Source organism: Talpa europaea (assembly GCF_964194135.1).
Source record: "Talpa europaea genome assembly, chromosome: 13".
In the NCBI taxonomy this organism is placed as follows: domain Eukaryota; kingdom Metazoa; phylum Chordata; class Mammalia; order Eulipotyphla; family Talpidae; genus Talpa; species Talpa europaea.
The window spans coordinates 38,426,184-38,570,362 of record NC_140080.1 but is presented as its reverse complement, the minus strand read 5'-3'; the positions used below and the strand labels follow the sequence as shown (position 1 = coordinate 38,570,362).

At 39.3% G+C, this 144,179-nt stretch overlaps 2 protein-coding genes across 2 annotated transcripts in view; both read left to right on the top strand.

The window, feature by feature from the left end:
- The window catches only part of GRXCR2 (glutaredoxin and cysteine rich domain containing 2), a gene marked incomplete at both ends in the record, with an annotated part of 11,924 nt that extends 11,299 nt beyond the window's left edge, over positions 1 to 625 (top strand). The window contains one exon of the mRNA XM_084251909.1: positions 443 to 625. Coding sequence (XP_084108035.1) covers positions 443 to 625 — 183 coding nt within the window. The remainder of the gene's footprint in view (positions 1 to 442) is intronic.
- A 30,157-nt stretch (positions 626 to 30,782) lies between these two features.
- Positions 30,783 to 89,997, top strand: PRELID2 (PRELI domain containing 2; the record flags this gene model as incomplete). The annotated part of the gene is made up of 6 exons (XM_084252880.1): positions 30,783 to 30,857; positions 42,372 to 42,429; positions 45,055 to 45,128; positions 46,643 to 46,803; positions 63,165 to 63,270; positions 89,938 to 89,997. 6 exons carry the CDS (start codon positions 30,783 to 30,785, stop codon positions 89,995 to 89,997), a joined length of 534 nt encoding a protein of 177 aa, XP_084109006.1.
- Between the last annotated feature and the right edge of the window lie 54,182 nt (positions 89,998 to 144,179).

Genomic DNA, 144,179 nt, shown 5'->3' with positions numbered 1-144,179 from the left:
AGGTGTCTGCCTCACTGGGATGATGTGAGGATTAGATGGGTTGACATAGAGACAGCTCTTAGACCACAGCCTGGCACCTCCTAGGCAAGCAACAAATGCTCGCTGTTAGTATTTGGCAATGAGGAAAATGAAGTCCTAGCCCTCATGGGCCTCTAGAAACCACATGTCAGATGGTGACAAGGGTGAGAAAGGATGGAAAGTCCAGGGATGCAAGGCATAGCCAGAGGGGGTGTTGTCTTGGAAATGTCCATCAAGGAAGTCCTGTGATATAATTGCTGTGAATATACCATGCCTCTGGCCGGTTCCCTTTTTGGCATTTGTGGGAAGCATTTTCATCTAACTCTTTCCCAGTCTTTGAGGCAGCTCGGGGCTATTTTGACCTGCATGTGAACAAATGGACTTGCACTGCTGATATAACTAAACACTGACCTGTCTCTTGCAGGAAGGGGAGCTACCAGAGGACAACTGTTTTCACTGCCGAGGGTCGGGCAGTGCTACCTGCTCTCTGTGCCACGGCAGCAAGTTCTCGATGCTGGCCAACAGATTTAAGGAGTCCTATCGGGCCCTGCGGTGCCCTGCCTGCAACGAGAATGGCTTGCAGCCTTGCCAGATTTGCAATCAATAGCCGGTGGCTTCTTGTGTCTGATTTTATCACTCTCTCTCTGAAGTTATTTCTAATAAACTGCTTCCTTCTCCTCCTCCTCCTCCCTTTCCCAGCAAGGAAGCCACAGAGGCTGTGATAGTGTCCACCACTGGCAAAACTCAATTACTGGATGACATTTTGTGAGGCAGCTGAAGTCTCTGTGTGGGTCTAAATGGCAGAGTCATTTTTGAATTAGAATCTGCTTTGAAACCGGTTCAGAAATTATCCTTCCAGGAACATGTGTGTGTATTTCATTTAGTTTTCTCCTTGTGCATGCCAGTGAACAAATAAATGTACACTTCAGGCAGCAAGTTGAAGTTATTTTCTGGTTGGAAGTGATTTTGCAATATTATGCAACGAGAAAGGAATAAAAAAGGCAGGTTTCTGATGAGCTGAATTCCTGTTGCTTATAATGCATTTCAAATCATTATTGGTCAAATTGAATTTTTAATTAAGCAAAAGAATAAAGGGTACCCAATGTCAAATGCACTGAAAATAAAGCTGAAGATAGGCAAGCTGAGGAGGTCTTTCTTTCAAAGTCCTGAGTTTCTCCTTGGGTAATATATGCATGCAGGCAGTGAACAACACTACCTCTTAGGAGAAGATGAGATAAGACATTTTTGCGTGCCTTTAACTACAGAGGTTATAAGCCAAGTCAAAGCTATTTATGACAAATTTGGTGCTTAGTATGTGCATGGTATGACTTCTTCTAGCTCCTGAATTATTACTACATAAATAAATCTATTTTAAGCCTAAAGTACAGCTAAAATCTCTTCATAAAAGGCAGTGGTTATTTTATAAGTGTCTATTGGAAATCGCTAAAAGAAAAGCTAACCAAAGCTGAATTTTACCAATTCAGCTAAAAATTTATGTTTCTACTGTTAATGAATGCATATAACAAGGATAACTCTTTCCACTTAATGTTGGTTATAAAACTAGAAAAAATATTTGTTAATGAACTTTTGTAGCACTAACACTCGCTCCCCATACCCCTTGAGAATAATACTGTACAATGTGTTACCTATTGAGATGCATTTCTTTTCTATAATAATAATTTTAATTTTCATAACAATCATTTTTTTCCAAGATTTGTTATTCTCTGATAATTAGCTATTAAAATGATGCAACAGTGGAATACTTTTCAGGCAATATAACTACTTCTAATAAAAAGATTAAAATATTTTTTCAAAGTCATGATGATTTTGCCGCTCCTCTCCTTAGCCAGAACTGCAGAATTATAACTCACTAACTTTCTTTGCTTCATACTGAATTATCTCCTGTCTCACCTGTTGCTTTCTCACAGCTATTGACTCTTCTATCTTTCCAGAATATCAGAGGAAGGAATGGTGCTGTGAAGCCTTTAAGTGTATTCTCCTGCTTTTTGACAGAACCATTGAAAAACAAATGCTGCTGGATGCTGGGTGTGCAGCATAATCCAGAGGGTGCCTGGTGGGACTTACAGTCAGTGGAGGAGTCAGAGGTATAAGCAGATAACTACAACACCCGTGAGAGGTTCCAGGGCAGGGGAACTATTGGGAGCATTGCAGCACATAGAAGGGACACCTAACCTAGCCTGAGAGGAATTCGGCAGCTTCCCACAGGAAACACTGCTTTCCTTCCCTGTTCCCATTCTCTTAGGAATGTTTAATGCGACCATCCTGTATCAAATATGTCTACTGATGGTTACACTTATTTATTCAGTTAACAAATACAGGTTGAGTACTAGGGGTTATATGACTAGACAAAACAGATAAAAGATCCTGACTCCTGTGGAGTTTACAGTTTGGTAGGGGAATACTGACAGCTAATTATACGTATATATGTATAGTCATAAACATATACAAATAAATATAAAACATAAATACATATAAAATAAAACATTTACAGAAAACAATACAAAATGTAAAGTATAGTTATATATGCTAAAACTATACATTACATGTATATCATGTATAGAGAGTTAGAAAGGGATAAATGCTCTGATGAAAAACAAAACAATGGCAGGATCAGGAGTTGGGAGGGGTTGGGAATTTTAAATTATTTTTCAGGGAAGCGTCATTGAGATGCCCTTTAAATAAAGGTCTAAGGGAAATAAGGGAGTAAGTTGTGACAATATCTGAGGTAATATTTTTGAGGCAGAGGAAACAAAGTGCTAGACTCAGGAAGGAGACCTGTCATGTTTGAATTTGAAGTGCAGCAAAGAAATCAGAGTCTCTGGTGTGCAGAGTAGTAGGGGATGAGGTTAGATAGAAATCCATGTATGCATGTGTGCATGTGTGTGTCTGTGTGTGTGTGGTCTGTCTCTATGCGCTCTCAGTAAACCCCATACCCTCCAATACCCTTGAATTCCTGGGGCAGAAGACCAGCAAACTATACTCCCCAGACTCCCTTACCTGCTGGCTTCCTGTCAGGTGCTGCCCAATGGCAGGATAGGAGGAGGAAAACAAGCTCCCTCAGTTTCTGGTAAGTATTCTGGCAACCTTCCCAGAAGGTTGTGGCAGCTGCACTGCAGTAACAGAAGCTGCAGGCAGCTGGGTTCCAACAGTAGCTACTTCAGTGGGTCTGACTGTGGATTCCATGTAACACCATCTCTTCAGTTCCTCTAGCCTCAGGGTGGAAGTATTTTTACTCCAGTTACTAATCCTTGTAATCAACTAATCAACTCCCTATAATATATGTCCCTTCTCTGAAAATCTAGAGTAGTTCTGGTTTCCTGGTTGGATGCCAACTCAAACAAATGTTTTGAGCAGAGGAAGTTCATGATCTGGTTTATGTTTTAACAAGCAACTCTGACTGCTATGTTAAGAAAGGACACTATGGGGGCAAAAGTGGGAGTGGGCGGCCAGGTAGAGACCATTGCAATTATCCTGGTGACAGCAAATGGAGGCCTGGACCAGTGTGAGCCAGTGGAAGTGGTGCAAAGCAGTCAGATTATGGCCACATTTCAAAGGTAAAGTCACAGAGTCTGCCTACTCTCAGAAATAATTATTTTTGACTCACTGTTACAAAACTTATCTGGGTTCTCTGCCTACCCATGGAAATAAATTTGCATGGAAATATCTACTTTCTTATTTGTGAAAAATAACATTACCAGTAAGTTTGGCAGGGATATGGGGCAAGGTTGGTCAATCGGAAATCCTAAGACTCCAAAAATTTCTTCAGCGCTAAAATAAATATGAAGGTTAAAAAATATCTCAGTGATGCTGTGATTAAAATAATGCTATGTCCTTTGAAAGGTCAACATTTTTGGAAATGAATACATGTCCACAAAAAAAAAAAACCCAACAAAACAAAACCATAACATCCATCTATGCATTCACTTCTCATGGTGTAATTTTTTCAGTGAATTTCTACTATGTTCCAAACACTTGTACTATGTTCTGATGATACAAAGATGAAAAAAGACTCAGCATTTGCCATTAATGAGACGATAATTTTAGGCCTTTAGTCAGTAATGATACATGGATTCGGCCTTACAATGTGGAGAGAGGGACGTTTACTGCCCTTACTTATTTATGCCAGCGACTCTCAGTTCCTCTGCATGGCCCTGTTTGCCATGCCTGGTGTGGGGGCTGCATTGCACAATTATTTATTTTAAGAAGCACTATCAGCCATTGTGTGTGCAGGACACTGTTCTAAGCACTTTAAACTTACCAACTTTTTGAATTTTCTTAACAACTTAATTCAGTTTGTGGATTATCTCTTAGTCCCACACATCCCTGTTCCTGTCCAGGTCATATTCACATAGACTAAACACATGCAGACCTTTATTTGAGCCTCATAAACATCGTGTCTTTCCAGGCAAATTAACAAGTTGTACTGAAAATGGGGGAGTTACCTAGGAGCTGATATTGCATTATAGTAGTGAGACAAGTTAGCAAGACGTCTTTTGCTGGCTGGTCTGGCCTCTTTGTCTTTGTCTTTCCATCTTAATTTGCCTTATTCTTATTACTACTCTGTTAGGCTGAATAACTAATCTTTATGGTCTCTATTCCCGAAAGTGGCTTAACCTGAAGGCCTATTTACTTTTCACACACTAAGTTCTGCAGAGTCAGCAGGCTTCCTTTCACAGACCCCACATTCTGGGAGTTTGTGATGTGAAATGGCTGTATCTTTCCCTCCCTATCTAGGCGGTTCTGTGAGTCAGAGAGAGCAGAGTCCAGAAACCTTAAACCTTTGCCCCTAGAGCAAATCTTTTTTTTTTTTTTTTCCCTGTTTCTAATTTGGCTTCCAGGTAAGATCCCTTTGGAAGAGAGAGTTGCATATTAATTTTTTTTTAAATACACGTTAGGAATTAACTTTGTGACCCATAATTTAATTTTCTAAATTAATCAGGCCAAAGGCATTAATTAAACATAAGTTTATAGGAAAGATGATGTTATTCTTACTCTAAGTCTTTCACAAATATGCATCACTCTGGCAATGTATTCATTTAATCTGGTACTAGTGACGTTTACAGAAAATTTATGTGGTTCACTAGAGCTTAATCTGAGTGAATTTTATGATAAAGGTAAATTTGAACGTTCGCAGTTGTTTTTATCACCTGTTCTCATTAGTTGCATCTCCTCATTTTCTAATTAAACGGCGTAATTATAAAGAGTTCACATTCATGTAATTATGTGAGAGAAATGGAGTTATGTCATTGTCGAAATTATGGCATATAATTACTGCATGTGTTAAAACTAGAGAGGAAAAGACCTTCCTCATTGCTGGGAGGAGAGGGGAGAAGAACGGGACAGTGAATTCAGGCTTTGCTAAAGCTAGAATCCACCTTTATCTCCTTTAACAGTATAAGCTTCCAGTTTGTATGGTACTTTTAGCAACACTTTTATCTAATAGATCATTGACCATGCTTAGTTTTTAGACCGAAAGTGTTATATTTTTGAAGTCTTCCTATATTTCTGAAGACAGGTTATGTGCAAGACGAAAGGAGTCAGAAGATGACTAGTACCTTCTCTCAGGGTCATTGTGGTCTCACCTGCGAGATTTCTTTTTTTTTTTTTAATTTTTATTTAATTTTTATTTTTTAATTATTTTTAAAATTTTTTACATCATTGTTCATTTTAAAACAATATTTTCTACCCCCACCCCCTCAGGGGCAGTCCTCGTAGAGTTTCCTTCACCACTGCACCCGTGCACCATCACCTCAGTCCCCTGTGCTCCTCCCTCCCTCCCTCTGATCCCTCTTTCTCCTCCTCCCCTGCAGGGTGTCTCTGATTTATAATTGTCTGTTTTTGCTTTGTTGTGCTTTGTACTGTTATTATTTTTTTACACTGATGTCTTATTTGGTTCCCCTATATTCCTGCTCTAAGTGAAACCATGCAATATTTTTCTTTTTCCTTCCAGCTCATTTCACTGAGCATAATTCCTTCTAGCTCCATCCACGTTGCTGCAAATGGCATGAGTTTATCTTTATTGATTGCTGAATAATATTCCATTGTGTATATATGCCACGTTTTCTTTTGGGCATTTGGGTTGTTTCCAGGTTTTGCCTATTGTAAAGAGTGCTGCAATAAACATAGGGGTACAGGTGTTCTTTTGAATCAATGTTTTTGTGTCCTTTGAGTAGATCCCTAGGAGTGGCATTGCCGGGTCATATAGTAGCTCCATTTTTTGTAGACTGAGGAACCTCCAGACAGCTTTCCATAGTGGTTGGACCAGTTTGCACCCCCACCAGCAATGTAGGAGAGTTCCTTTTTCACTACATCCTTGCCAACATTTGTTGTTGCTTGTTTTTTTGATATGTGCTATTATTCTTACTGGTGTAAGGTGGTATCTCAGTGTGTTTTGATTTGCATTTCCATGATTATAAGGGATGTTGAACTTTTTTTTTCATATGCCTGTTGGCCATTTGCATTTCCTCTTTGGAGAAATATCTTTTAAGTTTTTCTGCCCATTTCGTGACTGGATTGTTTACTTTGTTTTTGTTAAGTCGTGTGAGTTCTTTGTCTATTTTTGTGATCAGTCCATTATCAGTTGTATGGAGTGAAAAGATTTTTTCCCAGTCAGTGGGGTGTCTCTTTGTTTTGGTTAATGTCTCTTTTGTTGTACAGAAGCTTTTCAGTTTGATGTAATCCCAGGTGTTTATCTTTTCCTTGACTTTCTTTGCTGTGGGTGATGAGTCTTTAAATATGTTTTTGAGATGTATGTCTTGCAGTGTTTTACCTATATTTTCTTTTATGCATTTCATAGTTTCAGGTATTATGTCCAGTTCTTTTATCCATTTTGTGATGATTTTTGTGCATGGTGAGAGGTATTGGTCTAGTTTCATTTTTTTTGCATGTGTGGTCCAGTTTTCCCAGTGCCATTTATTGAACAAACTGTCCATGTTCCATTGCATGTTCTTTGCTCCTTTGTCAAAGATCAGTTGTCCAAATAAGTGTGGCTTTATTTCTAGGCTCTCTATTCGGTTCCATTGGTCTGTGTGTCTGTTTTTGTTTCAGTACCAAACTTTTTTAATCATTATGGCTTTGTAGTATAGCTTGAAGTTTGGAAGTGTGATACCTCCTTTCTCCTTTGTTTTCATCAGTAGGGCTTTGGCTATTTGTATTTTTTTTGTGGTTCCATATGAATTTCATTAGTATTTGTTCTATTTCTTTGAAGAATGTCATTGAGATTTTTATTGGAATAGCACTGAATCTGTAAATTGCTTCTGGTAGGATGGCCATTTTAATAATGTTAATTCTTCCAATCTATGAGCAGGGGATGTCTTTCCATTTCTTCGTGTCTTCTTCTATTTCTTTTAACAGTGTTTTATAATTTTCTTTGTATAGGTCCTTCACCTCTTTTGTTAGGTTTATTCCCAAGTAGTTGATTTTTTTTTTGTTTCAATTATAAAAGGGGTGGTTTTCTTGATTTCTTTTTCTTCAGATTGATTGTGTATAGGAAGGCTACTTACTGACTTTTGTGTGTTGATTTTGTATCCTGCTACTTTACTAAACTGGTTGATTATTTTGGATAGTTTTTCTGTGGATTTTTTTGGGTTCTCTATGTATATTATCATATCATCTGCAAATAGTGATAGTTTTACCTCTTCCTATTTCGATTCCTTGTATGTCTTTCTCTTGTTTTATTGCCCTGGCTAGGACCTCCAGTATTATATTGAAGAACAGTGGTGAGAGAGGACATCTTTGTCTTGTTTCTGATATTAAAGGAAAAGCCTTCAGCTTTTCGCCATTGAAAATAATATTTCACCTGGGAGATTTCAATGAAAGTTTGCAAAATAAAATGATTGGTGCTATGGGTGGGAAGAGAATAGCGAGTGATTAACTCTTCTTTAACTTTTGGTCTCCTTCAAGCAGCTATGAGCTCTTTGAGGGCAGGAACTGTACCTCACTCTCATGTATCCCTAGCATCAACCACAGTGCCTGGTGTACAGAAGGTGTTCAATAAATATCTGGTGTTTGCAGAGACGTGACCTTTGGTTGTACACACAGGGCTCTCAGTGTTGTCATTACATGGGCTGATGTCTTGGGAAGTTTTCACAGGCAGAAAACTTTTAAATTGGCTCTGAATGAATCTCACCTCCTGGTATTCCTGCCCTTGTGTAATCCCCTTGAGTGTGAACTGGATGTACTGATTTGCTGCTAATAATAAGATATAGTAAAAATAATGGGCTGTCACCTCTGAGATGACCTTATAAAAGACTATGACTCTCGGGCCTCCCTGGTGGTACAGGGGGTAAAGTCAGAGCTCTCAAAATATTGCCAGCCACTGTAACATGAGTTTGATTCCAGGGGGATAGTGGGAGGAAGTAAAAGAGTCAAGGGAGATTAAAAATGACTGAAGGGGCCTCTCTGGTGGTGTGGGGTTAAAGTCTTAGCGGTATCAAGCTATCATCAGCCACTGCAGCATGAGTTTGATCCCCAGCCAAGGAGGTGACCCACATGGAGCAGCAGACCTCTCCTCTCTTGCCTGCTGCTCCCCTCAGCAGTGTATTTCAGTAGATCTGCCTGTTCTGCTCCCCACTCTGTCCCTGGTAAATCCTCTCACCCCCTGCACCTCTGGCCTACACCCCAGTTCTTGCATGCATAAAAAAATAAATCTTAAAAAAAAAAAGACTGTGACTCTCTGCTTTTCTTGCTTACTTATCAGATGAAGCCAGTTGCTATATTGTGAGCTGCCTGTGGCACATGGAAGGGATAGAGGGTGGCTTCTGGTCAACAGCCAGTGAGGAACTGAGGTCCTCAGTTCTGCAACCCACTTGGAGCTGAATCCTGTCAACAACCACATGAGTGAGCTTGGAATGGACTCCCTTCTAGTTGATTCTGAGACTTAACCAAGGGTGATACCTTATTTTCAACCTTGTGGGAGACTTGGAGCCAGACCCACTTGGCCAGCCCTAACCAAGTCCTTGGAATACTAAACTATGAGATAGGAAATGTCTAAGATGGTAAGATTTGGGACCATTTGTTAACTAGCTCAAGGTAAGGCTGCCTTCTGTCTTGGTCCTTATTGACAGATCCTTTTATGTCCAAAGGTTTTTTCTAAGGAAAGGAATATTACTAATCATTTGCTCTCTGTTTAAACTCAATTTATTAAGCTCATGAATCTAATATCCCAAAATGAAAACCAGTTTTTCTTGAGGCCTTTAAAAATTGATTACATAGTTATTAAACATATCATTTTAAACAATTTAAGCTGCAATTACATATTTAGGGCTGATCTTTTTAAATACTTCAAATCCTTAATGTGCAAACACATAAAAACAAAGGTTACAAAACTTATTGCTATAGTTTCACTTAAGTTTACTCTTAATATCTCTATCATGGGCTTAATGCCTTTCTTATTTCTAGTCTTATTTTCCTATACTTGTTTTGATATACCTTTAGGGTTCAGTATTATTATTGTAATTCCTTTCTTAAGTCATGAAATCTTAGCAGATCCCAAAGAAAAGATTAGCCTATCAGAACAGCCTAGATTGTAGGACTTGGTTTATTGACTGATTAATTCTTGGTCACACTTGTTTGTTTCTCTCAAGGTGATTCTAACACAACTATGTTTTGATGGTAAAATTTCCTATAGTTATATGAGCCAGACTATTGCAGGCCTTATCTTATGCCTACTGTTTAGTTTTGCAACTTAGTATTTATATTTTTAAAAAATTATCACTTGGCCATTTTTATTTAACTGATTAACCTGTCATAATCAAATACTGCTTGGGTCCTTTTCATCTCCCTTATTAGCATTGCATTTTAATCTCATAAGAGTTGAGATTGCTTCTGTGTAGCTGGTGTTTCCTTGTAGGTCATTTGGTTAGTAAATTATATTAACCAAAGTGTCTGGATCCCTCTTTCTGGGTGTTTAGTGTGGGTGCCCACCCAAACAAAATAGTCCTTCTTGTTCTTGGCATCTAATTTTTCTAGGGGTATCTGGCATACCATTTCCAATATTTGTACTCCTTAGGCAGAAGAAGTCCAATGACTATGCTTTATAAAAATATAAGGTTAATAGAAGAAATATCAAGCCCTCATAATTATTAAAACCAAGAAAAAAAATAAACATGGTCTATTATAGTCACATTTTCTATTTCTTTGATCCTTGGGCACTCCTCATATTAACATTTACATTTTGAATTATTTGGACTATGATGATGATGATGGTAATTATGCGGGTGATGATGTAGAGATTTTGGTGTTCTCATTATAACTTCATCTTGAGACATGTTATCTTTTTTAAAATAGAAATTGGGCAAGTCTAAACTACAGTGTCAAGCAATGCACATTTGGGAGCTAAAATAATAAAATACAAATGTTAAGTAGAAAGGGAAAGAGGTACGATCGGAATGAGGCTGATGGGAGGCATTTATGGGATGGGTGGTAAGGTTCTAGGCATATATTTGTGTGTGTATGTGAACACGTGTGTGGTATGTGTGTATGTATGTGTGTGTATGTGTGTGTTGTATCCATGCTTCATTTCTACTACAAAAATTTTACTTAAAAATCAGTCACCATATGGTCAGTCAATAGGGGCCTGTTTATACTGACTTTTAAACATTGCCCCTGACATTCTTAATAACATTCTTTATTTTTTACAACAATAGGATGTTGGAGAAATGTGATTTTTTTTGTCCTCGCTCATAGAATTAGCCAAGGGAATTATTAATAGGAAATGATTTTCTAGACCAGGAGCTGGTTCTGGGGTTACATATGATGACATGCCATGAGTGAGTGTATTGATGTTACTGCTGGGTAACTCAGAGCTGCAAAGAAACTAGTTAAGGTTATTATTTCACACCGATATTTCCAGTTTAGCTTACTGTTTGACATTCTATACTAATGTTGGTTTTGTCAACTACAAATCTTTCTTCTGATTTGACAGTCTTTTCAGTATGATGGCGCTGCTGAATGGGTCTATAGCATCTTCTATCACATTCCACTCTTTGGTATTGTAAATTCTGAACTTTTGTCAGTCACATTATTCATAATTTTTTGCCTATTCACCAAATTCATAATTTTGTACCATCTGTTCATGGTTTCCATAACAATTTTAACACTAAATTGTATCCCTTAAAAGAATTACCTTCCTATTAAGCAATAAAAACTATGGAATCATAGAGTTTAATTAACTGGCCATATATTTTCCCAGTATTGCCGCGGACCAGCCCAGCGGCAGCGGGAGATCGAGACAGTCTCAGGGATTGAGAACGAGCGAAAGGTGGTCGAAGGAATTAGGGCGAGGGACAAGAATGACACACAGACACACTCAAGGGAGAGTGAAAATCTGAGTGCAATTTATTAAAATCAACCTTCTCTTTTTATACATTTCTGTGACAATTACCTAAGATTATTTTTCACAGTTTGTGGTAAATCATACATCAGATATGCAGTGAAACATAGCAAGAATTATTACATATTGTTTTTCACCTAAATTCCATTTAAGTACAATTATCGATGAATCAAGCACTTACTGTAATTTACTCAGAGGAGGTCTTTGTTATCCTAACCTTAACTTAAATATTACCTACATGATTTTTATTATGATCATGTTTCATATATTTATCATAACATTAGTTTTTAATTACCACATATTATTATTTGTTATTAGCATTTACTATAAAATCACAATGATTACTTTTTCTTAGTCATATATTTAAGCATGTTCTAAAAGCAGCTAAACCAGTTTAAAGCATACAGCTGGGCAGTGCAGCACAGGGCTATTGAATTGTAAGTTGAAGATTAACGGTGTGTGTCTCAGTGTTTTCAGGCAGTGTTTGTTGGTTGCTTATGGCACTGATGCACAGCAATCCTTTCCTGTAACATCAGAGGGGGTCTTTTCTGCTTAACATGAACGCCAAAGTTTATTATGCTGAATCCCCTCGGGGACTGCGCCTGTCTTAGGTCGTCAGGAGTCGCAGACATGAGGCTGGCCAGTGCCTTCTTTAGTCTGCCCCTGATCTTACCCGTCATTGACTGTCCAGTCCAGTGCACAGGGGAAGGGGGTCTTACGAACTCTATTTGTGAGCATCCACAGTACAGCCACTCTTTATTTCATCCAATTACTGGCGATCAATGGTGGCAACAGTGGTATTGCCAGCCATGGAGGCAGGAGCCGCCACACAGTATCCATTAGGATGGCATACATAAGTACTTGAATTTGAGGGGACTCAATAAATGTCACGTTTCCTTCCTTAAAGTTGGCACTGTCTGAGAGACAAGACAGGGAAATGGAGCTTAATATATCGTTACTAATAAAATTTGCATTGAAGGATGGTCTTTAGGTCAAGAACAATTATGGGCTCCCTACGAGTGGGCCCACACTTAGCTAGACACATCCCCTGTTGCCTTCCCTGTAGTGTGGCCTCGCTCACCCTACAGCCTAGAGTAGCACAGAAGTTGTCCTCCCTGAAGAGACAGATTTAAAAAAGACAGTGAAGGAAAGATCAAGCTAGCATACACAGGTTTTCCTCCAAACTCACACCACTTGTGAGTGAGTAAGGAGTGAGTAAGGTTGCATAGAGGAGTCAGGAACATTAAGATAATGGATGCTCCTGTAACTAAAACACAAACTGAGGGGAAATAGCTACTAAAATACTTTTGTCCATGTTTCAAGTCAAGGCAACTAAGTAGGAAACCCTGTGTTAGTGAACAATGATATGATAAAGTGCCCCTGAGGTCTGCCTGGCCCAATATTTCCTGGCACCTTAGCTCAGCTTATTTGTTATATTTGGAGGAACAAAGTTAATGTAGAAGGATCAGCCTGATCTCAGAGGGAGTCATGCTGACAATGTACCATATATACTGTGCTGTCCTTTTTTAGGATGCTGATGTTGAATAAACTACCAGTATAAAAATAATTATTAAAAGATTCTAACCCTTCTTATGCCACCAGGTGTTGTTTTATTCTCACCATTCACAAAATGACTTTACAATGGTAAAGTCTTATAGGTTTTCAGTCTCTATTTCCTTAACTGAATCAGGAATACTTATTCCATTAAATTATTTTCATATCCTATGATCACCCTCTCCAGAATGTTAGTGCTTAGAATGTGAGCAGAGACAATCTGCTTATTACCCCCATTCCTTTTATAGAGATGAGGTAGTGATGGTCTGAGAAAGCAAAGGACTTGTCCAAGTTCACCCAGAAGTGACCTGTTAAGCTCAGAGTCTATATTGTTTGAATCAAGTGTCATGTCCAACTTAAAGGAGTGAGGAAGTGCAGACCTACTACTTGTCTAAGAGGAGCAGAAACAGAACCAAAAAAAAAAGAAAGAAAAGAAAAGAAAGAAAAGCCAGCACTAATGGCTGCCACACTGGCTTAAGCCAGAAAGGAATGTGCTATGATTCACTAGGCAGAGCAGCTCATGGACAGGCATAGTCAGGTGTGTTTACATTAGGGCTTCAATGATGCCAAGAGGATTCATTTCTTGCCTTGCTTTCTCTTGGATATATGTTATCTCTCTTTTAATTTCAAGGTTGAATGTTCACAACATTAGACGTTATGGATAAGAGAGTTGGCTTCCTGGTAACTTAAAACAAAGCTCCTAAATGAAGCCTTGCTGTTGCGATTGGCCTAACAGAGTTCACGTGGTCAGCCCTGAACCAACCTAATACATCGCTGGCCAGGAGGAGGAATACTGATTGGCTTAGCTGAGATCTTGGCCTCACCCTAGCAGCGAGGGGTGGCAGAAATGCCATCAAAACGCTCTAGCAGTGAATGTGCCTAGAGTGTGAAAATTCCTGCAAAAAATTTGAGTTATGGTTCTAGAAGAATGGGAACTGTTGTTCGGTAAGAAAATACCAAAGACATCTCTGGTCTTTTTCTGTGAGATCTCATGTTAAAGTCACTTCTTCAAGAGGGTTTCCTTTGGCACACACACAAAGTGAATTAGATAATCCTTTTATTATCTCTCAGTCCCTTTACTTTCTTTTAAGGCAAAATATGTAATTTTGTATTCATTTGTGTGAAGATTTGTTTAATATCCATTTGCCTCACTAGAAGGCAAGCTTACTGGGGGCAGTAAGTCTGTTTTGTTCACTGATGTTTCTTTATCATCAAGAAAACTGCCTGCAAGTGTCAGACTCCCCAAAAATATTTATTCAAAGAAGTGATAGCAAATACTACATGTGGGATGTTTTTTGATTTTAAGATAAAGACATAGAGCATGGTATGTCCAGGCTCACAAGCAGATACATTCTAGTAAGATGACATAGTTAACTGACTGGAATAATGGCACAGATTATCCAATGCTTCTACAATATCCTTTTACTGCAACAAAATGAAAGAACAGGTTTATAAGAATCTATTAATCAACATAGAACTAGAGTGTTGCAAAGAAAAGGAAACAAATTTAATATGTGCAATCCTTGGCATATATTAACTGCTCAAAATTATTAGTTGTTATTATAAAGAGCTTGTATGAGTTCCTTATTTCCTTTATTATTTTTTTTTCTTTTTTTTTAACATGTGATAAAAATTAAATTTTATTAAAGAAAATAAATCACATCTTAATTTTTGGTTGTGAATTCATTATACACCAATAATATACGTCATAAATATGTCTTAGACTTCTGGATTTATTAGACCAAAACCAGTTTTGAGAAAAACTGTATATCAGGGAAAAAAGGACTAATAATAAGGCAGAAGGTTCAGTTTATGATATTGTTAGACAGGTATTACAGTCTAAATTGAAGCAAGAAGTTTGGTAAGTAAAAACAATAACTAAAGTACACATAAATTTCACCATTGTTTGACAGGAGTCATTGAAAATTTATCAGAGCTATTGAGTTATTCATCAGACTTTGCATATGAAAACCTAACAACATTAATTCTCAATTTATACATGTCAGAAGGAAAAAGAATGGGCCCTAAAAATCAGCACTTAAATGTTCAAACTATCATCTGCTAATTAGAGGAATTCTTCATACTAATTTTTTGTTTCTAAATTCTTTTCCTTCATCTCTGTCTGTAGACACACACACACACCACTACCACCACCACATACCACATATGTAGAAACATTAACTACAGTGAGAATATGTTCTTTGCTGAGTAGTTAAAACAAAGAAATTATTACCATGCTCCAGCATCTTTGTGGGCAACCAGAAGAGAATTAAGGAGTGAAGCAAAGCATGTATGCATTCAACGCAAAACGCCTGAAACAAAACAAAGCAAAGTCAAGATAGTACCTTAATCTATACTAAGAAAACAAAAAGTGATATTCTGAAGTATTTTTGACTTTGCAAAACATAATTATAAAGCTAAAATGTTTTCCAAGAGATCGAAAAATTGGATTTCTCTATTCCAATTTAAAAAGAAGTCACTGCACATTTATACAATAGTGTTATTTTAAAAATACTTTTAAATATGAGTGTATAGAATGCAAATATAGTATACTTGTTTTATTTTATTTTATTTTTTATTCCTTTGTCACCTTTATTCTTTTTTTTTAATATTAAATTTTATTTTTATATTCCCCCATACAATTGCAAACGCCCCATTCTGACCCCAATCCTTCCCCTCCCGCCCCCACCCCCCAAAAAGTGTCTCTGGTTCATAGTTTTTTGTTGATTTTGATTTTCACTTTCTTATATTCATTTTCCTGGTCCCTTATTTAAGTTTTCTAGATTCCTGCTATGAGTGAGACCATCCGGTATTTTTCTTTTTCTTTTTGGCTTATTTCGCTGAGCATGATCCCTTCCAGCGCCATCCATGTTGCTGCAAATAGCATGTGTTTATCTTTTTTGAATGCTGAGTAATATTCCATGGTATATATGTACCACATCTTCTTGATCCAGTCATCTATTTTTGGGCATTTGGGCTGTTTCCAAAGCTTAGCTATTGTAAACAGTGCTGCTATAAACATAGGGGTGCAGGTGCTCTTTGGAATTGATGTTTCTGTGTCCTTTGGGTAAATACCTAGGAGTGGAATTGCTGGATCATATGGAAGCTCTATGTTTAGTAGGTCCAGAAATCTCCACATAGCTCTCCATAGTGGTTGGACCAGTTTGCACTCCCACCAACAGTGCAGAAGAGTTCCTTTTTCTCCACACCCTCGCCAACATTTGTTGTTGCTAGTTTTTTTAATATGTGCCATTCTCACTGGTGTAAGATGGTATCTCATGGTAGTTTTGATTTGCATTTCCCTGATTACAAGTGATGTTGAACATTTTTTCATATGTCTGTTGGCCATTTGCATTTCCTCTTCAGAGAAGTTTCTTTTTAGCTCTTCTGCCCATTTTTTGACTGGATTATTTTCTTTGTTGTTGCTGAGTCTCATCAGCTCTTTGCAGATTTTTGTGATCAGTCCTTTATCATTAGTGTTGGGTGCAAAAACGTTCTCCCAGTTGGTGGGGTTTCTCTTTGTTTTTGTTATTGTCTCTTTTGCTGTGCAGAAGCTCTTTAATTTGATGTAGTCCCAGCTGTTTATCTTTGCCTTCACTATCACTGCTTTGGGTGATGTGTCTGTAAAGATGTCTTTGATGTGCAAATCCCGTAGTGTTTTGCCTATATTTCCTTCTATGTATTTTATGGTTTCAGGTCTTATGTCTAGTTCTTTAATCCATTTTGAGTTGATTTTTGTGTATGGTGTGAGGTAGTGGTCAAGCTTCATTCTTTTGCATGTAGCGACCCAGTTTTCCCAGCACTATTTATTGAACAAACTTTCTTTGCTCCAATGCATAGTCTTTGCTCCTTTGTCAAAGATTAGTTGACCATAAATCTGTGGGTTTATTTCTGGATTTTCTATTCGATTCCATTGGTCTGTATATCTGTTCTTGTACCAATACCATGCAGTTTTGATGATTATGGCTTTGTAGTAGAGTTTGAAGTCTGGGAGTGTGATGCCTCCATTTCCTTCTTTTTTTTTTCAGTAGAGCTTTGGCTATTCAGGGTTTTTGGTGATTCCATATGAATTTCATCAATAATTGTTCTATTTCTTTGAAGAATGCCATTGAGATTTTGATTGGAATAGCATTGAATCTGTATATTGCTTTTGGTAGGATGGCCATTTTAATAATGTTTATTCTTCCAATCCATGAGCAGGGTATGTCTTTCCATTTGTTTGTGTCTTCTTCTATTTCTTTTAACAGTGTTTTATAGTTTTCTTTGTATAGGTCCTTTACCTCTTTTGTTAGATTTATTCCCAAATATTTGATTTTTTTTTGTTTCGATAATAAAAGGGGTGGTTTTTTTGATTTCTTCTTCTTCAGATTTATTGTTTGTGTATAGGAAGGCTACTGACTTTTGCGTGTTGATTTTGTATCCTGCCACTTTACTGAATTGATTGATGAGTTGAATTAGTTTTTCTGTGGAGATTTTGGGGTTCTCTATGTATATTATCATATCATCTGCAAATAGTGATAGTTTGACTTCTTCTTTTCCTATTTGGATTCCTTGGATGTCTTTCTCTTGTCTTATTGCTCTGGCTAGGACTTCCAGTATTATATTGAAAAGCAGTGGTGAGAGTGGATATCCTTGTCTTGTTTCAGATCTTAATGGAATTGCTTTCAGCTTTTCACCATTGAGAATGATACTGGCTGTTGGCTTGTCATAGATGGCCTTTATGATGTTGAGGTATGTTCCTTGTATCCCAAGAATTTCAAGGGCTTTTATCATGAATGGGTGTTGCACTTTGTCGAAAGCTTTCTCAGCATCTATTGATATTATCATATGGTTTTTATATTTCTTTTTGTTGATGTGTTGGATAACGTTGATTGATTTTCGGATGTTAAACCATCCTTGTGCCCCTGGAATGAATCCAACTTGGTCATGGTGAATTATCTTATGGATACATTGTTGGATTCTGATAGCTAAAATTTTATTGAGGATTTTTGCATCAGTGTTCATTAGGGAGACTGGCCTATAGTTTTCCTTTTTTGTGTTGTCCTTATTCGGTTTTGGTATTAGTGTAATATTGGCTTCATAGAACGTGTTTGGTATTGTCCCTTCCTTCTCAATTTTTTGGAAGAGTTTGTGAAGGATAGGCACTAATTCGTCTCTGAATGTTTGGTAGAATTCATTTGTAAATCCATCAGGTCCTGGGCTTTTGTTTTTGGGGAGGTTTTTGATTACCATTTCAATTTCGCTGCTTGTAATTGGTCTGTTTAGGTGTTCTATTTCTTCTTTATCTAGCTTTGGGTGATTGTAGAGTTGTAGGAATTTGTCAATCTCCTCTAGATTGTTGAACTTGTTTCCATATAACTGTTCATAGTAGTTACTGATTATTCTTTTGATTTCTGCTGTGTCCGTTGTGATTTCTCCTCTTTCATTTATGATCCTGTGTATTTGTGCTTTCTCCCTTTTTTCCTTTGTGAGCCTGGCTAGGGGTTTGTCTATTTTATTGATTTTTTCAAAGAACCAGCTCTTGGTTTCATTGATCTTTTGGATTTTTTAGTTTCAATTTCATTTATTTCTGCTTTGGTTTTTATTATTTCTTTTCTTCTACTGGTTTTGGGGTTTTTTTGTTGTTCTTTTTCTAGATCTTTGAGCTTTGAGATTAGGTTGTTTCTTTGAGTTCTTTCTTGTTTTTTGATGTGAGCTTCTATTGCTATATATATATTTTTTTTTTAAAAGGATTTTTTTTTTTTTTTATAGAGGCATGCTTTATTTATTTGTTTGCTGGTTTGTTTGTTTGTTTTGTTTATACATGCACTGGGTACAGTCAGAAGCGCGGGAGGGTGAGAGAATTCACCAGAGCCAGAGCGGGGAGCAGAGCAGGCAGAAGGACCGAAGTACACTGCTGAGGGGAGCAGCGGGCGGCAGGAGAGGTCTGCACGCCATGTGGGACCCTCCTCTGGTGGCCGGGGAGCAGCCGGGGATCGAACCGGCGCTGCAGAGGCCGTGCGCAGTTTCGCAACCCAGCGCTCAACCGCTGCGCCACCGGGGAGGCCCTATTGCTATATATTTTCCTCTTATTACTGCTTTTGCTGCATCCCATACATTTAGGATATTGGTGTCCTCCTTGTCATTCAATTCACAGAATTTTTTAATTTCTTCTTTGATCTCCTCGTTAGCCCAGTGGTCTTCCAGTAGTGTGGCTTTTAATCTCCATGAGGTAGGATAGTTCCTTGCCTTCTTTTTATGATTTATTTCTAGTTTGATGCCTTCGTGGTCAGAAAAGATGGTTGGTATGATTTCAATCTTGGTGTATCTGTTGATGTTTGTCTTGTGCCCCAGTATGTGATCGATCCTGGAGAATGATCCGTGTGCGCTTGAGAAAAATGTGTACTCCGTTTTTTTTGGGTTTAGTGTTCTATAGATGTCTGTTAAGCCCAAATGCTCTAGGTCCTTATTTAGAGCTTTAGTTTCTTTACTTATTTTTTGTCTTGTTGATCTATCCATTGTTGATAGTGGTGTCCTTTATTATTTTATTTGAAAAGCAGTCTCTTTAACTAAAACATTATCTTATCTGAATTGCATGAGAGATTTAGCATTTAGTATTTTTAGGGTGCTAGAGAAACATAATATTAGACCCAGTCCTATCTAGGAGAAATTTTCAAGCAAGTTCTAAGAGTATTTTTTCCTAGGGTTTGATTTTAAAAAATACTTCTCTAGGTGAGTTATATTTAGACTGATAACATTTTACCAATTAGGAGCCTCTAAGTTGCAAGTAACAGAATTCAACTGAAATTGTTTTGAACTAAAGAGTGAACTTGTTAGCTCATGTATGGGGCAATGAAAATAGTGTGGCATTTAGTGGTGATTGGTCATGGGCCCCACTGAAGTTCCAGATAACCCCCGCCATTGGTTCCTGCCATTGCAAGGATGGCATCAAACCACAGCTGTCTGTCTACCTTGGATGCCAGATAGAGCTAAGGGCACTTAGTGCATATCCAGGATGCTGGGGAGGGGTTTCTAATTAACAGAAGGCCCCTGTCTTCTTGTCTTACTGGTCCAGATTGGACCACTTACTGATTCTGTTACTGAACACTGGCCATGGAGATCACTCCTAGACCAAGAAGGCCGACCTCTGAATTTGGGGTGGGTCAACTTCCCTGCAGATCCTCAAGATGCTACATAGACATGTGGTGAAAAGCTAAAGGAGAACAGGGTGCTTTTCGAAGACAGAAGAGTAGAATGATGTACAAAAGACAACCAACAATGTCCAGTCTACTCTTTGATGGGAGAACCATATCTTATTTATCTTTATGTGCCAGGAAGAAAGAAAAGGCTTAATAAGTTCTAGTATAAAGTAGGGATAGTAAATAGACCCACCAAAGAATTATTTATTTATCCAGTTTGCATAAATTTTTGAGTCTTAGAAAGCTTGTGCCAGGAAGCAATGTTAGCAGTTTTTTCTTGTTTAATGCACCATGACCATGGATCCCAAGTAGCTCCACAATTGCCAAGGGTGAGGTCTGGGTTGGCCTTTTCTTATGAAATCCCTCCTCATTGATTATCTTAAACTGTGATAGTTATTATTCATCCCTAAGTCATGGGTCATTTTTTTTTAGCTGCTTGGTATCACATATTGTGGTAAATGAGCCAACTTTTAATATTTGTGCATAGGGAAATTGGAATTTAAGCTTTTCCTTTATTCCAGCTCTGAGGTTTGGGAAGCAGCTGTTGATGGGCTAACTGGATCTTAGGAAGACTAAGATTGATCTCCCCATCCTTCCACAGTGTTTGCTCCAGCATCCCAGGGAAGTTCTAAGAGCATCAACACTGGAATGCTATTTTGTGCAGAAACTACACACTGGCTGTGTTTCCTGGTCTTGTATGTCAGACAAGGGTAATAACTAGAGTAGGGAAAAAAAGCAAGTCCGTTATGCCTGCTCACATGTAAGGATAATGTTGGGGTGCATGTAGCATAGGTAAATTTGTTACATCCTGGAATGAATGCTCTAGATTACATGCTCAGCATCTGTTTTATCTCTAAATATGAGCAGTGCCATGTCTTAGGGATCTAGAGGTAACCAAGTGCACAAAACCACTGCGATAATATCCTACACAACATTCATTTAAGATAAGGGAAGCTAAAGCAGAATCAGGGGTCACTTTATTTACTCTGAGACATCTCTACTCTCCAATTAGTAATGCTCTTATTGATAAGACAAGTCTGCTTGGTGAGCAGACAAAGATGGGAATTAGGCAGTTGCTTCATGATTTAGGTTAATTTTGATGTGGCCATTTTAGAAAAATAATTTTTTTTTCAATGAGGAGAGAATTGTTCAAAGCTATTAGTAAATCTTTTTTTTTCTAGAGGTAATTTTTCTAGCATCTGTTAACCTCCTGACTTTTATTTTCTTGGGCTTTCAAAAGTCACTGACACCTCTTTTGATTCTTAATCTCTCTTTAGAAATATCAATGAATTTAATCTGGACATTCTTGTGCTTCTGCCTGGAAATCTATCCAGTTTTCTTCCTGTGCATCTAATAGTACACACCATTGCAGGCAAAAAATTAGCGAGATTGGATTCTTCTCCCTTTGGATAAGTAAACTGACCACTCCAAGCTTGAGCTAACTCATCTGTAAACCGTGAATAATAATGGTAATGGACGTGGTAGTACTCCACCAGGGATCCCTCTCCAGGGCCAACCCCAATCACCAGCTGTGCTTCTTACTGGGAATTGTCCTTCACTGCAGAGGAATTGTCCTACCAGGTCCCTCTATGTTAATGGGGCCATGAGCCACTAGAGCTTCTTTTGGACTGAGACCTCAAGGGCAAACAGATTTTAGGACAGATTATGTCTTTGCCCAATCCTTATTCTTTACTTCTCCATGGGTATATTTATCATCCCAAAGCACCACCCCCCAAGTCTCCCATATGTTACTCCTTTACTGAAAGTCTATTTCCAGAGAAGTCACTCTAAGACAAATACCACTTCTTCAGATAATTGCTAGGATTGAATGTATAAATAAAACTTTTGGACAGAATGGGAATGGACTTAATATTAATGGGCTTAATAGCTGTCATTATTCTTGGGTAGTATGTCATTGATAACATTTATATTTCTATCTAATACTATCAATTACATAGTCTTTTGAGAAAAATAATGTAATCACTAACTCAAGGCAAAGTTACACTGTGTTAGTCAGTTTGTTATCTGTCCTGCACTCACTCTTCCTTTTCCCTGGCACTCTTCATGGTTGCCTCCCACCTCACCCTTCTTTCCTCCTGCTTCTCCCCAGTGCATTCCAACCCTCTAAAGCCTCACTGATCACAACTTCTCCCCCTAGAAAAATATGTGGGAGGGGAAAATAATTGGTAAAGTTGTTCACATGAGGGTTAATATGTTATTTCTTAGCTTTCTAAGTTATACATCATTTGAAACTCTTTCTTTGGGCTTTTGATTTTATTATTCTCTGTGTTATGACCACAGCTGCCCCTTAGTAATTTCTGGTTTTCATTCTGGTGTGAGATCAATCTTTTGAAACTGGTCTTTCCAGACAGGAAATATTTTACATAGACTCCTAAAAAATGCATGTCATTTATTGCTACTGATATTAGAAAGAAAATTTCCCCATTTTTACTAATATTGTGAGGTGAATTTATCTTAAAGGATGCAATTTTACCAAATAACTTAAAAGACTAAAATTGTTATTGAATTTTTAAATAATGAAAAAGTGAAAACAGAGAGCTGAAAATATAATGTCAGGGCAGCTCAGCTTTCAAAGATCTCGGGAACTGGGTTGATTTGGAAATGAAAGTATCTGGCAATAAAGGGTTCTATTTTCTTTATTTATTTTCCCCTGTGGCATATCAAATCCTAAGAGTTTTTCTTTCCCATCATATTAGGTAGGCATCTCAGTTGAAAATGATAGAAAACTCAACACAAGTTAAGCACAAAGGGATGTTTACTAGAAGGATTCTGGAGCAGTGCAAAAAATTCAAGGAACTCCAGGAAACAGAGCAATTTGTGGGCTTCAGGGACTAGAATGGGGGATCTGGTCTCACCAGATTCTCTCTTCATCTTTCACTTCTGCTTATTTGTGCCTTGTGTTATGGGTTGAATTGTGTCCTTCAAAAGATGTTGAAGTCATCTTTTGGGCTCAAATCGTGTCTCATTGTTAACATCGGGCAATGGCATAGCACAGTTATCAAAAGATATGAAAGTCCTCACCCTTACTACCTATGAATGCGACCACATCTGAAATGATTTTAGCAGATGATCAAGTTATGATGATGTATTAGTTTGCTAGGGCTGCTATAAAAAAGTGCCACAGACTGGGTGACTTACACACCAGAAATTTATCTCCTCATAGTTGTGGTGACATAAAGTCTAAGATTAAGGGATAAACATGTTTGTTTTTGCTGAGGTCTCTATCTGGGCTGACAGAGGGGCATCATTTCCCTCTGCCTTCACAAGGTCTTCCTGCAGTGTATATCTGTCTGTGTCCTAATCTTTTCTTATTATAGGACAGCAGTCATACTGAATTAGGATCCACTCTCAATGCTTCATTGAACTTGAATGACCTCTTTAAAGGACCTATCTCTAAATCAAATTACATTTTTTAAAAAGATTTATTTATTTATTTATACAAGCACTGGGTACAGTCAGAAGCGCGGGAGGGTGAGAGAATTCACCAGAGCAGGAAACAGAACAGGCAGACCGACGAAATACACTGCTGAGGGGAGCAGTGGGCGGCAGGAGAGGTCTGTGCACCATATGGGACCCTTGCTGGTGGCCGGGGATTGAACCAGTGCTGCAGAGGCTGCGGGCAGCTTTGCAGCCCAGCGCTCAACCGCTGTGCCACCAGGGGAGGCCCAAATCACATTTGAAGGAGCACAATTTAGCTCACATCAGATGAGGTCAGCAAGTCCTCAAGATGATTGGTGTCCTTATAATAAAGGGTAAGTTTGGATATAGAGAGAGACACATGGAAAGACTACCACCCACAGGCTAAAACCTGCTACCAGAAGCCAGGAGGGAGGAACAGAGTCTCTCTACAGTCTCAGAAGGAACCAACCCTCCTGGCACCTTGATTTTGGCATTGAGCTTCTAGAACTGTAAGCAAGAAACTTCGCTGTTTAAGCCTCCCAGTTTGTGGTACTTTATTTTTTTGGAAATGAATACACATGGGTTTATTTTTTTTTTCTCCAGTCAGAGGTGGCCAGTATGATCCTTGGGGCCACCCTTTCTGACATGATACTTCTCATCTTCCAGCACACTTTGACATCTCTACCTTTACAATAGATTCAGAATGTAAAAACTGCTTACTACCTCCACCAGCACCACTACGGTCTATTTGGTTTCCTTCTTTTCCTTGACTCTGCAGAGCTACCTCTCTACACAGTTAGTAGTCTGAGTGAATCTGTTAAATAATGGAGTACAGATTATGTTTTTCCCCTGTTCAAAGTTCTCAATAGCTTCCCATCTCACAAAGTGATAACGCCAACATCTTCACAACATGGAAGACTGGAAGACTATGCGACCCAATTCCATGTTACTTTTCTGACTCTTATTTCCCAGGAGCTTGCTTTAGCCACACTGGCCTTTCAGTTCTCAAACATAGCAGGCATTGGATGCCTGCCTCAGGGCCTTTGAACTTGCCACTTGCCCTGCCCCATAGTGGTCATCCCCCCCAAATATGAGCGTGACTTGCTCTCTCTTTTTCTAAACTTCTACTTAAATTCTACTTTCTCAGATGTCTTCCCCTCTGCCCCACCCCACTTATCATGCTTTTTCCCTCCTTAGTTTTTTCCTCCCTTTTACCCACACTAACTTGTGTACTATTAGATATTTTACATATTCATTTTACTAGACATTGGAATTTGATGTATTTTCTAGGCCCTCAGGATCATATTGGATATGATGATGATCTGATGACTTGTTACCTTGAAATAGTCTCTCTCTGCTTGACTAAGGCTCTTAATTTTCCTTTGACCATCTGATCAATCTCATTCTTAACTGGTAGAACAGAAATCTTATTGAATTATGCCACAGGCCTTACTTATCTTGCCATTGTGAACTTGTTTTGAGATTTTGCCTTCTTCTCCCTGCAAATTCCTGTTTTGTACCCTGGTTCCAGTAACTATGTCACCAGCCTTGAGTCTCTATCCTGCAGAGCTAAAAGGGAATTAAAAGATAATCTTGGTCTATTTGTTAATTTTTTTTAATTTTTAATTTTTTACATCATTGTTCATTTTTAAACAGTATTTTCTTCCCCCCACCCCCTCAGGTGTAGTCCCCATGGAATTTCCTTCACCAATGCACCTGTGCACCATCACCTCAGTCCCCTGTGCTCCTCCCTCCCTCTGATCCCTCTCCCTCTTCCTCCCCCGTAAGATGTCTCTGATTTATAATTGTCTGTTTTTGTTTTGTTGTGTTTCGTATTGTTATTATTTTTTATATTGATGTCTTATTTGGTTTCCCTATATTCCTGCTATAAGTGAAACCATGAGATATTTTTCTTTTTCCTTCTGACTTATTTCACTGAGCATAATTCTTTCTAGCTCCATACACATTGCTGTGAATGGCATGAGTTTATCTTTTTTGATTGCTGAATAATAAGCCATTGTGTATATATACCACATCTTCTTGATCCAGTCATCTATTTTTGGGCATTTGGGTTGTTTCCAGGTTTTACCTATTGTAAATAGTGTTGCAATAAACATAGGGGTACAGGTGTTCTTTTGAATCCATGTTTTTGTGTCCTTTGGGTAGATCCCTAGGAGTGGAATTGCTAGGTCATATGATAGCTCCATCTTTAGTAGACTGAGGAACCTCCAGACAGCTTTCGATAGTGGTTGTGTTATAGAGCAACCTTGATATAAAATGGGTTGCCTGACTATGGGTCCTCACCCCCACGCTTAAAGTGGACGTATTAATGTTAAACTGCAGACATACATAAAAGGTTGATAAAAGGTTTATTTACAAGGGAAGGAGAAATGGGGAAATGAATAACTCAGGGAGAAAAAGAGGGAGATAAGTTCATAAATGCATCCTACCCATTCCGCTGACCTGGAATTCCAATGACCTGCGGAGCTGGTGAAAAACCTAACACGCCTTTGTGGCAGAGAGGGCGACCCCTGGCCACATGGCCAGTTAAATACTCAAACCTAGTTCCTTAATTCCGCCCTCAGGTCCTTGCAACCTTCCCTTTGGTGATCATGGGATTTGTAGTTCCCAGTGTCTTGATGGAGTGGGGGTGGAGTCCACAAAGCCTGTATGGAGTTTGCTCAGGACATCCTTTCCCCTTAACAACTGGACCAATTTGCACTCCCACCAGCAATGTAGGAGAGTTCCTTTTTCACCACATCATCGCCAGCATTTGTTGTTGCTAGTTTTTTTGATATGTGCCATTCTTATTGGTGTAAGGTGGCATATTTGTTCATTTTGTTGATGGAGAAACTAAGGTGTTAGGACAGGAAAGGACAGTTCCTTAAGGTCATACTGTCTGTTAAGTACATTCATGAATTTACTCCACATTTATTATGAGTCAAGCATTTTGCTGGGCAATGGATGGAGAAGAGTGAATAACACAGAGTTCCTCCCTGTGTAGAGAACTGTAAAGTCAATGGAGAATTTATATAAACAGATTGGTTAATGATGGGGATGGTCAGAAGAGGGAGCTGAACCAGCACGGAGAGGGTCAGAAATGCAGAGAGGGGACAGGGCAAGGAGAGAGGGAGGGTGGAGGCTGAAGTCTCTGTCCACTTTAATCACACAACCTATAAAGGACCATCCATTCAAGTCCATCAAAGTGTACCAGATGCCTACTATCTGCAAACCACTGTGTCTAGCCTTAAAGATACAAAGATGAGTTTGGTATCTCAAGGACCAAACAAGTGTATAAACTCAAGTCCCTGACTGGTGAAGCTGTCCAATTTCAAAGCAATGGAAATTTGTTTCACAGTTTTTTCCCTTTCCCTCAGGAGATACAGCAAGTAAGATTATTTTTGTGCAAGCTGGCTGTGATTCTGAACCACAAGATTATTTGGCAGTGGCCTCCCTTGTCAAGCCTGGCACGCACTGCCACCTGTTGAGTGCCCCGATGTCCTTGGAATGGGCAGGTGGAATCTGTTCTTACACAAGTCACTTAACCAACCAGCTCTAGCAGAGCTAGTGGGGGTGGGAGGAGTGACTTTTTGTGGCTAATCAAGAGTTGGCCAGCAGCTGCCCAGGGATACATTCTAGAAGAAGTGTATGAATATATGGTCAGAATGAACTGAAAGCACAGGACCCCAGAGGGGGCTTCTGTTTTACACCCGGTTTCCAGCCACTTTTCTGGTCGCAAAGGCCAATAACAAATACTACAAATTACACAAGTAAATTATCTCTCCTTATTGGGCCTATGTAGACCCTCAGGGAAACTGGTGTTTGTTGCTCCCCTGGGAGGAGGAGTTGGCTTTATAAATACATTCAACATATAATGGCCTTGGTACTTAACCCTCCACCACTCTTCATTCAGTATTTCAAGAAAATACTGCCTTGTAGGTTTGATAAGGGGATTAAAAATTAACTATTGGATTAAGCAATTTGGTCATTGATGATGTGAACACCAGTAATTTCAGTGGACTGGAGTTGGCCCAAACTAATTGAATTGTGTTCAAGAGATTATAGGCAACTCTTCTGAGGATGAAAAATGGAGCAGAGAATTGGAATAGAGCTAGAGGAAGATAGAGTTGAGCAGATATTTTTGAAATGGAAGAAATCATAGTATATTTAGTATGCTGGTTGGATGATTCAGTGGGGGCAAAACTGTTGATGCAGGAAAGAGGTGTGTCATGGCTAGAGAAGTGTTCATTTTTTAAGATTTATTTATTTATGCATATAAGAACTGAGGTACAGGCCAAAGATGTGGGGGTGGTGACAGGATTCACCAGAGACAAAGTAGGGAACAGAACAGGCAGATTGACTGAAATACACAGCTAAGGGGAGCAGCGGGTAAGTCAGGAGAGGTCTGCTGCACCATGTGGGTCCGCTCCCTGGCTGGGGATAGAACATGTGCTGCAGTGGCTGCCATAGCTTCACAGTGCTGAGACTTAACCCTTTGCACCACTAGGGAGGCTCCGAGAGAGGTGTTCTTGAACAGGAAAGAAGACAAGGGATTTAGTGATACAGCAGAGCTGTACAGAGGAAGAAAAGGTTTTTCTTGACCCTTTTAGGGTGTCTTGCTGGGTCTGAAAATTAAATTGACAAAGACAATAAATATGAGAAAAGCATTCAAATTTATATACTCTAAGTTTCATGTAACATGGGAAATTTCATAAGGAAATGCAGATCTGAAGAAACCTGAGTTATTTTTATGTTAGGATTAATGAAGAGTGAATAGTTGAGAACTATGTTAGGGTAAAGGGTATGAAGTAAGTGTGGTAAATTAGGGATATTTAGCAAGACCTGTCTGTTCAGATTCTTCCTGCTGTTCTCTGTCTTAGAGATAGATACCTTTCCTCCAGGTATAGAGTTCACCTCAAAATCTCCACCTCTCACATAAGGATGCATCACCTTACCGCAGAAGGTGGAGAGGCCTTTTGACAAGGCCATTTACCAGACTGTTGCTGCGTGTTCAAGTGGAGAGACTGGCCTTAAACTAAGTGTTGACAGGTCACTCATCAGGAGAAAAGGAAGTGCATTTGGACAGGTGGGCTGATAGATATCGTAGAGAGACAGACATTTCCTTTTCTCAAAAGCCTTTAGCTTAAAACATTCAGTATGCAGAGGAACTATAACATGGTACTATGTTCTGAAAACCGTCAGATGGTTGTTAAACACAGCTATAACTAAATATTGTTATACAAATTTAAAATGAAGTAAACTATATTAAAAAGGAAGTATTCAAAACACATCTCTTTCTTTTACATGATGACATTTACCATTATCTATGTTCTTGTAATCATTTGTTTATTGTATGTGGATGATAGAAATACCACACAACAGGTGTATTTTTGCCTTTTTTGGGTCCTTAATTCTACATTTAGTGACAATTGCATTGATAGTTTGAAATTGCTACTGTTACAGGACAGGGAGAGGGGCAGCCCAAACCCCGTAAACCTGCCTACTCTAAATAGGTTCTGCCATCTGCCGCATCAACACAAAACGTATGAGACTTTAATGGGAAGGATCTTTAATAAAACTAGGAAACAATACAGGTAAGGCAAAGAGTCTAGTTTCTAAATGAAGCACCCACTTTCCTGGGGACCACCCTGTTACAGTACTTTGAAAGGTGAGAGTGTTTCCATCACAGACATCACAATCATAAAACAGGGCCTTGTTTTTAAAGGAAAGATGTTAAAACCATTTGCCAGACTGTTGCTGCGTGTTCAAGTGGAGAGACTGGCCTCAAACTAAGTGTTGACAAGTTACTCATGAGAACAGGAGAGAAGGAAGTGCATTTGGACAGGTAGGCTGATAGATATCAGAGAGAGACAGACATTGCCTTTTTACCAAGCGAAAAAAGAAGCTAAGTAATCACTCAGAACTAAGGCTGGGCAGGGAGGTATTGGACGTTTTAGGTGAGAAGGATGAGGCAAAGTAAGTAAATCAGAGAAATATGTTTTTGTCTCACACCATCTAAGGGCCCCATTGAGGTGAATGGTTATGAATTTTAAAAAGGGACTTGTTACTATATATATATATATATATATATATATTTTTTTTTTTTTTTTCTCCCTCCAGTTTCCCCCTCAGCAGCTTGGGTGAGGTGGTTGTTAAGTGGTGAGTCAGATTTATCCAAATGCAGGGTTTTGCCAGAGCAGTATGACTAGGTATATGTGGGGCAAGTGAGATTATAAAATTATAGATGTATAAATTACCATGCCCGAGTCCATCCTTATTCATCCTAGCTAACATCATGCCCGACCTCCTGCAACTTCAACCCATTATCCTGCGTATCTTCTTCCATTGTTTATTGGCTGTTGCATCACCTAACTCACCTGTCCTACAGGACAGCAGACGCCCAGCTTAATTCCCTCCTGAACCCAGTGTCTGCCACTTTGCTCAGCGCCCCGCAAGCGCTCAGTAATTAATGTGTCGAATAACAAGGAAACAATGCACCCCCTCGTTTGCTCTCTTCACATCTGTACGGTCCACAAAGGAAACTCCTTTTCTTTTTGTACCTGATGGCCCTTGTCCTCTGGGGTTTAACCTTTCAGGAGCCGACGCCCGAGGCCAAGTTCTTTCTTCTCGCACAAACCAGGGGGACTCGCCCCACTTTCCTTGGGACCCAAGTTCCCGCCTCCGGGGCCGCCGGGCGGCTCGAGCCCACAGCGCCTCTGCCGGCCTCCGGGAGGAGGTGACCCTCGCAACCCCAAAACTCAGAGGACGGGCAAAGTGCACGACTCTAGTCTCACTTTTCTTTTTAGGGCGCCAAACAGTGCCCTTGGGCTGGGCTTACCCCGTGGCCCCAGACGCGGGCAAGCCAGCAGCCCAAGTCCCAAAGTCCAGGGTTCCGGGGCGCGCAGCGGCGGGGCGGGGCCGAGAAGCCGCCGGGCCTGCAGGCGTGTCCGGGGTGGGGCGGGACCGCGGGCGGAGACCACCTTCGGGCCCGGCCGCTGTGCGCGTGCCCCCGCCGCGCTCGGGTCCCAGGGCGCGCCCCCGCCGCGTGGCTTCCCTGACAGGGGGGCGGGGGCGGAGGCGGGGCGGAGGCGGGGCGGGGCGGGGGCGGGGCTGTCTGTTTCTCCGAGTGGACAATAAAGTTTCGAAAGTTTGAAAAGGCAGTAAAAAAAAAAAAGCCCACGCCCCTGGGGCGGCCCGGGTGTGGCAGCCGGCGGCCCGCGCTGGCCGAGGCGTGGTCGGCGCCGGGGCCGCGCGCGGGGATGGGGGTCACGGTGGAGGTGCGCCAGGTGTACAAGTACCCCTTCGAGCAGGTGGTCGCCAGCTTCCTCCGGAAGGTACCCGCCCCGCCCCGCCCCGCTCCGGCCCGCCCGCGGCTCGCGCGCTCCGCGCCCCCTCGGCGCCCCCGCCGTCTGCGCGCCCCTCTGCGCGCCTGCGCCCCCCGCAGGCCCACGCGGAAGTGCGGCCCGTGGCCCCGCTGCCCGCCGCGGGGAGGCGCGGGCGGGGGGCACGTGGATTTCCTCGAAGGTTCGCTGTCGAGGAGGCGCGAGAGGCTCCGTGCGCGGCGGCACGTTCGCATCCCGCCACGGCTGCAGGGAGAGGCCGGGCCGGGGGTCGCGGGGAGACCCTCAGAGAACCCAGGCCGGGGTTGAGGATGACTTGTCGACCTTTGGAGTCCTGCTTGAACCCCTTAAAAGCTAGTGGGGGCCGCGGAAGCCGTCGCGCTGGGACCTGAGCACGGTGGCGCCTCACCGCCACTTTCCCTGCGGTGAAGCAGCTGGGGGGCGTCGGGCGGGCGGCCTGCGCGCTCGGAGCCGGAGTTCCGTCGTCTGTAAAAGGCGGGGAAATAATAGAACCCACTCAGGCGGTGAGGACGGCAGGGAGGGGTAGTTCATGAAAGAATTCATGTGCTTGTCACAGGGTTTAAAGTTCCTCGTGCTGTTGTTGTTTGTGCGCCAAATCAGTGTCAGTGACCCTCTATCTCAAGGGCTTCTGGCACTATCGCTCGGGGTGTAAGGAGGACAGGAAATGTTTTTGAAAAATAGAAAGCACCCAGGGGTGGGAGGTGGGACCCCAGGGACTCTAGTCTGACTCTGCCCTCAGTTATTTCACTGGGGCATCCAGTGTCCAGGCATTCCGTTCTTCATCTGTGTGGTGACAGGGTTAGGGTTAACCTTGCGTTCCCCTTCAGCTTTCACATTCTTAAGCAAGATTTACCAGAGTTGTCCTTTGCCTTGGGCAGCAGCTCCTGGGGTTCCACAGGCAATCTGGAAGCCAAGCTAAGGGAGATGCTGGGTCAGAAGGTAATTTTTTTGGGTGATTAAGACCTGACTGCCATTAGGTGAAGTGATGCTTTTGGGGGCGCAGGTCACAAAGGAAGCGGGAGGATGTTGGTTAACTTGTTATGAAGGCCTGTGTGTGTGTGCGCGAAATGTCAGCTTGTTGATATTTTTTGGTTGATTTCCAGTATTTGGAATAATGCCTAGCACCTACTAGCTGCTCAGTAAAATTCTGATGAATGATGGGTGAAAGACTAAATTATGAAACTGGTGTAGACTTACCTTTGGCTAGGATTTTGAAGAAGTGTTATTTGTGAAATAAGGGCTGAAGTGGAGGGATTTCTCAGGCCAGAGGGAGTGGGGAGGAAGTGCTGTCTTGTCCATGACTGTTTACTCTCCCCAGCAGCCTCAGGGAAGAGTTGAGATTGACTTCCATTTCCTGGTCTGAAGAAACTGAGGTTCAGAGAAGTTTAAGCAGCTTTACTAAGTTCCCACATTGTGTAGGTAGGAGAGCCGGAATTTCAACATTTCTGAATCCAAAGTCCATACCCTTACTACATTGCCTACAACAGACTCTCAGATGATTATTGAGCAAATGGAATGTTTCAGAAACAGCTTTGCTTTTCTCTTTACACAATCCCAATTTCATTTTGTCCTCTTAGACAACCCTTTGTGTCTCATATATATATATATATATATATATATATATATGGTAGGCTGAGAAAATAATGTTAGAATTATGCTTTACTATATAACAAATTGCCCGTGTGTTTAAGTGCCATAAACTAATGATAAACTTTTAATTCTTGGGATTCTGTGGGTTGACTGGACTCAGCGGGGTGTTTTTTGTGTGCCATATGTTTTAGCTAGGGCCACTTATGTAACTGTAGTCAGTTAGGATCTGGAATAATTCCTATAAATACTTAGTAAAGTGCCTGCCACTAAAGAGGACCTCTTGGAAGGCAGGGCCAGGGGAGGGGAAAAGAACTTTTGCAGACTAAAGATCAAGTGATGGGACAGTGTTAACAACCATGGACAACACTACACTACCATTCTAATACAAAGCAGCCCTTCAGAAACCCCAGGGAGGGCCATGAGACTATTTCTAAGTTGTCAGTAAATCTGTCTGCTGTGAGAATTTTCACCTTGTATTCCTTAAAGCCGTGAACTGGAAGTCAGTAGACGTGAAGTCCAATGATTGTGCTTTCATTGCTATGTTGGGTGTCCTTGTGACACAGTTTTCACTAGTTTATACTCTGCTCTTGCCCAGATTAGAAAGGGGCATCATCTAGGTCATCCTGTTTACTCACAGTAAACAGGACTAGTGGAAAGTGAAAAGGACCAGATATGTAGATTAGAAGAAGGTGCCCCTTCTAGGTGGATGTAGTCTGGTTTCCACTGGCCTGCCTGACTGGATTTCCTTGTGCAGTGAGCAGCATGCACAACTGTATAAAACAACCCTGTGATCTTAATTTCTCATCTGTAAAATGGCAATGCCTATTACCCAACCTTCCTCCCAAGATTGTTGCAATGATTTGACAAGCATGCTGTTTTTTAGAAGTCTAATATAGTAAGAATTATCTTTTTGGCAAAATAAGCTTTTGTTTTCTTATAGTCTTTATGGGATTTTTTTTCAAAGGAAAGTGCTTGGCAGATGGGAAAATCCTATGAGGATCTCTGGAAACATTAAATGTGATTTTACACAATGGTATGTTTGAAGCTGCTTCAGCACTGAGGAAGTTCTATTTTAAATAGTCTACTGATCTATGGCTTTTGGTATTTTAGGACTTGCCTTCCAAGTTATAATATACTGCTATTTTTAAAACCTGAGGAATGTTTGCTCTTCTTACACCTGCCTGTTGGATACCACAGGCAAAATGTTAGCTACATGCATTCAAAGCTCAATGGCACCTTGAAAAACAAACAACACAATACTCTTTGTTCCTGGAATACAGTGTTTCTCATTGAACTCTTCGTGTAGGAATGCCATGAAACCCAAAATGGTTTATTCATGGGATGCTAAACTGTATTTTCCATAAAATGTAGTGTCAATGCACTTGACAGTGTATTTTGGTTTCTTTCTTTGTATGACTCTTAGCTTACCACTTCTCATCAGCCCCTCAGAAAGGAGCCCTTTTATTTAAAATCATCTGCATAGATGACAAAAGTTGCAAACATGCGTCTGGAAGTTCATGTGGGCCTGTTTAATGGGCTTTCCTTCACAAACTGGGTTCAAATAGAACTTCATTAATTTCATTTATCTGACATTTAAAGTCACTAAAAAGGACCCAGATGACCATTGCGTTGACTGGATTTTCTTATTTGTTTTCAAGGCTAGAGAAGTTATAGTTTATCTTACCATTGAGTTGTTCAGGTGGCTTTACTTTTTTATGCATCATGTGGAGAGTGTTCGCTTGATGGGCTTTCCCCCTGATGTTTCCCATGTACCCAGAGAGATCTTGGAACATAGCAGGTACTCAGCAAATCCTTGGTGAATAAATGGTCGAAATACACTCCTCTGGGATACAGCCCTATGTAATTCTAGACTGAAGTCATAGTGGGGTTCTGGAATATGTCCTTATGGTGGGTAATGTCTGAACATGGACCAATTAAAATAATTTCTTTGCTTCAGTACTGTGCCCTCTGGTTTTATTTATTCAAACTGGGAGTCTGATGTGCTGAACAAAAATGGCTTGAGCGTTTACTCTTAAACTCATAAAGGGAATTTATGAAGGGCTATTTCCATTTAGAGTAGAAAGTTGATTGGGTAATTAATAATGCTTCCATTTCTGATCCTATCTTTTCTCCTGCACATTTGACATTTACATGTGTGGTACAATTTTGCCGTCAGAGCTCCTGAAATATTTGAGGTGAACGTGTGTTTCCAAAATAAATGATTTGACAATTGATAGGCTTAGTTTAACACAATGGTTATTTATCTTTTTGTTTATATTGTAATAGTATTTTTCTCACTTTTATCTTCCTATCATCAATTCTTCTAGAAGATTAGGCATGAAGGAGAATATGAAGAGCATGGGCTCTGGCATCAGGGGAGAGGACTGCTTTGAGCTGTTTGAGTTGGGGCACATCAATTTAATTTTCTGTGTTTTAGTTTGTTACTTCATTTGCAAAACAACAAGTATCTTCTGGAGTTGTTGGGGGGAAATTAAATTGGATAATACACATGTTTATACATAATGTGCATAGGTTAGTGTTGGTCCAAAATAGGTGCTTTTAAAGTACCTAGCAATACTAATGATAAGAATTTACTGCATTTATTCTATGAACCTGAAAATAAGAAGCTGAGAGTATTCCGCAGAATATATTAAAACTTGCAGTAATGAAGAAGAGAAGGAGCATGGAAAGGTCATTAGAATTATGACTTACTTTTAAAAATGCCACTTAAATACTTTTAAATTGAAGGTTGTGGCTTAATCAGTGCATAAAAGGAGATTTTTTTAAACTATCAAAGCACTTATAGTTGAATGTTTTTTGTATGTCAACTAATAGACATTCATAAGTCTGTGTATCATTTTCCCTGGTAGATGAGCATGAGACCTGCTTCTGGCCTCAAGGAGTTCACTGTAAATCTCAGGGGCGTGTCACAGACATATTGTATAGGACAAGGTTCATGTTTTAATTGTAAATATGAGAGCTTTTAGATTATTTAGAAACAATTGGTTGTCTTTTTAAAACCAGTTAAGTATTCTCTATAGTACTCTGCTCTGATTGAGCGCTTTCCCTATGCTAAGGCGGAGGGGTGCATCAGGGTGTCCTTGTGGAAACTTCTGCAGATTTTAAGTTGGTAAACCCTGAGCTTGTAAAGTTTGACTAGTCTATGAAAATAAGAAATATCCTCTAATAATATTGAAATTACCATTTAAATATTTTTGGGTTGCAGGTGGATAGTTTACTTCATGCTACACCACAGTAAATTGCAAGAAAAAGACTGAAGTCATGGAACTAAATTTTCAAAAATGCTAATTCATTCTTTAGTAGCAAAGCCAGCTACCTTTCATTGATTGAGTAGATTACTTACCAGCGCCAGGTGTTATGCATTACATACAGTTGTTTCCTTTAATTCTTGTGAGAACCATTGAAGGAAGGTATTTCATTCTCATTTTACAAAATGAAGAAACGAAAGCAGATTGAGTTAAAGTGATTTGCCTAGAACTCTGATGGATGGGTTTCAAACTGAAATCTCTTGGATTCTAAGACTCCCTTTGTTTTTCAACACTCTGTATTTATTTTACTTTTTATTAGCTTTTCATTTAGAAATAAGTTGGCTTACAAAATGTTGCAAAAACTAAGAATTTCCATACAATCCTTTCCCACTTCCCCAAGTTACAATATAAGACTCAGGAGAGTAATATCAAAACCATATTAACCAATCTACAGACAGATTATTCAGATTTTGACAAATGTCTACTGATAACCATTTTTCCAGTTTAAGGGCCAATCCAGGAACCCCACCTTGTATTTGGTTGTCATGTCTTCAGACAAAGGGAGTCTTAGAATCCAAGAGACTTCAGTTTGAAACCCATCCATCAGAGTTCTAGGTAAATCACTGAAACTCAATCTGCTTTTATTTCTTCATTTTGTAAAATGCGAAAGAAATACCTACCTTAAATGGTACTTACAAGAATTAAAGGAAATAACTGTATGTAAAGCATAACACCTGGCACTGGTAGGTATTCTACTCAACAGTTCTGCTGTCTTTTTTTGTCTTTCTGGACAGCAGTGCTTTTGAAAAGTACTGAAAATTAGTTTTGGACTTCATATCTTTATTTATTAAAAAAGATTTATTTATTTATTTATTTATACAAGCACTGTGTACAGTCAGAAGCGCGGGAGGGTGAGAGAATTCACCAGAGCAGGGAGCAGAGCAGACAGACTGTCGAAATACACTGCTGAGGGGAGCAGCGGGGGGCAGGAGAGGTCTGCGCACCATGTGGGACCCTCGCCCAGTGGCTGAGGATGGAACCAGTGCTGCAGAGGCTGCGGGCAACTTCGCAACCCAGTGCTCAACCACTGCGCCACCGGGAGGCCCAGCTTCATATCTTTAAATGCATTGGATTTATGCATGCATTTAATACTGAGATAAGAAGATTTTCCTTTAGGTCAGAATTATAAAATATTCCCTTCAAATTTTTTTTATTATACTATTGCCATTTTTTTAAAAAAGGATTTATTTATTTATACAAGCACTGGGTACAGTCAGAAGTGCAGGAGGGTGAGAGAATTCACCAGAGCCAGAGCGGGGAGCAGAGCAGGCAGACTGACGAAATACACTGCTGAGGGGAGCAGTGGGCATGGCAGGAGAGGTCTGTGCGCCATGTGGGACCCTCGCCGGCGGCTGGGGATCGAACCAGTACTGCCGATCGAACCGGCACTGCAGAGGCTGCGGGCAGCTTAGCAGTCACGCGCTCAACCTCTGTGCCACCAGCGGAGGCCCACCATTGCCAATTTTTTAGGACATATTTGAAAGAGAGTAATGCGATGTGGGCTGGCCTTTGTTTTGCCTCCTTCCTCATTCAGGCCAGAAGGGCCCTTGAGGATCATCTGATGGTCTGCTGTCCTCTCTCTACAGCTGGCAGCCTCTCAGTCTGTGTCCCTGCTCCTTGTCCTTGTTCTTTCTGCTTTATCATTCTTCTGGTCTCAAAGGGCAGTGGGCAGCCATTCAGAATACCTATCAACATACATATGTTTAGTTCTTGATCATTAAAATTTTGATTAATTGATTACTCCTTTGATCTGGATATGAAATCAACTCTAGTTTTCTACTGAGATAGACTATTGCATGTGGCCCATAAAGGGCATTTTGGCACAGCTCATGAGGCATTCTTTGTGTAACTAAACACTAAGTCTCTTTGCAGCTGCTCCACCTCTTTGTGTTACATGTTTGTGAGCAGTATGAGTAGCAAAGATTCCTTTAATGCTTATAAAACAGTGATGTTAATATTCCAGATTTCTTTTGGGTCCTCTTGGCCTTCTTTTCAGGACCAGACAGATCTGTCAGCTTCCTTGCCTTCTCTTGGAGAATGTCATTTAAAAGGTGGTGAACAGTGAGTGACTCCTTTGGAGGTCACAGACCCTTATTTTTACTGTGTATGGGAGGGTATTATAAAAGGCACGCGTTGACTGCTGAGCTTTTTGGAGAGTTGATATTTTAATAATTCCTTACTTTCTTGAGAGCAGGCCTTCTTAAATCTTCTATGGTTTTAACTATGTAAATAAGAAAGGTAAATGCCATATTTTCATGAAGCTCTTCCCATTAATATATTGACTTTTCTTGTAATCAGCTGAACTCAATTTCGTGGCCTCTCACTTTCCATAGCTAAGTGTTTATTTAATGTGTATTTTGTTTTATACCCAGTATTTTGTAATTTTTGGCTTCTTACCTTTTAATATATAAAAAGTAAGTGAAAGTCAGATAAATGACAACATAGGAGAGCCTCCTTGTCCTTATTAGATTGTTATATCCATATAATATTTCTAGTTATATTTGCAATTGACCTATATCTTGGAGAAAGAAGTTAGTTTATACATTTTATGAAGATAGTAAAAAATCATAAGTTCAAAATAAAGTAAAATTTATCTTGAAAAATCCCTTATCACTTCTAGCGTATGGCATGCATGGCCAATGTTGAATGTCCTGTTGGTAGTACTTATGCCACTGAGCCAGGTCTGTGGAAGGCACAGGTTTGGGCCAGGTATTTGGGTCATTGGGCCACTTTGCTTCTGTGTGTACAATGGTACTGAAGAACCCCTATGTGAGCCTGCTTGTTTGCAGTCTGTACACAATTGTTTTTAACACAAAGCATCTTTATCTTAATACTTGTTAATAGGCTTATTCACTTGGTGGAGGACTCAACAAGGTCATACCTATGGAAGCCTCTCAGCACCCTGCATGGGCACAGTGAATGATAATTCAGTCCTTAGTGGCCTGATCTTGACCTAACTTTATCCGTTTCATTGTCACACTGTGTTTGAGAAGGTGCCCAGAAAAACCTGACACCCTGCTTCTGTCTTCCCAAGTTGGTGTTCCCAGTGGGGGCCCTCTCTGCACAGTCTCCCTCCCTCACCCCCTTTTTATCAGACATCAGGTAAATTTACTTGAATTAAATCATGACTACCACAAGCTACCACAAGATGGCGTCAGATCATTTTAAATAATGCCAGATAGGGGGAGCCTCAGTACAATACATTTTTTTAAGTTTAAAAAAAAGTTAAAATATGTGCCTTTGGAGTGATGACATTTAACTACTTTAAATAACCTCCAATTTCTTTTCCCATTTTTTTATTGACAGTTGAGGCACATCTATGTTTGATCCCCAAAGTAGTTGGGTAGGAAGAGTCTTGAATCTTACAAGTGATTTTACTGGAGCTCTTGTATCTGGCTAATAAAACTTCCCTTTTTAATTTGTTTTTTATAAGCATTGTCTAATGGTGATCCTTAATTATTTTTACAATGGCTATTATTTCCTATCCCCCGATTATCTCTTAGTCTAATTTATTTTTACCTTACATTTATTTATTACTTCATTATTTTGTTTCCCCAACAAACATGTAGAATCTCAAGAGTCTACAGTTTTGTTTGTTTCATTATATATCCTCAGTGTCTGGGACAGTTACAGGCATGGTAAGTAATAAAAAGTTAACTGAAGAATGCATAGAAATTCAGTTTTATTTAAACCAGTGCTCTTCAATTCCAAAAGCAAATATTAAAGTTTTATAAAAGTATGAAGTATTTGAGTTTAGAGTCTTTAAGAATTTCATTGCTAATTTAGTGAAGAAGTCATCAGAACTTGAAAACTTTTATCACTTCACTTCCCTTGTGATTACAGTTCAACCTCCTTCATAATTTAGTTTGGTAATCTTCCTATTATTTACAAAGTATATTCAGTTAGGATGTGTTTATGAATATAAAATGAGCAAACCGAACTCCTTTTACTATAGTGTGAAGTTTGAATTCACACACACAAACACACACACACACACACAGAGTAAACCTGTGAGAGTCTCAGTTCCCTTGTGTCAAGCATGCTGTGTAAGCGAGGCATCTTGCTGAGGAATGGAATAGCTACACCTGACCCTCCACTAAGGCTAAATTTCATGAAGGAGCAAAAATGAATGAAATAAATGCATTTATAAAGCCATGTTTTGTTTTTGATTAGTTATCAAGGTTGTGGTTGCCAGGATGGAAAGGTGAATGACAGTTTGCAGATGGGATATGCTGAAGTGTTCAGGCCGCTGAGGACTGATCTCACTGCCCTTTTCACTGATAGGTCCCTCAGCAAAGAAGGATTTACTTTCCAAACTGATCCCTGAGGTCATCGAGGTTTATCTTCCAAATCAGTAATTCACTCAGCAGCAAGTATTTATTGAGTATTGCTACGTCAGACACTGCTAGGAATAGAGATAAAGGAGTGACTGAAAAAGGTAGTATTTCTGCCCGCATAGAGCCTATGTTCTAATCTTGTGTCTTTAGGGCCAGAGATATCTTTAAGAATGTGTGAAAGCGGGCCTCCCCTGGTGGCGCAGGTGGTTGAGCACAGTGCTGTGGAGCTGTCTGCAGCCTCTGCAGCGCCGGTTCAACCCTGGCCGGCGAGGGTCCCACATGGCGTGGCAGACCTCTCCTGCCACGTCCGCTGCTCCCCTCAGCAGTGTATTCTGGTCAGTCTGCCTGTTCTGTTCCCCACTCTGTCTCTGGTGAATCCTCTCACCCCCCCGCGAATCTGGCCTGTACCCCCGTTCTTGTATAAATAAATAAATAAATCTTTAACAAAAAAAGAATGTGTGAAAGTGATGGACCGTTCCTGGGAAAGTCAACTAATCCATCAACCTGTTACACACACACACACACATTCTCTCTCTTTCTCTCACAGCTGCTGTGTGTGTGTGTGTGTGTGTGTGTGTGTGTGTGTGTGAGAGAGAGAGAGAGAGAGAGAGAGATCCATACTCACTGACTTTTGTATACCATTTCATGGGGTTCATGAGACTTAGAGTTCAAATAAAGGGTACATCTTCTGTCTCTTAGCCTGTCCACTGCTCTCTCTTCCCTTTCGGCAGCTTATGATGTCCTGGATGAAGCTTCCTTCTAATTTTCTTTTCAGTTTTGATCACAGCAGGGAGCTGTAAACCTCTGGGAAAAGTGTCCAAATGAGGCTCAGCATGCCTGAGTCAGCAGCCATCTTTTCCTGTGGCTCTGTGGAGGGCACTTCTGCTTCCCAGATCTCTTTGTAGCTGAGTGATGGAAGGATTGGGCTTGATGAACTCAGGTGATTGAGGGTAGGTTAGGTGGGCTGGCTTTATAGGGAACAGAAATCATCTGGAGGTAAAGCACAGTCTCATCTCTCATTAGCTGGGTGCGTTTGAGCAAATTATTTATTTTATACGAGCTGTTTTTCTTATATGTGAAAGAGAAAAACCAGTATATACCTTATGGGAGAGATTTGAGAATTAAAATGAAATAATGTATGTAAACTGCCCGGGAGAGGAATGGTAGCTATTATCAGCCTTGTTACATCCAAATTGTTTATTGGAGGGAATTTAATCAATAAATAACTTATTTATTGATCATCTGGCATAACCTGCTTCTGTGATTATTCTCCTGTGATGCTAACACAGTGTAGGGTAGGTAAAAGGTTTCAGGCTTTTCTGCCCTACCGCCATTAGGATAGATGAGGGAACCCTGTGGTCCTGAATGCATGCCTGATGGTGGGCACCTGAAGTGGGTACACCTGGGCTGAGAGACTGAGTTTATAAGGGCGGCGTCACAGGGACGCCAGCAGAAGCCAAGAATGAACGGAAACTGAGAGAATGCCAGAGAGCCCAGATAGAGTGAAGATTTGCTGGGGGCTGGGAGGACTGCCAGCCTCCCGGCCCCCCAGCCCCTCTGCCTGCCACGTACCTGCTAAATCCCATTAAAAGAGCTGCAAAAACCACTGAGGACTCTGACTCCTCCTTTACCTGGGCTGCTGGATCCTAGAAAACCTGCACTGTGTCCAGTCCTGCCCTTATACACAGTCACCAGGCGGTGATTTAAGACAACACTCTATGTTAGGTTTCATTTAACTTCCTGGCCCCACCACTAACTAACTGGGTGACCCTCACCTCTTGTCTACTCTGCATTCAGTTTCTAGTTCTGAAAGATGGGGTTATGATATCACATGACACAGTCCCAGAGAGAGACTGTTAGGGGATTTCAACAGACTGCGCAAGTAAAGAATTTTGCTCAGTGTCTGCATAATGGTTACTTCTGGTTTATGATAAGCTGGTTCAATATTAATAGTATTATTATTTATTATTTAGGTAAACATAACCTTGCCCTCTCCAACCAGGGATAGATTGGATCTAAGGGCACTTTCCCCAGGGTTACAGGCAGGTTCATCTCATGATACCATCTCACTTATATAGGCCCAAGTAGTAAAATTAAGACCCTTGTCTGAAAAGTGGCCTTACAGGTTACTTGAAAAATAATTACTATTCCTGCAAATAGCTGTGGTTACCATGAAATAATCCACTTAGTAAAAGATGAATGGTAATGCTTCTTTTTGTGTTTTCATTTAGTATCCCAACCCAATGGATAAAAATGTCATCGCTGTAAAAATCGTGGAGGAAAAACGAGGTAAGTTCCTGAAAATACCTTACTTCACTGATGAGCATTAAGTAACACTGATTCTTTTAAAGGTGTGTGCGTGTATGTGCATGCGCATGGTGTGTGTCCTCTTATGTTTTTAACAGATATATTTATGCATTTGATCAAAACGCGTGCCCAGTATTAGAGCTGCATGAGTCTTGCCCAAGATGATCTTGCCACTTTCTTAATTAACAGTTGATGACAATTGTAACAGCTAACATTTTTGAGCTCTTAATATGTGCCAGACACTCTTACTTTTATTGACTCAATCTTCAGAACAATGTATGGGTTAGGTATTATTGTTACTCTTATTAAATGGATGAAGAAACCAAAGTACACAGAACTTAATAACTTGCTCAAGGTTACATTCTGTATCCTTATCATATAGTTACATATTATTTTATTGGTAGTAAAATAGATGTGATTAATAGCATGTCCATATATGAGATATGACCATATAGTGATTAGATTGTGAAATATAACTGTACTTAGCAGTGTAATTTGTGTCAATTGGAGTAGGTTGACAAGCTATGCTTTTGCTGCCCGTGGTTGTGAATACTAAACTTTATTGGCACAGTCATACCTATTTCTTTACATATAGTCCTGTGTTGCTTAACAGAGAGGATATGCTCTAAGAAACGCAGCCTTAGGCGAGTTCGTGGATATGCAGATGTCACGCAGTGTCTGTAACTCTCCAACAGCACTCTCTTTGTTGCTGGTGTAGAGATTCAGGGGGCATCCAGGACATCTTGTAGCACCCTAAGGATGTGTGCTGATGTCACTTGGCAACAAGAATTTTGAGACCACGGTCATATATGCAGTCCATTGACCTAAATATTATGTGGCCAATGGCTGTATAGCCTGTGACTGTCTCCATGCAATAGTAGCAGAGTTGAGTTGCTGCAACAGGGACTGTCTGACTCACAAAACCTAAAATATTTACCATTTGGTCCTTTGCCAAACCCTGGTGTAGGTGTCTCAGTCCTCCTTTGTCATTCTCATCTCCAGTGGAAGCATTTACACTGTCAGTATCTGAACTTGGGAACCAGGCAATGCAGGAAGCTATAATGATGCTTATAGGCAATGCATGACCTTTTGGAGACACCCAGACCCATGTCTGACTTGCTCTTGAGCCTTTTGAGAAAATGAGTGAAATACACTGTTTATTATGTTTCTTTGAGACCTTCTCTGTTCTTTTGCCTGTGAGGGCATAATTTGTACTTCTATACTGTGTAAGTGTACTTAAAAATAAATATTTTTTGTACCCTAGTAGTGTGGAAGACACTTGTTATTTGACATCAGACAGGTCTGATTTCATTAACTACCAGTGTATCCAAAATTTTGAGTGACTTAGTTTCTTCATCTGCTAAACAGAAAAATAACAATCCTGATTTTAGGCTGTTGTAAAGATCAAGTGAGAGACAATGTGCAAATTCCTAGTGGCACAGAACGTTAATTATAGTCTCCAAGAGCGGCCAGTTCAATTTTAGTTTCTGTGCTGCAAAGTTGGGATGAGCTGGCCAAAGGAGTGCCAAGGGACAGGCGAGGAGCTGGTTTCTCATTCGGTCTATAGTGTCTGGACCGTCAGGGTGTTTGACCAAGGTTCAGGGCTACCATGGCCAGAACTGAGAAACCCGGTATGAGTGTGGCTGAAGCACAGTAATGCACAGAGCAAAAGACAGCACATCAAAATATATCTTTTTCTTCACCTTGGTCTCCTGTTTTGTTAACTCAAATCTTGTGTGCATTTTGTACATCCCTGGTACTATTCTGGAAAGTTTGTTCCAAAACAGAATGATTCCAGTTACAGGGACCCTGCTCTCTGCTGAAAGAAGAGTGTGACAAATACAATTAATTATGGGTTTAAATTTAATAGTCAGAAATCTTTGCATGAAAACATGTTTGATGCAAAGAGCAAAAATGTAACTCCTCAAAGTTCAAATAAAACTTAAAAACAACAAACATGTTTGGTACAGAAGGTGGCAGATCTCCCTTTCTGTTGAAGCTTTGTTTCTGTTGGTATTGAGTAGTAGGAAGCTACTGGCCATTGTCATTGGAGTTGACATTGATGGTCAGGGCATGAGCAATTTGCAGTTTTTATTCTGACTTTAGAATGTGCAGTGTGAGTGGCTGTTTTACCCTCATCCCTTGATCACAGATAAGTGTAGTTGCCGTGATTTGGCCAAGAAAAATGTCAAGGAATTGAGTTTTCAGTTAAACATTTTCTCTAGTAATTCTACATAGAAAATTGAGATTGAGGGGCCTCCCTGGTGGCTCAGGGGTTAAACTCTCAGCACTATCAAGCTATAGCCAACCACTGCAACAAGTGTTCAATCCCCGGCCAGGGAGCTACCCTCATGGCGGAGACAGATCTCTCCTGTCTCGCCCACTGTTCCCCTCAGCAGTGTATTTCAGTGTATTCTGTGCTCCAGTCTGTCTGGTAAATCCTCTCATTCCCCGCACCTCTGACCTCTACCCCACTCTTGTATGCATAAATAGATAAATCTTTTTTAAAAAAAAGAAAATTGAGATTGGTATTAAAAGTTTTATTGACATCAATACTAAAATACATTTCCTTAAAGTTTTTTGAGTGTAAAGTTTTTATCTTTCTAGATGTGTCAACAGGGATCATCTATAGAAAGAGGATTGCAATCTGTCAGAATGTGGTTCCAGAAATTTTAAGGAAGGTAAGTTCATTTCAAAATTTAATCAGCTTTGCTATAACATTGGCTACTTTTCAGATGGGCTTGGAAAGAGGCTGCATTTTCTGATGTAAAGGGCTATTAGGACTTTTCCAAGTCTTCTGCCTCCAGCCCTTCAGAGGAAGGAAGTGTCTCATAACGAACCTCAGTTCTGGCAATGCCGCAGTAGATAGGTTTTTTCCTATCGGTTTCTGTCTCTCTCCTGTTCAGGGCTCTTAGTGGTCATCGAGGTCTACATTTTTTTTAAAAGATACCCTGGACATTTTGCATGAAGTGACCGCCTTTCCTTCTCTGTCCATTGTTGGATATGACTCAGGTGAGAATGATCACAAGTGGGCAGGTTGTAAATAGTTGCTCTTTAGTAAGGAAGAGCAAGGCTTCAGTTTCTCTTTCACTGTCAGAATAGTTATTTCAGGGAACGTAATGCTCTCAATGTGCTGGGTCAGCTTTATTGTGAATATATCTATAAAGTTATGGCATTGATGTTGAAATCTTCATGATAGCAAATTGTTTTCTCTCTTTGAAATCTTTAAGCACTCTGGTGATTGTTGGAAAAAGGTAAGTGAAAATTTTAATCTGGTTGCTTGAATGATGGAGGGATTGTTGGGAGTCCATCCTTTCAGAATTACTAGGAAGGGGTGATCATATACACATGCTATGTACTTTTTAAAAAAGTCTCATGTGGTTTCAAACCGGAAGTGATTCTGTGTGATGCAGAGCCTAGCTGGGCTCCTGCTGATTAGCTTGCAAATTACATTGCTGTGCTGTCTGTAGAAAAAATGACAGTTTCTGTCACTTCCTTATCATGTATTAAAGCTCTGTCACATTCTTCAGTGAAAAGAAAGCTGATATGACAATGAAAATGAACTTTTGAAAAAGATGGCAAGATATGTTGCGGGGTATGCAGCAAATTAACACTGGCTTTTTCCAGAATGTTACCCTGCCTTTGCCCTATATACACACTTTGAATCTATTATTTAAAAAGGCATTCAACTTTGTCCTGTATCTCAATTCTTAAATAATTTAAGGACACCTCTGACTTGTACAATTCTGCCTCTGTAGTTTTCCATGTCTCCTTTGCCTAGGAAAGCATACATTTCTAGGTGCTGGACAGAGTTTAAAATGAAGAAAATATTTTGCCTTATATCGTCCTGCATGTGGGTTCATAAGTGGACCTTATTAGAATCCATCAACCCAAGGCCATAACCAGCTCTAGAGGAGACATGGAGGAGGCTGATAATTTGCTTTGTGTTTAACAGTTAAGGAAATCAGGCCAGAGCTGGTATAGCATGTATAAATCCTGGGCCATTTGCATGTCCTTACTAGCATTTAGTAAGGTCATAGTTTGATTACTGAGGGCTTACAGTAGCCATTGGTGAGCTGTCGTCCATATATCAGGATCACTTGTCCTTAATTATGCAAGACAGAACAACTCCAAATTTAGTTCTTATGAGCCTGCTTTTCTAAATTGAGAAAACCATCTTTCCTTTGTTGAACAGGTGAGCATTTTAAAGGTGCCTAATATTCAGTTAGAAGAAGAGTCGTGGCTCAATCCTCAGGAAAGAAGCATGGCCATACAGAGCCACTGTCTCACATGGACTCAATATGCATCCATGAAGGAAGAGTCTGTTTTCCAGGAAAGTGCAGAAAATCCAAATTGGTAAGATGACCTCTGTGTGTGTGTGTGTGTGTGTGTGTGTATGTATGTATGCGTGCACATGCATGTGCTCACAGGATGGATACTGGGATGCAGATATATTGAAAAGGTATGATTTCATACTTATAAGGTTATATATAACTCATTTAAGTTACACATTAATTTTTACTCATACAAATAATAGATTTTCATCAGAAGCACCTTTTACTTTTCTGTATTTTTTATAAAAAATTTTAAATAATCACATGATTCTGGGAACAATAATATGTACCTTGTTAAAAATATTAAGCAGTTCTGGGAAAAAACCATTTTCATCCAGATATAGTGTGTTTATAGAAATTTTTTAGCCCATTCTTAATTGACATGTAGATTGTTTCTGAACTCTTGCTATTACAAAAAAAAAGTAATGAAAATTCCTATGGTTACCTATTTCCCCACTGTTCAATAACCTTTTAAGTTATATGGAGCAAAGTGGAATATCTGAGTCAAAGGTGTATGCATTTTATGTTTTGATACATATTACTAGATTCCTCTGTAAAGAAAAATTTGACCACTTGCTTTTTTTTTTACACCTTTGGTTTGTCATGTTCTTGTCCACTTCGATACACTTTCTTTCACTGGATACAGCAGGTCACTACTTACTGGCACCTGCTATGTCAAGGTCAAAGCCAGATATTTCACCTGCCTTGCTTTGAAGCACAGATTAAAATAAAGGTGACAAGGTGATGAGCTGCTGAGTCAAGATATGAATCCGAGTATCATGGATCCACCGTGGCAAAGTGGTGAAGTAGGATTATGGACATTTATAAAGGGTGGATTTGTCTCTGCAGTGCTTTGGGTCCCTGGGTTTGGAGAATGGGTTTTATCCTTTCAGCCGCAAAAAGGTTTCTGAGCAGAGGATGTGTGATGAAAGCCATGATTGAGACTCTAGGAAACTTATGTTTTCTTAGCTCTTGACATGAATTTAGAAAGGCATTTTAAGCAGACATTCTGAAAGAGTGGGTAATTGGGAGGATGTCAAAGAAAGAGGGATACATTATTACCTTCATTCCCCTTTTGCCAGGGACTGTGAGACTAATGACTAGCAACTGCATCCAGAGGATGAAATATGGACTATTTTTTTAAAGAAAAAAAAAGCTTGACGGCTGCTGAGTCTAAAATTAGACCTTCAAGCTGTGTGTTGGTTGGCAGGTGTGGGTGTGTGATGGGAAACCAGATGTCATTCTGTCCCTGTGCATGGCCTGTCGACTCAATTCAAAGATGGTCTCCAAATGGGTTTCCTGTAGAACCCGATGAAGCCTTGCTCTGTGTGTCTTTACATAGATCCATTTTTGCCTTCCTGCTGACAACTCTGAAGTTGTGGCACCTTCTGGGGCATGAGCTTTCCCCTATCTGTGTTATCACACAGCTGGGTGTTTCTAATATGCGCTCTCACTTTCCTAGCTTCATTGGACATTTTCTTTCTGCAATTTTTTATGGAATGGAATTTGTATCCTTTTTGGAAGGTGGAGTGATATGTTTTCCACTCACCTCACTTTTCTGTAGCCCAGCTTGGCAGTCCATGCCTCAGAGAATACCTCCTGTAGTTAAGCTGTCCTATGGACATCAGTAAGGCTACCTGCCACAGCAAGTGACAGGTGTCCTATCTCAGATGATACCAGCAATCACCTATACATGTAACAGGCAGTGTTCTAAGTGGTTATATCTGTGTGTCTCTCTCTCCATATGTAAGTTCATTTGCTCCGTGTAGCCACCATATGAGGTTACAACTATTATTCCCATTTTGTGAACAGATGCTTAGTGAAGTTAAGTAACTTGAACAAGGTAAGATGTCAGTAAGCATCTGAGGCAGATCCAAACCTTTTGACTCCAGAATCTGTGCTGTTGGTAACTATGCTGCCCTTCCTCTCAGTGAGGGACTGTTATCTCTTAACCACGTGGGCCATACTTCCACAGTTGCTGTTCTTTTGACTCCACCTTTATCTGAGCATTTATTTTTTCTTTAAGTTGGGTTTCTTCATGGCTGCCAGTGGCAATTAGGGTCAAAATATATCTTTGTCCACATTTAGTGAGAGAAGGAGACCTGTGAGAGGAAGGGAACCTGCCTATCAATCATAAAGGGAAAAAATGTCCCAAATGTGTTCCAGTGAACTTAGATCACCTAGACCAATAAGAGGGATCACAAGACTAATGGAGGCTGATTGGCCCTAACATGTCAGGATCCGCCCCTAGAACCAGGGGTAGTATCGCTTACCTCTGAAATGCATGGGCTGTGCGGGCCCGGGATGGATGCTTGAGAAAAAGTAATTGGAAAATACTAAGAAAGAGACACTGCTTACCCCTTTCTTTCCTCACAATGTGCCCATTGTCTTCGGTCTTTTTTTGGGAGGTAAGAGATGAATACAGGGATATTTCTACACCAGTTGCCTCCCAGGGGGCAGGAACCAGAACTGGAAAGCCAGCAGGAACTAAGACAACCTCATAGTCTTTTGCTTTTCCATGCTTGGCTCATTTGTCTAATAGACAGATCTGCCTTATTCACTCAGCTGACCTGCTTCCTTCAGGCTAATATAGGCTATCCCATGTCTTGCAGCACAGTAACAGGTAGAATCCCACCTCTGTTACAGCACAGTAACAGGTAGAATCCCACCTCTGTTACAGCACAGTTAAAGGTAGAATCCCACAGTAACAGGTAGAATCCCACAGTAACAGATAGAATCCCACCTCTTACAGCACAGTAACTGGGTTAGAATCCCACCTCTGAAACTATAGCTACATGCCATTGCAAGTTTACTGTACTTCTCCAAGCCCCAGTTCCTTCAGTTGTATGGTGAGGATGCTAGCCCTGTCTCAGAAGGGGGCTGTGAGAATTAAATGCCATGGTACATGCAGGGAGCAGAGTGCAGTATCTGCCCCTGGGGTCAGTAAGCACTGATGTTGGTATTATTACCTTTATTGTTCTTATCAATTAAATCTTCACATGACTTGATTCTAATCCTTAATATGCATCATTTTAATATAGAAACACCGTTTATAATTACACCATTATGCTGTAGGAAGTTGTTGCCTGTTGTGATTTTGTATTCACTCAGCAACCAGTGCCTCAGCTCCTGAGTCAGGGGTGTAGGAACCATTCTGTTTTATGTCCAGAGCGAGACTGAGCATTGAAGGGAATAGCATCCAGAGGTCAATGCGAGGATTTGGCAGGGGCTGAAGTCCCCCCTATTTTGGCTTCTCTTCTCGGTCTGTGCTGTGGCTGCGCCTACTGTAGACCTGGCTGTGATGTGTGTTGCTCGGAGGAGGTGCCTCAGTGTTCACAGTCAGAGGTGTGGCTGATACACTATGTAGTCTTAGGACAGTGGGGCCAAATCAGAAAATAGAACAGTAAAAAAATTAAAAGTTAGCTTTGTGGGACTATTCCACTCCTGGGAGTGGAGACTCGTTTGTATTACTTTAGATTTTTTAGAAGAAAGAGAAAAACTTTGGTTTCCACCCTGTGAGACCTTATATTTTGAGATAAACTTCTGATTTTTTGCTATTTTGCATTTGCCACTAGTCTTTATAGCATATTTGTTTATAGCATGTAAATGTATTTACTTTTCTATACTTCATAACATGTTTACTTGTTTCTGATTCTTTTCCTTAGAGTAGATTTTTTATTGTACTGTGTTGGATTATGATTGATCTGCATTTGATTTGGCTTTAATAATGGACCTTTACTTCATCCAAGTGATCCTAAAAGATAATCATCTTGTGAAGGTATTTTCTTGGGCTTTGCTCGTTCTTTTTATTTATTTATTAATTAATTATTTATTTATACAAGCACTGGGTACAGTCAGAAGCGTGGGAGGGTGAGAGAATTCACCAAGCCAGAGCCAGGAGCAGAGCAGCCAGAAGGACTGAAGTACACTGCTGAGGGGAGCAGCGGGCGGCAGGAGAGGTCTGCGCGCCATGTGGGACCCTCCTCCCGTGGCTGGAGAGCAGCCAGGGATCGAACTGGTGCTGCAGAGGCTGTGGGCAGCTTCGCAACCCAGTGCTCAACCACTGCGCCACCAGGGAGGCCCGGCTTTGCTCTTTCACCACAATTTTCTGTGTTTTTGTTTTTTGTGTGTTTTGTGATAAGTCAAAACTTTTCTGTTATCTTGAAGCAAAGTTTAAATCATCACCATGTGGAGATGTTACTCTGTGATGTTGCAGAGCTGGGCTTCTGGTGCTTTTGAGGACGATCTTTCTCTCAGACTCACCATTGAGTATCTCCACTGATGCCTACAAACTTTATTTCTGAGATTTAAAAATGTTCAGCCTAGTAATGTTAGGAACATTGAATATGTTGATTCAACATTCATAAAATATCAAGGAAATTCCTCTTGGAATATAGTAAAATAAACAACTCCCCACCCCCATCAACATGCATATGAAATTAATGGCATAAGCAGCTGTTTTTAGTTCAATACATTTTCATTATTATTGAAGCTACTCATAGCCTTATTCTAATACATACATTATATACTATCTTGAATTTTTTATTTTTCAATTTATGTGTTAAAGCATCCTAATTCTTGAACTTTCCTTTGGTGAATCACAACATGATTTGCTTGTTTTGAGGGAATAATTGTTGGGCATTTTTTTCTTGTGTATCCATATTTTCTCTGCTCTAAAATATTTTTTTTTTTTCCTTCAGGAGCAAATATGGCAGTTTGGTGTTATCCATGTATTTGGTACTGCCCTTTTTTCAGTTGACCTCTAAACTCACTTTTGCTTAAATTAAAACATGCTGGCTTTGTTAACTTTTCTTAGGAATTATTTCTGAGTGCCAATCCTGATGGTAAAGGGCTTGAGGGTGTCGTTACTTAATAGCCTGAATAAATACTACTATATTTGTTCCAAAACATGACTCTCTGTGCTCATATTGACCTTGATTTCCAGTGCACCAGTGGGTGATCAAACAATTAGCAGAAAGCACTGCCAATTACAGAAAACTGAGCAACAGGCCTTTTTTGGTGTGTAAATACGACATCTGGACAAGAGCCTTGTTTAGGCTTGATAAGACTGGCCTCCAAAAGATACTCATTTGCCTTTTATGTTTGTTTTCATATAATCAGGGTCCTCTCTGTTTCCTATCCTATGTATCCCTAGTCTCTGGCACAGTGCTTGGCTCCCAGGAGATGCCCTGTGACAATTTATTGAGTGAAAGGCAGATAGTGCTCCTTATGGGCTGAAGTGAGGATAAGGGAAGAGAGGTGGAAAAGGATAGAACTGGCAGGAGAGGGAAATGTCTATAGAAGGATTTGATGGGATTTGGTAGGAAGTTCAATGTAGGGGGCATCTTGAACTAGTAACGTGGAAACCTCTCTTGGTTTTTGCTGCTTGGCCAGTTACATGCTGTCTGACTCAGGGGAAAAGATACATTAGCTGACCTGAGCTCCCTCACAGAATGATGTAAAGATTTAGTAAGAGACCACCGGGGAGTGTTCTACGCTCAGAAAGCATTAGGTAGCAGATAAATGAAAGTTATTGTTGGAACTAGTGGTGAATAGATGCTGTATTCAAAGTGGGGTAGCTCCTTGAAGGTAATAGATTTGAAAAGTAGAGTGTGCTGTTTTATTGAAAATAGAGGTGATGATTGAACTGGACCCATTGATGTTCACCTGAGAGGACATTCTATGTCATCTACAAGTAGGAACTTTTGAGATAGCTTAGTGAATGCCTATTGATATTTTAAATTCTTCTGTGCCCTTTGGTTCCCCCAGCACCATTTTTATTGAGATATAACTGACATATAACATTGTGTTAGTTTAGATGTCCAAACATAATGATTTGATATATGTGTTTATATATTGGAATGTATGACAACATACACATATGGATAGGTAACATCCATTACTCACATATTAAGACTTTTTTTTCTTGTAATGAGAACTTTCAGAATTTGTTCTCTTAGCAGCTCTCAAGTATACAATAAAGTATTGTTAACTGTAGCCGCCATGCTGGACGTTACATCCCTAGGACTTAGTTCTCTTGTAAATGAAGTTTGTACCTTTGACCACTTTCATCCATTTTGCCCACCTCCCACCACCCACCTCTTGCAGCCATCAGTCTGTTCTGTTTCTATGAGTTTGGTGTTTTCAGATTCTGCATATAAATGAGATCAAAAAGCATTTGTCTTTCATTTAGCTCCTAAGGTCCACCCATGTTGCACAAATGTAGAATATTTCTTCATTTTATGACTGCATGATATTCTGTTGTGTACATATACTGCATTTTTTAAATCCATTCACCGACTGAAGGACACTTAGATTGTTTACATATCTTGAATATGTAAATAATGTTGCAGTGACATGGTAGGGTGGTGGTGTGTGTATGCAGATACCTCTTCAACATACTGATTTTGTTTCCTTCTGGTATATATCCAGAAGTGGACTTGCTGGATTATATGCAATTCTATTTTTATTTTACTTTATTTTATTATGTTATTTTGTCCTCACTACCCCACCATCCCTTATGTCCCCTTACCTCTTTCTTTCTCCCTCCCCTCTTAATCTTAGATCCCCGATAATGTTGATTAATTAATGTTCATTACTTTTTGTAAGTACTGTACTTTATCAAATTGTTGGCTAAATTAAATGCTCAGTATTTGTATTTCTCATTCTGACTTACTTCATTATTCAAAATTCCCTCGTCCTTCCTCCATTTTACTGAAGATGGCTGCAGCTTATCTTTCTTGTGACTGAATAGTATCCCATAGCATGGCTCTGCCACATGTCCTTTATCCAGTCATCTGTTGATGGACATTTAGGCTGCCCCATGTCCTTTCCATTTACTATTGTAGAGAATGCAGCAATAGACATTGTAGATCATTCTCTCTCTCTTTTTTTTGCATTGATAGTTTCATATTCTTTGAATAGCTGCCTGATGTTGATTTTTTTTTTTTTTATTTTGGAGGAATGGCCATGCTATTTTCCTAGTGGCTGTACCAGTCTATAACCATCAAGAGTGCTCAAGGGTTCCCTTTTTTCCACCTCTTTGCCAACATCTGAGATATCTTGTCTTTTGAGGAGATCCATTCTCACAGGTGTGAGGTGATATGTCACTGCGGTTTTGATTTGCATTTTCCTGATGATTAGTGATGTCGAATTCCCTTTGGTTTTGAATAGTGAATTATTCCAGTGCTTGGATTAGGGTTGCCAGTCCCCCTCATAGTCGAAAATCTGTGAATCACTTACAGCCAGCCCACCATTTAATGAAGAAACTGTGGATGCAAAAAAGTCCATGTATAAGTGGATCCATGCAGTTCAAAACTGTGTTGTTCAAGAGTCAATTGTAGATTCACTGTGGTGAGTCTAGTCTTGCAGATCAGGACTGGCACCTCTGAATTAACATTATTAACTTTCTAACATTACTAACTTTCTGATTCTTTAAGTGAATCATTTGAGCAGCTAGATTTGGCAAACCCCTGATACCTAGTCAGTGTCCAGTATTCCAGTTGGTAAGCAAACACTGCTGGCAGCCCTTTTGGAATGTCTGGTTTTTGCAATATTTCTGTTAATCTTAAAAAGTATGACATGTTGATAATCTGACTCTGCAGCAAACAGTAAACACTTTTCAGCAAATACACCTGCTGAAGAGCTTAGCACAATTTGAATTTATGCAAGACAGAAGTTAACAGTGGAAGTAAGGGAGGAAGAAGGGAGATTAATGTCAAAATTGTGTTGTGTTCTCTGTTCTTATGGAGCAGAGATGCTGGTTAAATTCTCTCTCTCTTTTTTCTTAATAGCTTCTTATATCTATGGTCAGTAAAAAGTTTAGGTATTAAAAATAACTTTTTATCAATCAGCCATTGATATGCAGGACAACCTGAAGAGACAATAGACAGGAATCTGATGACTTCCTACCCAGTCTGAGGAGCCATCTCTTCCATTGGCTGTGTGTTGACATCTAGGAACTTGACTGCCCTCTTCTAATCATTGCTAATACTGGTAGCTAAGCAAAGAGATGGAAAATAAAATTGACAACCGAGTTCAGTTTCCTTGTCTGCATTTACAGCTGTATTTTGAGAAGTCTGTACTAGAGGTGTAGGCAGCTCCATTTCATGTGTTTGATCTAGTCAGGGCTGTAGCATTGAGAGGAACTTGGTGTAATTCTCGTTCTGGTTGATCATCCTCTCTGCTCTGGTTTGACTGTTATAGCCTCTTCTCTGAAGATAAGGAAGTCTTCCGGTCTAGTTCGGATGAGTCTTACTCCAAATATTCTTCATCAGATTTAAAAACAATGTTTTCTGATTTTTCTCCACAAATATTAAAATTTCATTGTGGAATAGTTGCAAAATATGTGTAAGATAAATCAGTATATGTTGATGCCCTTTTCAGGTATGTGTTCTTACAGTCAGTGACCCCACAACAAACCAGATACCTGACATCCACCCTTGTAGATTAGTTTTGCCCATTGTTGATTTCTTGTGGAATGGAGTCATAGAGTATGTTCTCTGTTCTTTCCTGTTTCTTTTGCTCATTATTGTGTGTCATCTTCTACGTTTCAGGAGCTTGTTCTTTTGCACTGCGGTATAGCATTCTACTGTAGTGCTGCAGTAGCTGCAGCTTGTTACTCAATCTGCAGAAAAATCATTTTTGCAAACATGGAATCATACGGTACATGGTATCCTGACTTTTACATTAATTTAACAGCACATTTGGAACTAATCTTTCCTTATTAATCGTGTCTTTCCTTATTAAATGTGTCATTTTAAAATGACATTTTCTGGCTGTTAAGATGCATTCATTGGGCAGAATTATTCTAGTGTGTTTTATTAAATGATCTAATTATTGGAAATTTGCATTATTTCCCAGAATGTACTCTTGTAAATAATGACGTGATGAATTTGGCATTGCTAAACTGAAGCATGCATTCTTAGGGACTATGGGTATCTTGGTGGTGGGTGTGGTGTGGTAACAACGCCTAAAGTGGGAGATCCTATACCTCTTAGCCATACACAGTGTGGTAAACAATTATTACCCTGATTAAAAAAAAAGAAGTAGAATCAGGAACAGCAACATAATTTGTATGGCCTAGTGAAAAATGAAAGTGCAGAGTACCTTTGTTTAAAAACATTTAAGAATTTCAAAACAGTGGCAGCAGACACTTCATTTGGCCCTTTTGATAGCTGATGTGATGGCACAGATCACCTTGAAACCACCTCCAAATGGGTAGCATGTACCAGTGGACCCTATATCCCAAGACAAGCTCCAACTGGGCCAGTTCACAAACTGCTGGGTGTTCTGAGGCTCTTATCACCACTCAGGATGCCAACAAACTTGTCTTGAGCAGGCATTTCTCTAGGTAGTAGGATTGTGGAAAGGGACATGGAATCTGAGGTCAACTCTGGGATTCAAGTAGTGGCCCTGCCACTTAACTTTTGCAAGACCTTAGCAAATTTGTCTTTTTTTAAAAAAAAAGATTATTTATACAAGAACCGGGGTACAGGCCAGATGTGCGGGAGCGTGAGAGGATTCACCAGAGACAGAGTGGGGAACACAACAGGCAGACTGACGAAATACACTGCTGAGGGGAGCAGTGGGCGAGACAGGAGAGGTCTGCTGCACCATGTGGGATCCTCGCCAGCCGCCCCGAGTTAAACCCGCACTGCAGAGGCTGCGGACAGCTTCACAGTGCAGCGCTCAACCGCCTGCGCCACCAGGGAGGCCCAAATTTGCCTTTTTGAAACTAAGTTTTTTCATCTGTGAAATGGGGTTAATATTTCTACCGCGTAAGATTATTGTAAGATTTGACAGCAAGTGTGTATATAAAAGATTTAATATAATTTATTGTCGTGGTCTGTTAAAAACTATCAACTATTATTGTTATCAGTTCATAAATACTGTGTTTTAGGAGACTGAGCTGCCCTGCCCAATAGTACATGCCTGCACTAGGCTGCCTGGCTCCTGAGATTTCACCATTTGATTATTTCTTATGTTAAGGCATTCCTGCTGCTGCTCATTGTTAATAACTGAGGCAACAGCTACTGCTTCCTAGGATGGTTAAAGAGAACAACTCAGGGGAAGAGGCTGTAGGAGAGGAGGTTGGGCAAGCTGGCGGTGATAGGTCTTACTGATGACTGCCATGGGAGTGTGTGAGGTATGATCGCAGTGCAGGAGAGAAGGCTGGGAAGCTGGGCAACTTCTGGAGCTCCCAGGGCTTTGAATGCCAGAATAGGAAAGGGGGGACTCTTTGTCATGTTTATGGCGATCAAGTGCTACCTAAAAGTTAGTGAAGCACAAAGATTTTGCAGTTTATGGGAGCTGGGTTTGTCCCTTGGGCATTTACTCTCAGACACTGTGCTTCTCTTTTTGTAAATGGGAATGATAAGGCAGTAGTAGATAGCATTATTATTATTGTTATTGCTACTACTAGTGTTACTATTATCGGCTAACATTTGTTGAGTGCTTACCCATATTACCTTGAGTATAGGTATTACTTATTCACCCTTAGAATAATGGGATGATAGGTATTTTTAACCCCATTTACAGAGGAGACTGAACTTCACAGAACTTCAGGAACTTGCTTACATGGGTGGGTCCCTGTTAGAACTGAGCTAGAAATCCAGGTAATCTGACTCCAGGAATCCATGTCCAGTATATCTCTCTATCTCTATGTGTGGGTGACAGTGCTCTGGCATGGTGGGGTGCACATATGAAGACACAGGAGTTAGGCAGGAGTGGGCATGTACTCTGATCTGCAGACCCTGCGTTTCTTTTGGGGCATCCCCTATGGGGAGTCATTTATGTGGTTATAGGAAAATGCAGAAAACATACTGATTAGAGCAGATGTCATTACAAGAAAATATCCATGGAACATTTTTTCCCCCTCTCAAATACACTTTAATTAAATTCCCATCATGAAAACAATTAGGCAAGATTTGCTATACCTAGCCAGTCAATAATTCAGGGACAGGATCTCATTAAGAGCTTTTGCTTGCCTGGAAACTGCTGTTTGGAGGATTCAGAGCTGGTGGCTGTATGCTCTGGGGATTAGTTCCTGCTCTCTATATCCTCTGAACTTTTTTATTTTCCCAAATCCAGAAGGAAGCACATTTTTAAATGGTCCAAAAGTAGGGAGACTGCTTGTAAAACTGCCACTCACTCTCACAAAAGTATTCCTGGATTGGCGCTGTGCTGTCTGTCATGATTCCATTGTGAATCTATGTTGAATTATGTCCACCCATGGACAAAGCCATAGATGTGACTCCGATGAAGGCACAGTCTGAGTGAGGGAGCAGCCTCTTGTACTAATTTTCTGGACTGGGGTGATTTCTCTCTCAACCAAGTGAAGACTGCCCCCTACTGACTTCAGTAGGTAAAACTCCTGAGACTTTAGGTTTGTTTTCCCTGATAAAGTATTAGCAAATAAAGTCAGACTGCCTTTATTTTGCTTTTTCCATTTCTGTTCCCTCCTACCTCCTTCTCTCCTTTCTTTCCTAATGCAGTATTGATTTCCTACTATGTGCTAGTCATTGCAAATGAAATTGAGGATGCAGGGAAGAAAAAATATATCACTACAATTATTTAGAAAACAGTTGGCATTACCTATTAAAGTTGAACCTGTGCATGTCCTGTGGTCCATGTATTTGACTGTTAGATACTCTAGAGACACTTGTGCACTTATGTGCCTGGATGTATTATAAATATTTTCATTACAACACCTTAATACTTTTAAACTGGGTCCATATTAAATGGAAGCTTATCTAGCATGAGGGATTTAGGTTAACTATATGTAGTAAGAAGAAATGTCTGATGTGCTTTGTCAATGACTTATTGAGGGAAAGTGCAACATTTTCTTCTCTGGCAGTCTTCAAATATAATAGGATAAACTCATTTTGTTGATGGTTGAGGACATGATCTTCCTTTACTGCCCTATTATTCTCTGGTATCTGGGCAAACCCTGAAAATGCTTTTCTGAGCACTTACTTCTCCCAAAAGAAATGGAAAGAAATGCTGGTTAGGATATGATGCACGAGAGACTTTTATTAATCCCTTATCTATACTTGCCTTGAGGACCAAACAGTGTGTCCTTCCCAAGAGTGTGAGACTGCTTCACTTTTCACTTTCAAATATTAAAATCACTGTAAATGTCTACTTTGACTAATCTGGACTAACGACAGAAAAGATTAGTGTCACTAGCATATAGCTTTACATGAGCAAATCACTTTAAATAGGCTTAAATCTAAGAGGTAAAAGCTGTTTTGCCTAGACTTTTCTAGTATTTATGTCATATTCACTGTGTGTGTGCACATGCACGTGGTGTGTGTGTGTGTGTGAGAGAGAGAGTGGGAGGGACAGTCAGAGGGAGAGAATGGGGGAAAGAGAAAGACAGAGAGAGAAAGAGAGAGAAAGGCATTATTTTTACCATGTGCATGATGTAAAAGTAGAAGAGTTAATTGCTAATTAGAGAGGTCAAATTAAGGGGTTATGATAACTATTTTTACCAAAACCATGATCTTATTTATTTATTTAAAGATTTATTTATGCACAAAAGAACTGGGGTACAGGCCAGAGGTGTGGGGGGTGAGAGGTTTCACCAGAGACAGAGCGGGGAATAGAACAGGCAGACTGACTGAAATACACTGCTGAGGGGAGCAGCGGGTGAGTCACGAGAGGTTTGCTGCTCCATGTGGGGCAGCTTCTTGGCCGGGATCAAACTCGTGCTACAGTGGCTGCGGATAGCTTCATAGGTTGCGTCTTAATCCCTTGCGCCACCAGGGAGGCCCCAAAACCACAGTGTTTGGGATTCAAAAGAGAATAAGGAGTGACAGAAGGGATAAGAGGAAAGAGGAGGATGATATGGAAATATAAAAAGAATGAAGGTAAGAGAAGAAATTAAGGGCTAGGTAGGGAGAAGAGGAAAGAGGAGGAGGAAGAGCAGGGACTGTAACAAATAAAAGAGAAAGTAGAAATGGTAATGTTAAAGGGGATAAAGCAGAAAAATAGAAGAATCAGAAAACAGAAATAGGAAAGACAGAAAGGAACAACAGACAACCAACTGATCAATAAACAAATGCACAAACAGATGGGGGGATAATTGCTTCTCAGGACTTTGATGGCTCCCAGTGAGCTAGTCGTTGCTATTTTAGTCTGGTCTGCTGGGGAGCACCACAGGGCTGGGTAGGATAGTTTTCCCATCGTCTGCTGTCTTCCTTGTAGCGTGTTGAGGAGGATAAAAAATAAATAAGAGCACAAAAGGGCATGGATTGAACTGCATCTGTGGGTGTGGGGGGTCCGCACTCTTTCTGGGCCCATGAAGTAGTTGGGTGGGAGATGGGCCTCCTGAGGGCTCCTTCCACCTGGATTACCAAGAGGCCCCTAATGTACGGACCCTCCTATGAGACTCCCCCTGATGTCCTTCCTGTTGGTAAATGCACCAGTTAAATGGTCCTGCTGGTGTCCAGGAAGGGGGAGGGGAGGGAAGTGCCCCCACAAAGGGCTCACGTCCTGTGCTGTGTGCCTGCCCTGTGGCTCTCTTTGCCCACCTATCTCTGTCTGATGTTCTCAGATGTCTCCAAATTCTCCAGGTATCTGATCTCCATGGTTTTTCTTGGTTTCTGCTTGTCCACGGGGGCCAGCTTTGTGGGTGGGGGAGGGGAGAAGGGTTCTGATGATTCTCTCTCTTTCCTTCCCCTGTCCTTCCAGTTTTCTTCTACATCTGGATGAATCACCGGCGTCGCCCAGTTTGTTGCATCTGGGGACTCGCTGTTATTTCTCCCTATCATTTGTTTTTATGGGAGAACTTGATCCTAGTGGCTCTTTGCTGCCAGTTTGATTATAATGTGTCTTGGTGTGGGTCTTTTTATACTTATCCTAGTTGGTATTCATTGAGATTCTTGAATATGGATGCCCGTTGCCATCATTTCTTCAAATAGGGTCTCTGTGGGCTTCTCTTTCTCTCTAGTTCTGGCACTCACATAATGGGTACATTGATTGTCCTATGACATCCTGTAAGTCCCTTAAGCTGTCTTTACTTTTCTTCATTGTTTTCCCTTTTTGCAGTTCAGATTCAATAGTTTTTAATTAATTCTTTCTTAAGTTTTCGATTCTTCTACTTATTCAAGTCTTCTGTTGAATCCCTCTAATGAAATTTAAATTCAATTATTGTATTCTTTAACTCCTGAATTTCTGTTCTTTTCTTTGGTGATAATCTTATTTTGTTTATGTATCAGTTTCATAATTTTGTTTATTTGTCTGTATGTGTTCCCTTAGCTCATTGAGGAGCTTTAAGATGGTTAGTTTGAATTTTCTATCAGATAAGCCATAGACTCATCTTTAGGATGGGTTTCTAGAGATTTATTTTGTTCCTTTGAACCATGTTTACTTGTTTCTTTGTAAACCTGGTGATATTTTGTTGAGACTTGGAGATTTGGAAGAACAGTCACCTCTTTTAGTCTTTACTGATTGACTTCATGTAGGGGAAGACACTCACCAGTCAGCCTGGCTAGAGATTCTGGAAGTCTTTCAGACTTTTCCAGGGATGCCTCTTCTCTGGGTAATTTCCTAGTTGAAGAGGATTACCTCTGTTCTAGTGTCTGCCTGTAGTACTGCAGACACTATTGCGATAATGTATTATCACATTTGCCTTAGTTTTTAGCAGTCCCCAGGCATCCATGGTATACTGCCATTTCTTTCAGCATTCATTCAGAGATCAGTCAAGAATCAGAACAGGCAGGACAGATTGGGCAACCCCCCCCCACCTCTATAAAGCCAGAATTTTGGATGTATATTCCATTTTTTTTCTTTCTCTCCCCTCCCAAAGAAGAAACTAGAAGTAGGGGTTTTCTTCCAGTGCTGTTGCGCCGTGTTGGATGGGGGCTGGATAGAGGCTATAGAAGCTATATGCAAGGAACTTTTTATCTGCTTTGTTGTGGCTGTTTTTGCCTTTGCCTTTGCCTGGAATACTGCATCCTCTGAACTGGTTTCTGCAGTTTTCCCAAGAGTGATTTGGTTCATGTTTTGTTAATTTGGTATCTTCATAGGGAATGGGGGTGGGGGCAGTGCTATTTCCTGCCATCATTCTCAAGTGTTATTCAAATATCTGTTGTATGAAATGGAGATAATGAATATCGGTAGAACATTAAATATGGTAGCACACATCTAATCTGTCTCATTCCCCTCTCTACTCAGGATTAAAGAAGTCATTCCAGGCTTCTTTTCTGTCTATCTCTGTTTTTGTCTCTCTTTTTAGTGGTGTAGTAGCTAGCTTTTAATGAAAGCTCATTTTGCATTAGGAATTTTTTGTGCTCCTGTTATGTGTGTATTAATTGATTTACTTCTTACAATAGTTGTAAAAGAAAGATACTATAATCATTTCCATTTCACATATGAAGAAACTGCATTAAAAGAGTCTAAGTAATTTACCCAAGATTGTACATAACAACTGATAATTGTCTTAGGCTCAGTTTTATAAAACAACTTTGCAAAATGAAAAGAAAGATATATATTCTTTTTGATTTAATATTTAAAATTATGTTTGTTGCAATAATGTTGGCTTATAGCACTCTATATGTGTTAGGGGTTTGTAGGTTCACACCTCTACAAATTCATCTTACCTAATCACACCCTTCAAGACCCCAACACATTCCGCTGGGTACCCCCGTGTACTCTACCTCTCCCCTCTGGTAGTCTCAGTTCTGCAGTCAGATTTCAAGGGTTAGTTTTTATTGGTTTCTTGATTGGTTTTTAATGTTCCACACATGAGAGAAATCATCTGATACTTGTTGTTATCCTTCTGACTTGATTATATGTATTCTTTACTTAGAATGAGTTAAATTTATTTATTGTGGGTCAAATAGAGCAATATTTTAAAGACAAAACACAGAATTCCTGACTATCAGAGTTTTATCACAGAATTATTTTTTCAGGTGTGACTAGAGATCCTATGTTCTGCACTATGATAGTTTAATAATTAGAATAATATAATCATATGTTTTCATTGTTTCACTAGTTTTATTGAGACATGTCATTGTGTTTATGGTGTACAACATAATGATTTCATGCATGTATATGTCGTGAAATGACACTACAATAAAGTTAGTTAACTCACCCCATCACCTCACATAGTGATCTTATTTTTTAAAGAATAAAAATTTTTAAAATCTACTCTCTTAGCAACTTGAACAAATATTCTTCAATTTGAGAAAGACTAGCTTATATAAACTATAAGTCTCTTTTTAACAAAATTATTTTTTTGTAACAAGAAATTGTTGACTTACTGTAGATATTATTTTGTGTTGTTGTAAGTGGTAATTATGCTGTTGGAAATCTCTGTGGTTTAAATACCAAAAAAAATAGAATGACATCAAAGATGTTTATTTTTGTTTTTTATAGGACAGAGTTCACTCAAAGAGGCAGGATTTCAATCACTGGGGCAGGCTTTTTCAACTGCATTTTGGAAACTTTTGCCAGCACATTCTTAAGACAGGGAGCCCAGAAGGTAAGTTGTTTCCACTTTGAACTAACATTAATTTTAAGAAACCATGTTGATTCCTATTGGGTTATTGAATAAAGCTCAGGAACAGACATAATGAGAAAAAAATACAGTTAATAAACAAATATATGCCAAAAATTATCCTTACTAATTATTACATAAATCCAAACGAGAGTAAAGCTAATCTGCCATTTGTGGCACATTACATTGAAGATATGCCAACAAAGAGTATGTGATACTATGGAGAATACTTATTGTTTACTTAAGAGAAATAATCAGAATGAATAATTATATTTAGAGTATATATAGTATGTTCATAAATGCTTTATAAAAAATAATAGCTAATACAGATTGAGTGCTTATTGTATGTTATTTACTATAAAATGAATTTTTATTTATTATTTGATTCTTTCAAACTTTTGAAATAGTTATTATCCTGATATTAGAGATGAGGAAGGCATAGAGATTCAGAGCTCTTGGTTGTCCTTGTGATTTTCAAACTTTATACTCTTGGGATTTAGGCTTCTGTGGAGGTGATTCTGAGGTGACTCACAGTCACCTGTGTAAAGTCTAAGTAGCCTGTTTTAAGTGCGGGTGTTCTGTTTGTAATCTGTCTTAATGATATCATACACGAGATTTATAATACATTCCATTTTTTGCCTTTAGGCATTAATTCGAAAACTCCTTTATAGTAAGGTCCATTCCTTATGCATCTTTATATACCTATTACAGGTATTCTGAAGTGTCTTAAAATTATTTAGTTTTTATTTTCTTTATGATATATTATTCATTCTCTTATTGTGATCATGATCATAATCACAATTGCTTATTTTCAGGATTTACTCAGGACTTAATCATATGTAACCTTGCTTTATTTTGTGTACAGGCTTCAAAACTATTATAAAGAACTATTGGTATGACTCAGAGATTTTCTGGGCAGAGGACCCTTATTCTTGTTTTGTAAGTCTGGGTGCAAGAGTGGGCCTGGACCATGATGCATCAGTCTGGAGGGCTGAGGTGATAACTGCATGTTTGGTACCACATGGTATTCCACAGACATGCTGCTGAGACAGATGATGTGTTCATGGCCTAGAGAGAGCAGATATCCAAACTGGCCCAGCTTGATAAAATGAGCTTGAAGGGGATAGTAGAGCTTCTGCAAGGTCTGATGTGATCTGCACATTATTGCAGGTTTTTCTGCTATATTGCAAAATATGAATTTGCACAAATTCCTATATTCTGAAAAACTTCAATCTAAAAATTGAAGAGAAAAATAATTTCATTCTTATGTTCCTGACTGAGTTGATTTCCTGTACACGCTTTATCAAGATTGACGTGTAAAGATCCAGATTGTAAATATCTGACTTTATGGGCCAAGAGACAAACTTGAGATATTACATATGTGCTTTATAAGAGAAATACATTGTAGAGTATAATTATGTTATAATACAAGTCTATTTAGCAGGAGAATGGATTCTTTTTTGGGGGGAGATAACATTTAGCTGAATTGGGATTCAAAGCTAGTGTTCCCTCCCATCAGTTGGTTGCAAATGTTCATTTGTAGTGACCATTGCTATTTGTGGACCATATAGACACTGGGGATAGGCTCTATCTGGCCTGTGGGCTATATTTTGTCTCCTTGGCTTTAGATAAATGAATACCATTTGTTTATTCAAATGGGGTTGCCCATTAATTCAAACCCATTAATGACTTTTATTTATTTATTTTTTATTTTATTTTTTTTTTATTTATAGAGGCATGTTTTATTTATTTGTTTGTTTGTTTGTTTTGTTTATACATGCACTGGGTACAGTCAGAAGCACGGGAGGGTGAGAGAATTCACCAGAGCCAGAGCAGGGAGCAGAGCAGGCAGAAGGACCGAAGTACACTGCTGAGGGGAGCAGCGGGCGGCAGGAGAGGTCTGCGCACCATGTGGGACCCTCCTCCTGTGGCAGGGGAGCAGCCGGGGATCGAACCGGCGCCGCAGAGGCCGCGGGCAGCTTCGCAACCCAGTGCTCAACCGCTGCACCACCTGGGAGGCCCAAACCCATTAATGACTTTTAAACAAACAACAGTTGTGAACTTTCTCATTCTGTGAGCTGCAAAAAGAGACATTATTATTCTCATTTCATTGACAAGAAATTGCTTAAAGAGATATGCAGGTGGTCTATTGCAGGCCTTCCTTTCTTTTGCAAATATATAATGAGTCTCTGGTTTGTGCTAGGCACCCTGTTAAGTGTGGGTGAAATGGATTTACAAGGTAACATGACTAACAAAGGGTGGAGTTTGGACTCAAATCCCCATCTCTTGTCAACAGGCCATACCCTGTCCCGTGTAGTGTATGAAACAGAATGCCTGCTCAGCACCATGCAGTGTGTTAGATGAATTTGTGTTGTGGTTTTACTCTCTTGTATTTATTAGGACTCTCTGGTTGCAAATAACAAACTACTTTAAGTTCACTATTGTCAAGGTTCAAGGGTGGTGAGGCTGGAATGCTTGGACTGGTCTGTATTGGGGAATTGAAAATGGCCAGGAACCCAGGCAATACCTCCTTTAGCACCTGTCTGTAAAACTAGGCATCTTTTATTTTCACAGGCTATGTAGTGCGATATTGGTCTCCATAGTTCAAGTGTACATGTGTATATAGAATCCTGGTGAACAAAGAGACTATTTGTTTCTTTAATTTACATATTATCTGGAAGGAGCTCTTTTCCCCCCTCCCATTTGTAAAGCATGTTTTAGAGGGTGGCAGTCACGACTAATGTGACTCATCTTCAACCATGATTGTGTGGATTGGAGTATCGCTTTCCAGGTACTGCCCACTACCTTGGACAGTGCCCAGTGTATTTACGTAGAAAGGAGATCTATGCACAGTGATGTCTACAGTTGGATTCAGTCTAGAAATTGCCAAATTACCTTAAAGTTTTAAAAGTGAGGAACCTAATTGATTCCTCTTACTATATTTCACTTACATGCTCATAAATAAGAAAATACTTTTTCCTGCTAGCTTTCACCTTTTCAAAATTTACTTTTTAAAGAGGTTTAGTTTAATTAGTTAGCTTTTCAGTATAAGGAGGCACTTATGCTTAAGTGTCTTTTACCTCTTATTTAAGTGAAATTTTATGGAACCAGCCTCACTTCCTGCTAGCCCTTCTCAGCAGAGCCCACATAAATTGCTTCTGTGGAAGTCACAAATCCATGTTTTGGTGGTGGGTGTGCTACAGTGACTACACCTGAGGGGACAATCTTATACTTCCGAAGCACTAACAAGGATGTAAACCAGTATAACTTCAATAAAAGAATAGTACACCATCCATCTCCAGAACTTTTTCATCTCCTAAACAGAAACTCTGCAGCTCTTAAATAACTCTCCTCTTTCTTCTCTCTTCAGAGCTATTGGCAACCACTGTTCTGTTTCTTTTCTCTATGAATTTGACTACTCTAGGGATTTCACATATGTGGAATCATTCAAAGTGTGTGCTTTTTTTTTGTCTAGCTTATTTCACACCCATGTTGTGTATGTGTAAGAATCTCCTTCCTTTTTAAGTACTATTCCCTTTTACGATATACCACATTTTGTTTATTAATCCATCTGTGCACATTTGGGTGGCTTTCACCTTTTGGCTGTTGGGAATAATGCTGGTATCAGCAGAAGTATATAAATAGCTGTTCAAGCCCCTGCTTTCAGTTCTTTTGCTGGATTATATGGTAATTCTGTTTAATTTTTTTTAAAGATTTATTTTATTTATGCATACAAGAGCTGGGGTGTACAAGAGCTGGGGTATAGGCCAGAGGTGTGGGGATGAGCTGATTCACCGGAGACAGAGTGGGGAGCAGAACAGAAAGATCTACTGAAATATACTGCTGAGGGGAGCAGCTGGCTGCACCATGTGGGTTAGCTCCCTGGCCGAGGATTGTACTTGTGCTGCAGTGGCTGCTGATAGTTTGATAGTGCTGAGACTTAACTCCTAGTGCCACCAGGGAGGCCCTGTTTAATTTTTGGGGGAACTGCTTAACAGTTTCTTTTTTAAAATGATTTATTTATTCATGCATACAAGAACCGGAGTAAAGACCAGACGTGTGGGAGGGTGAGAGGATTCACCAGAGACAGAGCGGGGAGCAGAACAGGCAGGCTGATTGAAATACACTGCTGAGGGGAGCAGTGGGCAAGACAGGAGATGTCTGCCGTGCCATGTTGGATTCTTGCCGGCCGACTGGCCGGCTGGGATCAAACCCACACTGTACAGACTGCGGACAGCTTCACAGCGCTGTGCTCAACCACCCGCGCCACCAGGGGAGGCCCTTAACAGTTTGTTTTTGAGATAGCTCCTTATCTTTGTCTAAAACAGTGGCACAAAGCAACAGATTTTGCCAATACTATTATTTTTTCCCCCAAGTTTGCACAGAAGAGTATAATATAAACTGCACTCTCACGACACTAGTGAGCATGCTTCTCAGTCTGAGGGCACTTACTTATCTCTTGACTTTGCCTTGGTTTCTGTCCCTTTGCCTAGATTCTGTTTGGTGGACAGTTTTGACCCATGATAGTCAAGAGAACATGGGTTAGAAGTGGCATGGACAGGTAGCATGTTGGATACCAAGTGCATATTTTAGCATTCCTCAAGGTAAGCAAATACATTCACAGAAAGTACTGAAGGAAAGTAGGGGTCAGTGGGAGTCTGAGACATGTAAAAGACTCCATACAATCCTGCTCTCTGTTGGGATGGGCAGCAACTGTGGAGCAGAGCTGGCAGCTCAGCCATGAGTCAAGTCTGATCTCAGGGATCTTAAGAGTTAAAAACAGAGATCAGGATGTTCCCCTGTGCAGGATGGCTGTGCATGTGCTCCTCAGTTCTGGAAAGGAATCCCTCAAGCCAGTGTTTCTCAATCTTTATTTTATTATCAACTCCCAAGGAGACATGTTAGACATGTTTTTTTTCCTAACAGTCCCCTCTTGAAGTCTTAATGGACATACCAATTATCTGTTTATATACTGTACTATATCTTCACTTTATACATAAAAATGTAATATTTTTTTGTTCCCAAGTAAATGCTTTCACTGTTTTTGATATTATCCCCTATTTAATTTTGAGAAATCATGCTGTATACTACATGGGGCAGAAATATCTTTTAGAGTTTCTGTTTCCATCTCTCGAAGTCGAAACAAAACAAATCATCAGTCCCTGTCTGCCCAACCTCTCAAAAAACGCCTAATATTCCAAACCCCTGTAGGGTTTTGCAAATCCTATATTTAATTTTTCTGGGAGATGCACAGGAGATAGCATGGGTGATAACAGTCTTGTCATGCAAATGTTCTTTTTTTGCCCAGTTTTCTGAGTACTTAGAGATGACTACAAATGCTGCCGAATGCAGAGCTCTCATTATGTCCTCATGTAGAGGGTATTTTTTTTTTTTTTTTTTTTTAGTTTGTGAAATACATTTTCAATGTGTGATAAAATAAAATAATTTGTTATTTCAGCCACTCTCTTGGCAAGTTCTCATTATTGGTTCCATCATTATTATTATTGTGTTGATCAGGAGCTGAAGCAGAGGGATTGAATTTAACAGCATGTGAAATATCTGCCACTGAAACAATGTGGGCAAGTCAAACAATTTGAACAGCACTTTGAGGAAGGCTTGGCCTAGACATGCTTTAGCTAAAGAGATCTGAACTCTGCTTTTTTAGGGTGTATGCTCATTTTAGCCTTACAAAAATCCATTCTAACTGTGGAAGATAATTTCCTGTGATTGAGGATAATCTGCTTGAGTATGTACATACATATATAGTGTGTGTGTGCATGTGTGTGCATATGTATATACATACTGAGATAACATATATGTAGTACAAATGGGCATTTGAAAAACCTGCCACTATTTAATTGCATCATTTTTGCAAACTGTATTATTTCTCTTTGGCTATATAACAAATGACCTCAATACTCCCCAGCTTACAGTAAAACACATTTATTTTCTCTCAGTTTCTGTGGAGTCTAGGTATAACTTAGTTGGAGTTCTCTGCTTCAGGGTCTCATAAGAATATAATCAAGGTGTTGGCTGAGGTGGTGAACTCATCTGAAAGCTGGATGCAGAAGATTCAGGTCTAAATATATATGCTCATTGGTTGCTAGAGGATTCTGCCAGTCTCCCTTGGTTCTTTGACACATGGATCTTTACAGAGCATCTAATGGGAGAGAGACAGAGTTAGTGAGCTCTCACTAGCAAGCTGAAAGCCGTACTCTTTTGTTACTTAACCCTAGAAGTGTCATCCCTTTATTTTTCTGTATTCTGTTCATTTGGAGCAAGTTATTGGATGCAGTCTGACTCTGGAAATTACCAAGTGCATAACTACCTGAGTTGGATCACTCGGAGTGCATCACAACCACCTGTTATACTCAGCTAAGTCCAAGGGCATACCAAGTTCTATGCCCAGTTGTATGAACAACTGTTAAGTTTTTTTTGATACATACTGGGAATTTATTATAATTAGAGTTTGGTGAGGGTCAGCTGTACCCTTACACTTCAGCTTATAATAAACATATGTAACACATATAGACATTTATGAATCATTTATTTACAAGAAGGCACAAAAATATTTACCTGTTAAGTTCATTTAAGCCTCTGTCCTTTGGGGTGCTTTGATCACAAATTGCACACAGTTAAGTGACAATATTCCAAAGGCAAGGTTCCTCTCTTTTACAGATTGTATCAGGCTGCCAGAATCTTGTGCTCCAGTGACTGGCTATAGGTAAAAAGTATGGGTGGCATCCCTAAAGTTGGTGGGTGAATCACTTGCTAGATGGAGTCTTATATCCTGATCTTGCAAAGATGGGTCTTTCGTAGAATTTTGACCTTTTTCCCATGTCTCCAATATGGTAGTTAGCAAGTCTCATTGTATCAGGGAAAATTCATAATTCCAACATTCCTTTTGAAAATTATCAAAGATAAAGGTAGCTTGAAGTTTCTGGAGAGTAAAGTTGCTGACTAGAATGCTGTAGTGTGAAGTGCACAGTAGGGCAATTGACTGTACTGGGTGTATAACTTGAGCTAACACATGGTACTCATATTGTAATATATGTGCTGAAGTATTTTGAAGAAAATTATAGATATCATAATAGTCTTATACTAAATAGCAACTCTTGAACTAAAAGCCTAGTGTGTTCTTCCTTTAGAAAGATTTTTTCATGTGAAACAAGGTTGTGTTGGCATGTTTAACAGAGATTGAATGTAAAGCTTTAGAGAAGTGCCCCTTGTCCATCATTGGGTTTTCTCGCCAGATGTCACACTTCATATCTTGGATGTTCAGGTTTCTGTTCTCTAAAGTGGAGTGATAATAGTCCAACTGCAGGGTCATTTTAAGGATTATATGAGGGCACATACGTGAAACATGCCTGGCATGTAGAAAACTAAAATAATTATTAGCATTAAGGGGTGTTCTCCGGTAAGAAGCATGTTTTTTCAAAAATCCCTAGCCTTTTAAATACTAAGGAAACAAAAATTTTAGACAGCAGCAGTATAGATCAAGTTGGTATTCTTTTCTTAAAAATTATTTTGCGTCATAAAGGAAAAATTTATTTTGTATCACTTAAATAACATTCATAAATTTTAATACTCAGTGTATTTACAAACATTCAACATGGTAATATAGATCCTTCTATGTGTCTTTTTCTGTTTGCATTTGTAGGTATATATAATTTTTAGAAACATGTTATTTATTTTTCTTATTGAGGTAGTGTTAATTTATATCACACTATATGTCTTAGGGGTATAGGTTTACATAACTAAAAGTGTATATTATTTCACCACTTCCACCACCAAAACCCGAGTAATCCTCCATTAGGACCCTCTTCTCCCCTTTGTTCCTGCCCTACCACAGTCCGCTTGTTGTAGCTTTAGTCATAGTCCATTGTGCTCTATTAAAAAAATGGGAATATTCGGTTCATTTAGCCCAGCTTTCTTATTTATGAATATATGTGAACATTTTTTATTATTTTATATTGTTATTTGAAACAGATTTTTGATTCCTCCCTAATATTCCAGTGGCGTAATAGATTTTTGTTAGTTTCTATTGTTTTCACTTTTATAAATAATAATGTGGTAAATCATGGTTATACATACTTGATTATATTTTTTGTTGTTTCCTAAGAAAGAGTTTCACATTTTTAAGACCTTTGATGTATATTGCCAGATTTCCTTCCAAAATAGTTCTGCCATTGTATAGCTTCCATCATTAGCTGATTCTGGGTATTATCATTTCTCTTACTGTATGACTTGAATGAATGACCTAACCTTTTAGAATTTCCGTTTGCTAATAGGAAGACAGGGTTAATTATTCCTACCTCATGGGATTGATGTGAATTAAAAATAAAATTTTGATTCCTCTCATAGTTTGATTCCTGCTCCAAAGACATTGAAAATTAATGGTTCTTTCATTAACCAGCTGTCCTCCTCCAGACTTTGTTTTACCTTCAACTGGTTGCCCAGAGCTACTCAATTCTGCCTGTGAACTGAATGTGTAGTGTCCACACATGTGGTAGTTACAATCCTAAAACATTTCCAAACTTCGTAATGTCAAGATAGAGGAAAAAAGCAAATAAAAATACCATTCAGAAGAATAAATGAAAGTCATAAGTATGGTGTAAGAATACCAGTGTAATATGTTACTTCCTACATATTGGAGGCTTATATCTCCTGTTTGGTTAAATGGATTCTTTTAAGATGCTTTACATGACTTGCTCTGAAAGAACCTTACTTTCAAAAGAATTGATGAAATATGTACTCTCTCCATTCCATAGAGTTTATTTCCTAGCTGTCTTGTTACCTTTGTTGATAATAATTTTTAATCCCACTCTTGAATGTGCAAATAGATTGATTTATTTGATACTTATTCATTAGATGTCATGAAGATATTACCAAGCATTCTGATTTTTAACAACTTATTTCTAGCTCACTTAAATAACATTAGCTTCCTTCTTATACACGCCCCTCTCCTTCTGCTCAGCTCATCCTGCTGTTATCTCTAGAGTTTTAGTTCCATGAAATATAGCCTTTCCAGTGAAAATATCTTGGTGAAAATGAGTATTCTTTGAGTGATGTAGTTTTTTTTCTTTCCACTGAGTTTAAATCATTGCTTTTACCTTGACTGTGAGACTTAGGAATCCAAAATCCCTTGATGGCTCATTTGAATTCATCCGTGTTGTAATAGACTTTGCTCAGAGATAAAGCTTTTGGGAATTCCTTAAATCAGCCTGTGAAAATATGGAATGTTGCCCTCCATGCAACTAGACAAAACCTGGGGAGTTAATGCCTACCTGAAATGATGGAAAGTGGTTTATCCTTGTCATTATTTGTGTGGTGAATGTGAGTCAAGTCTGCACAGTGTGAGGTGGGCCATGTGGGTGGGGCTAGGACACCTGGACTCTGCCTTGTCCCCTGTAATGGCCACACTAGGTGGACATATTGTCTGAACTTCACATCAAAATCAGGGTTGGATAAGGAAGGGCATTTTCAATTCTGATATTGTATATCCCTTTTTGCCTTCCCCCAATGTGTAAACGCCAAGATTTATTTAATTTGTTTGACAAATAGTCTTTAAGCCTGCAAGAAAATTCATTTTTTTAATTAATTATTTATTTATTTAAAATTCTTTTTTTTTTAAACTTTTTTTTGCACTTTTTTTTTAAGATTTATTTATTTATTTATACAAGCACTGGGTACAGTCAGAAGCGTGGGAGGGTGAGAAAATTCACCAGAGCCAGAGTGGGGAGCAGAGTAGGCAGACTGACGAAGTACACTGCTGAGGGGAGCAGCGGGCGGCAGGAGAGGTCTGTGCGCCATGCGGGACCCTCCTCCGGTGGCTGGGGAGCAGCCGGGGATCGAACTGGCGCTGCAGGGGCTGCGGGCAGCTTTGCAACCCAGTGCTCAACTGCTGCGCCACTGGGGAGGCCCTGCAAGAAAATTCATTTTAAATTAAGTAGGTCCTCAAGAGCCTAAGAATTCATGTAACAAGTAGATGGTTGAGGACTCTGGTGGCATTACACATTTAAAAATAAGAAATTTGCTTTTATGTAATGCTAGTTAGCAAGAGGGGTTGGTGAGAATATAATGGGTTGTTACAGTTTCATTTTTATCCTATATATGTGTACTAATAAACTAAATTGCAAAGTTTTGTGGATCTTCTAAGTATTGGTGCCCAATAAAAGATGTGTTGGTTTATTTTAATTGTGTCTTCAGTAAATACAGACTGTTTTGTAAACTCTAATTTATTGAGTGTGTACCACGAGCCCAGCACTGCACTCTTCTGTGAGCATTGAGCTCTCCTAGTAACCATCAGAATGAGAGATTTGTTATTCCCACTTTTCCATTTCACAGATGAGGAAAGGGAGGCTCACAGAGGTTAAATTATTTGCAGGGTGTTGTCAGCTGGTAAGTGGCAGAGCTGCACCTCCAGGAGGTCTGACCTAGTAACTCCCTGACTTGGAGGGTAGAGTCCTTTCCACTGAAGAGCTTGCGTGAGGAGAGGGGCAAATGCATGATAACTCATCTCCTACAGCATTGGGTAACATAGGACCTTGAAGCAGACGCTTGTTAGGACATAAAGAAAATGTCCCGTCTCCATGACGGTTACAGAGGTACTTGCTTGCCTCATGCTCCTTGCTCTCATTCCCAACCTGCTATATTTGAAGCTTTGGGGGGCCGTGTTCTTCCCGCTGTTCTGGATAGAATTTCCAACCAATATTTTACTATTCTGAGCCCGTTCCCTCCCTCTGTTGTGCTAAATTCAAAGACAAAGACAAAGAGAAAATAGGAATTTGTGGCCATCGTAAATCTTCACGTACCTCGTATAAACCTAAGGCAGACTCTGAATTGAAAACTGAAATAGCTCTGGCCAGGCTCATTAAGAAACCAGAAAAATAGGGGCTGCATCTGCAGATTGGGTGGACTAAGTGCATTTGAGGTACAAATCTTTTGTGGATCAAATCTTTTGTAAGATTGGGCTGGGATTCAGCCAGGCTCTTTGTGCAAAATTAAAGCTCTTAGTTTGACCAACAAGGCCAGGAAAATGTCATTTAGGCATCTCAGATCAGGGCTTAATACAGAATTCTGAGTAGAGTGAGTAGAATTGCAATGGTAATTTCATTTCGAAAAGGTACATCCAACAGTTAAACTTCAGTTGTGTGCTTAAGCCCTGCCATATGCTAGTTAAATGCTCCTGGAATGGGCTGCGGTATTCAGCTCTCCTCTTGCTGTTTTCCTCCTCTGCCTGTGATTTTTTGAATCTGTCTCCCCACCCTATGGTAGAAAATTTCATTTCTTGCTAAAGGACCTTGTTGTGCCCACCTTTTGAAAGACTTGGGGTTACCAGCAGAGCTCCCCAAAGATGATGAGAGGCGGCTAGAGTGTCTGCATCATAAGCAGGAAAGAAACCTTACATATTGTGCACCCAGGTTTATTGCAGTGATGTTTCTTTATCTTTCTCAATTTCTTTGGAAACCTATTTGCTCCCTGGGATTTGACTCCTTATTCCTTGCCTAACTTTTCTCCTTAGATTCTGTGTAAACTGTTTTGTATTTTTCTTTGAATTTCTCTTTAGTAAAATAAAATGGCTTTTCGAGGTTAATTATTATCTTTAATATTGACACCCAGTTTAAGAATTTTAAGGCTGTAATTAAACATTTTCTTGAGCAGTAGCTTTTGGTGGGGATATAACTTTTATTACTTTAAAAGACACTAATTTTTGTTAATGGGTTTTGTATTCTCTGCACTTCTTGATATGCTTGAAATATTTCATAACTAGGAAGTTGCTGCACTTGTCCCAAAAAGACACTTTCAATCTTTAAACAAAATTTTAAAAAAGTTAAATGTTTTTTAGTAGGAGCTACTTTAATGGTATTTCTAGCAGAGCGGTTTATGTTCTTTTGCCCCAGTGCTCTTTGAAAATAGCAGAATACCCTATTTTGACTAGCTGTGTGACCTTGGGCAAGTGATTTAATTTCCAGAATCTCATTTTCCTCACCTCTGAAATGAGGACAATATTGGGACCTACTTCATAGATTACTTGTGAGGGGCAAGTGAGTTACATGCCCTAATATGTAGGACAATGCTTGGCATCTGTAAATGATCATTTGTAAATGATCAGCTGTTACTATTTAAAAAGTAAAATTCAAGTGACAGCAAAAACATATTTTCCTATTATGACAGTATAGACAAATGCTTAGTGGTTAGTTTTGTAACAGGGTGGTCCCCAGGAAAGGGGGAAGTTCCAGGTTCCCTGCCCCACCCTACCCGGAATCTCCCCCTTTCCTGGGGACCACCCTGTTACAGTTTGAGTCCACCTTTGGTGTCAACCCAGTTAAAATCTCAGTGCCCTCCTTCATAGGGTCTGGATAAGTTTAACCTCTCTCTGAGTGAATTATGAATAATGCTACCTATCTTATGAGTAAGAATTAAAGGGAATAGTGTAAAGAAGTGTTTAAAATACTTTGGCATACAAAAAGTACTCCATACATGATAATTATCTTTCCATTATAACTCAAATTGGCATAATCTTTCTAGTCTTTTATATGCAGATTTTAAACAGTCATAATTACAGTGAAAGTAGAATTCATATCTTACTTTTTTCAAGCAATATTTTATCACAAATACCTTTCACAGAAGCTACATAAACTTCAAAGCCATCATTTTAATCATTGCATAATTTTTCATTAAGTAGTTACATAATAATTGATTTTACCACTTCCCTAGTATTGAACATTAATGCTATTTCTAAGTTTTACCTTTATAAATGAGACCATGTGAAACATCTTTGTATACAGAGCCTTTCATATAATTTCCTTACAAAAGATTCCCTGAAGTACTCTTATCAGTATGTGACTATTTTCATGATTCTCTGAGTGTGTTTTTTGCCTCCCTTCCTGAATGAGAGGCTATTGTGTGGAGCTCACCACTTTATCCTCAGTGCCTAGAACATAGGTGGCGTTCAATCAGTATTTATTGAATTAGTAAAAACGAATCCACATATTATTTTCTGGACTTCTTTGTTTTCTTCCTATTATCTCTTGAAACTATTCTTAAGAGCAGAGAAATTTCTTTTCCATTGGCGTATTAGGAAAGGTGACATTTATTGAGCATTTCTTATGCATCAGGCATCATCCTGAGTATATCACATACATTACTGTCTCCATTTTGCTCAACGCTTCTCTTAGTAAGTGCTATTGTTACTATTTTATAGATGAGGAGGCCCAGAGAGGTGAGTTGACTTGCCCAAGGTCACACAGGTGGTGAATGGTAAGAATTGGGGATTCACCCCTGCTCATGGATTGGAAGAATAAACATTATTAAAATGGCCATCCTTCCAAAAGCAATATACAGATTCAATGCTATTCCAATCAAAATTTCAATGTCATTCTTCAAAGAAATAGAACAATTATTGATGAAATTCATATGGAATCACAAAAAACCCCGAATAGCCAAAGCTCTCCTGAAAAAAAAAGAAGGGAATGGAGGCATCAGACTCCCAGACTTCAAACTATACTACAAAGCCATAATCATCAAAACCGCATGGTATTGGAACAAGAACAGACATACAGACCAATGGAATCGAATAGAAAATCCAGAAATAAACCCACAGGTTTATGGTCAACTAATCTTTGACAAAGGAGCAAAGACTATGCATTGGAGCAAAGAAAGTTTGTTCAATAAATGGTGCTGGGAAAACTGGGTCGCTACATGCAAAAGAATGAAGCTTGACCACCACCTCACACCATATACAAAAATCAACTCAAAATGGATTAAAGAACTAGACATAAGACCTGAAACCATAAAATATATAGAAGGAAATATAGGCGAAACACTACGTGATTTGCACATCAAAGACATCTTTACAGACACATCACCCAAAGCTGTGATAGTGAAGGCAAAGATAAACAGCTGGGACTATATCAAATTAAAGAGCTTTTGCACAGCAAAAGAGACAATAACAAAAACAAAGAGAAACCCCACCAACTGGGAGAACATTTTTACACCCAACACTAATGATAAAGGACTGATCACAAAAATCTGCAAAGAGCTGATGAGACTCAACAACAACAAAGAAAATAATCCAGTCAAAAAATGGGCAGAAGAGCTTAAAAGAAACTTCTCTGAAGAGGAAATGCAAATGGCCAACAGGCATATGAAAAAATGTTCAACATCACTTGTCATCAGGGAAATGCAAATCAAAACTACCATGAGATACCATCTTACACCAGTGAGAATGGCACATATTAAAAAAACTAGCAACAACAAATGTTGGCGAGGGTGTGGAGAAAAAGGAACTCTTCTGCACTGTTGGTGGGAGTGCAAACTGGTCCAACCACTGTGGAAAGCTGTGTGGAGATTTCTGGACCTACTAAACATAGAGCTTCCATATGACCCAGCAATTCCACTCCTAGGTATTTACCCAAAGGACACAGAAACATCAATTCCAAAGAACACCTGCACCCCTATGTTTATAGCAGCACTGTTTACAATAGCTAAGCTTTGGAAACAACCCAAATGCCCAAAAATAGATGACTGGATCAAGAAGATGTGGTACATATATACCATGGAATATTACTCAGCATTCAAAAAAGATAAACACATGCAATTTGCTGCAACATGGATGGCGCTGGAAGGGATCATGCTCAGCGAAATAAGCCAAAAAGAAAAAGAAAAATACCGGATGGTCTCACTCATAGCAGGAATCTAGAAAACTTAAATAAGGGACCAGGAAAATGAATAACTATAAGAAAGTGAAAATCAAAATCAACAAAAAACTATGAACCAGAGACACTTTTAGGGGGGCGGGGGCGGGAGGGGAGGGATTGGGGTCAGAATGGGGGGCTGCAATTGTATGGGGAATATAACAATAAAATTTATAAAAAAAAAAAAAAAAAAAAAAAGAATTGGGGATTCAGCATTGTGCCCTTAATCTGAGCACCTAATGACTAAAGCATTGCTCCCTCGTTTTACTTTTCCAGCAACTCTCTCCCCTTTGCACTTTAGCCATTCTAACAAATTAATTCCCAAAGAGCCTGAATTTGTTGGCTAAATTCAAATCAAAGTGTAAATCAGAGTTGTCCTTCAACCTTGTGGATTTTGCATCAGTCTCAGAATAATAACCACATTGCTTATGGCACTTTTTGTTTAAAAGGACTATCATCTTTGCAGCTCACCAAGTGAAGGACATGTGAATATATTTTTTTAATAAACTTTAGATTTTTTTTTATAGAAGGGAAGAGTTTTATCAGATTATTTAACATTCAAGACAGCTGGTAGATACAGAACATTGTCCATGTAGGTGTTATTAATCTGTGCTGGTATGGTGTGTGTGTGGGACCACACACTACCAAGGATATGATCTTTTCATTTAGTTGGCAACGGAAAAAGTAGAGCAACTTGGTAAAAGTATCAACTACTTATTACATCTATTTCTTTAATTTCTCCTTTTATATAACATAATTCCAACTGAGTAAATTTTAAAGGTCTCATTGACTTTGTTAAACAGTTCATGAATTGGCCAGCATCCTTTCTAGCAAGTAGAAGAGAGTTCTACAGAGCTACAGAAAAGGGAAGGTTTTCAAAGGCAACACAAAGGAGTGAAAAAAGTCTTGGGAATGGAAAAAGTCTCTGGGGCAGATTAGTCCATCTTCTTTTGGGAGATGGGAAAGATTGCATCATTGGTGCTGACCAAACAATTCCACACAGACTGATAAGACTGCGTTCCTGGGGCCTCCCCTGGTGGTGCAGCGGTTGAGCGCTGGGCTGCGAAGCTGCCTGCAGCCTCTGCAGCGCTGGTTCCATCCTCGACCACCGGCGAGGTTCCCACATGGCGCGCAGACCTCTCCTGCCACCCGCTGCTCCCCTCAGCAGTGTATTTCATCATTCTGCCTATTCTGCTCCCCAGTCTGGCTCTGGTGAATTCTCTCACCTTCCTGCGCTTCTGACTGTACCCAGTGCTTGTATAAATAAATTAAAAAAACTTAAAAAAAAAAAAAGACTGCATTCCTGAAGGAGGTTAAAACTGCAGTTAGGTTAGGTATTAACCTGTGAACTTAGTATAGACGACTCCATTTGGGGCCTGCTGATTCTTTTTAACCCTCCTTTTACCTTATCAGTTTATTATGGTGGCTGAGAATTAAAAAAAAAAAAGATTACTTCTATAAGTATTACAAGGTAATTTTTTCCCCTTAGCAAGTGAGTGATTCATAATAACAGCAGGTGGTTTATCATTAGATAATTATTTGTACGTAGAGATTTTATTTTTTAGTTATCTATATGGAGCTTTTGTTCTGGTGGTTCTTGTTAATTTGTGATTTTGAATGTTTAGAATTTTTAAAAAGGACTCACTTCTTAGACTTGCAATGGACTTCATGATTTTGCCACTCTACAGGTAATATGAAGGGTGAGAAGTGAAGACAGGCCATCATATTTATGTTGTGAATGTTCCTTACCACATTCCAGCTCCAGGTTGTAATGTGGTAGATACTTTGTTTACCCTCCCCAGGATTTGTCCTCAAGAAATGATGATAATGTTTAGCACCAAAAGACTTTTAGTGGCAATTGAAAAGTTCTCCAGCATGACATTAGGTAACACGAGGAATTCTAGTTGGCATATATTGAAACAGAAGTGCTCCTGTGCACACTTTCGTTCTCCATCTTCTCCAGAATTCGTAAGGGAGTTTCACTGGGTATCAACAGAAAATGAAATGTGTTTGGAGATGTGGTCAGGTGCTTTTTATTCTTAGGGCAATTTCAAAAACGATTTGTGTTTTATTCTCATCCTACCTCCTTAACTTTATAAAATCAAAACCATTTAGAAGTAGATGGAAATGACTTAAAAACTTTAGGATAGCAGGGAGGATTATATGTATGTATATATATATATATGCAAACCCTATAAACATACCTTTTTTTTTTTTTGATCCCTACAAACATACCTTTTTTTTTGGATCCCTATAAACATACCTTTTTTTTTGGATCTATATAAATATACCTTTTTTTTTTTTGATCCCAGAACACATCTAAATCAGATGAACCACTTTCATTCCTTTGCTGAGAGTTTCCTGTTTGGACTATGTAATATAATGTCCATTCCAATTTTTAGATTTTATTATTTTGGTATATATTCTTTTCCATTACAAATAGTGAGATTAAATATGTTCCTTAAGGAGAAAGCTTTATAATGTGAAGTGAAGATGTCTGAGTTATTATATCAGTTTAATGTTCTGCAGTTATACCTAAAGATTTTGGATTACTTATCAAAATAAAAATGAATCTTACTTCAGAATTTATTAGCCACTATGGGAAAATTATATTGAAGTCATCCATTCCACCTGGATATTCCTGCTTGAAAGTATGGTATTTAAAGTAATTTGTAGATGTGATTAAATATTGATTCATAGATTAAGATTCATGCCATTTACTTTGAGAGCATGACTAAAATGTCTGACTTATTTATCAGGCTACTTGAACATAGTAAATAGAGAAGAAAAGCTCTTGCTGTGAACCCAGTATTATAACAGGTGTTTTTACATATGCAGTTTTGTCTAAATGTCTTGTGCCTCAGTGTTGTAAGATCCTGCATCCTGGACTCTCAATCCTGATTGCCTTGGGTCAAACTTAGATTCTGCTTCTTAGTTACTGTTGGTTTTGATCTGGATGGATGGTAAATTCCTCTGAGCCACTTGTCTCTTCCAAAAAAGAAAATTTTATGGTCGGCTTCAAGTTTTGTCTCAGCTCAGCTTCTCTATGCTATGCATATAAGTGAAGCTATCCAGTATTTATCTTTAGCTCCTTTCATTTAAAAAAACAAATTTTTTTTAAAGATTTATTTTATTTTATACAAGAGCAGGGGTATAGTCCAGATGCGTGGGAGGGTGAGAAGATTCACCAGAGACAGAGCAGGGAACAGAGCCGACAGACTGACGAAATAAACTGCTGAGGGGAGCAGCGGGAGAGACAGGAGAGGTCTGCTTGCCATGTGGGTTTCTCCGAGGCCAGCGGGGATTGAACCGGCACTGCAGAGGCTGCAGACAGCTTCACAGTGCTGCGCTCAACCACCTATGCCACCAGGGAACAGTGAGTGAAGAAGGAGCTGAGAGGTTCCCTGCATAGAAAGCTCTATGTCTGTGCAGGATGCTCTAGTTGAAGTGGACTGCAAACAGATCATAGAGTTGTCACAACTAAAGAGCTGAAGTGGGGGAATGACACATTGTTACTCTATTCACACCATTATAATTCTATAAAAAGTGAGTGAAAAGATTCTGAGAACGTTTTATGTAAACTGACATTTAAACATTTAGAATCAAAAGGTAAGTGAGGTTTATAAAGTAAACCTGATCTTGCTATCACGAGGGAAGTGGTTTTATAATACAAACTATGGTATTTCAAATTATCCCACTTTCTAAATTTCTCTTGACTGATCCACATTCTTCAGTACTCTTCCTAAGTCCCACTTCTACTGGTAGTTCTTAAGTCCACAGCATTCTTTCCCTTTTATCTTCGTCCTTTCATCCTTTATTTTCCCTGTTTTCTCCTTTCATTTGTCCTGTTGCCCTTGTTAAGCTGACCTTTTCAACCACATTTTCAAGAATGCTAACTACTGGGCAGGTTGCATTGTAATTCCAAAATTCATACTCATCAGCCTGACTTTATCAAAAGTAATCAGTTGATCAGTTTTATAATCCATCAACTTTGACCATTTCTTGTGTACTAAATTCTGTACTAAACAACAGGATAAAAATATAAGTAACTTTTATTTTCTGGCTCTGAGCACCTTGCTATCTGGTGTGGTGAATTTGTAAGCTGATGATTGATTGATGGTTTGTTTGATTGATTGATTCATAGATTCAATAGTCATTTATTGCATGCTTTCTATATACCAGGCATTGTGCTTCTAGAGGCTACATCTTGAATAAGACAGAGCTCCTAGCTATGTGTGGTTTACATTGCAGTGGATTAGATGATCACGATGGAGATGTAGAAGAACAACTAATACTGAGTATTTACCAGAAGTTAGATACTGTTATAACCAGATTAGGAAGTTTTTTGACTAAAAAAACCCCCATTTTTTAAAATAATTTTTTTTGAGGTTTTAATAATTTTTTTAATGTTGAGTAACAACTTATATTGTTGTTTGCATTTTGGAAGTATGGGATCCCCCCTCTGGTTTCCTACCTCCGGAGCACCTGTAGTCCATCACCACAGTCCTTTGTGTTCCCTCCCAGCTTCCTGCTTATCCATTCTCCTCCCCTCCCCCTCTCAAAGTCTCAGGTCTACAGTCAGCTTTCAAGGGCTGCTTTTTGAGTTTGGCTTTATCTGACCATTTGCCTGGATTTGCTGTATTCTGAATGTAAGTAACAGCATCTGGTATTTGTCTTTCTTCTGCTGACATTTCACTTAGCACAATCCCTTGCAGCTCCATCCCTGTTGCCACCAATAGTATCCCATTGTGTATATGTACCACATCTTCTTGATCTTCTCGTATATTATGGGGTACTATCATAAATAATGCTTCAGTGAACAGGGTAGAAGAAGTTTCCCTTTGAAGTTGTGTTTTTGTATTCTCCAGAATAGATACCTAGAAGAGGAATTGCTGGGTTGTATGGTAGATCTGTTTCCCATCTTTTGAGAAACCTCCATGTTATTTTCAATAGGGGCTGAGCCAGTCTTTGTACCCACCAGCGATGTAAAGGAAACCCATGTTATTATCTCCACTCACAGATGAAGCAGTTGAATCTTGGAGAAATTAAGGAAAATACCCAAAGTTTCACAGCTAGTTTACACATGACCTTAAATCTCTCAGATAACTTTGTTGCATAATTACATTGTCATTTGTGGCAATACAGGGATGTTCTATGTGCTATTCTCTCTTCCAGGAAAGAGCAGACCTAAGGTTGGAAAGGACCAGAAGCTAATCTCATTTCCAGTTACATTCAGTCCACTTTCTCATCCTTCATGAAGACAGTTGCTTAACTATGCACATACTGACCCCAAACCCTTGCCTTTTCTTTAGCCTCCCTCTGCTTGTTCTTCCCCTTCATTCTGTATCACACTGAAAACTGTTCTTTGGGTCTGACTCAAATTCCTTCTGCTCCAGCAGCTTTTTTTTTTTTAAAGATTTATTTATTCATGCATGCAAGAACTGGGGTACAGGCCAGATGTGCAGGAGGGTGAGAGGACTCATCACAGACAGAGCGGAGAACAGAACAGGCAGACTGACTGAAATACACTACTGACGGGAGCAGTGGGTGAGACAGGAGCGGTCTGCCATGCCATGTGATTATCTCCGTGGCTGGCCGGGATCAAACCCACTCTGCAGAGGCTGCGGGCAGCTTCACAGCACTGTGCTTAACTGCCTGCACCACCAGGGAGGCTCCAGCTATTTTTTTTTTTAAAGATTTATATATTTATGCATACAAGAGCTGGGGTACAGGCCAGAGGTGTGGGGGGTGAGAGGATTCACCAGAAACAGAGTGGGAAGCAGAACAGGTGGAATAACTGAAACACACTGCTGAGGGGAGCAGCGTGTGAGACAGAAGTCTGCTGCGCCATGTGAGTAGCTCCCTGGCTGGCAAGGGATCGAACTTGTGCTGCAGAGGCTGTGGATTGCTTCACAGTTTGTGCTTTACCCTTTGTGCCACCAGGGAGGCCCCCAGCAGTTTTGCATGTCCTCCTTTCCTGCACCATTAGTCTCTACTTCCCTTTTTCTTTGAACATTTTTCCTTTAAATATGTTAGTGCTTCTCAGAGGCCATCTTCCCTTTCTATTTCTCTGAACTCTTTTATTCCTCCCAAGAAACCCTTGAGTAAAAGTTTCATGTTTAATATGCATTCTAGTCCTCACAGCAGCAATGGCATCCCTTACACACAATGGGACATGATATATTTTATGCTCTCACTCCAAAGCTGTGACTGCCAGAAAGCATTGCTTCCATTGGGTGTCTTTGAGTGCCTAATATGGTTATCACAGCATCTAGATTCTGGTAAATACTCAATAGGTAAATAATTGTACTTCATCTAATCTTGACTAATCTTTTATCATTGTGATAATAAGTCACAAATTCTCTTTTTTTTGGTAAATATTTATTTATTTATGCATTCAAGAGCTGGGGTACAGGCCAGAGATGCCAGGGGTGAGAGAATTCACCAGAGTAGGGAACAGAACAGGCAGACTGACTGAAGTACACTGCTCAGGAGAGCAGCGGGCGAGACAGGAGAGGTCTGCTGCGCCATGTGGGTTTCTCCCTTGCTGGCCAGGGATTGAACTCATGCTGCAGAGGCTGCAGATTGCTTCATAGTGCGGTGCTTAACCCCTTGCACCACCAGGGAGGCCCAGAAATTATCTTTTGATGATTGTCCCACAGATTGTCTTTTGAGAACTGATTTTGAACTTAGTAATTTTTATAAGGTCTAATACTGTTCTCTTATATCACAACTTCTTACAGAAATATCAGTTTGGTAAGTTTTGTTTTCTACAATAATCATCTATTTCTCAGACTTTTTGGGAAGAGTGAAGTATTTTGCATCCAAAACACTCTGGGACTTTGTGTGGATGCTTTTCAATGGCACAACTCTGCTATTAGGGAAGTGGGAGTGTTAGAGGGGACATTAGTCCGTGCAGTGGCAAATAGAGAAAGATAGTATCGTAATAGAGAAAAAAATTCTCAGAGGGGAATGAAATAATAAAATGTAGTTGGTTTATGGTTTGTCAGTCCAAAAAGCTTTTAAGCCATATCTGTAAAGGTGGATCCTCTTAATGTTTGTTCTGCATTTCCGGCATCATTGTGTGGTAAGTGGTGTAAATTTAGCCCCTTTAAGCCTGATCTCCTGGGGTTGTTTTTAAATGCTGGAACTTTATTTGATAGGTCTCTATTTATTGGGCTTAGATTTGGTTCTTCTTTACTGAAGAGAGACCCTCGGTAACGGCTTTGCTTCCTCGGGAGGGTGGGTGTTTTTTTTTTTAATTCATTTTGTAGGTCTCTCTCTGCTCCCATTTTCTACCTTCTATTTCTAACTTTTCTGCTTAAAAGGACTAAAGTGGTGTGAGAGTGGGAAAAGAAGGGAAAGAAGAATCAACTGTCACATTGTGAACATAATTGATTCAATAAATAATGTCTCTCAGTTCCCAAGGCAAACCTCAGAGTCTTCACTTATGTCAATTAGTGTTCAGCTCAGTAAGTGGTGGTGTTCTTAATTTAGAAGGATGGAAAAGTTCACCTGTGCTCACTTCCTAAGAAAGGAGTGTGCTTTTTCTGGATTTAAAGACATATCTAGATTTATATGTACACTCTGCAAAAAGAAGCTTGAAATAGAATTAACATAGCAGTTTTTATTTTCCCTGAAATAGGAGGACACTCAATTATTGTCCAGAGATTTGTTACCAAAAAAAAAAAAAAAAAATCAAAAGGGGAATGACATTAATTAAATTGATAAATGACAGATAAACAAAAGAAAAACATTTAATTTTGTATGTTTGGAAGCTCCATAAAATTATATAAAACTTTACTAGAGGGGATAGGTAGGGTTAGGATGCAAAGGGGAAAGAGATCCAATGAGGATTTGTGGAGGTCTGTGGGTGCCTTGTGGGTGTGGTATGGTAACATACATTTGAAGTGGTGTGACTTTTTACCCCTAAATCATATACAGTGTTGTAAACCATTTTTATTTAAATTAAAAAAAATAGATTTATTAAAAAAAAGTATGAGACTCAAAAAAGGTCAAGCAATTAAAGCCTTTACTCTACTCCATCCTGAGCTAAGAAGGAGCTTGGGGGTCTGGAGCTTCAGAAGAGAGGAAGACTATTCACAGAAAGATGAGAAGAGCGGATGTCTGGTAAAGAAATGTTTGCCTGCCATATGCATTAAGTCTTTACAGTATAAAAAGTTACCTCTGATAACAGTTCACTGTCTAGTACAATCCCCCTATCAAAAATCTTTTATAAACAGTTAAGAGAGAGATAAAAAGCTTGTCATGCATGATATGATAATATACATAGAGAACTGTAAAAACTCCACAGAAAAATTAATCAAAATAATCAATCAGTTTAGTAAAGTAGCAGGATACAAAATCAAGCCACAGAAATCGGTAGCCTTCCCTATACACAATCAATCTGAAGAAGAAAAAATCAAGAAAACCACCCCTTTTATAATTGAAACAAAAAAAAATCAAATACTTGGGAATAAACCTAACAAAAGAGGTGAAGGACCTATACAAAGAAAATTATAATACACTGTTAAAAGAAATAGAAGAAGACATGAAGAAATGGAAAGACATCCCCTGCTCATGGATTGGAAGAATTAACATTATTAAAATGGCAGTCCTACCAAAAGCAATTTGCAGATTCAACACTAGTTCAATAAAAATCTCAATGACATTCTTCAAAGAAATAGAACAAATACTGATGAAATTCATAAGGAACCACAAAAAACTGTGAATAGCCAAAGCCCTACTGATGAAAACAAAGGAGAAAGGAGGTATCATACTTCCAAACTTCAAACTATAGTACAAAGCCATAATAATTTAAACAGTGTGGTACTGGAACAAAAACAGACACACAGACCAATGGAACTGAATAGACAGCCCAGAAATAAAGCCACACTTATTTGGACAACTGATCTTTGACAGAGGAGCAAAGAACATGCAATGGAACAAGGACAGTTTGTTCAATAAATGATGCTGAGAAAACTGGACCACCACATGTAAAAGAATGAAACTAGACCACTGCCTCTCACCATGCACAAAAATCAACTCAAAATGGATAAAGGATCTGGACATAAGACCTGAAACCATAAAATATATGGAAGAAAATATAAGTAAAACACTACAAGACATACCTCTCAGAAATATCTTTAAAGACTCATCACCCAAAGTAAAGAAAGTGAAGGAAAAGATGAACACTTGGGATTACATCAAACTGTAAAGCTTCTGTACAGCAAAAGAGACATTAACCAAAACAAAGAGACACCCCACTGATTAGGAAAAAAATCTTTGCATTCCATTAGAGACTGATCACAAAGATATACAACGAACTCACACAAATCAACAAGAACAAAGTAAACAATCCAGTCGAACAAAGTAAACAATCCAGTCGAGAAATGGGCAGAAGAACTTAAAAGACACTTCTCCAAAGAGGAAATGCAAATGGCCAACAAGCATATAAAAAAATGTTCAACATCCCTCCTAATCATGGAAATGCAAATCAAAACCACAATGAGGTACCACCTTATGCAAGTAAGAATGGCACATATCAAAACAACTATCAACAACAAATGTTGGCGAGGATGTGATGAAAAAGGAACTCTCCTACACTCCTGGTGGGAGTGCAAACTGGTCCAACCACTATGGAAAGCTGTCTGGAGGTTCCTCAGTCTACTAAAAATGGAGCTACCATATGACCTGGCAATTCCACTCCTAGGGATCTACCCAAAGGACACAAAAACTTTGATTCAAAAGAACACCTGTACCCCTATATTTATTGTAGCACTATTTATAATAGGTAAAACCTGGAAATAACCCAAATGCACAAAAATGGATGACTGGATCAAGAATATGTGGTATATATACACAGTGGAATACGATTCAGCAATCAAAAAAGATAAACTCATGCCATTCGCAGCAACATGGATGGAGCTGGGAGGAATTATGCTCAGTGAAATAAGTCAGAAGGAAAAAGAAAAATATCACATGGTTTCACTCATAGCAGGAATATAGGGGAACCAAATAAGACATCAGGAGAAAAAAATAACAATGCAGAACAACACAACAAAACAAAAACAAACAGACAATTATAAACCAGAGACATCCTGCAGGGGAGGGCAAGGGAGAGGAACCGGAGGGAGTGAGGGAGGAGCACAGGGGACTGAGGTGATGGTGTATGGGTGAATTGGTGAAGGAAATTCTCTGGGGACTACACCTGGGGAGAGGGAGGAGAAAACAAACATTGTTTAAAAATGAAAAATGATGTAAAATAAATATAAATAAATTTTTCTAAAAAAAGCTTGTCATGCATTTGCCGAGTCTTAATTGCTCTCGGCTCAAAACAATCCCCATGCAAAGTGGCATATTCTGCTCCCCATCAACTGTACCCTGCAGAATAATGGCAGAGTTGTGACCAGAACCCAGGTATGAGTCTGAGCATGGTGTTGCTGGCCCTGTGCTCTGCTGTTTTGGTTCAGCCCACACTCCATGCCCCTTGCCAGTCTGTAAGATCCTTTAATTGGCATTTCTTCTTTCTAAGTCATTGGCAGTGTTTATAGTGATAGCCAGTCACCATGGAGAATCTGAAGGCCTTCCTGAAGTATCCAGGAAATACTACATTTTGTTCAGCATACTTGGGTGCTGAATACATTTTACTGTATTACCCTCTATCCTCTGACTCAGAATGAACTCTGAATAAAAAATGCCTTTCTCTCATCGGCTCACTCTGATTCCTCATTCTGCCTGGTCCTGAAAATCAATACTCCTGTGCTCCTAAATCAAAATCTTCCTGCAGGGGATCTGGGACCTGTATTTGAAGTTAGCTTTGACCCTTACTGTTCTTTCTAAACAGTTTTCTAGTCCTTGAGAACATGTGTCCCTTTCCTGTAGCTCCATCTTTGACTGCCTTAAGTTCATAATTACATCGTAATTCAGTCTTTCCATCTAAAAGTTTATCCAGCCGAACTTGTGCTTGAGGGAGGAAGGAGGGGCTATCTGCTTTCCTCTTTCTTCCAGGGTAGAATTTGACTGGCCAAGGTGGGTGGGTAGGACAGGGTGGTATGTGTAGTAGAGGAGTGAGTTTTGGGAGAAAGTCGTGTGGCACCTCTGAAACCAGAGAAAGTCTGGGTTCTCTCCCTGACTTTATTACTTAAAAGCTGCATTTGGGCAAGTTACTTAAATCTTCTTGAGTTTTTGTGTCTTCATCTGTAAAATGGGGGCAAGAATAGACAGAAGACACCACACTCAGAGATTTGTGTGCTAATGCCCGCTAATGGTTGCTAGAGAGAGCTCAGCTCTTCCGCGGGAGTGAGGCAAGCAGGGTTAGGTAGAAGGTCATGTTGATCCTGTGGGGAGCTATGGAGAGGGATGCTTTTCATACTTGTCTTGAAATGAGGGGAGGGGCTCCTTCTCTAGACCAGTATGTGCACAGTGACTGAGTGTCGGTTGCCTCTGGAGAGGGGACACAGCTTCAGGGAAGGCAGCTCCTTTGGCCGAGGGTGACTGCTGGCAGCGGCGGGAGGGATGCTGAGGGGGTCCGTATTGTACCACATCACAGAAGGCTGCACATAAAAGCCTGAGCAATGAGTGTAGCATGTTTTTAAGAGTTCAATAAATATAAACTGTTGCTGCTGTTATTCTAGCTCTGGCACTGCTGCTTAGGTGCTAGGCTGAGTTCATGAAGCTATTGGATTTCTCCTCGGCTGCTTTCATATGTTAAATGGGAGATTCTAAACTCTGCTGGCCTATCTCTCTGAGGAGTTCTGAGCACATGTGGGGGTAATATATGTGAAATTGCTGAGTAAAGTATTATAAAATGTAAGGTGTGACTGTGAGCCTACTTTCCTGAAATGAATATATGGCCATGTCTTGCGTTCCTTGAAGGGAAAGAGCTGTGATCAATGTAAAACTGCTTGTCTGTGAAATATGGCATTTTGAATTTTCTTTTTTCTCTCTATAGGGAATTAGAATAATGGAGACACTGCTAAAGGAACAGTGTGGTGCCCCCTTAATGGAATAGAGTCATCAGTGAGTACCAAAAGCAAAATCAGAATTATTTACTAAAGCCATATTTTCATGCTTATAAGCCTAGCATTTTGCATTAGCCTCCCCGAACTATTCATGCTGTACATTTCCCAGTTATATGCGCAGGATCCTGTCTCACAGATCTTTTCTAACCTGCTCAGGACTTTTATTTATTTGGTTCTTTGATTTTTAGGGCAGCTTTTTACTACCCACTGGTTACAACTACATTCAAATTGTTTAAATTACTCAGCACAGCCCACCTTTATTTTGTCCCTCAAGATGGCAGTTCAGGATTAATTGAAGCTTAATTTTATTGTTCTGAGAATAATGAAAGGACGGTTTTAAAGCTGTAATTAGAACTGGAAGGAAAACAAGAAAGGGGTATGTCGAATGGTCAGTGAAATGAATGTATATGTATTTTTTTAAAGAACATTTATTTAGCGTCATGATCAAACTATTACAATTAACAATCAACAGCATGGATGTGAAAAAAAAAATCTACATTAAAACCCTCTATTGGAATGCTTTACACTTAGCGCAGAACAGAAACTGAAATAACCTGTCATACAATTAGTCACAAATACAGTCCTCGAGGTTTTTTTACCCATATACATGAGTATTATCTAAATCACATCTTCTTTATAGCAGCTAGGCCCTGTCCCCACTGAGCTTCCCTGCCACTTCTCTGGCTCTCCTCTCCCGCTGAGCTTTGTTTCCTGACAGTTAATTAAAACCTTCTGCCATTGCCATAGTTATAGCTACCGCTGCTGCTGGCACCACCACAGCCACCTTGCTTTCGTGGTTTGGCAATGTTTTAGCCTCTGTCACCACAGGGACCAGAGCTACTGCGTCCAAAGTTTCCTCCTCTTGTGGTTCCAAAATTTGAAGATTGATTATTGTAACTGCTAAAACCATTGTAGCTTCCACCACCTCTAAAATTGCTTCTGTCATTATCAGACCTATTGTAGTCATCCCTACTGCCACCATATCCACCACCACCATATCTACCACCAAAGCCACCTCAACTACTGAAGTTTCCTCCCTTACCAAGGTCAGCATTCCCACCAAAATCACCTTCACAACCACCACCAAAGTTTCCAGAACCAAGTCTTGGCCATCTCTTGGGCCGTCCTTACTTCACAGTGGTGGCCATTCACAGTGTGGTGTTTCTGAATGACAGTCTTGTCTGCAGAATCCCAGTCATCAAAGGTTCCAAAAGCAAAGCCTCTGTTCTTGCCTCTGCCTTGATCAGTCAAGAGTTCAACCACTTCAGTTTTCCCATACTGCTTAAAAGTCATCTCCTAGGTTCTTCAGTGTCTTCTTTAATGCCACCAAAAAAAATTCCTTTCATAGTTAAGTGGGCATCAAGTCTTTAAGGATCTTCTCCTTTAGCTGATCCTTTATTTTGTTTATCTATATACCACAAATAAGTGACACCATCCGGTGTTTGTCTTTCTCCTTCTGACTTATTTGCTTAGCATAATCTCCAGGTCCATTAATGTTGCTGTAAATGGTGAGAGTTTATCTTTTTTGATAGCTGAGCAGTATTCCATTGTGTATCTATACCACATCTTTCTGATCCACTTGTCTGTATTTGGACACTTTAACGTTGTTTTCATAGCTTAGCTTCAGAGATGTCTTTGTGGATTGATCTTCAGCAGTAAGGATAACAAAAGAAAATATAAATAACAAGACCTACATGACATGAAAAAGTTTCTGCATGGTGAAAGAAACAGTCACTAAAACGAAAATACACCCTGATAAATGGGAGAAGATATTTGCAGACCATACATCTGACAAGGGACTGATAACAAAGATCTGCAAACAATTCATACACATCAGCAAAAAGAATACAAATAACCTAATAAAAAATGGGCAAGAGAACTAAATAGACACTTCTACACATCTTAATTTTTTTTTTTAAAGATTTATTTATTTATACAAGCACTGGGTACAGTCAGGAGTGCGGGAGGGTGAGAGAATTCATCAGAGCCAGAGCGGGGAGTGGAACAGGCAGAAGGACCAAAGTACACTGCTGAAGGGAGCAGTGGGCGCGGCAGGAGAGGTCTGTGTGTCATGTGGGACCTTCGCCCGTGGCCGGGGATCAAACTAGTGCTGCAGAGGCTGCAGGCAGCTTTGCTGCCCAGTGCTCAACTGCTGCGCCACTGGGGAGGCCCCAAACATCTTAATTTTTAAAAAAATATTTTGTTAGGTTTGCACAAACATGTATAAGGAGATGTTAATATTTTATATTATACCTCATGTCAAATTTACATAATTTAAATTCACATAAAATGTGATGCCATTGTTAATGGTACTCTGCACTGAAGGTACTCTTTGGAACTGTCTCCTGTATATCCTAGTGGGCATTTGAAAATTAGAAAGCTTAGAAGGTGATTTTGTCATGAGCCAAAAGAGAGGTGCATAAATCTTACTAAACAGTATACTTGGGGTATTGCTGCTGACATATCCATTTGATAGATTTTTGATTTCCTGTCATTTTTGAATAAAACAAACAGCCCTGACATCTGTTTGTTCTTGCCACTGGCAGTCAGGAGTCTGGCCTTGGTTAGGTTTGATAATATAGCAGAGTTTTTTCACATTGGAATGATTAAGACCTCAGTTTTAGCTATATCTGAACTCCCCATTCTATCAGCTTCACTGGGTAGTAGGACTTAATAAAACGAGGTACTTACTTTGTTCCAAGATCATTAGGAAGCTGAAATGCAATTTCTTCAAGAATTATCCATAGTGATAGAATTCAAATGACTCTTAAGAGTTGCTTCAGAAAAGAGGGCAAATAAGTATTGATTAGTAGACATGTTTATTAGGTGATAAAGTCTGTTTGCTTTCTCTTGCAGGGGAGCGGAGCTGTGTCTACTTTGGCCCAAGAATCATTTCTCACCACAAGACGTTATAGACAGTTTTCGAAATACAGATTTAATGATGCAGTGTTGATGGCTTAAAGAAAAGAAGACCTTCTTGCCAGGACTTGAATGGACACACTCCCGGGAGGGTCTGCCTCAAATAGCAATGTTTGTGGAGAAGAGAACTTATAGCTGGATTTTTATGGCATAGTCTCTTTAGGATTTTACAAATAAAGGAAAATCTCATAGAAGGTGATGCCTGCCCTTCTTGAGGATGTCCTACTGATTGTCTGGTGATGGTGGCTGGGATCCAAGGAGAGTCTGGTAACCCAGAGAGCACTGCTTGTGCCCTTATGTTGCTGTAGGATTCATAAGGGGATCCTGGGACAAATGCAGGCATTGAACCTGATACCTGATTCACAGGTGACCTGTGACAGGCAGGAATGCACCAGACCTATATTGCAGTGAAGCCATATTTATAGTAATGTTTAAGATTCTTAAAAAGCAGGAGCATTTGATTTCAATCCAAAACTACTCACTGCCTCAGTGTAGCTTATATAAGGACATGTGTAAACTGTAATTGGGACCTCCAAGAGAACGTGGAGTGGACAATGAGGTGGAGTTATAATCTTGGCTCCTACTAACTCATTCTGTTTCTCTGTTTTTCACAGGGAAAATGGGGATAATAATTAGGCAGAGATCGTTCTCTCTGTGGGTCATGGTGATTAAACATGCTTAATGTGAAAAGTACATGCTTGGGAGTCAGACAGATAGACATGGCTTTGAATCCACACTAACACCTATTAGCTCATGGATCATGTCCATAATTCTAAATCTTTCTGAAGCCTGTTTTTTAAATTTGTAAAATGGGGTGATAGAATTAACTTTGTGAAGTTGTACTGATTGGAGATCATGCAAAGTGCCTAACATGCCATCTAGTGCATAGAAGTCCACTAAAAAGGAGCTCTTATTATTGTGTGAAACCATTTTGCAAGTGTACTTTTCAAATGTAATGTAATGTTGTATTCCTGTTTTAAATTTTGATGACAGTAGTTTGCATTTCTCATGATCAGAAGCCAGAGTACAAATGCATACTACCTAATAGAATACTTGGAGAGAGCCAATAATATGAAATTCATGTGCTTTAGATAAAATTTGAGCCATTACTGGAAAGTCTTGGGAAAAACAGTTCTTTTTTAGTATTTGAAAATTTTTCCTCTTCATTGATGAATTTCTAAACAATTGTACTTTTTTTTTTATATACAAGCCTATCATTGTGAGCCTCTTCTTACAGTATTTGAGCTGTTTGTGCTGTCTGAGTTTTGTCACTAGGATAATTTTTCTTCATTTCCTTAGTGTTTCATTGTCCAATTGTATTGGAGAGAAAAATGAATAGTAGAAACCAGAATATACTTTGATGTCCTAGTTTGTAAATGGCATCTGGTAGACTTTTGGAACAATAGCCCCTTTCCAAAAACAAGAGGTGATGTGAATTATCATGGAGGTGAAAGGCAAGAAATTCATGTTTGGAGGGTGATACTGGATTAAGTTTAACTTCATATGTTACAGCTTTCTTTCTTTATGAAAACAGGAATTCTCAGCCTTGGCTGTCTATTAGAACTACCTGAGGTGCTTTATGTAATAACCCCAGGTTACACCCCAGACCAGTAACTATTCAGAATCTCTGGGAGTGGAATCTGAGCATCAGTGTTTTTTAAAACACCAGTAATTCCAGTGGGCAGCTAAGGATGAATTCTAGGTGATTTGCAGATATTATCTGATGTCTTTTCTTAATACCTCTGCTGTAGGAAAGGATCTTTGCAGCAAGAATTTTTGTTAGAAATAGAAAGTGGAACACAGAGAGGTTGAAGTTTTGCCTTAATTCTTTGAAGCTAGGGTGGCTAATGCAAATGCCTACAAGGGTTTAACAGGTGATCTAATGAGTGAAACAGCTGAGGGGACACTGGGGAGACCCCAGGGGGATATGCTAGATGAGAGGTAAGTAGTGGTGCCCAACTCTAGTATGTGGTGCTGTGGCTGGTTTTTCTAGTTCTTCCAATTTCCAATTTTCCAGAAAAAGACGGAATATTTTTCAAAAAGAAATTTCTCAATTCTTTTTGTTGGCACTGAATTCAGACTTGTTTAAAACATTGTGCTGGCCAAACAAAGCATGTTTGCTGGTACTTTCCAGCTTCTGCTTCAAGAGTGTTAAGAACCAGCCTAAACATCTAAGCCAATTTTTAATAGATTTGCATTTTCCTATTCTGGATGTAAGTTGAAATTCTGCCTCTCCTTCAAGATTGCTTTTAGATGTATTTTCATCCTCTTTCCCAAACAACCCTCTGAATTTGCAGTAGACATTCTTCCTCATTTAGTATTCTCCTCCCTGTAGACATTTATTTCTTCAAGCTTCGCATATAGGGCTAAGAGATCTTATGTTCTTTTTAAAATTAGTTTATTTTTACTACTGGTCAGAGTGATAAAACACTTCGAAGCCCACCTTTTATTTGTTTATTTTTTTGTTGTAGTCCTGTGAAAGTAATGTCAAGGCCAGGAGGATAGTCTTACTGGGTGCATTAAGGAAAAAGAGTGTCAAAGTGTTAATTCACAGGCCTGGTCTGTCTGCTCCACACTGGGTTGCTGAGTCTAGGACTTCAAAGTGATGATTTACTAAGGTTGGTTCTAGACTTCCACTTGTACCAGAAATCCCTGAGGAGATGTGCTAAACTGAGGTTCCTGGGCCTCTGCTGGGTCTACACTTTAAAACAAGTTTACCAGAAGATTCAGTTGTGATGTTCTGTAGACCACATTTTGAGAAATATTGATTTGGGGAAGGTGTTTTGGTCTCTGCATCTCTTATCATTAAGAAGGTTTTTGCAGTCCGTTGGACCCACTGATCAGTGGACAGCTGATCACTCAGGGCACAATATAAAATTTTATGCAGAGAAACTGACTTCAGCTATTCCTATATGATTGAAGTGCTTTTACCACGAAGGGGCTTTTATGGTTTCAATCATAGGAGGAAAAAAATGGTGCTGTATTTTTATAAAAATTGCCTTGCATATTTTATAAGTAGTGTATGTGTAAAGTAACATCCCATTTATCAGCCTTTAGGGTATATGGACTAGACAACTGTTATTCTTTTAAGTGAATGTCTCTTGCTTTATTTCAACCATTTACATGGAATGCTTTCTTAATTTAGTAGACATTTCCCTGCTTTTGCTAACAGAACCTATTGAAGATAATGAAATCTTCTCAGGGTCATTATTTATGTTTTTAATTCTTTCAGATCCTATTAAGGTTTGTTAAATTCCCACACCAAATGGTCCCAAATGGCTCTGCTCTTTGAGTCCCACGATGGTTTTTATAGTTTTTCTTTTCCCTCACTGTTATCTGTCATTTCTCTCTACCATTACTCTGGCTGCCTCTAGGAACTTTTCTCTTAGATGTGGTTGGGAAATCATGTAACTGCATACTATATGTCAACTAACAGCAGGATCTGAGTGAGGCTTTGAAAGGCTTTTCTAAGCTGTAAAATGAATGAATTTGGCTGCATTGACTTGGTGATATTATCTTAATGACTCAGCTACCTTCCTCTAACTTAGTTCCTGATGCTCAACTACAGTTGTAAGACCTGTGATCTCAGGATAAGTGAGATGTTACTACGAATGATTTCTCTTATTCTATAAGCCATTGTCTCCCTCAGTCATACAGGTGTTTTTTAAATGTACAGTTCTGTAATGTGAAACTTTAGATTAAAATTCAAATGAACATTTCTCAGGCCAAGTTTTTGTATAGGATAAAGTGTTTTTGATTCAATGGTATTGTGATTTAGACCTATAAATTAGTTATATTCCTGTGAAATCCAATCTTATAGTCATGCTGAAATAAAGGTGTTACAACTAATAACATGTGAATTCTTGTGAATTCTAATTCCTTGAGCAAGTCATAATTCTCAGCCAAGCTTTTGTTTATCATTTGTGATAATGATCCTAATCCTTTTTACAGGGTCCTGGATGAGAGTGTTATCAACCTTATGATCTTAGTTCCACCTTCCCGCAAGGTGAGCCATTGGTTTCTTCAGGGAACAGGTAGAGGCCACTCTTTTTTTTTTTTTTTTAAAGATTTTATTTATTTATACAAGAATTGGGTACAGTCAGAAGTGTAGGAGGGTGAGAGAATTCACCAGAGCCAGAGCAGGGAGCAGAACAGGCAGAGAAGGACCGAAGTACACTGCTGAGGGGAGCAGCGGGCACGGCAGGAGAGGTCTGTGCGCCATGTGGGACCCTTGCCCGGCGGCCGGGGATCGAACCGGAGCTGCCAGAGGCTGTGGGCAGCCTGGCAGCCTAGCGCTCAACTGCTGTGCCACCAGGGGAGGCCCAAGGCCACTCTTATTGGGGAACCCGAATGGGCTGAGTGCTAATGGAGCAAAGAACCAGGAACTGCAGAAAGGGAAGAAATGAAGTACAGCACAGGCAACAGCATGAGGTCAGGTGGTTCCAAAGAGGGAGGGAGAGGCAGAGCAAGCCGCTTGCTGACCTGAGAGGCTCAGGTGTGCTTTCTGTATTTTGTCTCTGTGAGATTTGCCTTGATCCTTTCATTTGTTCCCTTTCTCCCTTGAATGTGTTTGAGTTTCCGTGCCTTGTTACCAAATGCCTTGTCTAAACCCTGTTGGTGCCTTTCTTTTGTTGGGGCTGGGGTCCCTTTAGGGGTAGAGTCTTTAATCCAACAAGCACCTGTCAAGCACCTACTTTGTGCAGAAGAAGGCAGGATTTGTCCTTTCTTGACTTAACCCAGAGGTTTCTTGAAGATTTTTTTTCCTTAAATCTGATTTATTTTTTAATTATTTTAAAAAATTTTTACATCGTTGCTAATTTTTAAACAATATTTGCTTCCCCCACCTGCTCAGGTATAGTCCCCATAGAGTTTCCTTCCCCAGTGCACCCGTGCACCATCACCTCAGTCCCCTGTGCTCCTCCCTCCTTCCCCCTGATCCCTCTCCCTCCTCCACCCCTGCATTATGTCTCTGATTTATAATTGTCTGTTTTTGCTTTGTTGTGTTTTGTACTGTTATTTTTTTTTACACTGATGTCTTATTTGGTTCCCCTGTATTCCTGCTATGAGTGAAACCATGTGATATTTTTCTTTTTCCTTCTGGCTTATTTCACTGAGCATAATTCCTTCTAGCTCCATCCATGTTTCTGTGAATGGCATGAGTTTGTCTTTTTTGATTGCTGGTTCTTGAAGATTTTTCACCATCATTAAACTTAGAGGTGGCAGTAGTGGGCACCAACTGATGGTAAGACCAGACACAGTTACCTCTTTTGTATATTAGATGATGGTTGCTTATTTAAAGGGTGTAGGAAAAAAGTCAGTACAGGACATACAGAGGAGAGATCAGCACAAATTGTGTAGCTTGCCTATAGGCCATCTGAATGTCTTCTTTGGATAAGTATCTATTTAGGTGTTTTGCCCAGTTTTTAACTGAGTTACTTTTTTTTTTTGGAGTTGTTTGAATTCTTTATATATTTTAGAAATTAACCCCTCATCAGTCTGTTATAGGAAAACATCTCATAGTATGTAGGTTGCCTTTTTGTTTTATCATTTCTTTTAGATATAAAAACTTCTAGTTTGATACAATCCCATTTGTTTATTTTTGCTTTTGTTTCCCTAGCTGTTGGGAGTTGTGTCCCCAAATACATCTCTGCAGTTATTGTACAGAAATGTAATACCTATGTTTTCTTTTTAAGTATTTTATGGTTTCAGGTATTGTAGACAATGATCTATATATCCAAAAGACTGGAAACAACAAATTTTGGTGAGGATGTAGAGAAAAAGGAGTACTCATCCACTGGGAATGTAATTTGGTGCAGCCCTTCTCAAAAACAGTATGGAGATTTTGCGAGAAAAAAAAAGATGAAGAAATGGAAATACCATATGACCCAACAACAGCACTCCTAGTTATCTGTCCAGAGAATATGAAACATTAATATGTTTTAAAGTTTATGCAGTCCTATATTCATAGCAGCATTACTTATAATAGCCAAGTTGTGAAACCAATGTTAAGTGTCAATGACAGACAGCTGGATAAAAAAAAATCAGAGAATATGCTCAATGGAATACTACTCAGCAATAAAACATGATGAACTACTGTCTAGTCATGAAGTAGTTATGCTAAATGAAATATGTCAGAAAATGAAAGAAGGATACTTGATGGTTTAACTATCTGTGAAATATAAATAACCACAGAAAACAAACTGGCAAAGCTCAGCAAAAACAATTCTTAGACTCTGTGAAAAAATCTACTGGTTACTAGAGGAAATGGAGGGAGGGAGGATGGACTCTGGAAGGCATGGGAGTTTTGGTGGAGGGTGAGTGAAGCCTGTGTTGTACAAATAGAGGTGTGAAGTTGTACTCCCAAAATGATCTACTAGTATAAACTACTAAAAATTAATAAAACTTGAGAGAAAAAATTTGTAATGGTGGAAAACCTCACCAGCAGATTGCAAAATTATGGATGATAATGTCTGAATTAGTGAGGGCACACTTTGGAAGACAACTGGTTTCTCGCTAGACCCAGTTTCATATACATTGCCAATTTCTTTGGACATTTGCAAGAAACCAACCTCATCTGACCATGTAGTGCTCAGTGATTACAGGCTATAGGATATTCAGGCAAACACTTATTTGACTTTCAGATCATTCTGTTATAGTCTGGTTTGATGACACTGTTGTGTTCAGAGCTGCAACATGGGTGTAGTGTTTCCCTGATATCTGTGAGGGGTATGCTAACTTGTGTGGCAAAGCCTACAGATCCCAGAACTTTAACACAAGTCGTGGTGTGACTAAGGCAGGAAGAAGGGGAGAGTCTTAAGACTGACAAACTCATAAATGGATGTTGAACATTGTCGAATGCATTCTCAGCATCAATTGATATGATCGTATGGTTTTTATTTTTCTTTTTGTTGATGTGTGTTGGATTACATTAATTGATTTTTAGATGTTGAACCATTCTTGTGTCCCTGGAATAAATCCTACTTGGTCATGGTGAATTATCTTATTATTGGTGCATTGTTTGATTCTGTTGGCTAGAATTTTATTGAGGAATTTTGTAACAGTGTTCATTAGAGAGATTGGCCTATAGTTTTAATTTTTTGTGATATCCTTGTTCGGTTTTGGCATTAGTGTAATGTTGGCTTCATGAAACGTGTTTGGTGTTATCCCTTCCTTCTCAATTTTTTGAAAGAGTTTGTGTAGGCTAGACACTAGTTCATTTCTGAACGTTGGATAGAATTTATTTGTAAATCCATCTGGTCCTGGTCTTTTTTTTTTGGCGGGGGGAGTTTTGATTACTGTTTCAATTTCACTGCTTGTAATTGGTCTGTTTAGGTGTTCTATATCTTCTTTATCTAGCTTTGGGTGATTGTAAAGTTGTAGGAATCTGTTCATCTCTTCTAGATTGTTGAACTTGTTTGCATATAGTAAGCTCTGATTATTCTTGTTATTTTTGCTGTGTCTGTTGTGATGTCTCCTCTTTCATTTATGATCCTATTTATTTGTGCATTCTCCTGGTTTTTCTTTGTGAGCCTGGCTGGAGTTTGTCTTTTTTGTTTGTTTTTTTGAAGAACCAACTTTTGGGTTGTTTTCTTAACATCTATTTCATTTATATCTGCTTTTTTTTTTATTATTTCCTTTCTTCTACTGGCTTTTGGGATTTTTTTTTGTTGTTTTTGTCACTGTTCTTTTTCCAGTTCTTTAAGGTGGGACATTAGGTTGTTCCTTTGAGGGTTTTTTTTTTTGTTTGTTTCTTGATGTGAGCTGGTATTGGGAGAAAATTTTTGCATACAGTACTAATGATAAGGGACTGATCACAAAGATCTACAAAGAGCTGACGAAACTCAACAAAAACAAAGTAAACAACCCTGTCAAAAAATGGGCAGAGGAGTTAAAAAGACACTTCCCCAAAGAGGAAATGTAATTGGCCAAAAGACATATGAAAAAATGTTCAACATCACTTGTAATCAGTGAAATGCAAATCAAAACCACAGTGGGATATGGTCTCACACCATTGAGAATGACACATATTAAAAAAGTAGAAACAAGTAATGTTGGTGAGGATATGGAGAAAAAAGAACACTCCTACACTGCTGGTGGGAGTGCAGACTGGCCCAACCACTATGGAAAGCTGTGTGGAGGTTCCTCAAACTGCTAAAAATGGAGCTTCCATATGACCCAGCAATTTTACTGCTAGGGATTTACCCAAAGGACACAAAAACATTAATTCAAAAGGACACCTGCACCCCTATGTTTATAGCAGCACTATTTGCAATAGGTAAGCTATGGAAACAACTCAAATGCCCAAAAATAGATAACTGGATCAAGAAGATGTTGTACATATATACAATGGAATATTACTCAGTAATCAAAAAAAGATAAACTCGTGCCATTCACAGCAACATGGATGGAGCTGGAAGGAATCATGCTCAGTGAAATAAGCCAGAAAGAAAAAGAAAAATACCAGGTGGTTTCACTTCTAGGAGGAATGTAGAGGATCCAAATAAGGGATCAGGGGAAAAAAGTAATTATAATAAAGTAAAAATCAAAATCAACAGGCAACTATAAGCCAGAGGCATTGTGCAGCGAGGGAGAAGGATCAAAACAGGGGTGGGAAGAGCACACGGGACTGTGGTGATGGTACACGGGTGAATTGGTGGTGGGAATTTCACAGGGACTATAACTGAGATGAGAAAGCATACAATGTACAAACATGAAGAATGATGTAAAAATATTAAAAAAAATCAAAAAGACATTGCAAATTCTAATAAAACAGGTATACCTGTTAATCTTTCACTTAGAAGTAACTTGCTTGTCAAACACAAATAAAAGAGGTATTTTTTTAAAATCCCACAAAATTGAAAATTAAAAATCAATGTTATGAATAAAGATCTTTTTCCTCAAAAACGAAAAGAATGACAAATTCAGTGCAATGGGGACTCAGAATAGAAATTAAATTATCTTATAGAAACACTTAATAAAAATTTATAATTTGGTATTCAAATTTGAACATGTATTATAGTATTTCTTGTTTACCTTGAATGTCTACTGGAATTCCTTGGGGAGCTTTAAAATGTGTTGATGCTTCCTTCCTACCAAAAGCAATATACAGATTCAATGCTATTCCAATCAAAATTTCAATGTCATTCTTCAAAGAAATAGAACAATTATTGATGAAATTCATATGGAATCACAAAAAACCCTGAATAGCCAAAGCTCTCCTGAAAAAACAAGAAGGGAATGGAGGCATCATACTCCCAGACTTCAAACTCTACTACAAAGCCATAATCATCAAAAGTGCATGGTATTGGAACAAGAATAGACACACAGACCAATGGAATCGAATAGAAAATCCAGAAATAAACCCACAGATTTATGGTCAACTAATCTTTGACAAAGGAGCAAAGACTATGCATTGGAGCAAAGAAAGTTTGTTCAATAAATGGTGCTGGGAAAACTGGGTCGCTACATGCAAAAGAATGAAGCTTGACCACTACCTCACACCATACACAAAAATCAACTCAAAATGGATTAAAGAACTAGACATAAGACCTGAAACCATAAAATACATAGAAGGAAATATAGGCAAAACACTACGGGATTTGCACATCAAAGACATCTTTACAGACACATCACCCAAAGCAGTGATAGTGAAGGCAAAGATAAACAGCTGGGACTACATCAAATTAAAGAGCTTCTGCACAGCAAAAGAGACAATAACAAAAACAAAGAGAAACCCCACCAACTGGGAGAACGTTTTTGCACCCAACACTAATGATAAAGGACTGATCACAAAAATCATTGTGATTTTCTTTGCATTGGAGCAAAGAAAGTTTGTTCAATAAATGGTGCTGGGAAAACTGGGTCGCTACATGCAAAGGAATGAAGCTTGACCACTACCTCACACCAAAATCAACTCAAAATGGATTAAAGAACTAGACATAAGACCTGAAACCATAAAATACATAGAAGGAAATATAGGAGAAACACGTGATATTCACATCAAAGACAACTTTACAGACACACACCCAAAGCAGTGATAGTGAAGGCAAAGATAAACAGCTGGGACTACATCAAATTAAAGAGCTTCTGCACAGCAAAAGAGACAATAACAAAAACAAAGAGAAACCCCACCAACTGGGAGAACATTTTTGCACACAACACTAATGATAAAGGACTGATCACAAAAATCTGCAAAGAGCTGATGAGACTCAACAACAACAAAGAAAATAATCCAGTCAAAAAATGGGCAGAAGAGCTAAAAAGAAACTTCTCTGAAGAGGAAATGCAAATTGCTAATAGGCAAATGAAAAAATGTTCAACATCACTTGTAATCAGGGAAATGCAAATCAAAACTACCATGAGATACCATCTTACACCAGTGAGAATGGCACATATTAAAAAAACTAGCAACAACAAATGTTGGCGAGGGTGTGGAGAAAAAGGAACTCTTCTGCACTGTTGGTGGGAGTGCAAACTGGTTCAACCACTGTGGAGAGCTGTGTGGAGATTTCTGGACCTACTAAACATAGAGCTTTCATATGACCCAGCAATTCCACTCCTAGGTATTTACCCAAAGGACACAGAAACATCAATTCCAAAGAACACCTGCACCCCTATGTTTATAGCAGCACTGTTTACAATAGCTAAGCTTTGGAAACAGCCCAAATGCCCAAAAATAGATGACTGGATCAAGAAGATGTGATACATATACACCATGGAATATTACTCAGCAATCAAAAAAGATAAACACATGCAATTTGCAGCAACATGGATGGCGCTGGAAGGGATCATGCTCAGCGAAATAAGCCAGAAAGAAAAAGAAAAATACCGGATGGTCTCACTCATAGCAGGAATCTAGAAAACTTAAATAAGGGACCAGGAAAATGAATAACTATAAGAAAGTGAAAATCAAAATCAACAAAAAACTATGAACCAGAGACACTTTTTGGGGGGTGGGGAGTGGGAGGGGAGGGATTGGGGTCAAAATGGGGGGGTTGCAATTTTATTGGGAATATAAAAATAAAATTTATTATTTAAAAAATTATAAAATAAAATGTGTTGATGCCTGTGTTGATCCTACTCCCTGAGAGGTTAGGTTGCAAGGATAGTAACCCTGTTGTTCTGGCATCAGGACTGCATAAAACTCCCAGATGAACCCTGAAGTTACGGGAAGTGATGCTTACCAACCTGAGAATTAATATTTACCATAGTGGTAGGTGGAGGGTGGAGGGTGGGGGGGGTTTGCAATGCTTCTATAGTATTCGCTTTGTTCCTTCAGAAAAGTACAATTCAGATCAAAGAAACAAAGTGTTTCAGTGTCTCTTAAATGCTAATATAGAAAAGAGATGCTGAAGATACTGTACCATGTCCAATCCACGAAAGTTTTATTTGTTTTTTGGAATAGAATCCCATGCAGAAAAAGGATCCTATAGTAATTCAAGACCCTTGCTTGTCTTGAAGGGTTAACCTGAGTAACTGCACTGCTGGACCTTTAGATATAGCTCTCTCAGCTATGGACAGGCATGCTGTGCAAGAGGCAGTGGAAAGAAAATAGCAGCCACCATCCTGTTAAATTAAACTCCATGGAGCTATTCTATAGCATTCTCTGAGAAGCTTACTGCCATTTTGTGCTGGCCATCTGTTAGGCTGCTGATGGAATCATTACTCCTTTGTGTTGGTGCCAGGATGAACTTTTAGATCTGATGACATAGGGGAACATACTAACTGTTCAGTTGTATGTTTTTATTTTCTCACCTTGAGTTCAGGTGTCTCCATAAATTCAAAAGTCTATCAGTTGCCCAAATTTTGAAATTACCACATTGCCAGGTACTTTGGAGCTTCCAGGAAATGATTTTCTGCACTGAAGTTCTTCTGTCACTTGTATTTGTTTAAGGATGTAATCATTAGGTCCATTCTTGTCCATCAATCAATAAACAAACAAAAAACCTCTCTTGGCCTCTGGGACAAGAGGTTTACGAAAAGTATCCAGACAGGATTTAATGAATGAACTACCCCAGAGTATAATTATAAGTAGAAATAGGATTATAGAGCAAGGAGGGGGAGAAAAAAGGGACACACCTCCAAGGTCATACCTACCACTGATAGGTTAGAGTGACAATTAGGAAAACTTTATTACTGATATTTTCATTCACAGATGAATTGGAGAATGTAATGATATAACCTGGAGGTTTAGAGCATTCTGTTTTTATCTCCTCCTCCCACCTCCCAGATATCATTGATACGGTAGAAAAAAAGTTCAGTGCCACTTTTCTTGTGATATCTTGGTGATTGCATCTAAAGATGATAGAGAACTTGGAGTCACATCTGAGGCACTCGGTGGTTACCTTTTTTAATTTCAGTTTTAAATTGGATTAGACTATACTTCAGATTACAATTGGAACTATTCCAGTATGGAAAGCAGTCTTCTGGGATGTGTGAAGTCAGAAGCTAGCATTATAACTTGTTTCCTTAGGTGTTAATTGTTCTGTCAAGTGCTGTGAGAACCATTTCTTCCCAAAAAATTTAATGCCAGCAATGTTTTGGGGCATTATTAAAAGGAAGGAATTTGCAGAAAATTGGGAAGAGCAAAGTGTCAGCTGGGTATTTCTTTTATCCACTGATAGGCTTCTGAAATCTTGTTCTGGAGGGTGTCACTGGCAACTCAACACAGGGTATTTGTACCTTTGGAATTATGTGGTCATCTCTGTGAAGGAAATGTGAAGCCACAAGACACATGGGCAAATGCTCCTTTTGAACTATTTTCCTCAAAATTTTGTGGGAAGAATGTTTTCTATTAAAATAAAAGTAAAACTTTGTAGCATATAAAATTGGAATCAGGTCTTAATTTAAAAAAATGAGGATAAACATTTTGCGGCTTAGCATGTTGCCTAATACATAGTAGGTGTTATATGATGTTGAATCTAAAGGAAAACCCAAGAATATATGCTTCAGCTAATATTAACACTTGGAATTTGTAATCCCGAACATCCTAGCACCCTTTTCTTCTAGTGGGAATCAGATCTCTCTCTAGAAAAGTTGGAGAAATATGGTTTAAGGCCATCTTTAATCCCTGGGACTCCCAGAATTTCCATGCCCCCTAGAGTCAGCCTTGCAGCATGACCTTTGTACAAAATGGGGCAAATATCCAGTAAAAAGGGGCAAAACTTGCTATCAGTGGCATCATGGATTATTTTGAGGACTGAGTTAATGTAGAGCTCTTAGTTGTTGAGAAGGAAGTAAGTTTGAAGAACATTTATTGAATATTTTTTGTTGTTGTTTAAAGATTTATTTATTTATACAAGAACCGGGGTACAGGTCAGATGTGCAGGAGGATGAGAGGATTCACCAGAGACAGAGCGAGGAACAGAACAGGCAGACTGAGGGGAGCAGCAGGCAAGAGAGGAGGGGTCTACCCTGCCATGTGGGTGTCTCCGTGACCAGCGGGGATCGAACCAGCACTGCAGAGGCTGCGGACAGCTTCACAGTGCTGCGCTCAACCACCTGTGCCACCAGGGAGGCCCCATTTATTGAGTATTATGTTATTAATTATTTTCCTTTGTGATTGATTTTGGGGGACAATCATGTTTTCTCTTGTTCAGAGAACACTATTCAGGAAAACTTTGTTTTTCCTAAAGGGGGAGTTCAGACATACATATATACTACAGCTTTGTATAGCCAGTCAGTCTACAGTCTTTAATCCAGGGTGCTTGTTAAAAATCAATGGGAAGGGTTATAATTAGTCTTGAGGGGGTAAAATAACAAACAGGGAAAAAATTAACGAAGTAGTGTTTTGATTCTTGATTCTTGGTAATTATAGTGGTGTGACTGGTTCTACTTTAGCGAAGCTCTTACCATTTCCAATAACAGCCTCTTTTCTGGCTTATTCCCTCAGATATATTTTAACTGTCATCTAGATGGAAATTGTATGGCAGTTGCCAGCAGGAATAATCTTTGTTTTTATTTAAAAAAACACATATATTTCTATAGAGAATGCCAATGATGGTAGTGCCCCAATTTCTTTGTTGAAATAGCATATTGCTGGTCAAAGCTGAATTTCCCTTCACAAAAGTGAAATCTGACAATAATTTGGCAATGGATTAATATTAAAATACAAGCAACCTGAGCATCTCATTTGAAACTAAGGTTCAAATATAGCCAGGATTTGGTTTGATTCAAATATAGCACGGAGGACTAAACTGGAATATTGGTTATACTGTATCCTACCTGTGTTTGTAAACTCTCTGGGCTTCATTTTCCTCATATGGGAGGGGGTAATCCTTGTGCTGAATACATGGGGATATTGAAAGAATTAAATGAATTCAAGACATGTAAGAACAGTTGGAACAATGTTATCCATCCTAACTATCTATGGAAGAGATTTTGTTGAATATGTGTTCTTTCAACATTTGATAGAATTCTTAGTGAAACTATCTAGACTTGAAGATTTTTGTTTTGAGAGAGATTTTTAAATTATCAATGTAATTTCTTTATTATCTGTAGGGCTAGTCAAATGTTCTATTTCATTTTGGGTAAGTTGTGGTAGTTTGTGTTTTTTGAAGAATTGTTTTGTTTCTTCTAAATTGTCAGATTGACATGGATAGAGTTGTTCATAGTATTTTATATATCATTTTGATGTCTCCCTGGTTTTCAATGACAACCTGTTTTATTTATGATATTGGATATTTTTGTCTCTCTCTTTCTTCTTTGTTGTTCTTTTCAAAGAATCAACTGTTTAATTGATTTTTCTCGACTGTTTTACTGGAATATTTTATAGATTTCTTTCCTTTATTATTTCTGTCTTTTACTTGCTTTTTGTTATCTTTTTTTCTTCTTTCTCTAGGCCTTGAGGTGGGGACTTAGATTATTGTTTTGAGAATTTTTTAAAATATACACACTTAAAGATACAAATTTCCTGCATAGAACTGCTTTAACTCTGTCCTACACATTTTGATATTGTGTATTTTCATTTTCACTCAGTTACATGCATATTTTTTTTGTATCTCTTTAAACTTTCTCTTTAACCTATGGATTATTTAGAAGTGTATTTTGGGGCCTCCCTGGTGACTCAAGGGGTTAAGACTCAACCTAGGAAGCTATCCATAGCCACTGCATCATGAGTTTGATCCGGCCAGGGAACTACCCATATGGTGCAGCAGACCTCACCTGACTGACCTGCTGCTCCCCTCAGCACTGTATTTCAGCTAATCTGCCTGTTTTGTTCTCCACTTTGTCTTTGGTGAATCCTCTTACTCTCCCTCCCCTATACCTCTGGCCTGTACCCCAGTTCTTATATGCATAAATAAATAAATCTAAAAAAAAAGAAGTGTATTGTTTAATTTCTAATTTTTTGGAGATTTCCTGTCTTCTGTTCTTGATTTCTAGTTTGATACACTGTGGTTGGAGAACATACCCTGTGTGATTTCAACTCTAAACCTGCTAGGATTTGATTTGTGGCTCAGGATGTAAAAATCTATCTTGGCTATGTTTCATGGGCACTTGAAAAGAATGGATGTTCTGCAAATATTGGGTGAGCTATTCTACAACTGTCAGATTCTGTCGGTTGATGCTGGTGTTGACTTCTGTATTCAATCTCATGTTTTACCTAGTTCTATCAACTTTTGAGATAAGGGTGTTGAGGTCTCTAACTACAGTCCTGTATTTGTCTGTTTCTCCTTTCAACTGAATCAATTTTTGCTTCACATACTTTGCAGTTCTGTTAGTTGCTGCACACAATGTAGGATTGCTATGTCTCTTGGGCTTTATCATTTAAAATTTTTATTATTTTATAATGTCCTTTATTTCATAATGTCCTCTCCATCCCTGTAATTTTTATTGCCTTCAAGTGTCCTTTAACTGTGGGGTCTTAATAAGATGGCCTATTAATATAGGCATTTCTAACTTATTTTTGTTAGCGATTGTATGATGCACCTTTTTCATTGCCATACCCTCTTTCTCCTCTTTTGGCACTATAACATGAATGTTACATCTTTTGCTATATTGGTATAGGTCCCTGACACTGTTTATTGATTTAATATTTCAGTCTATTTTACAACAGAAAAATTTTTACTTGGTAATCCTAACAGCCCTTTAATCTTGGTGTTGGTATCTATTGTGTTTTGTTTTCAGTTTGAGATCTTTGTGGTGAGTGACATGATGAATGATTTTTTTTTAATTTATTTATTTAGTTATACAAGAACTGCGGTACAGGCCAAATATGCAGGAGAGTGAGAGGATTCACCAGAGACAGAGCGGGGAACAGAACAGGCAGACTGATGAAATACACTGCTGAGGGGAGCAGCAGGTGAGACAGGAGAGGTCTGCCGCGCCATGTGGGACCCTCGCTGGCCGGCCAGGATCGAACCGATGCTGCAGAGACTGCGGACAGCTTCACAGCGCGGTGCTCAATCGCCTGCGCCACCAGGGGAGGCCCATGATGAATGATTTTTGAAACCTGGCATCTTATTTATTTATTTATTTATTTATTTTTAAAGATTTATTTATTTTTATACAAGAAGCGGGGTACAGGCCAGATGTACAGGAGGGTGAGTGGATTCACCAGAGACAGAGCTGGGAACAGAACAGGCAGATGATGAAATACACTGCTGAGGGGAGCAGCGGGCGAGACAGGAGAGATCTGCTTTGCCATGTGGGATTCTTGCTGGCTGACAGGGATCAAACTCACGCTGCAGAGGCCGCTGCAGAGGCTGCAGACAGATTCACAGTGCGGAGCTCAACAGCCTGCACCACCAGGGAGGCCGGAAACCTGGCATTTTAGATATTATGAGATCTTACTTAGACAGTCTCTTTTAGCTGGCTTGTTGACACCATGCATCTACTATGTTGCAAGCTTTATGGGAAGCTCTTAATAGACAAATTCACAAAACAACGTCCCTATGCTCATGCAGCTTATGGTGGAAGTTTTTTCATATTATTATTGATCATTTATACATCTTTTGTGAAGTACTCTTTCACATCAGTTGCTCATCGACTTACTCCTCTTGTCTCCTTTTTTTTTTTTTAAGATTTATTTATTTATTTATACAAGCACGGGGTACAGTCAGAAGCGTGGGAGGGTGAGAGAATTCACCAAAGCCAGAGCAGGGAACAGAACAGCCAGACTGACGGAATACACTGCTGGGGAGCAGCGGGTGCGTCAGGAGAGGTCTGTGGCGCTATGTGGCACCCTCGCCGGTGGCCAGGGTTCGAACCTACGCTGCAGAGGCTGCGGGCAGCTTCGCAGCCCAGCGCTCAACCACTGCGCCACCAGGGGAGGCCCTCCTCTTGTCTCCTTTATGGTGTTCATTTAACAACTATTTTGCTCAAGTATATGAGAAATATAAAGCCTCTATTCGACCTTACCAATCACACGTTTAAACAAATGTCTTTCTCATAAAGCAGGTCTGGGTAGTCCACTCATTACTATGTTGTTTAAACTCAAAAGAAATTGAGTTAAGAATTTTTTGAAAAATAAAGACCAAAGTACCTATTAATTTGGGGATTTTATTTTTATAGTGCATGTGCAGCTCCACTGTATAGAAACAGTTAAATACCATACCTTGCAAGAGGGAATTGAATAGTTGGATTTAATGAAACCAGTCGCAGTGTTGGTTTGTAATTGCAAAGAAACCTGCCTGGGCTTTCATTTGTCATCCTGCTTTATCTCAAAATAATACTTGATATTTTTCCTCCCAGATATCAGAGGGAGTGATGAGCAGTCCCTGGTGACAAGCCTGTAACATCAGCAAGGTTTTAAGCAACAACCAGCATTTCTCTGATGAGCTAAAATTCTTCCTGCTTCAGAGGGAGCCCTGAGTAGTACTGCTTTAGTCTCATGACATTGTCAGCCACACTCAACAGCTACTAAACTTATTTTACAAGGAATTGTAATCTTTCAAATTCATAGAGGATGTATTTGCTTATTTATCAGTGGAAACCCTTTGGTAATTGACTTCCGTGTCTCCATACCTAAATTTCCATCTTGCTGCTGTTAAAAATTAAAACCTTGTTTGGCCCAACACACTTCATTTTGTTGTCTTCAAATGTATCAGATCCGGCTTTTTAAAGTTCTCATCATAGTGTTCCTTCTACCTCATGACCCAAACAGTACATCTGGCTAAGACCTGTTTTGTCCTTTCAGAATGAGATAAGTTTTATATGTGGTGCCTCCTGCCAATCTCAACAAAGTCACAAATTCCACAGGTAGAAAACTAGTCTCTAGTTTCCATTAGAGTGTAATCACCTGGGAGAGCTATTACAGAAAGCCACATCATTATTTACACTTTAGAATGATTGTGCTTAGGTCCCTTCCTGAGAGAGGTGTTCATGAGGAAGGGAAAGAAGTCCTGGGGGCAGGGAGCTGAGCCCTAGATTCATAATGGGTAGGATGGACAGGGTGGGAAGAGACACAAAAGAATGGGGATTGGAGGTCTAAAGTCAGACCTCGTCAGCACTGGTTTTACTCAGGTTGATCTGCAAGCAACTCAAGGACTACAAGCCATATTTACTCTATGGGATCATTGATGGAGCTACTTTCTCACCTGTCACTCGTTCCAGTGAGGCTTGTGGCATCTCACAACCTTGTGTAGTTTTCTGGCCATTTGTGGAGGCAGCAGTGTCCTTGATGCCAGTTTGCTGGGGAATTTTCCACAAAAGTACACAAGGATTTGTCCCACCCGACTGAGAAGGCTGTTTTTCTGGATGGATCTCTATTTATGCATGACAAAACTTGGCACTGACAAAGCGGTAGCTTATTTTTCTTTTTTGTTTGGTTTTATTTTGTGCTTCAGAAATAGAACAGATTAAGTATTACTTGCTTTTGAAGGCTCCAGCTCTCCCTACAGCATGACTTTAAATTCTGTTCTCCCCAGGCGAGAATGTGGAAAAACATCCCTTCTAGCTTTTGTTAAAAGCAATGCAAATGCAGGGAATACTTGGGAGGGATTTTTTTTAGCTTAATTTAATTTATGTCTTTGAAAATAAATCTTTTCTTCCTACCAAAAAAAAAAATGCTCATTGTAAAGAAATTAGAACAGATGGGGGGAAAAAGAAGAAAAATAATAAAATTAGAGAGCATTTGAAACAATGAAATAAAATTACAATAGAGCCAGAAGGGACCTTAGAAATAGTGTAACCAAATTTAACAATTTTACAAGTGAAACTGGAGTTCAGAGAAGTTAAATGACTTGCTCAAGATCACACAGCTAATAATAGGAAAAGTTCAATTAGAATCTGTCATTTTCTTTCTTGATTAACTTCTATTATAGCAGGATTTCCAAAATTTTATTTTTTCCTTTTTAATGATGAGACTCTTTTTTCCAGCTATTATTTAGAAACCCAATATATAAAACAGAGCTCTAGTTGGATGGGAACAGATGTGAAAGAGGTTCTGCAAGCCCATTCCCCTCATATCCACGGAATTCCAGAATTCTTTGGAGACACCCCTGGAGAATGCCCTGATTCCCTGGAGCAACATTTGATACCTTTACTAATCATTGCTTGATAGCTTTCATTCATTTATTTATTAACCAGCTACTTACTGAATGTTTACTGTGTGCGAGGCACCTTTTGAAGTAAAAACCTTGAGCAAAACAGACAGAAGGAAAGGTGTGTGGTGGGGTGAGACTTCTCTCCTGGGCTCTGTCTCCTGCTGGTCTGTGGCAGCCTTTTCTACCCCTTCAGTGCAATTTTGGATATTCCTTTATCACTTAAATTGGGAAAACACGTTTTATTTATTTATTTTTATTTTATTTATTTTTTACCCTACTATCATAATTTTAATATTTTACCAGTTTTAACATAACCTTAGAAATAAAACAGGCATTATTAACAATGTAAAATTGAAATTTTATCTAGAATATTGTGGTTTCTTGTGAAGATACTATTTAATTATTAAGGCCTCATTTACTTATTTATTTATTTATTTATTTTCAGGCCTCTTATTTTTTTTTATTTTTTTAAATAATAAATTTTATTTTTATATTCCCCATACAATTGCACCCCCCCCCCCATTCTGACCCCTTTAAAACCATCCTGCAATTCCCTTCCTTTACTCCCCCTGCTGTTTTTCTTACTTGACTTGAAAAATTGTTTGGTCTTTCTTTGCTCTAAAAAGATTCCTTCAATTTCTTTTTTAACTGGAACTAATTTCTGTCTCCATTTTATTAGAGATGAGGAACTTGCCAATTCCAAGACTACTATTTCAGCACCGTTTGGATAAACTTTGTAAGGAAACTATACATCCTAATTTAATCGAGGCAAAAAGAAAATCTCAATTCTGGTGGACACAATTAAGGATCCTATACCTGTTGTCCCCTAATGTAGCTTACTATAAATTTAAATTTATAATATAGAAATTACTCTTTCCAACATTACTAGTAAACTCAAACCCCAAACTTGAACTGAACCTTCTTTCAAGTAGGCTACATGGTTCTCCGAATCCCCTCAGTCCCTGAAAAAAAAATCAGGAAGAGCAGACAGAGAGCTCTGGGGGTCACTGGGGTTAAATCCTGGCTCTGCCCCTCACAGGCTGTGGATCTTGGGCAAGCTCCCTTATGTTTCAAGTTCCTCATGTAGATAATAATACAATGGCTGTGAAATCAGTATCATTGTGTGAGTAAAAGAAAAATCCCCTCAGCAGTGTATTTCGTCACTCTGCCTGTTCTGTTCCCAGCAATGTCTCTGGTGAATCCTCTCACCCTCCCTCGCCTATACTTATACCCCGGTTCTTTGCATACGTAAATAAATCTTAAAAAAAAAAAAGAAAAAATCATGTTAAAGTGGCTCAGCGCCTTGCCCATAGGCTCCTAACACATCTTGTTTCCTTTCTCTTTTTCTTCAAATCTGAAGGTTATATTTCAAGTGCAATGATTTCACTGGCTACACAATTCACCTGGGGATTGTGTCAAAATGCAGATTCAGAATCAGCAGGTATGGGGGGGTGGGGCCTAGAATTCTGCATTTTTAACAGGCTTCCAAGTATTCACTTGCACAGTAAATCTTTGGACATGGAAGTGTCCTCACTTTGGAATCAGACCTGTGATTATATCCTGCCTTTGCAAGTCATTTCATCTTTCTGAGCCTCCTTTTCCACTTGGTTTACTAAGCACCACGGGTAAAGTGAAGGCTTAACATGAGATAATGGGTACCTGGAGTATAGCACCATTATTATAATTTTACTTTATTTCGATATGTTAAACTCAATGCTACCATATTGCCATTGAGAACATTTAGAGCCTGCAGCTACTGGTGGAGGGAGGGTGTCTTAAATAGCACCTGCCTGGCACTGAGGTGGTGAGCCACAGATGCTTGTTAATACTGAACATTTGATGCACCTGTTGGCCAGGGCTGACTGAGAACCAGGAAGGGTTGTTTTGTGGAGGCCCTGAGGCCCTAGTGAGAGTTTTAGTGGATGCTCCTCGGAGTTTCCTTCTACAATGGAAAACCAAGTACTCATTGTTCAACTGGGTGTTAAAAAGGGGAGCTATGCACATTATTTTTTTTTTTTCTTTCCTTCTGGAAATCACTATGATTCTGAAATTGGAGACCAGGATAGCTAAGGCTAGTGTCACTGGTAAGGAGGATTTGTGTTGACATGGGAAGCTCATTGCAGGCTGGATACTGTTTTGTCCAGTAATCTAGTCAGGGTTCACTGAGACTTCCATGCAACTTAATTTCTAGGAAGAAGGCTAACATTCCTGGGCACCTCAGTAGGGCTTGTACAGTCTAAGCCTGCCATGTTCCTTTCTCCTTCTTTGTCATTGAACTACTGTAGGGTAAGTGAAAAAGCATAAGGCTTTTCTGCCCTCCTGCCATTAGGCTTGATGATGGATCCCTGCGGTCCTGAATGCATGCCTGATGGCGGGCACCTAGAATGGGGTGTGGGCATGTGTAAGTGGGTACATCTGGGCTGAGAGACTGAGCTTATAAGGGCGGTGTCTCAAGGGCACCAGCCAAACCACGAGAGAAGCAGAGAGAACAGGAGAGAAGGCTGGAGAGCCAGGAAAGAGTGAAGACTTGCTGGGAGCTGGGAGGCCTGCCAACCTCCCACCCCCCCAGCACCCCTGCCTGTCCTGTGCCTGGTAAATCCCAATAAAAGCCTGCAAAAGCCACCGAGGGCTCCAGGACTCCTTTACCCCATCTGCTAGGGTCATACAACTACATTTCCACTTTCCTTTTAAAAAAAAATAATGGGGCCTCCCCTGTGGCACAGCGGGTTGAGTGCTGCACTATGAAGCTGTCTGCAGCCTCCGCAGCTCCAGTTTGATTCCCGGTCAGCCAGGGAGAATCCCACATGGTGAGGCAGACCTCTCCTGTCTTGCCCGCTGCTCCCCTCAGCAATGCCTTCCGTCCGTCTGCCTGTTCTGCTCCCTGATCTGTCTCTGGTGAATCCTCTCACCCTCCCGCAACTGTGGCCTGTACCCCAGCTCTTGTATAAATAAAAATAAATATTAAAAAAATAATGAAAAAATTAATTTAAAAAATCCCATAAGGAATATATGCCTATATAAAATACAGGGAGGAAAAGAAAATAAATATCCCTGAAGCCTACCACCTTAAGATATGTTCTATTAACATTTGGAAGCAATATTTTAAAAGTTGTGTGTTTATCTCTGTGTGTACAGTTCACAGTGAAGGATAGTTTTTATAATTTATAGTTTTTAATGATTGAAAAGACTAAAAGAGAATTTTATTTTATGCTGTGTAAAATTGATAGGACATTTGCATTTCAGTCTCCATAAGTAAAGACTTATTGGAACACAACCACACCCATTTGCATATTTATCTAGGTCGATTCCTGAGGCCACAGCGGAATAGTTGTGACAGCTCTTGCCCACCACGCCTAAGAAGTTTACAGTGTGGCCCCTCAGGGGACAAAGTTTGTCAAAAAATCAACAAGCAACTTTTTCTTTTTGGCTTATTTCGCTGAGCATGATCCCTTCCAGCGCCATCCATGTTGCTGCAAATTGCATGTGTTTATCTTTTTTGAATGCTGAGTAATATTCCATGGTATATATGGACCACATCTTCTTGATCCAGTCATCTATTTTTGGGCATTTGGGTTGTTTCCAAAGCTTAGCTATACCGGATGGTCTCACTCATAGCAGGAATCTAGAAAACTTAAATAAGGGACCAGGAAAATGAATAACTATAAGAAAGTGAAAATCAAAATCAACAAAAAACTATGAACCAGAGACACTTTTAGGGGGGCGGGGGCGGGAGGGGAGGGATTGGGGTCAGAATGGGGGGGCTGCAATTGTATGGGGAATATAACAATAAAATTTATTATTAAAAAAAATAAAAATAAAATAAAAATAAAATGCAAATAACACACACACAAAAAAATCAACAAGCAACTATAAACCAGAGACACACTAAGGGGGGGGGGAGAGGAGGGATTAGGGCCAAAATAAGGGAGGTGGGAATTGTATGGGGAATATAACCAAAATGAAAATGCATACATTGTGCAAAAATGAATGATGATGTAAGAATTACATAAAATAAAGTGTTGCAAATTACAAAAAAAAATGTTTGTCAAGATGATCATCTGTTTAATGATAAAGGTATCGTCCCTTTTTGAAAGTCTCAGTTTGGCCACTTTGCGTTTACTTAAGTGTGTTTTATGTCACAAGTCCACACGCAAAACCCCCGCGGGTTCTACGGCAGCGGCTGCGCGCCCCCCAGAGCCCCAGCGAGGCCGCCAAGCCGCCTCCTCAAATGCTCCAGGCAGGTGTGTGTGTCTCTGCTTTTGCTGTTATTGTTGTTTTGGGTTCTATGTGTTATTTGGCATCATTTTCGCTTATTTTTTGCGTCTGGGAACACTGAAAAAATTGCATGTAAATTAATGGTAGCTATTTCGCTTTCTGCCTCTCTGACTTAGGAAAGCTATCCCAGGAGCTGGAGAATGACAGCAACCTGTGTGTGTCTTAAGCGTTTTCCACATCAAGAAATAACTTTCTCCACAATAACCTTAGTTTTTCATTAATTTCATAAAAAAAAGGCATAGCCGTTTTGCCCAGATCTGTTGTCTTTGTCACAATGTTTATTGTTCTCCATTTTCATAGCACTCTCCATTAACAAAGCGTTTTTATGTCATTGACTTCTCACAGCCCCCAGCGGGTCAGTGTTGGGTACATGGACGTTGTCAGGCGTTCCCTGCCCTCCCGGCGTGAGCATCAGTGAGCCACACCTGTGGCCTTGTGCGCATGCCTGATGGCGGCACCTGGGGTGTGGCGTGGGCGCCTTCAGTGCAAGCACCTGAGCCGGAGGCTGCGCTACGTAAGGGCGGAGTCAGCGAGCAGAGAACTGAGCGTGGCCACGTCTGGCAGTAGACACGAGAGGAGAGACCAGGAGAGAACGCCCGAGAGCCCAGAAAGAGTAGATGTGTGTGTGTGTGTGTGTGTGTGGGGAGGGGGGCTGCCAGCCTCCTAGCCCCCAGGTTGCCTCACTACAGATGCTGTAGAAAATCATCAAAAGCCTGAAAAGCCACCCAGGGCTCCAGGACACCTCCTTTACCTGCCTGCCCGGATCCTCGAATTGCTGCTCTGCCTTGCTGGTGCTGCAGTTAGGCATTGTGAGTTCACCCGTACTCTCTCCTTGTATGTAACAGGATCCAACTTTGGTGTCTTAAATAAGAAAAGGGGACTGAGGGGAAGTGATTTAAGAAGGGGCCGCGGGGTTTGGCCGGGAACCCTCCGGCAGGGCAGCAGCTGGGCATGGTCTCCTCTCAGCTCCTTCCTGTGTCTGTTCTTGAAGATCCTCTACTGGTTAGTAGTAGTGGTGGGCATTGGTTGAGCATAACAAGAGGTTTCACTAGTCCCACCAGTTTGAGGGAGTCAATTTGTTCTCTTTATGGCCCGAATCTAAATCTTACAAGGGAAGAAAATATAGTCGACTCAGAGTTGGTCAGATTTTGCTGCTACAGGTACACCTGTAACAGTAGAAAATGCTGCTGGGGCATTCTTGATAAGACAGCTCCTCTCAACATTGGGGGACAAATAATCGTGAGTTTTACACTTCAAAAGTTATCTGCTTCATTGTTTTGCTTGTATTTACAAAGGAGGGAATCAAGTCTTAGAAACACCGAGGGAATTATCCAAGTAGCAAAGTAATTTGTCAATATAGACATATGGACTCCAACCCCAGGTGTGTTTTGAGTACAACAGACTGCTGCTTGTTGAATGCTGTGGCTCGGGGTTTTACAACAGTAACATCCTGTTTGGGCTGCTGATCATGGTTTGCCCGTTTTTCATCTCCATGTTTGGCATATGATTGGAAACCGAATTCCCTGTGTCTTTTTGTCTACAGGCTGCAGCTGGGAGCTGGGTGGACAGACACAGGTTTTGGAATTTTCTCCTGATTGACTGCGGTGCTCAGAGTGCTTTGATCCGTCAACGGAGGGAAATTGAGTGAAAATGTTCCACATGCTAATCTGGGCGGGAATTCATTGCTTAGCCCAGCTTTCGTCTCACATCTTGTGCCTGATGCCAGAAACTAAATCTCCAAGCTCAATTAGCAGTGGTTACAGCCCAGTGAACAAGAATCCAGAAGCTGCTTTGACATGATGTTTCATCAGCGAGTGCTATAGCCACAGACCTGCTCCTCAGCCAGTGACGAGGACGCCTCAGGTATTGCAACTCTGATTCTGGGGCAGTTAAGTAAGATATGTCAGGATTTCATGATTTTTTTCCTCCTAAGTTGAATAAATAAATCATAAGGTTTTATAAAACATGGCTCTGAAATAGTGCTGAGACAGGCTGTGATTGACCCACGCCAACCTGTGTATTCCTCCTCCTGGTTGCAGTTACTGATTTGGGTTTAGTAAAAATGACTCATTTCAGGACAGTGAAGGAAAGGAAATCCCAGGACCTGTATATGTGCTGTTAGAACTACTTTCTTTTCCCTGGGTCGTTAGGAAAAGGATCTGGGGCCCGAAAGCAAGGCTTCCATTGTGTTGTCGTAATTCTTGAGCTGCTGCATATGTGCGGGGCATGTCTACCTAAATGGGTTTTGATGAAGAAGCCCCTGGGAGGCAAAACTAAAGGTCACAAACATCGAGGGTCCTTGGTGATAATGTCTGAGCTGCTGAGTCAGCAAACTACATTCCTGTGAATGGGTTGTGTAAGTCATTGAAGCTGGGTTTTAAACAATTTGCATTAAATTCCCAGTTACAGGTAGAATCTTGTATTCTCAGATATAAATACTATCACCAATCTGTTCTGGATAGATTATATTTGCTTAATAATTTAACTGGCTTCTTCAAAGGTGGGACACACCTGTTACATGATGGCCTGTGGATGCCTCACAGTCCAGTGAAGCAATAACGAATCTTCTAGTTTGGATCCGGCCTTCTGTTTGCATGGCTACTGTTGGGTTTGAGAGTTGAGCGATTGCTTTATTTGACAGTGCTTGAGGTATTTTGATAGAGAGGGAAATAATTGTATAAGTTAGGTTAGGTGATCCCCTTCCCTCCTTATGGTCTGAATTTTTCCTGTTCATGTGAAACTGAAGCCCGCGTGGTATGTACTCTGGCTTTTGGTTGATGAAGTTTCACTCAGAGTGCTCTGGAATGTGGGGAAGGTTTTGATGAATCTGCATCACCCAGACAACATCTTTCCCTGTGTGAGTACTTGGCAGGTGTGTGTGCTCAATTCTGCCAATGACTTGTGAATTGAAGTCAGTGGGGCTAGCTCTTAGCTCTGAACAACAAGGGAACTTGATACTCTTGAATTACTTTCCCTTTTGGCTTATTATATGAGACTGGTGGTCAGAATTTCTTTTTCTTAATTTTGCCGTGGAGAACATTCTCATACATTCTGCTAGAACCACATGAATTTAGTAAGAGTTGGTTACCCCAGGGAGGGATACTGAGAATACCCCCTGTCAGGTAAGTGAAATTGTCAGGCTTTTTTGCTGCTAGCCTCTGGCTATCACCTGTGACCTTCGGTGCAGAAGCTGTTTTGGGGTGTGGGCTCAGGGCACGCATACCTGATGACGGACAACTAGAGTATGGTATGGGCATGTGTTAGTGGTCACACTTGAGCCTGGAGGCTGAGGCTGTGGGGGCAGTGTCACACAGAGACTGGGGGTTGTAGAGGGCGGTGGCAGCATGGCTATGAGAGGAAGACTACAGAGAGACAGGACCATCAGACACAAGAAAGAGCCCAAAAGCTCTGGAGAAAGAGTAAAGAATTGCCAGAGGCTGGAAGGCCTGCCAACTTCCTGATCCCCGCTGCCTCCCTGCCTGGCCAGCCTGCAGGATTGCCACACAACAATTGGTGTAAAAAGACCATTAAATCCTAAAAAAAGCCGTGGAGGGTTCCTGGACTCTCCTTTCTCCTTTATCTGCCCAAATTGATAGAGAACCTGCCCCATGCCTTGCTGGCACTGCACCCCTTCTCCAGCCAAAAAATGAAAAAGAACAAAAACACCCACAGTAGTTTCTTCACATGTGTCTGGATATCCTGATTCTCTGCGCATGGGTTTTCCCCCAGTCATAAACAAGCAGTGGTTTGGGAGGCTGTTGGTGCAAAACAGCTGTGTTTGAATATTCTGTTCAGTTACCATCAATTCGCTAGCTCACTTTCGTGTACTTATGAAACCTTCTGAGTGTGTGCAGGGATGGTATTAAAAAACACTAAGAAGCTTTACAATAGTATGTAGTTTTTTTATCTATTAAATTTCCTACATTGTTAATTCTTGGACAGTAATTGATTTACAGTAATATATAGTTAATGTATAAATCAAATGAAACGGTTAAAATGTGTGTTCCTTTTTATTCTCTGAACTGCACTTATGAAACTGCTTAGCAAGTGATAGAAGTTGTAGTGTGCATAGTTCATTAAAATGATGACGGTGAATAGATCATTTGTTAATTTTAGATGTTGTTAATGTCATCTTTTGTTGGCATAGCTGTCACATGCCGCATGATACCTATGGAATAACACAGAATAGTGTATATATAGCTTGCTCTTCACCCACCTCTCTGTGGATAGTCATTAGCTGACTTTCAGTTTTTAAAGAGTAGAGAATTTCCTTTAAAATTGATACTATCGTTCATGGTCCTGAGACCTATTTCAGTTTCTGCCAAACTAAACAATTGCATTAAAATTGTTTTCTCAATTTTATAATGTTGCCTAATAATTTTATATGGTAAAATTCTCTCCCATCAACTAAGTCATGAAAATCATTTACTGGAATGACATTTTTAATTAAACTGAAACTATTCAGGCCAAATGACAGGTGGTACAGTATGAAGGCTAAGCATACACTCTCTGTCACTGAGGTGCCTGGCTGGAGATTGGGACTCAACCACTTATATTTTAAGTAACTTCTTTGTTCCTCAGTTTCTTTATCTGTGAAATGGGGAATGATGGTAATCACAGGACTCTAGGAAGTATTCTTCTCTTTTGGGAGCCTTGAGCTTACAGGGGCTCCCACTTCCCTCTGGTGTGACCATCTTCCAACCCCATCTTTCTGTTACTCTCAGAGCGTGGTTCATGCTGGCTCCAGTTTCCACAAGTGGTCAGTAGGGGAATTCGAGGAATGCTGTCCCAAGGTGGGCTGTCACAGCCTCTGTATTCAGATGGCCATGAAGGACTTACCTAGGTTAGAGGGCTGCCAAAGGCATCCTCGACCCCATTTCTGCTGGGTCAGGATGTACTCGGGCAGGTGGAACAAATACAGATATATGGGGGCATAATAGATTGGCTGCTCCCATATGTGAGTGTCAGGGTGGCGAGAGTTCCCCAGGGCTTGGGGATTGCGAGGGTGAAGGTTGGGATAAACTATGATGGGGAGCAAACAGAGCTACTTTTAGGCTCTTTGTTTTGGGCATCAACCAATGAGAAAGGATACTAGGCTGTGGGGTGTGAGAGGTTCCCCCGCCATTGGTCCAAATGTGCCAGTGATTAACCCTCTTGTTACTGGATGATGGAGAAATTTTAGGGATAATGGGAAGTTGTTCCTTAAATATATCCTACAGATATATTTAATATTTTAAAAACTGTTATTGAACTGCCTGTGAAGGGTAGCAGAATATCAAAGGGAATGTAGGAAAAAAATTTTTTTTTAAGCACATGGTACTGGTAAGCTGAAGCTCAGACATATCAATTAAGTGTCCACAGATAATGTGTGAGGGATTTGGTATTTAAATCCAGACCTATTGGTTCCAGAATCATTACAAATTGATGTCTGGAGGAGATGGAGTTCAGGTCCCATTGATGCCTCGGAAAAAACCTCTGGGTTCCGGTGACTCTGGACATAAAATGAAAATAGCTGTTCGATTTTCGAAGATTCTATCATCCACTACAACCGTGTTTTTCTCACCTGTCAGATGACCACAAATACATGTGTGGTGGTGTCTATCCATGTCTGTGTGTTTGCTCTAAAAGGAATATGACTTTCTGCTTGGAAGCTTTCAGGGGGTCACGGAACTTAACACTCAGCTTCCTGAGCTTGGTATTGCATCCTCAGGAATGAGCACTCCTTCGTGACCAGGAAGTCCAATGAAGGGAATATTTCATTCCCCAAGATACTAGAATCTGTTTCTGGAATCTTCAAGATCCAAAGAATTGATGGTGTAGTTGTGAAGCAACTATATCATCAAATGTGTAGTAAGTGGATTGCTGGAATGCTGGAGATATTGTAGGACTAGGGTTGATTTAAATGACAGGTTTGAACATTTCTTCTGCCAGGACCTAGAAGTCTTAAAACGAGATCAGGTCGCTCTGAAGTCACCTAACTAGTCTGGTGTGACTTGAACTTACATTGAAGCTAGGAAGTGGTACAAAGCCTTCCAGGTTCAGTTATCCTTTTGAGGAGCAGGAAGAGATACACACGGTGGGGCAGTGAAATGATCTGGTCACTGGAGTCAGCCTGACTCTCATCCCTAGATTTGCCATTTTGGCCAAATGGATGAACTGACAGTTCTTCCAGCCCCGGTTGGTCCATTTGTCAGTTGGCATGTGAGTATAGAAGAATAATCTTTTATGTTGCTTATGTTAAATACAGATGTTAAATATTATATCTTGATCCCATTTTCAAGAACCCTGTTTGGGTTCTCTCTTCTGTGGTAGACTACATAGTCTAATGTAATTGGAACATACCTGTTTTTTCATCGCCTTAAAGGTGAGATAACATTGGTGAAAGGATTATGATACTGGTAAGGCCATTGACACCTGAGAGCTAACTGTTCTTTAAGCAGTAACACTGTCTGGCATATTGTAGGTTCTCAGTAAAAATTTGTTGATGGAATGACTACATGAGATTGTGGATTGGAAATAAAATCGAAACTTTCTATTGAACATAATATTTATATGAGTGCAAAAAGATGTGGATGCTATTTTTAGTTTTACCCAAAATTTTGAATTTATATTTTTCATTGCCTTGCAAACCACAACATCTCTCAAATGATTTATTTGTACTCAGTGGGCATCAGGAGTGTCAGAAGTCTCATATGTGAATTTGGAAGAAAGTAGCCTATAAAATTTTAGTGATTTTATTTTGGAATGTCAGATAACTGGCTGCTGAAATAGAAACAGCTTTCAAATGTCACCGAATGTCTTGTAATTCTCCTCAATCATTAATTGTATGAAACTTTAAAGGCACAATCTGCATTTCCCAACTGACTGTAGATTTTAGTTGTCGAAGTAGGTACAACCACACCCAAGAGGCTTTTTTCTCCTGTCTCTTCTTAAAAATGAAATACCACTGTTTTATATCTTTAATTTTTTGACAGTATAGCATCTCTCTCCTCGGGTGTGCTTACCATAGCTCTCCTACCATCAGAACATCCATAGTCCACCACCATAGTCCATTGTGCTCCCTCCCCACTTTGCTTTTGCCCCACCCACTCCCCTTCCAGTAGCCTCAGATATATGGTCAGCTTTCAAAGGTTGGTCTTTAATGTTTGTCTTCTTCTGACTCTTTGGTTTCTCTGTATTCCACATAGAAGCAACCATTTGGTATTTATTTTCTCCCCTGCTGGCTTATTTTGCTTACCATAACTCCAGTTCCATCCATGTTGCTGCAAATGACACGAGTTTATCTTTTTTGATCACCAAGTAGTATTCCATTGTATATAGACCACATATTCTTGATCCACTTATCTATTTTGGGGCATTTAGGTAATTTCTGTACATTGTGCTGCCATAAACATAGTGCAGGTATCCTTTGGAATTAGTGTTCTGTGTGTCCTTTGGATAGATACCTAGGAGTGAATTTGCTGGTCATATGGCAGATCCCATTTTTAGTCTTTTGGGAAACCTCCACACAGCTTTCCATAGGGACTGAACTACATTCCCACCAAGAGCGTAAGAGGGTTCCCTTTTCTCCACATCCTCACCAGCACTTACTGTTTCTGTTTTTTTTTTTTTTTTTTTTTTTTGTATCTTACTGTGGTTTTGATTTGCATTTTTCCCTCATGATAAATGATGATGAACATTTTATCATGTGCCTGTTGGCCATTTGCATGTTGTCTTTGGAGAAGTGCCTATTTAACTCTTCTGCTCATTTTTTGATTGGGTTGTTTTGTTTTTTTGAGTTGTATGAGCTCTTTGATAACAGTCCCTTAGATGTGTGATTTTCTCCCATGCAGTAGGCTGTCTTTTTGTTTTGGTTGCGCTTTCTCTAGCTGTACAGAAGCTTTTAGTTTGATGTAGTTCCAGTTGTTTATATTCTCCTTTGTTTTCCTTGCTTCTAGAGATGAATCTGCAGAGATTTCTGGAGTTTATGTCATGGAGTATTATGCCTATTTTTTCTATGTATTTTAAAGTTTCAGGTCTTACCTCCAAATCTTTTATTCATTTTGAGTTCATTTTTCTGTCTAGTGTGAGGTAATGATTTCATCTCATTCTTTTATATTATATGTGACTGTCCAGTTTTCCCAACACTATTGAAAGAGTTTTCATTGGTCTGGTATATATACTTTGTACCTGTGTTATAGATTAGTTGTACATACAAGTGGGGTTTATTTCTGGGAGCTCCATTCTATTCCATTGGAGGCTGTGTGTGTGTTTTCTTCCTGTACCATACTATTTTAATTATTATGACTTTATGTTGATGGTATAGTTTGAAGTCTGGAAGTGTAATACCACCGTATCTCCTTTTCAGTTAGGAGAGCTTTGGCGATTTGGGTGTCTTTTGTGGTTCCATATGAATTTTGGTAATATTGTTCCATTTCTTTGAAGAAGACCACTGGAGGTTTTTTTTTTTTTTTAAAGACTTTTTTTTTTTAAAGATATATTTATTTATACAAGCACTGGGTATAGTCAGAAGTGCGGGAGGGTGAGAGAATTCACCAGCGTGGGGAACAGAATAGGCAGACTGAAGAAATAAACTGCTGAGGGGAGCAGCGGCGGCAGGAGAGGTCTGTGTGCCATGTGGGACCCTTCTTGCCTGGCCGCTGGGGATCGAACTGGTGCTTTGCAGGCTGCGGGCAGCTTCGCAACCCAGCACTCAACTCAGAGGCCCTACCACTGGAGTTTTTCATTGGGATTACATTAACTCTGTAAATTGCTGGATGGCCATTTGGTAAAATTAATTCTTCTAATCCATGACCAGGGAGTATCTTTCCATTTCATTGTGTTGTCTTCTACTTCATTTAACAGTGTTTTATATTTTTCTTTCTATAGGTCCTTCACCTCCTGTATTAGGTTTATTTCCAGGTAATTATTTTTTTGGGGGGGTAAGATGGGATGGCTTTCTTAATTTTTTCTAGCTTATTGCTTGCCTGTAGGAAGGCCACTGATTTGGGTGTGTTGATTGTATCTTGCTGAATTGGTTTACTGTTTTCATTAGATTTTCTGTGAAGTCTTTAGGGTTCTCTACATATATTTAAAAAGACTGCAATTATGATGATTTCCCCCACATACTTGAATTAATTCTTAAGTAAGATAATGATTAAGAACAGGAATAAAGAAACTTCTGTAAAGGGCCATATAATATTTTCTCCCCATAAGATTTTATAGTTTGCAAAATATAGCAGGAACCAAGACTACATTTTTAGCACCAGCCCAGCGTCTGGCACAGACTCAAATCTAAATAACTCTGTGCAATAATGAAGTAAATATTTGTCTTTGTGTTTTATCAAAGAATTTTTCTTCAGTTCTGGCACACAGTGCCTGTTCAGTGAAACTTAGTATAAGCACCTTTAAAACATTGTAGTTTCAATTTTTTGACCCAATTATGCTACATAATTTATTTGTATATTTTTTTCTAGTCTTTTTTTCCTTAGTGGAATGTAAGCTACATGAGCAAAGATTTTTGTGTATTCTATTTACGTAGTAGGCACTTATAATATTTGTTATATGAATACAGAATCTTATTTCTGCATAATCCCAGAAGATAAAACATTAAGAAACAAAATGAAATTATAGTTATTCTTTATACCATGGACTTTAAATTCTTTAATTACAATGGATTTGTGCTTGATTTCAAAAGTAAAATCTGTAGGTGTACTCTAGACTATATTGTGAAGTGTTACACTTGTTTTAAAAATGGTGCTTTACTAATAAAGATTTAAGAGCAAAAGCATGTAAGAATATGCAAATATATTAAAAATGATTTACTTTTAAAATAAAAAAATGCATCTTTATGCTAGATAAATAAGAAAATAAAGACAAAGTACCTAAAAATTACCCTTAACCCCATGGAGATAATCATTGCTAATATTTGGGTTATAATCCAACTTTGATTCTGGTGTAATATATTCATCAATTTTGTTTAGAAATAGATACATGCTATAATTTTTTAAAATTTATTTTTTATCTTAACATTTATAATTTTTAAATTTTTTTTAGACAACATTTGCTTCCTCCACCCCCTCAGATTGAGTCCCCATAGAATTTCCTTCCCCAGGGTACCCGTGCACCATCACCACAGTCCCCTGTGCTCCTCCCTCCCTCCCTCTGATCCCTCTCCCTCCTCCTCCCCTACAGGATGTCTCTGGTTTATAATTGTCTGTTTTTGCTTTGTTGTATTTTGTACTGTTCCTTTTTTTTAACACTGATGTCTTATTTGGTGCCCCTATATTCCTGTTATAAGTGAAACCATCCAATATTTTTCTTTTTCCTTCTGGCTTATTTCACTGAGCATAATTCCTTCTAGCTCCATCCACGTTGCTGTGAATGGCATGTGTTTATCTTTTTTGATTGCTGAATAATATTCCATTGTGTATATATACCATATCTTGATCCAGTCATCTATTTTTGGGCATTTGGGTTGTTTCCAGGTTTTACCTGTTGTGAATAGTGCTGCAATAAACATAGGTGTACACACATGCTATAATTTTTTTAATAATAAATTTTATATTCCCCATACAATTGCAACCCCCTTATTTTGACCCCAATCACTCCCCTCCCACACTCTACCCCCCATAGAGTGTCTCTGGTTCATAGTATTTTGTTGATTTTGATTTTCACTTTCTTATAGTTATTCATTTTCCTGGTCCCTTATTTAAGTTTTCTAGATTCCTGCTATGAGTGAGACCATCCAGTATTTTTCTTTTTCTTTCTGGCTTATTTCACTGAGCATGATCCCTTCCAGCACCATCCATGTTGCTGCAAATTGCATGTGTTTATCTTTTTTGAATGCTGAGTAATATTCCATGGTATATATGTACCACATCTTCTTGATCCAGTCATCTATTTTTGGACATTTGGGCTGTTTCCAAAGCTTAGCTATTGTAAATAGTGATGCTATAAACATAGGGGTGCAGGTGTTCTTTGGAATTGATGTTTCTGTGTCCTTTGGGTAAAGACCTAGGAGTGGAATTGCTGGATCATATGGAAGCTCTATGTTTAGTAGGTCCAGAAATCTCCACACAGCTCTCCATAGTGGTTGGACCAGTTTGCACTCCCACCAACAGTGCAGAAGAGTTCCTTTTTCTCCACACCCTCGCCAATATTTGTTGTTGCTAGTTTTTTTAATATGTGCCATTCTCACTGGTGTAAGATGGTATCTCACGGTAGTTTTGATTTGCATTTCCCTGATTACAAGTGATGTTGAACATTTTTTCATATGCCTGTTGGCCATTTGCATTTCCTCTTCAGAGAAGTTTCTTTTTAGCTCTTCTGCCCATTTTTTGACTGGATTATTTTCTTTGTTTGTGTTGAGTTTCATCAGCTCTTTGCAGATTTTTTTGATCAGTCCTTTATCATTAGTGTTGTGTGCAAAAATGTTCTCCCAGTCGGTGGGGTTTCTCTTTGTTTTGGTTATTGTCTCTTTAGCTGTGCAGAAGCTCTTTAATTTGATGTAGTCCCAGCTGTTTATCTTTGCCTTCACTATCACTGCTTTGGGTGATGTGTCTGTAAAGATATCTTTGAGGTGCATATCATGTAGGGTTTCGCCTATATTTCCTTCTATGTATTTTATGGTTTCTGGTCTTATGTCTAGTTCTTTAATCCATTTTGAGTTGATTTTTGTGTATGGTGTGAGGTAGTGGTCAAGCTTCATTCTTTTGCATGTAGCGACCCAGTTTTCCCAGCACCATTTATTGAACAAACTTTCTTTGCTCCAATGCATAGTCTTTGCTCCTTTGTTAAAGATTAGTTGACCATAAATCTGTGGGTTTATTTCTGGATTTTCTATTCGATTCCATTTGTCTGTGTGTCTGTTCTTGTTCCAATACCATGCAGTTTTGATGATTATGGCTTTGTAGTAGAGTTTCAAGTCTGGGAGTGTGATGCCTCCATTCCCTTCTTTTTTTTTTTAGGAGAGCTTTGGCTATTTGGGTTTTTTGTGATTCCATATGAATTTCATCAATAATTGTTCTATTTCTTTGAAGAATGACTTTGAAATTTTGATTGGAATAGCATTGAATCTGTAAATTGCTTTTGGTAGGATGGCCATTTTAATAATGTTAATTCTTCCAATCCATGAGCAGGGGATATCTTTCCATTTCTTTGTTATTTATTTCTTTTAACAGTGTTTTATAGTTTTCTTTGTATAAGTCCTTTATCTCTTTTGTTAGATTTATTCCCAAATATTTGATTTTTTTTGTTTCAATAATAAAAGGTATGGTTTTTTAAATTTCTTCTTCTTCAGATTTACTGTTTGTGTATAGGAAGGCTACTGACTTTTGTGTGTTGATTTTGTATCCTGCCACTTTACTGATTAATGTGTTGAATTAGTTTTTCTGTTGAGTTTTTGGGGTTCTCTATGTATATTATCATATCATCTGCAAATAGTGATTGTTTGACTTCTTCTTTTCATATTTGGATTCCTTGTATGTCTTTCTCTTGTCTTATTGCTCTGGCTAGGACTTCCAGTATTATATTGAAAAGCAGTGGTGAGAGTGGACATCCTTGTCTTGTTCCAGATCTTAATGGAATTGCTTTCAGCTTTTCACCATTGAGAATGATACTGGCTGTTGGCTTGTCATATATGGCCTTTATGATGTTGAGGTTTGTTCCTTGTATCCCAAGAATTTCAAGGGCTTTTATCATGAATGGGTGCTGCACTTGGTCGAAAGCTTTCTCAGCATCTATTGATATTATCATATGGTTTTTATATTTCTTTTTGTTGATGTGTTGGATAACGTTGATTGATTTTCGGATGTTAAACCATCCTTGTGTCCCTGGAATGAATCCTACTTGGTCGTGGTGAATTATCTTATGGATGCATTGTTGGATTCTGATAGCTAAAATTTTATTGAGAATTTTTGCATAAGTGTTCATTAGGGAGATTGGCCTGTAGTTTTCCTTTTTTGTGTTGTCCTTGTTTGGTTTTGGTATTAGTGTAATGTTGGCTTCATAGAACCACACATGCTATAATTTTTGATAAATCAATATGGCGTGCTTACTATGTTTCAGGCACTATTTTAAGAGCTATTTAACTTAATTCTTACAACCACCTTATGATCTTGGTATTAATATTACTCCCATTTTATAGATGAGAAACTGAGGCATTAGGGGGTTAAGTAATTTGCCTGAAATCTTCAGTTAGTGAGTGACAGACCTGAGTTTGAATCAACATAGGCTGGTTGCAGAATCCATACTCTTAGTTACTATTTTATATATATGAGATATATATATATATATTCATCATTGTTCATTTTTGTACAGTTTTTGATTCCTCCTCTCAGGTATTGTCTCCATAAAATTCTCACCATCAGGTTATCAGTGAACCATCACCTTAGTCCCTTGTGCTCTTCCTCCCTTTTTTTGATCCCCTTTTCTATCCCTCTTGCAGAATGTCTCTGATTTATAGTTGCCTGATAGTTTTATTTTTATTTTTTTTTTACTGATCCCTTACTTTGTTCCCCTATTTTCCTCCTATCAGTGAAACCACCCGATATTTTTCTTTTTCCTTTTGCTTATTTCACTGAACATTCCTTCCAGCTGCATGTATGTTGCTGTGAATGGCATGAGTTTATCTTCCTTGATTGCTGAATAACATCCGAGTGCAGGTATCCTTTTGAATCAATGTTTTTGTTTTCTTTGGGTAGGTTCCTAGGAGTGCAATTGCTGAGTCATATGGTAGCTGTTTTTAGTAATTTCAGGAAACTCCGCACAGCTTTTCATAGTGGCTGGACCAGTTTGCATTCCACCAGTGTAGGAGAGTGTAGCAGTGCAGGAGAGTTCTTTTTTCTCCACATCCTTGCTAAAATCTTAGTTACCATTTTTATTGCTCCAAATAGTGCTTGTCATTTTCTCTTCCCTCTTATTACCATATCAAGAGCATTTTCTTCTTTCTTAATGTTATTTGTAAAAGTTTTATAGCATCTCAATGCTTGGATACGCTAACTCTTCTATTTTTGTCAATTAAACTTACTCTTCTATTTTTAAAGAAATGTTAGGAGTTTGTCCTTTCACCCTCTCCTCTCCTCCTCTCTCTCCCTCCTTGTCTTCTGGTATGAACAATTCTGTACTAAGCCAGCTTGAAGTTAAACCTTTATACACCTATATTATGATTTCCTTAGGTTACAGTGCTCAAACTGGCAAAGTTCAGCAAAAGCTGAATTTAAAGTATTTGTGAACAACAATTTTGAAAAATGAACAATTTTTTTGTTGAATACGTTTGGAGTATTAGGAGCTGCTTCAAGTGAATTTCTTTAAGGTCCTCCTGTATATCCTCTTAGCAGATTTTTTTCCTGCTAAATATTCATTTGGTAATCAGCCTGGTACAAGTGAAAATATGTTCCTAAACTGAGGAGGCATTATGACTGTGGGAAGAGCTATAAATGATAATGGAATATTCAGAATCAAAATTCAGGTTTACTGAACAAGTACTGTAAACCAAATCTGTATACTTAATAATACAGTCAAGAAAAACTAAAGATCTTTCCTTCTGAAGACACAGAGCTAATTAATCTTTGTCAAATCGTTTTTAAAATACTTGTCTTCTGGAATAATTTAAACTCACTGCTGGAGGAATTAATCTATCCTTTGCCATTTGTAATTGTCGACCTGACAGGTATTTACATTGGGTTTTTTTTTTTTTTTTGGTAATGTAAAATGTTTATTGTGCAAAATTAACATTAGACAAAATGTCACCCTTTGGTTGAAAACATTGAACATTTTTACTTTTTGAAGTGTCAGCCCAAATTCACCTGTTTGAATATGGTGCTATTCCAGGAGAAGGTCTCCAGCTGGTTGATTATTTCCTTTGCTGACAGTCTCAAACACACAGCATGGTCACACCTGAGGCCTAGGTGTTTGTGTACACACATGTCCCTGTGAAAACAACTGTATATTGGTTCAATAAAAATACATGTAAATGTTTTCTACCTCATCAGTCAGAGCTCTCAAAAATATTCAAGTGCAATCATTTTAACATTTATTCACTAATCAATTCAATAAGCATTTATTGAGCATACTATGTCTGCACTGCTTTAAATGCTGGATTGCAAAGATGAATGAGAAGTGCAAGGAGTTTATGGTATGTGGAAACATAAGCCAGGTGATCATAGGTCACTGGATATGTGAGATGCTGTCATGAATGATGATCAGTGAGTTAAGCAGTAGCATGAATCAGAGCGGCCTACAAGCAAGCAGCAGACACGAGTGCTCACCTGTGCTAGGACATTCCTTAGGTAGCCAGTGGCAGAAGGGATTCTAGACAAAGAGAAAACAGTGTTCAAAGATACAATTATAAAACAGCTTGCAGTACTCTAGGATTTCAGTGACCAAATACTGCTGGAATCTGAGCAGGGGCTGCAGAAACAGCCCATATCTGCTCATCCTTGAGTTCCAGAAATTGTGTGCTGCCATTGGTCATCTTTAATATTTTAAATTTTTTTATTTAAAATTTTTTTAAATTTACTTTTATTTTTCAATTTTCTAATGTCATCATTCATTTTTGTACAACCTATGATTTCTCCCCTGATATGTAGTCCCCATAAATCTCCTACCACCAAGGCACCTGTGACCATCACCACAGTCCCTTGTGCTCTTCTCTTCCTTGTCTTTTTTTTTTTTTTGCTTTTTTAATTTTTTTTTATTTTTTACATCATTGTTTATTTTTAAACAATATTCATTCCCCCTCACCCTTCTCCCTCCCCTGCTCTATGCTTCAGATCTATGGTTTGCTGCAAGTTTTGTCTTTTTCCTGATCCTATTTCAGTTTCCCTATATTCCCCCTACAAATGAGACCATCTGGTATTGTTCTTTTCCCTTCTGCATTGGTGATGTTTACATAAATATTTCAGACCTATGGGAAAAATCCATGGCTCTCAGGTAATTTCTGAAGCTGCCTAGAATTCTACAGTTAGGATTGATTTGTTTGAGATTAGTCTTGGTGCTGTTGTCATTTCTTTAAATGCAAATATCCCTAGGAAGATATTTATCATTGTCCCTTTATCACCAACTGTGGCCCTTGCAAAACTGCTGTGCATAGGTTTGACTTCATATATTCTATGTAGTCTTTGTTTTTTTTTTTTTTTTTTTTTAAGTTTCACCATTTTTTTTTTAAAGATTTATTTATGCATACAAAAGCTGGGATACAGGCCAGAGATACAGGGAGGGGGTGAGAGGACTCACCAGAGACAGAATAGGGAACAGATCAGGCAGACTGACATACACTGCTGAGGGGAGCAGCGGGCGAGACAGGAGAGGTCTGCTGCGCTGTGTGGGTTTCTCCCTGGCCAGCCGGGGATCGAACTCGTGCTGCAGAGGCTATGGATTGCTTCATAGTGGGGTGCTTAACCCCTTGCACCACCAGGGAGGCCCCTATGTAGTCTTTGAATAAAATGTTGTTTAGTGGTTGTGAGGTGAGAGCTTACATTTATTTCAAGAAACTTCAAGTCTTGTAGGAGGAAGGAACTATAAACATGCAAAGGACTCAATGTTAGATCTAAATAAATTATATGCAGGAGATTTGATAAGATTTTTTTTCCTTTTTTAAGCAATCATTTTTTTAATTGTTCTAATCTACTATTAAGAAAATAGTATTACTCTGTATAATTTATGATTAGATTTACACACCTCCAAGACCTTTTAAGAACCAAAAGGTTGGTACAGATCCATGTTTCACATTATTTTTTTTTTTTGTGCGTTTTTTTTTTTGGGGGGGGGGTGGTTAATTTTGTGTATTTTTTACATCGTTTTTCATTTGATAAGATTTTTATAAATTCCAAAAGAAAAAGTAAATGTAGGATTTACTAGTAAGCATCAAAAGTCTGAAAATGGGCAGGAATACTGTATTCTATTATATTGAGGGCATCCGTCTACTGTTTTAGTAATTAGTCTTTAATTAGGCCTTTATGAACTATAGTTCTACTGGGTGGGTCAAACAAGAAAGAGAATGGTCTATATAATTCTTTTTTAATAAAAGTAGTAAACATTTTTATTCTGTGAATTGAGGTAATATTGGCTTACAGTGTTAGTGTTTTAGAGGTATAGGATCCCTCCCCTTCAGGTGTTGTTACCATAGCGCACCCACTACCAAAGCACCCCTACTCCATCACCATAGTCCATTTTGCTCCCTTCCCACGTTGTTTGCACCCCTCTTCTCTCTCTCTCTGGTAGTCTCAGTTCTTTCATCAGATTTCTAAGATTTGTTACTAGTTTAGCTTTATCTGATACTTTGTTTTGTTTCTCTACATCCCACATATAAGTGACACCACCTGTCACTCTCCAGCTCCATCCATGTTGTCACAAATGACCAGAGTTTATCTTTTTTTAATCACTGAGTAGTATTTGTGTGTGTGTGATCCACCCATCTTTTTTTTGGCACCTAGTTGGTTTCTATAATAAGGTTATTGTAATTAGTACTACAGTAAACATAGGAGTGTGATTTCTATTAGAATCAGTGTTTCTGTATTCTCTAGGTAGATGCCTCGAGGTAGGATTGCTGAATTGTGTGTTACACCTATTTTTAATTTTGAAAGAAACTTCCATATTTTCCACAGGGGCTGAATCAGTCTACATTCCCACCAACAGTGTTACAGAGTTCCTTTTTCTCCACATCCTTTTCAGTGCTTGTTTCTGGTCTTTTTGAAATGGGCCATTCTCACAGGTATGAGAGGTATCTCATTGTACATTTTGACTTGATTTTCCTGTAATAATTTATGATGAGAATTTTTCTCATGTACTTGTTGGTCATCTGTATGTCATCTTTGGAGACATAACTATTTGGTACTTCTGCCCTTTTTTTAAGTTGGTTTCTTTGTTTTCATGTTTCTTTTGTTGAGGTCTTCGTAGATCTTGTATATCAGCTCCTTGTTGGATGTATGTGTGCCCATATTTTCTCCCATTCAGTAGGATGTCTTTTCATTTTAGTAAGTCTCTTTTACTGTGCAGAAACTTTTTAGTTTGATGTAGCCCAGTTTTTTATATTTTCTTTTGTTTACTGTTGGACATGATTTCTTAAAGATAAATCAGTGTTTTACCTGTTTCTTTTATTTATTTTATGGTTTCAGGTCTTACGTCTTTGATCCATTTTGAGTTGATTTTTGTTTTTGCTTTGAGATAGTGGTCGTTTCATTTTTTGCATCATTTGTTGCAGAAAATAACTTCCCCAGCATGATTTGTTGACAAGATATTCTTTTCTCCATTGTGTATTTGGGCTCCTTTGCCATAGATTAACTTTACATATAATTGGGTTTATTTCTGCATTCTCTATTCTATTCCATTGGCTTGTGTTTTTGTTGCAGTACCATGCTTTTTGATTATCAAGTTTGAAGTCTGGAGGTGTGATACTTCTCTTCTTCCTTTTTTGTCAGGATTACTTTGGCTATTCAGGGTCTTTGTGGTTCCATATGAATTTCAGTAATGTTTTGAGTATTTCTTTGAAGAATGTCATTGGAACTTCGGTAGGGATTTCATTGACTGTGTACATTGTTTTGGGTAAGATGGCCATTTTCACACTGTTAATTTACGGCATGAGCAGGGAATAGCTTTTAATTTCTTTGCGTCTTCTATTACTTTTAACAATGCCTTATAGTTTTCTTTGTATAGTCCTTCATCTCCTTCACTAAGTTTACTCCTAGGTATTTAATTTTTTTGCATGTAATTGTAAATGGAATGGTTTTCTTCACTTCTTTCTCTTTTAGCTCATAGTTTGCATATAGGAAGGAAACTGATTTTTGTGTATTGATTCTGTCATCTGACACTTAACTGAATTATATTGTTTGGATTACTTTTTTTAAGTGGAGTCTTTAGGGTTTCCTATGTGTATTATCAAGTTGCCTGCAAATAATAACTTTGCTTCTTTACCAATTTGATTTCCTTTTATATATTCTCTTGCCTAATTGCTCAAGCTTTGACTTCTAATGCTGTTTTGAATAGTAGGGGTCTTTACCATGTCTTGGTAGAAAAAAGTTTTCAGTTTTTCACCATTGAGAATGATATGGGCTGTGGGTTTGTCACATATGACTTTTTATTGTGTTGTTTGTTCTACCTATCCCCAGTTTTTGAGGGTTTTTAATCACAAGTGGTTGTTGCATCATGTCAAATGCTTTCTTGGCATTTATTGATATGCTTATATGATTTTTATATTTTCTATTGATGCAGTGAATTATGTTGATAGATTTTAGAAGTTCAACCATCCCTTTGTCCCTAGATTAAATCCTGCTTGGTCATGGTTTATAATCCTTCTAATGTATTGTTGAATTTCATTTGCTAAGATTTTTTTCAGGATTTTTGCATCTGTGTTCATGAGGGAAATTAGTTTGTACTTTTCTTTGTTTGGCTTTGGTATTAGGGTACTGTTGGCCTCATAAAATATTCTTGGAAGTATTCCCCCAATTTTTGGAAGAGTTTGAGAATGGTAGGTATTAACTCATCTTCGAAGGTTTGGTAGAGCTCATTTGTGTATGTAATTATTTTCTTAGTATATATTTATGAGTGATTACTGAGTTGAATTATATGATCAGTTTAGACTGTTAGTATGATTTTCAGTATAGCTGTAGCTGTTTACCCAGTCATGTGTAGTCCATAAAGGAATTTGTTTCATCCTAACTGTTAAAGTTGGTTATTGTCATTCAAAAGTTTTTTTAGGGGACAAAAATTTTATCAAGATGAGATAATTTTCACTGCAGTTTGTATTTTTTTTGTTTTCCAATGAGGTTAAACAATTTTCATTTTTGTTTAACAGTGGTATTTTCTGTTGTGTGTCATTTTCCTGCCAGTACTGTGATCCAAAAGGAGGGCAGGAAAAGGTATTTTTGCAAATAGAGTAAGACTAGAGAGATAGATACAATGCACTGATGCTACATCACTATCTTTTTGTTTGGTTTGGTTTTTTTTTTTTTTTTTTTTTGGTAGCAAGTGAAAGAAAACCTCACTCCAAATGGCTTAAATAAAAAAAGGAAAATAAGTCATTTACCTAACTGAAGAGTTTTGACAAAACAATTTGTCTTCAATTACGGCTCAAATGATGTTATGACCCATTTCTGGGTTCTGTTATATACATTTTGATGTAGTAAAAGACGCCAACAGGCTCTTCACTTGTGGTTGCTGTGTAGCTGCAGTTGTTCTCACTCTTTAATTCCTGATTAAGTTTCATATTGCAGAGTGGAGTCTCCTTCTTGTCTCATTGGGTCTGTTTGAATCACCAGAATATCCTGAACCAATCACAGTGGCCTGGGAGAATGTGGTGTTCTGATTGGCCCTGGCCTGTCAAGTGCTCAGAGCTAAGCTGCATTGGAGCTTCACACTAAGCACTAAGGCTGAGAGAAGAGGAAGCTCTCCAGTGAGACAGTGGAAGTAAAGCCAATGGCAATTAAAATGTTGTAGCTTCATCATTGTTTGGGAAAATGGAGTTTCATGAAGGGCATCCCACTGCATATACACGTGATGGAAAGGCCTGAAGATCCCTTGCCTCTTGTGCTGTGAGCCTTGGGAATGAGCTGAGCCTTTCCAGTGAGCAGGCTGCCCTGCGCTTCCCAAGGCCCCATTCCTTCCTCATATTTCAGTCTGCCAGGATGTGCTTTGTCAGCTTTTGTACCCCTCTTCTGGATCATGCTGAAGTCCATTGCTTCCTGGTTTGACCACCCCAGGGTAGTCAAGGAGTTTTTCAAGGAGCTGGAAGAGCATTGATGATGGGTGGTTGTTAAGCTATTGTCTCTCAGTGGCAAACTTCTTTATTACTCAGCTTTGTGATCTGGAGCTGGGACTCTGCTAACCACACTTGTTACTCCCTGTTAGTTCTGCCAGTGGGAGCTGGGAGCTAGCAGAAGCTATGAAGCTGGAGGAGGAAGAAAGGCATTGCACCTGCCCTATTTCTGTAAGCCAGAAATGTGCTTGTCTTGGCCTGTGATACTTGCATCTAGTAGCAGCAGTTGGTTCCAGTTTTTTTTTTTTAATTAAATAATAAATTTTATTTTTATATTCCCCCATACAACTGCACATGCCCCATTCTGACCCCAATCCCTCCCCTCCCGGCCCCCACCCCCCAAAAAGTGTCTCTGGTTCATAGTTTATGTTGATTTTGATTTTCACTTTCTTATAGTTATTCCTTTTCCTGATCCCTTATTTAAGTTTTCTAGATTCCTGCTATGAGTGAGACCATCCGGTATTTTTCGTTTTCTTTTTGGCTTATTTCGCTGAGCATGATCCCTTCCAGCGCCATCCATGTTGCTACAAATTGCATGTGTTTATCTTTTTTGAATGCTGAGTAATATTCCATGGTGTATATGGACCACATCTTCTTGATCCAGTCATCTATTTTTGGGCATTTGGGTTGTTTCCAAAGCTTAGCTATTGTAAACAGTGCTGCTATAAACATAGGGGTGCAGGTGTTCTTTGGAATTGATGTTTCTGTGTCCTTTGGGTAAATCCCTAGGAGTGGAATTGCTGGATCATATGGAAGCTCTATGTTTAGTAGGTCCAGAAATCTCCACACAGCTCTCCATAGTTGGTGGAATGCAAACTGGTCCAGTTTGTTTTTTTAGCATTCTAAGAATCTACCTCTTGGTGTCCTCCCAGTGAGCACCTGCTAGCTAGCCTCTCCTTGGGCGTCTGCATCCAAATCTGCTGGATCCTTTAACTTTTGAGAAATCAGCATCAGCCAGGCAGCATCATCAATGCAGAGATTTAAGCTGGAGCTTTTCAGCACTCTGCTGCCTTTCAGCGTACATATTTTACAATACCAGTATCTTTTCTTTGCTGACTGCAGGCAGCTGCTTCCTGCAGTTACTCTATCTAGGATGCCTCAGTATCTTCTTTTGGTCTTTTCAGTTTTCCTACACATGGATAATAATTCTTTACATGAAATCATCTCAGTTAAAGTAATTGGTGTGCTGTCCATTCCCTTACTAGATCCCGACTGAAGTCATCCAGCCTACTGCAGGGTCTCTTCATTTGAACTAAACCCAATGAAGATCATCTTGGTGGAAAATTAATATTGACTTCTCATTGCCCTTAGGATAAATTTTGTTTGGCCATCCCTGATTTGATAACTGCACCTCTGACCATGACCACTTGAGCTTGCATTTTATGCTCTAGGCACATGGAACATCTTTAAGTTCTTCCAGTAGTGTGACTTTTAGACTATTAATGTACAATTCCTCCTCCTAAGGACATTGATGCTTTCCACCTCTTATCTGGGTAACACTTACCTATTCTTCAGGTTCCAACAGGGATGTTATTTTCCCTGTGAAGTTTTTATTTCTCTCTTTCCCATGGTATCCATGGGATGGTGGCCTTCATTTAATTGTTTGATTCTGTCTTCCTCCCACTGGACTGCAAGCTCCTTTAAAGGAGTACCTGGAACTCAATACGTAGTTTAACAAATGTTTGACAAAGACTTCCTTAGAAAATCTCATTGCTTTCTTTTTACTTTTTTGGAGCAAGGACAAAAATCTAGCTACCATTACTGCTGATGCAAGTCACACCCTAAATGATTACCCAGGGTTTCATCTCCCATCTAAGGGACAAGTTAATGTTGTGAAAATTGCCAAAGTGGGACTCAAGGGCAACAAACAGGATGCCTTAAAGACCTGCAATGTCTCTGAGGCTGCCACATGTCACTCCTGTGATGGAGGTGGACAGGGATCAGCTATTGATTCACCGGGTTAAAAGCCTTCCCATTACCCACAGCAGCTGAAGGCATCATGTCAAAGATAAGCAGCAGATGAAAATGAAACCTTGTCAAGTCCTTACACATATGATTTCAGGATGCTAATGAGAGGCATTGGATCAGAGGGGAAGTCTGTGAATGGTTGTGCAGCTCTGAAGCGGCACCATGCAATGAAAGAACAGACTGTGGAGTCAGGATTGGCTTCAAATCTTGGTTTTGCCCCTAACTCCTTTGGGAGATAAGAAACTTGTAAGCTTCTTAGACCATTAATCTTTAATGGAACTGGTAGTATTACTTTCTTTGAAGAGTACTAAATGAGGTAATTGATTTAAAGTGTCCAGCACAGAGTTAGGAAATATTGGTATTATGTGAAAAATGATTGGATCAGCAGAGCTCATCTCATTCATTCATCAGTTCAAAAAAATATCACCAAGGATTTGCTAAATGATGGTGCTATATAAGCAAAGAAGTTAAAAAATGTCTTTCCCTGCATGTAATTTTTACCAGGAGGGGAAAATCTGAAAATGTAACACACCAATAAACAAGAGGATGACAAACTTGCCAGTTGATTTAATAACGTTCCTAAGATTTTTTTTTCCCCTTGATCTTGGATCAGGTCCAGAACCACACATTAAATTTAGTTGTCAGTTTCCTTAGTTTCTTGACTTTAGAATAGTTCCTGGGCTTTGACTTCCATGCCATTGACATTTTTGAAGAGTGCAGGCCAGTTGTTTTGTAAATGTCTCTCCATTTGGGTTTGTCTGATTGTTTTCAGAAAATGTGTTTTTTAAGGTGATGTAGCCAGCAAATGGCAGAGCAAGATTGACCCCATGTCTCTTGTACATTTTCCTCATAAAAGCCATCTGGCGACTGGGAGGTCAGAAGAGAATAGGTCAGGAGAATAGTCCTGTTAACATGACTGGGGTGTTAGCAGTACTGACACTGTAATAACCAGAGAGAACATCTCCTCCCAGGTAAAACTACCTTTTTTTTTTTGGTTTTCCTTTAGTAGTTCCATATCTGAGTGACAAGTGTTTAAAAATCTGTAGTTATTTTATACTTTTTTGTATTCATCTCTCAAGGTGACGATTTACCCTACCTTAATAGGGCAGCTGGGATAAACATTTGGAAAATTAAACCAAATGTGGGTGAAATGCTACAAGACCATTTCAATTCTATCATGATGTATTTTTCAAAATTGTAGGACATTGAACAAAATGCACTAAAATTAAAAAAAATCTTTCTATTTGAAAATTCTTTTTTAGGGCTGAACAATTGGTGCATCGAATCTATAATTTACTCAAATGTTGGGTACTTTATTATATTGGCATGCTAAGAGTTAGCTTATTAAATTTCCCTAAAGGGGCAAGTAATTGATGTTCTGAGCTCATGTTCTGCTTCCCATTTTTGAATTGGACCTCAAGTACACTTTACAATTTGTCCAGGTGTTATTAAAACAAAGTTCTCCAAGGTAGTCCTAAATGAACCCAGCCTTTCTCATGCCTTCTCATTTCTAGTTGAGCATCTTTTCCTCTGCTATTCCAAAAGTGAGGTTAGAAGGATATTACTAGTTGGGTGTCACTGGGGGTAGACCCTACCCTACGCAATTATTTTTACTGCAGGGCCTAGTGGGGATGTATAGTGACTGGAAGTATTTCACATTTTATGTGTTTTTTGGTGAGATATGTTAGAGGTATGTGGATTGTTTATTTATATTGTAAAAATTAATCCAAAATTATTGACTCACTGTTATAATCCAGGCTCTGTGCTAGGTTGTGGACTGAACAAATGATTAACTCACATATTCCCTACCCTCAGGGGATTTATAAGCATATGTGAGGAATGGGTGAGGCAATTATGTAGGAAATATGTCAGATGCTCCAGGGAGGCAAATTAGATTTAGGAGGAAGTAGAGTGAGTGGGTTTAAATGTGTAATTTGGTTGGTAACAGATGCTGTTATCCCCTGGTCCTGGTAAAGAAGGAAGTCTTCACTAGAACAATTAGACAAGAGAAGGATATAAAAGGCATCCTAAATAGAAAAAAAGATAAAAAGTTATCATTATTTGCTGACAATGTGATAATAGCCAAGATATGGAAACAACCTAAATCCCTCACAACAGATGAATGGTTTAAGAAGGCGTATTTTACACACACATGCACACACACACACAGTGGGATATTACTCAGCTATCAAAATGGGTATTCTTGCCATTTATGTCAAAAGAGATGGCACTGAAAGGTATAATGTTAAGCAAAATAAGGAGATAGAGAAGTCCTGGATGGTGTCACTTACAGGTAGAATACAGAGAAACAAAACAAAGGGTCAGATAAAGCCAAACTAAAAAATTAACCCTTGAAATCTGACTGTGGAATGGGACCAACCAGAGCAGGAGTAAAGAGAAGTGATAACAAAGAAGTGAGGGACTGTGGGTTCGATGGTGGGCACGCTATGGCAACAATGCCTAAAGGAGGGTCCTATACTTCTGTAATGTAAATAGTGATGTAAATAGTACCAATGGTAACTGAGTAAAAAACTCGTATCTAAAAAAGGACAAAGGCAGCAGAGAAACATTTGCCTTGTTGAAAAGTTTTATAACTCCATGTTATCCACTCTCATTTAACATGGAAAACTAATAACAAAGAGCCTTTCAAAGATTGGAAGTATCAGGAGACCAGAGAATTCAAACAGCTTTTGGAATTCTTCACAAATGCTTACCGTACCTTCCTCATTTCTGAGACAGAAGCTGTTCAGTACAGGGGTGCTGATCAGTTTGTGGTGGTTTTTTTAATTCCCTTCTCTAGGTGAATTAGTCATATTACCTCTGCAAAGAACACCTACTTTTCAGGAGTCAGTGGTTTTCAAGCCTTTGTACAGTGAGTTTCCTACCTTTTCCAGTGGTGTTTACTCATTTTCTTAATAAAGGCAGTTGCCCTCTGGTTGCTGGATTGTGCACTTGTGCACGTGCTGTGCTCGATCTCTCTCACTCTCTCTCTCTCTCTCTCACACACACACACACACACACACACTTTGATTAATACACAGAATGTTGCTCTCTGCACTCATAGACAGCATTTCACAGGACTCCTGAAACAGACGTGAGATCATAATGAGGGTTATAGTTGTGTTTGTAGTGAGTATTGAGGGTGGAAAGAAATGGTAGAGGGGAACCTTCAACACAATGAAGTTTATCTTCTAAATTCTTACCTATCTCAGAGAAGAATTCTGAGAAGAACTGACTTGAAGGCATTGGGATAGAAACTGTGTTCTAGAAAATAGGTGTAATATTTGCAAACATCTGGATACTGGAGGAGACATGGTATATTGCATTAGAGACATTGAGAGTAGCTCAGTGTGACTGAGGAATGATGGTGTGGGGAAGTGTTCAACCATGGAAAAGCTTTGGAAGTCTTTTTTTAAGACTTCCATCCCAAGGGACATAGGCAGCTCCTGAAGTTATGCAAGTGATAGGATCATATGTATATTTCAGGTGGCTACAGTAGGAAAAAAGAATTAGAGGGATAAAATTGGAAGCACAGAGCCCAACTGGAAGGCTGCGATGGGATAGTAGCAGTTAGGATGGGGAGAGGCAGAAAAATGACGTTATTATGGAAGAGACTTGATTAACTGCATGTGGAGAGGGAGGGGGAGGAATCAAAGATGAACAGCCCAATTTTCTCAGCACCTGTCCTGGAATCCACCCTTGGTCTTGCACTTGGAAGCCTTCCAACATCCTTAGTTCTACCTGTGTCAGGATCTTGTGTCTTGGCATTTACCTCAGACCCCCTGGTCTTTGTGCCCTACTGGTGCCATGATTACAATTCATGCTCTAAACGCTGGTCATTACCTGACCCCAGGCTGGGTTTGCTGACGTCTGTCCTGGGGGTGTAGTCATAGGACATTACAGTGGTTAAAAGCAGGGAATTTAAAGTTAATGGACATGCCTTCAAGGCCCAGCTCTGTACTTACTCTTTGGTGTGACCTTTGACAACTCACTAAATCTCATCCATAACATAATAGAGCTATTGGGGTTATGAGGAGTAAATGAAGGCACAAACGAGAAACCCAGTGCTGCACAAGGCAAGCACATAATAAAGGCAACCATGGAAAAGAAGAAAGGAAAAGGGAGAGACTGTAGAGAAAGACGATAGGGTTTAGTTGTTCTTTCTCCCTTTCTCTGTACAATCTGCAGTGTGACATAACCCAGTAGGATAATAAAAATGGTCATTTGGATAAAGAAGAAAAAGAATCTCTTTCAGCAGGTGATAGGAAGCAGATGCACCAGGAAAGCCCGTCCTGGCTATGTGAGAGTTTTAACTGGTTCACCCTGGACTAGAGCCAATTGCCTAAGGTGGGTCGCCCCAGCCTCTCCCACCTAGCATGGTCCTGCTTCTGTTTACGGCGGTCTCGCTCCCTCCACTCATGTGGTCTTCACAATTTTTATCTTTCAATCTCTGTCTTCCTTTACTTTATTCATCCTCCTGCCACCGCCTGCCTCCAGTCTCTTCTCACAAAGGCTCTGGGTGTTCGTCCAGTAGTCCGGGCACAGGCATGATGGAGAAATTCACATTCTGAAGACTGCTTTGCCTCCTGGACTCTCACCTCTAGGAAACGTTGAATCATTTTGCCTAAAAACTTGGCATATCCTTAAGCAGAGGCATTAATGAAACTGGGTATGCTACTTAACAGTAGCACAGCCATGTCTGCCTGTTTGTTATGCTGGCTCTACATAGCCAGCGTCTGTTTTGACTGGTGGGCTGTTAAGTGGCATCTTTTGTGGTTGGTTGGCTCCAATGTTA